The sequence below is a fragment of the Hordeum vulgare genome, chromosome 4H (genome assembly GCF_904849725.1).
Source record: "Hordeum vulgare subsp. vulgare chromosome 4H, MorexV3_pseudomolecules_assembly, whole genome shotgun sequence".
NCBI classification, from domain to species: Eukaryota; Viridiplantae; Streptophyta; class Magnoliopsida; order Poales; family Poaceae; genus Hordeum; species Hordeum vulgare.
In genome coordinates, this window is record NC_058521.1 from 44,878,909 (window position 1) to 45,023,087 (window position 144,179).

The following is a 144,179-nucleotide window of genomic DNA, read 5'->3' on the forward strand; positions in this document are numbered from 1 at the left end:
TGTTGTGTGAGCATTTTTATTCCTTGTTGAAATCCTAGTGTTGTTTAGGTCGGCGACGCGTGATGGTTAACTCCTACCAACCTCCTCCCTAGGGGCATGCAAGTAGTACTTTGTTTCAAGTGAGCTAATAAAATCTTGTAATAAGTATGTGAGTTCTTTATAAATAATGTGAATCCATGCATGAATGCACTCTCACCTCCACATATTTCTCTAGCCTCTTCGGTACCATGCATTGCCCATTCTCACCTCGAGGATCGGTGCATACTTCTCTAGTGCATCCAAACCCCGTGACATGATACACTCTGTTACACATAAGCCACCTTATATATTCCTCAAAACATATTGCATTTCCATAGGCATTCTGAGACATATTGTCATGCAACCTTCACCGTCACATCATACGACTTGTACTTCCATTATCATATTACTTTGCATAATCATAAGATAGCTAGCATGATATTTCCATGGACTGTCCATTTTTTATATCCTTGCTATATGTTAGATCATTGCACATCCTGGTACAATGCTAGAGGCAATCATATGGATTCGTACTATAGCTTTTTCATATCAAGTTTTAAGTACAGAAAAGTGTGATGATTAGCATTATTAGGGCACTGTCTCAGTGAGGAAAGGGTGATGGAGACAATGATCCCCCCACAAGTCGGGATGAGACTCCGAATGAAAATAAAATAAAAAATGAAAAAAGAAAATGAAAGAAAAAAGAAAGAAAAAGAAAACAAGAAGAATAAGGAAAAAAAATTCAAAAAATGAGAGTAAAGAGAGAAGGGACAGTGCTACTACTTTTTTTCCACACTTGTGCCTCATAGTGGCGCCATGTTCTTCATATAGAGAGTCCCTTGTTTTGTCACTTCTGTATCTTTTGATGGGCATCTCAATAGATAGTTGATACACCGAGTTGATGCGAGACATTCTTCTTCACTTTAACCCCTCTGAAACCTACCACCATATTCTATTCCACCTATATGATATATCCATGGTTCATGCTCATGTATTGAGTGAGTAATAAAAAGGTAAAGTGCGTTAAAAAGTATGATCCAATTGGCTGACTTAACACCATGGTGCTTGACATTTGTACTTATATGGTGAAGACAAAGCCATGCCATGCTAATATGATAAAATGAATACGGGTAAACATTCTATAATGATCGTATATTTTGAAGCTTGATGATTATGTTACTTACGTTTATGAATATTACTATGTTATTGTTTATTAATTCATCATTTCTCAATGATCATACCTATAATAGGTTACATGTTGGTTAGCATCTCACATCGATAATTCTATTTTTATCATTTACCTACTTGAGGACGAGGAGGAATTAAGCTTGGGGATGCTAATACGTCTCCAATGTGTCTAAATTTTTTGATTGTTCCATGTTATAATATTATCATTCTAGGATAAAAATTTTGCGTTTATTTGTTGATTCAAATGATTTTTGATAACTAACCTACTAACCTAGTGCCTAGTGCTAGTTGTTGCTTTCTATGTGTTTTTGGCTTTTTGGGTTTACAGTACCAAACAAAGTCCAATTGCTATGAAACTTTTTGATGATTATTTATGGACCAATAGAAGGCTTGGAAGCTTCGGGAGGAGAACGAAGGCCGCACAAGGGAGGCATCACACATTTGGGCGCGCCCATGTGGGTGGTCGCACCCTGTTGTGTGCTCTCTCCCCCTGGCATCTCTCGGCCCTCCTCCCTGGCCTTTAAATACCAATTTATCCCAAAAAACCTAGGGAGAATCCCTAAACACCTTTTCCATCATCGCAAGTCTTTGTTCCATCATGTGCCCATCTGGAGTCCTGTTCTGGTGCCCTGTCAGAGGGGGATCGATCATGGAGGGCCTCTACATCAATCTTGCTTTTCATATGGTGATGTGTGAGTAGTTCACCTCACACCTACGGGTCTGTAGTTAGTACCTGGATGGCTATCGCTCTCTCTCTCTCTTGATCTTCTATACAAAGTTCATCGCATCTTCGCGGTGATCTATTCGATGTAATCACTTTACGGTGTGTTTGTTGGGACTTGATGAACTGTGGGTTTATGTTTAGATTATTGATGATAAAAATATTTGAGTCTTCTCTAAATTATATGATTCTTATTTGCATGATTATTATAGCTTCGTAAATCTATCTTATCTATCAATGTAGTTTGGCCAACTAGATTAATCTATCATTAGTGAGAGGGGTGCGTTATAGTGGGTTCAATTTGACAATGCTCTATATCCTAGTGATAGAAGGGGACAATATACGTCTTTTTATTGTTGCCACTAAGGATAAAACGATGGGGATGATTCATATTAATTGAGTTATCTTTGGCTACGTCATGTAATTATTCTCCAAGCAGTACATTGTTTTACTTAATACTCTGGATGCATGCTAGATAGCGGTCGATGGGTGGAGTAATAGTAGTAGGTGCAGGCAGGAGTCGACTTATTTGTTTATGGATGTTATGCTTATATACACATGACCATTGTCGTGAATAAATATTGCATAACTATGTGCTTTTCTTCAATTGCTCAACAATAATTTGTTTACCCACGTATGTCTACTACATGAGAGATGCCACTAGCAAAAACAATGGCCCCCGGGTCTGTCCACTTATATATTTACAAAAAAAATTATTTCCTTGCTGCCTTTATTTATTTTGCAATTATCAACTATCATCTACACACTTCATTTGCTTTGAAGTAACGAGTCCAAGGGGATTCATAACCCTCTTACCTGCATTGGGTGCAAGTGTTTTCTTCTTTGTGTGCAGTCGCTGAAGATGGGGTTTGTGTGCTAGTATTATTGGTTCGATAACCTTGGTTCTCACTAACGGAAATACTTATCTATACTATGCTGCATCAGCCACTCCTCTTTGCGGAAAACCCAATGCATATCACAAGCATCATTGGTCTTGGTGTTTCTCTTGGTCTTCTCGGAGAGAGGCGGCTGGTTTCTCTAGCGCGTTCTTTGTCCCGGGAAGTTGCATCACACTGATCTGGATATGATGGCATGTGCTTCTCGCACCAGTTATGGCTGCATCATGGTTGCATGGGCTAGCTTCTGAATGAATGCACAAGGCTTTGGAACTGACGGCGGTGACGCTCGCATGTGTCGTGCTTGTCATCAGGAAGTTGTTGTGGTTCTTTTCTTTGTGCCGGTATTACGCTGTCGTGGAACTCAGGTGCCTTATGGTTTGTATTGAAGTTGTATTTAGGCATGCCTACCAGTATTATCTTTCGGCAACGTAGTCTCATCCGGTTACATTGTCCGTCTATTCCAGAATCTGCCGTGTAAGAGGGCTCCCTCATCGCCTTACATCGTTTGGCCCTGTATTTTGACTTGTGATTTATGCCTTTATATATAAAACTATATGCTTCATGAACTATCACATACATTTAGCTTGACCACTTATTTGGGGAAGTCAAATTTCTGGTCGTCGAATACACCTCGGTGCGCCACTGTGTATACTATTTGTCGAACTCGAGTTACTAGAAGAAATAGAACTCTTGGTCACGTTTGTTTCTCACATGAGCTTGACTTTCAAGTCTACCTACATCATAATGACGACTATGCGCTTGATTATGTTTGTGCCAATGCAAATCTAGGAGTAGGCTCCAAGTCCCTGACTACCATCTTCACCGCCTCGATGTCAATGCCGACAAGCTTGCCTATCGTCGACGCAACGATAGTGCAACTCTTCCTTTCGTCCAAGTACGAAAGGAACCGCCTCACATTCTCCTTGGAGGAGAACAACGACACATTGCGTAAGAACACAAGAAATGACACATGGCACATGAGTAGTTCATATTCTACAGGGTACGGCCAAACAATTAACAAGAGCAGAGTATAATCAGAGAGATGAAAACGGGGCTGAAGAGTACAGATTTCAAAAGAAAGAGCTTAAGTTGTAAGCCACAGGGGGGACTATGATGGTGGCGTGCGTGACACGAATTCTGCCACAAGTGGAACATGTTCTGTACCCGGCTCTATCCAACATAATTTTCAAGAGTGGCTCGAGTATTCGTTCCATGCTATGCTTATGCATAGTAGTACTAGAAGCATACCAATGGAAATTCCAGACTCTCTGAAAACGTCTTTTTAATTTTGTTGTTTCACCTTTTTCTTGTTACTACAGTCTTTTATTTACTTTTATGTTATTAAGATACAAGTCACCATTTTACTCAGACCTTATTTTAATTTGCGCTCACTCTGCTTCAAGTCTACAATTATCTGCATGCACAAAGTTATGTTGTTCTCGACAAGGGGCAAAAGCCTGATTCGTGTGCTCCCTATGTGATCGATACTCTTACTCTGAAAAAGATACAACTAAACCTTATGCACTTGCACGATATCAATGACCTCGCCTTTGGCAGACCATTTTGATTAAGAAAAAGATTATCAGGGCGCCATAAGGACACTTACAATACTAAAAACAAGTAAAGGATTGCAAGTTTGCTTACCTCGAATGGAGCATTATCAGCGTCGAGGCCGTGGTCTGCCCCGCTACGGGAAAGGTGTTCTCAGATGGCTTGAAAAATGTTGCCCACGTAGTTTCAAGGCTCATTTGGAAGAAATTCTGCACTGGAACATCGTCTTCGGAGTTATACGTCCACACCGGGACATGCCGAATTTGAAGTGGTAGGCTATGGCGGTGCAACATAACTAGGACGACATCCGTCAGCTTGATCTTAGCCTTGATCATGGAGCCTATTCTCTTCTGCGAGATTCGACCTCTTATGGGTTCCCCCAATCGAGGTCTGATAACCCACAAGTGTAGGGGATCGCAACAATTTTCGAGGGTAGAGTATTCAACCCAAATTTATTGATTCGACTCAAGGGGAAGCGAAAGAATATTCTCAAGTATTAGCAGTGAGTTGGCAATTCAACCACACATGAAAGATTAGTATCTGCAAGCAAAGTATCAGTAGCAAAGTGGTATGATAGCAATGGTGCCAGAAAAAGGTTTGTTGACGGCAGACTATTCCTGACTTGTTGTATCAATGGCGCTAGAAAAGTCTTGCAGCAGGTAACAGCAAAGTAGCAAGTAACAGCAGTAGTGACAGCAGTAGCAAGTAACAGCAGTAGCAAGGAATAGCAGTCGTGACAACAGTAGCAAGGTAACAGCAGTAGCGACAGAGTAACGTAGCAAGGACCAGTATTAAAAGACTCCTAGGCATTGGATCGGTGATGGATGATTATGCCAGATGTGCTTCATCATGTAACAGCTATAACACGGAGAGATATGTAACTAGCTCCCGTTCGTCAATCTAATGTAGGCATGTATTTCGTATGTAGTCATATGTGCTTAGGGAAAAGAACTTGCATGACATCTATTGTCCATCCCTCCCGTGGCAGCGGGGTCCTAATGGAAACTACGGGATATTAAGGTTCTCCTTTTAATAAAGAACCGGACCAACGCATTTAACACTTGGTGAATATATGAACTCCTCATACTATGGTCATCTGCGGGAGTGATTCCGGCTATTGTCACTCCGGGGTTGCCGGGTCATAACACATTGGAGGATACTACAACTTGCAAGATAGGATCTAAAACACACATATATTGGCGACAACATAATAGGTTCAGATCTTAAATCATGGCACTCGGGACCTAGTGACAAGCATTAAGCATGGGAAAGTAGTAGCAACATCAATCTCAGAACATAGTGGATACTATGGATTAATCCCCGTCAAAACTAAGACGATTACATGATAGATCTCATCCAACTCATCACCGTCCAGCAAGCCTACGATGAGATTACTCACGAACGGTGAAGAGCATCATGGAATTGGCGATGGAGGAAGGTTGATGGCGACGATTTCCCCTCCCCGGAGCCCAGAACGGACTCCAGATCTGCCCTCCAGATGAAGAATAGGAGGTGGCGGCGCCTCCGTATCGTAAAACGTGATGAATCCTTCTCTCTGATTTTTCCCGGGCGAAACGGAATATATAGAGCTGAGATTGGAGGCGATGGAGCCTCGTGGGCCCCACAAGCCCTCATGGCGCGGCGAGGGGATGGTCGCGCCCCCTGGGATTGTGGCCCACTGGCTTACCTCCTTCGGTGGATCTTTGCGCAGGTATTTTTCATTAATTCCAGAAAAATTCTCCGTAAATTTCCAGGTCATTCCGAGAACTTTTATTTTTGCACAAAAACAACACTATGGCAATTCTGCTGAAAACAGCGTTAGTCCAGGTTAGTTCCATTCAAATCATGCAAATTAGAGTCCAAAACAAGGGCAAAAGAGTTCGGAAAAGTAGATATGACGGAGACGTATCAACTCCCCCAAGCTTAAAGCCTTGCTTGTCCTCAAGCAATTCAGTTGACAAACTAAAAGAGACAAAAGAAAAACTTTGATGAACTCTGTTTGATCTTGTTGTTGCAACTATGTCTAACTCATATCCAGAGTTTCAGCAAGATCACAAGCAAACCACATAAGCAAATGACATCTAGGTCTCACGGTAGACTCATATCAATGGCATAATCAACTAGCGAGAAAATAATAATAAGCCTCAAATGTCAACACTTCAATCAAAACAACATGAAGTAGTACGAACAGATGGTATCTCGCTAGCTCTTTCTGAGACCGCAAAACGTAAATGCAGAGCATCTTCAAAGACCAAGGGCTGACTAAACATTGTAATTCATGGCAAAGAAGATCCAGTCACAGTCATCCTCAACACAGTTAAAAGCAAATCATAAAAATGACAGAGGTCCTCTCTAATTGGTGCTTTTGTAAGAGGAGGATGACTCAACAGGAACATAAATAGACAGGCCTTTCGCAGAGGGAAGCATTGATTTGCAGAGGTGCCAGAGCTCAAGCTTTGAAAATAGGGATAATAATTTTGGGTGGCATGCTTTCATTGTCAACGCAATGACTAAGAGTTCTCAACATCTTCCACGCTACACATGCTATAGGCGGTTCCCAAACAGAAAAGTAAAGTTTGGATTCCCCCAACCACCAATCAATCACACTCCACGGCTAGCCGAATCCTCGGGTACCGTCCATACCAACATCAATCCTGGGGGAGTTTTGTTTGCAATTATCTTTTCGATTTGAGCATGGAACTGGGAATTCCAATTACCGGCCCCTTTCTCGTCAATGATAGTGAATAAACACATATCGAGGATAACACGCCTAGCATGGAAGATACCAATAGCCCCTTGTCACCAAATGAGCGGGTTGGGCATGCAAAACATATCATTTCTTGAAGATTTAGAGAGTGGCACATGCAAATTTACTTGGAATGGCAGGTAGATACCGCACATAGGTAGGTATAGTGGACTCATATGGAACAACTTTGGGTTTATGGAAGTGGATGCACAAGTAGTATTTCCGCTTAGTACAAGTGAAGGCTAGCAAAAGACTAGGAAGCGACCAACTAGAGAGCGACAACAGTCATCAAAATGCATTGAGATTAACTAACATTGAGTGCAAGCATGAGTAGGACATAAATCACCATGAATATGAATATCATAGAGGCTATGCTGATTTTGTTTCAACTACATGCGTGAACATGCGCCAAGTCAAGCCACTTGAATCATTCAAAGGAGGATACCATCCTATCATACTACATCATAGTCATCTCAAAATTCATGTTGGCAACCAAGATAAACCATTATAAGCTCCTAGCTAAGTAAGCATGGCATCAGCAACTATGATCTCTAAGTTGTCATTGCAAACATGTTTCTCTCACACCAAAGCTGAACTAGGAACAGTGAGCTAGTCATATTTACAAAAACAAAATAGATCGAGTTCATACCAGCTTTTCCAGGCTCAGTCACTTCATCATATATCGTCATTATTGCCTTTCACTTGCACGACCGAACGATGTGAACAATAATAAGTGTGCTCGTGCATTGGACTAAGCTGGAATCTGCAAGCAAACACAAAGGAGAAGACAAAGTAATATGGCTCTATGGCAGCTAAACAGGTATGCATGCAAGAGCCACTAAACATTGTAACCATTATATTCTAACTTGACCCAAAGAAAAAGAAAACTATGTACACGGGAAAGCTCCCAACAAGCAAAAGAAGAAAAATAAAATCTTTTTGGGTTTTCTCAAACTAGACAGACACACAAAAAGAAAACAAGAAAAAGAAAATAAACTAGCATGGATGATACAGTGGCAAAGTGTGAACACCGACGAACAAAGTGAAAGCATAAGCAAGAATGTAAAGTCGGTAGAAACACGTACTCCCCCAAGATTAGGCTTTTGGCCTAAGTTGGTCTACTCCCAAGGAGGGAAATAACCAGCTCCGGGGTACTCCGGAGTGGACAGAGGATGCCACTGCTGTGTGAGCTCCTCTGGCTCCCACTGATAAACTGGCGTCTCGTACTCGACTGGTGGCTCGGGCACGGGCACCTGTGGTTGGGCTAAGCCCCAATATGCGTAGATGTCCGAGGGCATAATAATGTACCTGCCTGCATGAAGATTGGACAAAGAAGGAGCATGCAAAGTAATAGTCTCACGAGTACCCTGACTAAATACCAGGTTATAAATCATCCTTCTGTTTATATCTCTATCCAGAAAGTCATGGCGAACCATGCTATCGTAATCTAGATATCTCTCGGGAAGAAGAATCTCTTCTTCCTCGTCCAGTCTAATAGGTATCTCAAAGTGTCTAGCAAGACTAGTAGCATAGATAGCTCCATAGACAACGCCTTTAGAACGGTTCATGTTCAACCGTTGAACTACTATAGCGCCCAAGCTATAAGTTTTATCGTTATAAAGGGCTTCACACAAGACCGCAAGATCTGGGGAACTAAGTGACCCAGCTTTCCCACGGCCAATCAAACATTTTCCCACAAATAGTGAGAAGTACCGAAGCACGGGAAATGAATGCTAGCAGCTCTAGCGCAAGACACTCCTCTCTCCTCTCCTACAGCAATTGTATCGATGAAAGCTTCCAAGTCCCGTGGACGAGGTTCATGAATATCCCCAACATAAGGTAATTTGCAAACATTGCAAAAATCCTGAAGTGATGCGCTGGGGGATATCATAAAGTTTAAACTTAACCATAGGAGGATTCTTCCTCGGATAGAAGTTAAAGCTTTGTACGAAGATATTAGTGAGGAGGACATATTGCGGACACTTATCTTCAACGAAGGCGCTAAGGCCTGCGTTCTCCACCAAGTAATAAAAGTCCTCATAAATTCCAGCGGTGCGTAAGAACACGTCGCTTGGCCACTCGCATGCTCGAACTTCTACGACTCGAGGGACCAGATACTTGGGCTTCTTCTCACTCCCATCATCCTTGGGGTCACGGCAACCTACTCATATTTTCCCTTCTCTATATCTGAAAATTTCTGAAATTTTTAGTGATTCCAAGGAGAAGTGAATAAGGCTCAACAAAACTCGTACCAACTACTCCAACTAGTGCCTAGAGGCCATATTCTGCATAAAAACTACTTGGGACCAGCTAAAATTAGCATGCAAAGCTCAAGAACATAGTCACCAAGCCAGCAAAAATATGCGAAGTATAAGGCACTAGAGCAAAAACTAATTGGACTAATGGAGGAGTCACTTACCAAGGAGAAATTTCCCCAAAACAGTTCGGAGAATGGTGCTTTGAGCAAAGAGATCGAAAATCCCAGCAAGAGGAGAAAGAACACGGGTTTGAGCTGCGAAACGATTTTTTCTAGAGGTAGGAGAACCAGATGAGAGAAAGAATGAGTGGAGGGGGTGCCTGTGGGCCACACAAGCCTGGGTGGCGCGACCAAGGAGGGTGCTCGCGCCCCCTAGGCTTGTGGCCCACTGGTGCAGCCCCCAGACAAGCTCTTCGTCTCATTATTTTTCAAAAAATCCAGAAAAAATCATACTTGATTTTCAAGACGTTCGGAGAACTTTTATTTTCGGGCTACTTTTCTACCGGACGCTAAAACAGAAAACAGGGAAAACTAAACTAAATGTATCATTTTTCTTCTAAGCAACCGAAGGTGAAAGCTTGGAACAGAGCTTTGTGACTCCTCGATTCATCCATCTCATGGTCATCGAAAGAAATCCGTCAATGAGGTTGATCAAGTCTCCTCGACAAACTTTCTCGGATCGCAAAAGAGAACGGAGAATTTTCGAATAGTCACTAGGTTACCTCAATGGGGATGTGTATCTCCCCAACAAGCAAATCATACTTCATCTTGACACGAGGAATAGGGCATTGAAAGCTCCCAATAAGAATCGATGAAGTTTTTTCGATAGCATTGATGCAATGTACTCGATATTGTTTCTTCGGAAAGTGCACCGTATGCTCATTACCGTTGACATGGAAAGTGACATTGCCTTTGTTCCAATCTATAACAGCCCCTGCAGTGTTTAAAAAGGGTCTTCGTAGGATGATAGCCATGGCATCGTCCTCGAGAATATCCAAGATAACAAAGTCTGTTAAGATAGTGACGTTAGCAACCACAACAGGCACATCCTCGCAAATGCCGATAGGGAAAGCAGTTGATTTGTCGCCATTTGCAGAGAGATTTCAGAGGGTGTCAACTTATCCAGTTCAACTCTACGATAAAGAGAGAGAGGCATAACACTAACATCGGCTCCAAGGTCGCATAACGTAGTTCTAACGTAGTTCTAATGGAGGAAGGTATAGTGGGCACACTGTTGGGGATATTATCTGCAGTGTGACCCGCCCTAGTTGGGCCGGGTCACCAAGTGGGCGACTCATCCTTTGGCGGTTTAAGCTTTGGCCCAATAGGCCCAAGAGCTGGATGGCGGTTAAAGATCCTCATGGAGAACCAATTGTCGGGGGGTATTCCAGTCTTGGAAAGCACGGTGACTTAGAGATATAAAGAATCACGACTTGTGCGAGGGCAAGGACTCTTGTAAACCCTAAGGGCTCGACCTATATATAATGGCGAGTCCCAGGGAAGGTGGGGCAGGTTAGAAATCATCGAGTGCTAGGTCAGGCGAGTTACGCCCTCCTTGTAATCGAAACACTATCAATACAACACCAAGCAGGACGTAGGCTTTTACCTCCTCACGAGGGGCCGAACCTGGGTAAATCTCTGTCTCACTCCCGATCAACCCCTTTGAGTCGCCACTAAGGTGCGATGGCTCCAACACTAAGTCCTTTCACGAGGACATCTGCCGTGAAAAAACCACGACACACACCGGGCTCACCTAGTTTATTAGGAGTTCCACCCTTGAAGGTATAATTAGCGAGCATGGTGGAAGTCTCAACCTCAGGTATCCTCCTCTTATTAGTCACAATATCTTTCATGTACTTAGCATACGGAGACATCTTGAGCATATCTGTCAAACGCATTTGCAGAAAGACAGGTCTTATCATTTCAATAAAGCGCCCAAAATCCTCATCATCCTTTTTCTTGGATGGTTTGGGAGGAAAGGGCATGGGTTTCTGAACCCATGGTTCCCTTTCTTTACCATGCTTCCTATCAGCAAAGTCGTTCTTATCGTATCTCTTATTCTTAGGTTGCGGGTTATCAATATCAGCAGGTTCAATCTCCACATCTTTTTCATTGCTAGGTTGAGCATCTTCATGAACATCACTATTGATATCATCATTAGGTTCATGTTCATCACCATATTGTGTTTCAGCATCAGAGACAGAGACATCGTTTGGACTCTCAGGTGTAGCACCATCAGGGTTGCTAGCATACAAGTTCCTATCATCTTTCTTCTTCTTTCTAGGATGACTAGGTGCGCCAGTGCTAACTCCTTGAGAATCTTGTTCAACTCTCTTCGGATGACCCTCAGGATACAAAGGTTCCTGGGTCATTCTACCGCTTCTAGTGACGACTCTGATGGAATTGTCATTCAACTCATTGAGCAAGTCATTCTGAGCTTTAAGTACTTGTTCTACCTGAGTAGTAACCATAGAGGCATGTTTACTCAGAAGTTTAAGATTGTTGACCTTTCTGTCCACACAAGCACTTAAATGACTAAGCATACGAGCATTCTTTTCCAATTGTCTGCTAACATAATCATTGAAACTCTGTTGTTTGGCAACAAAGTTATCAAATTCATCCAGGCATAAGCTAGCAGGTTTATCAAAAGGAATATCACTCTCATCAAACCTATGCAGAGAATTTACTTCTACTACCTGTATCGGGTTATCAAGACCATGGATCTCTTCGGTAGGTGGTAGATTTTTGACATCTTCAGATTTAATGCCTTTCTCTTGCATAGATTTCTTGGCTTCTTGCATATCTTTGGGACTAAGGAATAGAATACCTCTTTTCTTAGGAGTTGGCTTAGGAGGTGGTTCGGGAATAGTCCAAGCATTCTCATTGCACAAGATGTTATTCAGTAGAATCTCAGCTTGTTCTACGGTTCGTTCCCTAAAAACACTACCGACACAACTATCTAGGTGGTCTTTGGAAGCATCGGTAAGTCCATTATAGAAGATATCAAGTATTTCATTCTTCTCAAGGGGGTGATCAGGCAAAGCATTCAGCAGCTGGATGAGCCTGCCCCAAGCTTGTGGGAGACTCTCTTCTTCAGCTTGAGCAAAGTTGTATATTTCCTGCAAGGCAGCTTGCTTCTTATGGGCAGGGAAATATTTTTTAGAGAAGTAGTAGACCATATCCTGGGGGCTACGCACACAACTAGAAGCAAGCAAAGTGAACCAAGTCTTAGCATCATCCTTTAGTGAGAAAGGAAACCGCTTAAGGATATAGTAGTGGCGGATCTTTTCCTCACTAGTGAATAGGGTGGCTATATCGTGCAGTTTGGTAAGATGGGCTACAACCATTTCAGACTCATAACCGTGAAAAGGATCAGATTCGACCAGAGTGATTAACTCAGGGTCGACAGAGAATTCATTATCCTTATCGGTCACAAAGATAGACGAAGTAGTAAACTTCGGGTCGTATTTCATCCTAGCGTTTAGAGATTTTTATTTCCACTTTCGCAGTAATTTCTCAACATCATAGCTATCTTTACACGCAAGAAAATCCTCAGCTATCTCTCCCTCCATAACATAACGCGTATCACGCATATCAGGAGAGCTAGTTCTAGCATGCAAAATAGCAGGTTCTACTTCAATAGTATCAGCAGTTTCAGAAGTATCATCACATCTAGCAGCAACTCTAGCAATTTGTGCATCAAGGAATGCACCAAGTGGAAAAACAGTATCAAGCATAGCATCATCAGGCATAGTATCAAGCATAGCATCATCAGGCATAGTATCAAGCATAGCATCATCAGGCATAGTATCAAGCAGAGCATCATCATAAGCATCATGGGCAGTAGAAGTAGCATCATCAAGCACATGCGATATATCAAGATTTCTAGCAGGAGGTGAAGTCGCAAACTTACTCATAACTGAAGGTGAATCAAGTGCAGAGCTGGATGGCAGTTCCTTACTTGTCCTCGTAGTGGAAGGCAAGACTTTAGTTCTTGGATCTATCGGATTCCTCATAGTGACGAGAAGACGTAAATCCCAAGTGACTCAGAGAATATAGTTGTGCCTTGGTACGTCCATTTTGCATCGTGTTTTCATGTTGATATTTATCGCTTCTTTGGCTGTTATTTCACTTCATGGTACAATTCTTATGCCTTTTCTCTCTTATTTTGTAAGGTTTACATGAAGAGGGAGAATACCGGCAACTGGAATTCTGGCCTGAAAGTGGAGCAAAGTTGAGATACCTATTCTGCGCAACTCCAAACGCCGTGAAAATTAACGGGGATTTTTTTCCAATTTATCAAAAATACTGGGCTGAAGAAACGCCATAGGGGCGCCAGGGGGTGGCCACAAGCCTGCACGGCTTGGCCACCCCCCAGGCCGCGCCATGGGGGCTTGTGGGCCCCCTACTGGCCCAGTTGCCCCCCTCTTTTGCTATATGGAGGGTTTCGTCCAGGAAAAAATCAGAGAGGAGCTTTTTCGTGGTTTCGCCGCCGCCACGAGGCGGAACTTGAGCAGAACCAATCTAGAGCTCCGGTAGGACGATCCTGCCGGGGAAACTTCCCTCCCGGAGGGGGAAATCGTCACCATCGTCATCACCAACACTCCTCTCATCGGAGGGGACACGTAACCATCAACGTCTTCATCAGCACCATCTCATCTCCAATCCCTAGTTCATCACTTGTAACCAATCTCCGTCTCACGACTCCGATTGGTACTTGTAAGGTTGCTAGTTGTGTTGATTACTCTTTGTAGTTGATGCTAGTTGGATTACTTGATGGAAGAGTTTATGTTCAGATCCTTGATGCTACTCATTACCTCTCTGGTCATGAATATGATTATGCTTTGTGAGTAGTTACTTTTGTTCCTGAGGACATGGGATAAGTCATGCTAATAGTAGTCATGTGAATTTGGTATTCGTTCGGTATTTTGATATGTTGTATGTTGTTTTTCCTCTAGTGGTGTTATGTGAACGTCGACTGCATAACACTTCACCATTATTTGGGCCTAGAGGAAGGCATTGGGAAGTAGTAAGTAGATGATGGGTTGCTAGAGTGACAGAAGCTTAAACCCTAGTTTATGTGTTGCTTCGTAAGGGGCTGATTTGGATCCACTAGTTTAATGATATGGTTAGACTTTGTCTTAATTCTTCTTTCGTAGTTGCGGATGCTTGCGAGAGGGGTTAATCATATGTGGGATGCTTGTCCAAGTAAGGGAAGTACCCAAGCGCCAGTCCACCCACATATCAAACTATCAAAGTAACGAACGCGAATCATATGAACTTGATGAAACTAGCATGACAGAAATTCCCGTGTGTCCTCGGGAGCGTTTTTCCTCCTATAAGACTTTGTCCAGGCTTGTCCCTTGCTACAAAAGGGATTGGGCCACTTTTCTGCACCGTTTCTACTTTTGTTACTTGTTGCTCGCTGCGAATCATCTCACCACACAATCACTTGTTACCGACAATTTCAGTGCTTGCAGATATTTCCTTGCTGAAAACCACTTGTGAGATCCTTCTGCTCCTCGTTGGGTTCGACACTCTTACTTATCGAAAGGACTACGATTGATCCCCTATACTTGTGGGTCATTAAGACTCTTTTTTGGCACCGTTGTCGGGGAGTGAAGCGCCTTTGGTAAGTGGAACTTGGTAAGGAAACATTCATATAGTGTGCTGAAATTTATTGTCACTTGTCACTATGGATACTAATCCTTTGAGGGGCTTGTTGGGGGTATCTTCACCTCGAACGGAAGCACAAAGAGTTGCTCCTCAACCTGCTGCACCTACTGAAAATATTTGCTTTGAATTTCCTTCGGGTATGCTTGAGAAACTGCTCGCTAATCCTTTTACACGAGATGGAACATCACATCCAGACTTGCATCTAATCTATGTAGATGAAGTTTGTGGTTTATTTGAGCTTGCAGGTGTGCCCGAGGATGAGGTCAAGAAGAAGTTCTTTCCTTTATCTTTGAAGGATAAGGCGTTGACATGGAATAGGCTATGTGATGATACTGGATCATGGGACTACAATCGGTTGAAATTGGAATTTCATCAAAAGTTTTATCCTATGCATTTAGTACATTGTGATCGAAATTATATTTACAATTTTTGGCCTTTCGACAGAGAAAGCATTGCTCAAGCTTGGGGGAGGCTTAAATCAATGCTATATTCATGCCCCAATCATGAGCTCTCGAGAGAAATTATCATCCAGAACTTCTATGCTCGGCTTTCTCATGATGATCGCACCATGCTTGACACTTCTTGTACGGGTTCTTTTATGAAGAGAGATATTGACTTCAAATGGAATTTATTGGAGAGAATAAAATGCAACTCTGAAGATTGGGAGCTTGAAGAAGGTAAGGAGTCAGGTATGAATTTCACGTTTGATTGCGTTAAATCCTTTGTTGAGACAAATACCTTTAGTGATTTTAGCGCTAAGTATGGACTTGACTCTGAGATAGTAGCTTCATTGTGTGAAGCTTTTGCTTCTCATATTGATCTCCCCAAAGATAAGTGGTTCAAATATCATCCTCCTTTAGAAGTCAATGTAGTTAAACCCACTCCAGTTGAAGAGAAAGTCATTGCCTATAATGATCCTGTTGTTCCCAGTGCTTACATTGAGAAACCACCTTTCCCTGTTAGGATAAAGGATCATTCTAAAGCTTCAACTGTGATACGTAAAGGCTATATTAGAGCACCTACAACCCCTGAGCAAATTAGAGTTGAACCTAGCATTGCTATTATCAAAGATCTTCTGTCTGAAGAAGTTGAGGGACATAATATTAACTTTTGTGAAGATGCTGCTAGAATTGCTAAATTTCACGCTAGAGACAAACATAGGCCTGTTGTTGGCATGCTTGTGGTTTCTGTTAAGATAGGAGATCATTGTTATCATGGCTTATGTGACGTGGGTGCTAGTGTTAGTGCAATACCTCAGTCCTTATACGATGAAATCAAAGATGAGATGCACCTGTTGAGATAGAACCTATTGATGTCACTATTCAGCTTGCCAATAGAGATACTATCTGCCCTGTGGGAATTGTTAGGGATGTTGAAGTCTTGTGTGGTAAAACAAAGTATCCTGCTGATTTCCTCATTCTTGCTACTGCACAAGATAGCTTTTGTCCCATCATATTTGGCAGACCTTTTCTCAATATTGTAAATGCTCATATTGATTGTGAGAAGCAAACTGTCACAGTTGGATTTTCAAGGTGTGTCACATGAGTTCAATTTCTCTAAGTTTGGTAGACAACCTGATGGAAAGGAGTTGCCTAGTAGGGATGAAACTATTGCCTTAGCCTCTATTGTCGTGCCTCCTACTGATCCCTTAGAGCAATACTTGCTGGAGCATGAAAATGATATGCATATGGATGAAAGGGATGAGATAGATAGGGTTGTCTTAGAACAATATCCTATCCTTAAGAATAACTTGCCTGTTGAACTGCTTGGGGATCCACCCCCACCAAAGGGTGATCCTGTGTTCGAGGTTAAACAGTTGCCTGATACTCTTAAGTTTGCCTATCTTGATGAAAAAGAGATATATCCTGTTATTATTAGTGCTAGCCTCTCGGAGCATGAAGAAAAGAAGTTACTAAAAACTCTGAGGAAGCACCGTGCTGCTATTGGATATACTCTTGATGATCTTAAGGGCATTAGTCCTACTCTATGTCAGGACAAGATTAAAATTGATCCTGATTTAAACCAGTTGCTGATCATCAAAGGAGATTGAATCCTAAGATGAAAGAAGTAGTGAGAAAAGAAATACTAAAGCTCCTGGAAGCAGGTATCATTTATCCTATTGCTCACAGCGATTGGGTGAGTCTGGTGCATTGCGTTCCTAAGAAGGGAGGCATTACCGTTGTCCCTAATGATAAGGATGAATTGATCCCACAGAGGATTATCACTGGCTATAGGATGGTGATCGATTTTAGGAAATATAATAAAGCCACTAGGAAAGATCATTACCATTTGCCTTTTATCGACCAAATGCAAGAAAGGTTGTCCAAACACACACACTTCTGATTTCTAGACGGTTATTATGGTTTCTCCCAAATACCAGTTGCACAATCTGATCAGGAGAAAACCACTTTCACCTGCCCTTTTAGTACCTTTGCCTATAGACGTATGCCTTTTGGCTTATGTAATGCACCTGCCACCTTTCAAAGATGTATGATGGCTATATTCTCTGACTTTTGTGAAAAGATTGTTGAGGTTTTCATGGATGACTTCTCCGTTTACGGGTCTTCCTTTGATGATTGCCTCAACAACCTTGATCGAGTCTTACAGAGATGTAAAGACACGAATCTTGTCTAGAATTGGGAGAAGTGCTACTTTATGGTTAATGAAGGCATCGTCTTAGGACATAAATTTTTTGAAAGAGGTATTGAAGTCGATAAGGCTAAGGTTGATGAAATCGAGAAAATGCCATACCCCACAGATATCAAAGGGATAAGAAGTTTCCTTGGTCATGCTGGTTTCTATAGAAGGTTCATTAAAGACTTCTCTAAGATTTCTAGGCCTCTTACCAATCTCTTGCAAAAGGATATTCCTTTTGTTTTTGCCGATGATTGTGAGGAAGCCTTCGAAATACTGCACCTATTGTTCAACCACCTGATTGGAACTTGCCTTTTGAGATCATGTGTGACGCTAGTGATTATGCTGTTGGTACTGTTCTAGGGCAAAGAGTCGATAAGAAGTTGAATGTTATTCACTAGGCTAGTAAAACTCTAGACAGTGCCCAGAGAAACTATGCCACTATGGAGAAGGAATTTTTAGCAGTCGTGTTTGCATATGAAAAGTTCAGGTCTTACATAGTTGATTCAAAAGTCACTATTCACACTGATCATGCTGCTATTAAGTACCTCATGGAGAAGAAGGACGCTAAACCTAGACTTATCAGATGGGTTCTCTTGCTATAAGAATTTGATTTGCACGTTGTCGACAGAAAGGGTGCTGATAACCTAGTAGCAGATAACTTGTCTAGGTTGGATAACGTTCTTGATAACCCACAACCTATTGATGATAGCTTTCCCGATGAGCAACTGAATGTCATCAATGCTTCACGTAGTGCACCGTGGTATGCTGACTATGCAAACTATATCATTGCCAAATATATACCACCTAGTTTCACGTACCAGCAAAAGAAGAAATTCTTCTTTGACTTGAGACATTACTTTTGGGATGATCCTCACCTTTATAAGGAAGGAGTAGATGGTGTTATTAGATGTTGTGTACCTGAACATGAACAGGGACAGATCCTACAGAAGTGTCACTCCGAGGCCTACGGAGGACACCATGCGGGAGATAGAACTGCACACAAGGTATTGCAATCAGGTTTCTATTGGCCCACTCTCTTCAAGGATGCCCGTAAGTTTGTCTTGTCTTGTGACGAATGTCAAAGAATAGGTAATATTAGCAAACGTTGGGAAATGCCTATGAACTATTCACTTGTCATTGAACCATTTGATGTTTGGGGCTTTGATTATATGGGACCTTTTCCAAAATCCAACGGGTATACTCATATCCTACTTGCTGTTGATTATGTCACTAAGTGGGTAGACACTATCCCCACTAGTAGTGCTGATCACAACACCTCTATCAAGATGCTGAAAGAAGTTATCTTCCCTCGATTTGGAGTCCCTAGATATTTAATGACTGACGGTGGTTCACACTTCATTCATGGTGCTTTCCGTAAAACGCTTGCTAAGTACGATGTCAACCATAGAACTGCGTCTCCCTATTACCCTCAGCCCAGTGGTCAAGTAGAGCTAAGCAATAGAGAGATTAAACTAATTCTGCAAAAGACTATCAACACGTCTAGAAAGAATTGGTCTAAGAAGCTTGATGATGCAATGTGGGCTTATAGAACTGCCTATAAGAATCCCATGGGCATGTCACTGTACAAAATGGTGTACGGTAAAGCATGTCACTTACCTCTTGAGCTGGAGCATAAAGCTTATTGGGCAATCAAAGAGCTCAACTTTGATTTCAAACTTACCGGTGAGAAGAGGTTATTTGATATGATCTCGCTTGATGAGTGGAGAACTCAGGCATATGAGAATGCCAAGTTGTTCAAAGAGAAGGATAAGAGGTGGCATGATAAGAGGATACAAAAGCGTGAGTTCAACGTAGGTGATTATGTCTTGCTATATAACTCTCATTTAAGATTCTTTGCAGGCAAGCTTCTCTCTAAATGGGAAGGTCCCTATGTTGTTGAGGAAGTATATCGTTCCGGTGCTATCAAGATCAACAACACGAGAGGTAATTGTCCGAGAGTGGTAAATGGGCAGAGAATCAAGCATTATATCTCAGGTACTCCCATAAATGTTGAAAGCAATATCATCAATACCACAACTCCGGAAGAATACCTAAGGGCTATTTATCAGCCTGTTTCAGACTCCGAAAACAAAGAGGTATGTGATTCGGTAAGAAAACAGAGTCGAAAACTTTCCCAATAGGAAATTTTCTCCGTTTTCGAATATTTGAAAAAATACAAAAAATGGAAGTAGTCTGGAAAGTGCGCGAGGAGGCGACAATCCTGCTCGGCGCGGGGCCACCCCTGGCCGCGCCGTGAGGGCTTGTGGCCACCTCGTGCGCCTCCCGGAATCCGTTTTCGTGCGGGGTACTCCTTCTGGTCTAGAAAAAATCATTATATATACTTCCGTTTAGTCTGACCCCTGCATCACGCAAATTTTCTCTGTTTCTCGTTTGGAGCCTGTTTTCTGCCACAGATCTAGGTCAAGATGTTGTCGCAAGAATCTGTGGGGGAGAACAACCTCCGTCAAATCTATGGAGAAGTTCATGCTGATCTGAAAAGGATGGAGGTCATGGAGGCTAAGGAGAGGCTACCTAAAGAAATCAAGGGCTAGGCTAAGGAGAAGGATCAGGCATGGGATGAAGTGCAATTTGTGCTCAACAAGGAAGAAGTTGCAGAAGTGGATTTCCTCCAACCTTACCTCCACCTACTGTCTCCATCTTTGATTGAACTCTTGAGGTTTTGTGAAACAACTCGTGCTCGCAATACATGTCTCACTCGTGAAGTTGTTTTCCTGGAGAAACATATCACAGATCTCCAAAGTATAAATCGAAGACTGATGGCCCTCTTGGAGTCAAATATTGCAACAACTTGATCACCATCACCACCAAAGGAAGACAACTGAGCATTGGAATGGGCAATCCCCTTGGCTTTTGTCAAGCTTGGGGGAGTTTCCTCGGTATCGTATCACCATCACATCTTTTGCCTTTACCTTTGTTTTAGTTTTCCTTTTCAGTTTTCTTTTTCTCTAGTAGTTTAAAAGTCTTAGTTTTTAGTCTTGAGTTTTTGCTTTGTATCACCCTCGATGTATTCTTGCTCGTGAGCCAGATAATAAAGAGTGTCTTAGTTGAAGGGCTTTGCCTCTTGCCATGATCAAAAGAGTGAGAATAGAACAAAAGCATGAAAGATCATGTAATGATCTTATGGGAAGTGATGGCTTCACATATAAAAAGAATGAGGATTGAAACTTGTTGAGGGTAGGCAAACGTAGACCTTGGTCATTGTTGCAATTAATAGGAAGTGATAAAGAAGGAGAGGTTCACATATAAATATATCATCTCTGACACCATCTATGATTGTGAACACTCACTAAACTATTGCATGCCTAGAAGTAGATGTTGGACAAGGAAGACAACGTAATGAATTGTGTTTGCTTAGCTCTGAACAATGTTATATGATTAGAGATCCCTTAGCGTGTAACGATTGCTTCCACCTCATATTAGCCAAAGCCTCCCGCACTAAGTAGAGATACTACTTGTGCATCCATGAACCATCAAACCAGTTTTTCCATGAGTGTCCACCATACCTACCTATGGATTGAATAAGATCCCTCAAGTAAGTTGTCATCGGTGCAAGCAATAAAAATTGCTCTCTAATACATATGATCTATTAGTGTGTGGAAAATAAGCTTTATACGAACCTGTGATGAGGAAGACATAAAAGTGACTAACTGCATAATAAAGTTCTTTATCATAGGGGGCAATATAAAGTGACGTTTCTCCGCACTAAGAGGACACGCATGCAAACCTCAAAAACACATCACAACCTCTGCTTCCCTCTGCGAAGGGCCTATCTTGTACCTTTACTTTTTGCCCTTGAAAGAGTCATGGTGATCTTCACCAATTCCTTATTTCGCCTTTATCTAGGCTAACGTCAAATGCTTGGGAAAGATCTATATTCATATGTCAACTTGGAGGTAGGCATTCATGAATTATTATTGTTTACATTACCCTTGAGGTAAGCAGTTGGGAGGCAAAACTATAAGCCCCTATCATTCTCTGTGTCCAGCTGAAACTTTGATCTCATGAGTACCATGTGAGTTGTAGCAATTTTAGAGAACGAAAGAATGGTTGAGTATGTGGATTTTCTTTACAAGCTCTTATTTGACTCTTTCTCATGTTGTGATAAATTGCAATTGCTTCAATGACTAAAGGCTATCGGTTGTTACTTCTCGGTAAGGTTCTTGATCCATGCTTTACTTTGTGAAGGAATTATCACTTTAGCATGAGAGATTATATGTTGGTATTGTTGTTCTGATCTTGATCATGATGCATGCATGTTCGTATCTTGTTTTGTCCACAACTCTCTCCCTAAACATGTGGACATATTTATTGAGCTCGGCTTTTGTTGGGAATATTACCTGTGGGTAACCCGCCCTTAATGGGTCGGGTCACCAAAGGGGCGACTCACCTTTGGCCATGCATCGAGTGGCCCAAGAGTTGTGGGGCGGTTCAAGAAGACCATGCGGATGATGGAACCTCAAGGAAGCTCCTGGTCGTGGGGAGCACGGTGACTTAGAGATAAGGAAAACTACGAAGAGTAGGATAGCAGGACTCTGTAAACCCTAGGGCCTCGACCTGTGTATAAAGGCGAGTCCCAGGGAAAGGTCAGGAGGGTTAGAGAGAATTGAGAGCTAGGTCAGGCGAGTTACACCCTCCTTGTAATCGAAACCACCATTAATCTACACAAAGCAGGACGTGGGCTTTTACCTCCTCACGAGGGGCCGAACCTGGGTAAATCTGAGTCTCGCTTTCGCTCACCCCCTTTGAGTCGCCACCAAGGTGCGATGGCTCCATCTTTAAGTCCTTTCACGAGGACATCTGCCGTGACAAAACCACGACAGTTGGCGCCCACTGTGAGGCTAGCGCACGGTGGAGTTGAGTTCTCGAAGGGAGACCTATCAGGGTTAGAAAGCTATGCGGTCGGCATCATGACCAAGAGTCACCGCGGGAAATACTACATCGACAACACACTATGGGAATCGGAGGCCGATTCCGTCGAATCTCGCTACCGAGTCCCCTTCGGCAAGATCAACATCTTCATCGGCATGATCGGGACGCGTGTTCCTGGGCCGGACACCTCCACCGACATCGTCGAGCCGGCCGGGTACCTCCTCCCCGTCATACGGTAGAACAAGAGCCGCCAGGTTTTCATCGGCTTTACGCAGGGAGGCGACTCGCAAGACGAAGAGGCGGGCCAGGACGTCACCCCCGTCAATTCCGATGGCGAGTCATCCATGGGAGAGACAGCGTCTATCCACCCCCTTGAGGAAGGGAAACTCGGGGGGCTATCGCTGGCGATGGATCCCGAAGTCCTCGAGAGATCTCGCCGGCAAATTGCCATCTACATGGCGGGGTAAGCGCAGCCTCCTCAGAACCCTACTGGCAACAACGAGACCGGAGGAACGTCCAAACCTCCAGCGCAAACCATGACGGAACTAGCAGCGGAGATAGCCAGCCTTATGGCAACCTCGGTTACATCTGAAAATCAGGAGTCGGTCAATGCCGAGCTAACCAAACTGCAGGAGGCAATGGCCAAAGCACAGCGCGACATGGAAGCAAAAGCCGCCAGGATCGAGACACAGCGAGCTGTGATCGCCGCAGAGACCGATCGGCTGAACACCGAAGGCTGGCGGCTCGGGATACAGCAACGCGCGTCCGACGCCATCCACCAAAGAAGACATGGCGGGCGCGTTCCGGCCGACTTAAACCCAACTTGCCTCTTTGACACTCCACGCACCCCTGGGGTGGGTCCTGATCGGCCTCTGCAAGCCGCCCCGAGGGGAGGAACGATTCCACCACCCAATCCGCCGCCGGATCAGCCCATGGACGCTCATGCGACTCGATTCCAGACACCGCGAGGTCACTTCTCAAACCCCTTCGACAACGTGCTGGCTGCACCCCGCCACCTGGAGTCTCTTCCGATTTACGGAAACACCCCGGCCGAGATAGAAGTTAGAAACGCCATTGAGATGCTGAAAATGGCCGTGGTCCAGCACACGCAATATTCCCATAGCCTTGATCAGCTCCACTCTACGCCTCAGGCGAGTCACACGAGAAGTCGCCACGAGGATTTCCCCGCAGTGACCAGCGGGCCGCGGCAGCTCCCCCAACATGATCTACTTGGGATGCCTGACACACAAGCCCAGGATATTGTGGACGCAGCACGAGTCGCGCGGCACATGGAGCAAACGGCCGTGCCGGGTCAGGTCTATCCGGCCTACATACCACCGTCGCCCGCGCCCGTGGATGGTGGAGGCAAACACATTGGAGTATCATGTCTCGCACCGGCTTTGCGCAACGAGCGCATGCCAAAGGACTTCAAAGGACCCAGGAAGGTTCCCAACTACTCGCCGGATCTCGAGCCCGGGTCATGGATCGAGAGCTATGAACTCGCGATGGATATGCTGGACGTTAGCGAGGCGGTTTGCGCGAAATACTTCACCATGATGCTCGAAGGGATGGCACGCACTTGGTTGAAAAACCTGCCACCCAACTCTATCAACACTTGGGCGGAACTGAAGGAGCGCTTCATCAAAAACTTTAGAGGGACCTGCAAACGCCCGATGACCACCGTCGACTTTCAGCACTGCGTTCAGCGGCCGGATGAGTCGGCCCATCACTGGACCCGGCGAGTTGCGGAAGTCATTCATTCGTCGGAAGGTATTTCGGTGGCTCAGGCGGTGTTGATCCTGGAGAAAAATTGCCACTACGAGCCTCTGGTGCTGAAACTAGGGAGACTTAAGCGAAAGGTACAGGACATGGGCGAGCTGATGGACGCCCTTACCAGATATGCTGAGTCGTATGACACTAAGGATCCCGGGGAGGGCGACGATAAAATTGGAGCTACCCGCAAGGGCGAGTTACACAAGGGCCAATCCTAGTTCCAGAACCGGGGAAATAACCACCATGGCGGGCATGGCAAGAAGTGGCAGCAGGAGGGTCCTATGGAATTTGTAGCTAATACTAATACTGGCAACGCAAACCCACGTCAGAAGAAACGGGGCTTCAGTGGGAAGAAACCGCGTAACTACCATGAAATGCTTAAGGGCCCGTGCCCGCAGCACGCCACAGCTGATGGACCGGCGACTTACTCATGGGAGGATTGCTATGTGATGCAAGAGTTCCAGGCCGAGGCGCTCAAATGGAGTCCAGGCGGCGAGCAGGGCAAGCGGCAGGAGCAACCCGGCCCGTCCGGGTCGCGACATGTCACATTCGAGGGCTTCCCCAACCAAGGACCACATGGCGGGTCGCAGCACAATGCCGGTCAATACCAAGTTCATAACCAGCAATATCACCCACCGGGAATACTCCAACAACCTCCCCCGCAAGGAGACCCCCACCGACAGGAGGACCGGGGCGGGTTCCAAAACAACCCCAAGCAGTTGAACAGCGGGCAGTACCACGTGTTCACCACTAACACGTGTAAAACGGGACCGCAAGGTAAAGCACAAAACTTTCGTAGCTGAGTCGGCGCTTCCTCGATACCTTCACTAGTCGGAGCAACACATAACATGGAGCCGGGAAGACCATCCGCCCCGAGTCGACAACCCTGGCGACTTAGCCCTAGTCGGGGGATACACCCTTTCCAAAGTCCTTATGGACGGGGGAAGCAACATCAACATCTTATATTTTGACACTTTCCGGCGGATGAACCTCCTCGAGAAGGACCTGATGCCATCATCCACCGTTTTTCATGGTATTGTGCATGGTAAGTCGGCATACCCCATTGGGAAGATCAAACTTAATGTCTATTTCGGCACAGAATCAAACTACAGGAGTGAGTCTCTCTTGTTCCAGGTAGTCAAGATCAAGAGCCCCTACCACGCGCTGTTTGGACAACCGGCTTACGCCAAGTTCATGGCCCGCCCATGCTATGTCTATCTCAAGCTCAAGATGCCTGGACCCAAGGGTCCCATCACAGTCCACGGCGACAGGAAAATAGCCCAAGAATACGAGGAAGGAGATGCCGCCTATGCCGAGTCAGCGTGCGCGGCCGAGGAGCTTAAATTTCACCAATCCTGCATCGACCCGGCAACATGACGCCGCTCAAAAAGCCGACTATTGATCCTGAGCCGCCCCTCAAGTTCAAACCAGCAGACGACACCAAGGTCATCGATTTTACACCGGGCGACTCCACCAAGTTGTTCACTATTGGGGCGGGTTTTGACCCCAAATAGGAAAGCGCGCTCATCGAATTCATCCATGAGAATCAGAACATCTTTGCATGGAAACCTTCTGACATGTCGGGTGTGCCGAGAGAATTCGCTAAGCACTATCTCAATAGTGACCCCAAGGTTAAGCCGGTACGGCAGTACCTCCACCGGTTTAACGAAGAGCGCTGTAAGGTGATTGGAGAAGAAGTGGCCCGGCTCCTTGCCGCCGGGTTCATCATCGAGGTTTTTCACCCGGAGTGGCTGGCTAACCCGGTCTTGGTACTCAAGAAGAACGGCACTTTCCGCATGTGCATCGATTATACGGACCTTAATAGAGCATGCCCGAAGGATCCGTTCGCCCTTCCTCGCATTGATCAAATTATTGACTCGACGGCGAGTTGCGAACGTCTGTGTTTCTTGGATGCTTATTCAGGATACCATCAGATAAAAATGGCGGTGGCGGATCAGGAAAAGACATCCTTCATAACCCCTTTCGGAGCTTTCTGTTATGTGTCCAGGCCGTTTGGGCTTAAGAGCACGGGGGCGACTTGCCAGCACTGCATCCAGAACTGCCTACACAGCCAGATAGGCCGTAACGTCCATGCTTACATGGACGACATCGTGGTCAGATCTCATCGCAAGGAGTCGCTGTTGGAGGATCTCAAAGAAACATTCGACAACCTACGTGTTTACTAGATGAGGCTTAACCCCACCAAGTGCGTATTTGGTGTCCCGGCGGGGAAGCTGTTGGGTTTCTTGGTGTCAGAACGAGGAATCGGGGCCAACCCAGAGAAGATTGAAGCAATTACTTTGCTTGGGAAACCAGCCAAAGTTAACCAAGTACAACGCATGCCGGGTCGATTCGCGGCCTTGAGCCGTTTCATAAGTCGCCTTGGCGAGAAGGCCATCCCTCTCTATCAGTTGATCAAGAATACCGATCGTTCCATATGGACAGATGAGGTCAACGACGCTTTCGAAGCCTTGAAGCAGCAATTAGCTAACACGCCGGTGCTGGCGGCTCCGGCGGACAAAGAACCTATGCTCATGTACATTGCGGCCAATTCCAGAGCAGTCAGCGTGGCAATAGTTGTCGAGCGAAAGGAGGAAGGGAAGGAATACCCCCTCCAAAGGCCGGTGTATTTCATCAGTGAAGTCCTTACCCTCTCCAAGCAACGTTACCGCATTGGCAAAAATTGGTTTTTGGGGTATTCATGGCGAGTCGAAAGTTGAAGCATTACTTTCAGGAACACCCGGTCACGGTCGTCAGCTCCGCTCCCCTCGGCGATATCATACATAACCGAGAGGCCACCGGATGGATTGCTAAATGGGCCATCGAGCTGGGCCCTCATCAGATTCGGTATACACCTCGGACAGCTATCAAGTCTCAAGCGCTCGTGGACTTCATTAATGATTGGACCGAGTTACAAATTCCTGAGGAAAGACGAGATCTTACATATTAGACCATCTACTTTGATGGGTCCACACAGTTGGAAGGCTCGGGGGCTAGCGTGGTGATAACTTCGCCTCATGGCGACAAGTTTTGCTATGTCCTCCGACTCATGTTTCCGTGTACTAACAATGTAGCAGAATACGAAGCTTTGCTTCATGGTTTGCGACTCGCCAAGGAGATGAACCTCACGAGAGTGAGATGCTTGGGCGATTCCGATCTGGTGGCGCAGCAGGTTTCTGGCACTTGGGATTCACGAGATCCTTTGATGCGGCTTACACACGGGCTGTGTCGGATGTGGCGGGTCATTTCAGTGGCTATCAAGTGGATATATTATATAACTCGTCACCGGTGGACGCTCTTTCCCGCCTTGGTTCGCAGCGTAAGCCGGTTCCCCCCAATGTCTTTTTGGATATATTATAAACTCGTCAGTAAAACTACCTTTGGAAGAAGACCTGGCGGTACCAGACCCCGAATCCCAACTCGTGTCGGCTCTTCACGCTACTCCGGATTGGGCGATTCCCTACATGACGTATCTCACCAGAGGCGAGTTACCTGCCGACGAGCTGCTAGCTCGCCAAGTTGTCTGCCGGTGCAAATCTATGGTCATACATAATGGCGAGTTACATAAGCGAAGCACCTCAGGAGTATTTCAAAGATGCATTTCTTCTGAGGAAGGCTGCATGATCCTCAATGAGATTCATGCAGGCGAATATGGTCATCATGCTGGATCCCGATCCTTGGTTTCTAAAGCCTTCACGCATGGGTTTTATTGGTTGACGGCTCACGCTGACGCGGAGGAGATCATTCGCCGATGTGATGGCTGCCAAAACTTTGGGCGTCAGATGCATGTGCCGACTCAGGAATTGCGGATGATACCAATCACTTGGCCATTTGCAGTCTAGGGGCTCGATATGGTCGGCCCTTTCAAAATGTCGTCTAATAAAAAGACTCATCTGTTGGTGGCGGTTGACAAATTTACCAAATGGGTGGAAGCAGAACCTGTCAGCAGTTGTGACGCCGAGACGGCTGTCAAATTCTTGAAGAAGCTAATTTTCCGGTTCAGATATCCACATAGTATCATTACAGACAATGCTACTAACCTTTCCAAAGGTGCAATGCAAGAGTTCTGCTCACGAGAGCATATCCGACTTGACGTTTCCGCGGTGGCACACCACCAGTCTAATGGACAGACAGAGAGGGCGAATCAGGAAATATTACGAGGGATCAAGCCTCGACTCATGGTACCTTTGGAACGCATGCCAGGATGTTGGGTCGAAGAGTTTCCATCAGTCCTGTCGAGTATCAGGACGACTCCAAACCGCTCCACGGGTTTTACTCCTTTCTTTTTGGTCTACGGGGCGGAGGTAGTGTTACCAAGTGACATCAAACATGATTCCCCGCGAGTCACCGCTTATGTGGAGCAGGACAACGGGTCAACATGACAAGACTCGTTGGACGCCTTGGAGGAGGAACGTGACTTGGTCACGTCACGATCGGCGATTTACCAACAGGACTTACTCCGCTACTATAGCCGCTGGGTCAAGGGCCAAGCTTTCCAAGAAGGCAACTTAGTGCTCCGTTTGATTCAAGATCATACCGGTATGCACAAGCTGTTACCTCCATGGGAGGCACCGTTTGTCGTCAGCAAGAATCTTCGGAACGGCTCATACTATTTGACGGATCTTCGTCCAGATCGGCCGACTACGGAGGTTGAGACAACTCGCCCCTGGAACATAGCCCATCTGCGGCCTTACTAGACATAGATCCATGAGCTCCCTTTCTTTCTTTTATCAAGTTTTTGTAATCCATAAATTATGAAAGCAATAAAGCCGGCACCCACGAATTTCGGGATCCTTTGCCATTTCAGCTTTTGAAAGCATGAGTCTTTATTGTTCTATAAGTCGCCCAAACATGGACGCTATCAGCATCCGAGAGCATAAGTCGCCATGCTGCACTTATTTCAAAACTGGCTGCCGGTAAGCCAAAGAGGACCAAAAGTTGCCATGTCGCATGGTTCAAACATAGGAGCCTTATATGGTTTTGAGAAGTGAACCGGCTTATTTAGGGGGCTACAAGTCCCCTAGTCGTTTTACAGTAAGAGCGTATACGCTTCTGTAATCCTATGCCTGGTTTCTTCCTCAGCCATAAGTCACTTGGGGGCTTCCACTCATTGAGTTTAGCCTAAATACCCTCTTGGCTAGCGAAAAATTACCGCATTACAAATGGCTATACTGGACTATGTGTTGAACAAGTCGCCACACGGACCTATGTACTCGAGGCGAGTCAATCCGTTATTTGGACCCTGAACTCGCCTTGGTTAAAACATAAAAGGTACTGGCCAGAGTCACACATGGAAAATAGAGAAACCATTGGTTCATTGAACCTGCTTCACAGAAGCTTGACTCGCGCCTGATCAGCCGGTCTAAAATAACAAGGCTTTTTTTAAAAAGCTTCCTAAGGGTAACACTAGAGTTATGCAGACTCGTCTTATCCTATCGAAACTCATTGAGTCGATAAAATTTTCCTTTGACCTGGTCTTGATTATAACTCGCCCTGGTTCATGCTTTTCCCTAACCGGGGGGCTGATTTATCTCTCGCCATGATTTAGGGAGCTAGTTTATTCCTGGACATACACTTGCTGAAATAAGTTACTATTTTCCTAACAGACCAGGACAAATTTGGAGCCATTTCTTGGTTTCTGAAAAAGTTGCAGGCGAATCATGAAAAGGTTCACGGACTACAAATGGTTCCATCCAAAAGATAATATGGCATGTTTGGTGTTTCACACACACTAGCAAGATAATTACATGGCTCTCATGGCCAAAATGGGTATCATTCCCCAGCAAAGGAAGGATTCATGGGCGAGTCAAGCCATCGCCGAGTCGCCTTGCCTTGAGCTTTCTCCGCCTTCAATTCATAAGTCGCCCAGTTTCCAGTTGCACTTGGACAAGGCGATGAACTCATCTTCCTCAGCCAGGAAGTGAGATAGGTCCAAGTCAAGATTAAAAGGATTCCTGGGCGGCTGGGAACCAGGCTAGCAATTGGATATGAAGGAGGCGTCACCTTCTTTTTGTTTTCATCATAGGCGGCTTGATACTTCTTCAGATCCAAACTCGCCGCCAGTTGAGTCGTCGCATAGCGAGATTCTACGATGGTCCGCTGATAATCCACCTCGGTGAATTCTGACCCATCGACCTTCAGTTCAGGGTAGCCGGCGACTATTTCCTCGGTTTAGAGCTCCGAGGCATACGCAAGGCACCGACTTAGGGTGTTCAACACACCTGTTCGGGCGGCTGATATCTTTAATTCTTCTACTTGAGGAGGCAGCATGGACAAGAAGCCGAGCATTTGCTTGATGGTCATTGTTGGTCCCTTACTGCCCATCACTACCTTGATTGATAACACGCCTCCCGTATACAGCTGCTCAACAAAGGTGTATATGGCTCTCAATTTGGTCATACAGTCGTGTGGTAGCTTGATGGCTCGGGCACCTACAATAGGGACATAAGTAGTTGGAGATTTTTGATCCCAACCTGGTTAGTCAAAAGAGTTCAACGATCAAGCTTACCAAACATGGCGACTTTCATATTGGATACACGCTTTTTCAAGCCAGTCAGCTCCTGTTGGGCAGCTTCGAGCTTCTCTTCTGCTTGTTCAACACGCTTCAAGATGGCGGCTTGGTCGGCATTGTCTTTCTTCTCAAATTTCTCCTGGTCAACCTTCAATTTTCCTAACTCGGCCTGCAGCAAGCGGAATTTAGCCTCCAGCCCGGAGTAAGCATCCTGTTGACCAGTCAAGTTCTTCTTTAAGTCGGCTATCGCTGCCTCACTCTGGGCCTTAGACTCCTGCACATAATATTTCGGGAGACAAGTCTTAGAATTTTCGCAAGCAATACTCCTGACACTTGGGGGCTAATGTATGATTTTTTATCAAAAAGTCGTACCATATAGAAGACCCGGCTCATCTTCTAAAAAAGATGACCCGACCCTTGGGGGCTACAGGTCGAAGTTTTCTATTACAAGACCCGGCTCATCTTCTAAAAAAGATGACCCGACCCTTGGGGGCTACAGGTTGAAGTTTTCTATTACAAGACCCGGCTCATCTTCTAAAAAAGATGACCTGACCCTTGGGGGCTACAGGTTGAAGTTTTCTAATGCAAAGACCCAACTCATCTTCAAAAAAGATGACTCGGACCTTGGAAGGCTAATGAGTATAGGAACATATATCCACATATCTCGTGTTTGGTCCTCATAAGGCGGAGCAGGCTTTTGTTCAGCTCAAAATCCTTCTCCAGGTGGGTTGTGAAGCCGGAGCATAGCTGGTCGAATTCCAGCTTCTCGTATTGAGGAAGTTTGAGGGGTTCTGAGTTGCCATCAGGGGAACCGCGACTTGCCTTCGAAGTATGTTTGGAGAGCACGGCAGTTGGGGGACTAGAGTAGCCAAAGCCGGTAACCACGACGTCTGGGTCGTCAGTCGCCTTGAGAGGGCTTGGCGGGTTACTCTAGCTAGCGATCTCTTTCAAAATGACGGGCGAGTCATCCCGGGCGTCGGGAATATCGCCTGCAGGCATGTCGGAAGCCGCCTTTTGCTCCCCTTCAACCTCAGGAACAGATGTGCCCGTGCCTAAGGCATCAGATGTTTGTTGTGCAGAAGGAGATTCGCCGTTTTTCCTCTTCTTTGCTTGTGCCCTGCGATAAAGCGCCAAGGTTAAAAGCACATGTTATTGTTTAGGAAGCTCGGGTTAACAGTGAAGACTTACCCTTGCACACGAACCATCGGCACGAGAGCAGAGATGGCAAGTCGCCAGATGTGGGAGGAGAATTCTGACAGGACAAAGACTTGAAGGTCACAAAAATGGCGGTTTATATTTCACACGGCAAAAGATATAACAAGACAAAAGTGTACCTCACTGGTCCGTTTCCGACCGGACGTCTTCTCGGGCAGTCCAGTGACCAAGTCGCCAGAGAGACTGCGGGTCTTGCGAGAGGGGGTGAATCTTGCTTTCTTCAAAAGGAAATCAGGGTCCATATAAGCATGAGGATGAGATATGGGCACTTTTCCGTAGATCCGCCTGGCTGGTCTAGGGGAAGAAGAAGGTAAGTCAGAAGAAATGGAAATTACCTCGACTGCATGATTCTTGCTCTCATCATCATCACCCTACATGAAAAGATATATGGTATAAGCTTAAGTCGGAACATATAGAGAAGGGACAAGGAAAAAGCCTTACCTTGGAATTTGCCTCGTCTGCATGAGAGTCGCCAACAAAAGATGAATCTTTGATTGCGGTTTTCTTCCTGCTCACCATCTTCTTCTTCTTGGTTGGCACCTTGGTGGACTTTGGGGGGACGGTTTTTGGACCCCTCCGCCAAAACACATCGGTTTTCTGATAAACAGAGACAGGTCTTTAACCATGAAGGTTGCTAAGTATAACCAGACAAGTGGCGGCTTAGATTCTTACTGGTGGCACCGGGTTGGCACGGCAGAAGCCTTTAAGGCTGATCTTGGCGCACTCTTCCAGAGACTCGTCAGTCAATTTCTTGATGACTCCGATGATTTTGCTCTCTGAAAGTTGGCAGCGACTGGCGCGCTGTGGATGCTCTAAAGTGCCATCATAGTCATACATCAACCCGCTGCGGCGGCTCAAGGGAAGGATATTCCACTCTATCCAGCAATGGAACAGGTCGATCCCGATGAGCCCGTTGTTGTACAAGAATTTCAGATCGGAAAAGAGTGGGATGAACTCCAACTCTTCTTCTTCGGTGATCTTGTCAGGAAATTTGAAATCCATTGGCAAGCGGTCAGCTCTGAAACCCGAAAGAGGGTTCTCGCCTGGTGGAGAAGTATCTCGGCAATAAAACCATGACTCAACCCATCCTTTGGGGTGGCTGGGCAAAAGGACTGCCGGGAATCCACGCTCGCGGCATCTCTGGAAGTTAACTCCTCCAAGCTCGTGGTTGGGACCATTGGGGAACTCGGTCTGGCGGTTTAAGTGGAAGAAGTTCCAGAACAGGGGGATCATGGGTTCTCTCTACAAATACACTTCACAGAAGACCTAGAACTGGCAGAAATTGCTGATGGAATTGGGTCCTAGGTCTTGAGGATGGAGGTTGAGAAAATGCAGGACGTCCCGGAAAAACTTTGACCCGGGCGGCTTGAATCCACGCTCAAGATAGTCGGTGAAGATCACTACTTCTCCTGGAGCGGGGCTGGGAATCAGCTCGCCCGGGGCGGTTCTCCAACCGATAGTCTCCTTACTATCAAGGAGACCCGCCTTAACATATTTCTCGAGCGTGGTGCTACTGCGACAACAGACCTTCCCTGACAACGGCGCCAGGAATCCTGCTGCTAAGGGCTACGCCTTTAGGGACTTCCTTGGCAAATATGCAAAGGATTTCCCCGTGGCCTTGGAGTCTTGCGTTGGTGTTCCCTTGAAGAGGAAAGGGTGATGTAGCACAGCGGCGGTAAGTATTTCCCTAAGTTTGAGAACCAAAATATCGATCCAATGGGAGGATCACGTCGAGTCACAAGTACCTGCACAAACACAAAGAACTTGCACCCAACGCTATGAAGGGGTTGTCAATCCCTTATAGATTGTTTGTAAAGTGAGAACTGAAAACAAAAAGTAATCAAGGCAAAGTAAAAGTGAAAGTGGAGACGATAGTTGTGGATAGACCCTGGGGCCGTAGTGTTCACTAGTGGCTTCTCTCATGAAAGCAAGTAGACGGCGGGTGAACGAATTACTGTCGAGCAATTGATAGAACCGCGCAAAGTCGTGACGTTATCTATGGCAATGATTATATCTATAGGCATCACGTCCAAAACAAGTAGACTGATACTTTCTGCATCTACTACTATTACTCCACACGTCGACCGCTATCCAGCATGCATCTAGTGTATTAAGTTCATAAGAACAGAGTAACGCCTTAAGCAAGATGACATGATGTAGATGGACAATCTCAAATCTATGATGAAAGCCCATCTTGCTACCCTTGATGGAAACAACACTATGCGTGCCTTGCTGCCCCTTCTGTCACTGGGAAAGGTCACCACACGGTATGAACCCAAAACCAAGCACTTCTCCCATTGCAAGAATCATAGATCTAGTTGGCCAAACAAAACCCAAGACTCGGAGAGACTTACAAGGATATCAAATCATGCATATAAGAAATCAACAAAGACTCAAATATAATTCATAGATAATCTGATCACAAATCCACAATTCATCGGATCTCGACAAACACACCGCCAAAGAGGATTACATCGGATAGATCTCCATGAAGATCATGGAGAACTTTGTATTGAAGATCCAAGAGAGAGAAGAAGCCATCTAGCTACTAACTACGGACCCGTAGGTCTGAAGTGGACTACTCATGAGTCATTGGAGAGGCGATGATGTTGATGTAGAAGCCCTCCAACTCCAAAGTCCCCTCCGGTAGGGCACCGGAAAGGGTCACCAGATGAGATATCGCGGAAGCGGAAGCTTGCGGCGGCGGAAAAGTGTTTTCGTGGATGCCCTGATTTTTCTGGGATTTTAGGGAATTTATAGGCGAAAGAGCTAGGGCAGGGGAGCTGCAGGGGAGCCACAAGCCTGGTAGCCGCCGGCCCCCCTCGTGGCGGCTGCAGGGCTTGTGGCCCCCCTATGGCGCTCTTGCCTTGGCCCTCAAGTCCCCCGATCTTCTTCTGTTCTGGAAAAATTTATTTCGGGTATTTTATTCCGTCTGGACTCCGTTCCAAAATCAGATCTGAAAAGAGTCTAAAACACAGAAAAAACAGGAACTGGCACTTGGCACTGAATTAATAAGTTAGTCCCAAAAAAGATATAAAAGGTACATAAAACATCCAAAGTTGACAAGATAACAACATGAAACCATCAAAAATTATAGATACGTTTGAGACGTATCACGTGGCATCGTTGACTATCGTCGGCAACCAGTCACATTTCGTAATAGCCATGACTAAAAACGGAGTGCGAGGCGACTCAGGAAAAGATTAGAAAGTATCCTAACCCGCTGGTACGGGTCTATGGTGTTCACAAAAGCGTTTGATAACTCGCCCAACAGTTAACGTGCATCGTAGCCCGTTACCTGGGCGATCTACGAGTATACCCTCGGGGGTTATTCTAACTCGCCCTCTGGAATGATAGAAAAGGCGTCCTGACTACAGTAATTAAACTGAGTCGCCATGAAGGCTGCAGTTAAAAAGACGACTCTCGGAAACGTTCTTGTCCTTAGATATATTCTCAATGGGTGAAAAAACATGTTTCTATGGACAGGCGGTAAGCTATGGATCTACGGACATATAAAAATAAGAAAATATCGTGTGAGGTAATGGTGATGAACTGCGCATATAGTACAACTACAGTGTTGATCAACCGAACATGGGTTCGAACTAGCGGGAGGCCGTGATTAAAATGGCCGATGCCTGTTGCAATCTAAAGCTAATCGCGGCGACGGGAAGCAGATCTAACATATTTCGAGGTGTTCATCCTGCTATGGAGCTGGCTGGCAAGAGAGCTACGGACATGGAGTTCTTGGTCTACACCTAAGAGAGGGAAGGAGTGTACCTGACAACAGGGGATCTCCGCCGGGAACAAAGGCTCGGAGCTTGGTGTTCCTTGCCGCCCGGAGAGCCGCAGTCGATGGAGAAAGACTCCGGGAGCCGGGGATGACGCCGGGCGCTGGAGCCGAGGACGACGCCGGGACGCTGGAGCTTGGAGACGGTGCCGGGAAGCCGGTGCGCGGAGACGAAGGCGAAGACGAAGGTGGGATGGGGGCTGGTGACGAGGTTTCTCTCCCCCCATTTCTCTTGCTACTTAAGGAGTAGGAAGAGGAAACGATGTTGTCAATGCGGGAATCGAGACAAGAAGTCAGTAAACGCAATGATGGCGCCTAAATTTTCGGGATAAGCAATTATGGGCGAAAGATTTGCTGACAGTTACAGTGTCTGGGGACTGGAACCGAGGAGATGAGGCGACACCCTTTAAATATTGTATGGCGACTCAGGTTAGAGCACCACGAATGGTGGCTCGGCGTTCGCCGAAGGCTGGAAATAAGGAGAGTCGCCCCAGGATTGAAGGGAGTTTATTGACACGAATGAATTCATGACAATCTGGGGCCTAATGTTGGGGATATTACCTGTGGGTAACCCGCCCTTAATGGGCCGGGTCACCAAATGGGCGACTCTCCTTTGGCCATGCGTCCAGTGGCCCAGGAGTTGTGGGGCGGTTCAAGAAGACCATGCAGATCATGGAACGTCAAGGAAGCTCCTGGTCGTGGGGAGCATGGCGACTTAGAGATAAGGAAAACTACCAAGAGTAGGATAGCAGGACTCTGTAAACCCTAGGGCCTCGACCTGTGTATAAAGGCGAGTCCCAGGGAAAGGTCAGGACGGTTAGAGAGAATCGAGAACTAGGTCAGGCGAGTTACGCCCTCCTTGTAATCGAAACCACCGTTAATCTACACAAAGCAGGACGTAGGCTTTTACCTCCTCACGAGGGGCCGAACCTGGGTAAAGCTGAGTCTCGCTTTCGCTCACCCCCTTTGAGTCACCACCAAGGTGTGATTGCTCCATCTTTAAGTCCTTTCACGAGGACATCTGCCGTGACAAAACCACGACAGCTTTCGCTTGAGGACAAGCGAGGTCTAAGCTTGGGGGAGTTGATACGTCCATTTTGCATCATGTTTTCATGTTGATATTTATCGCTTCTTTGGCTGTTATTTCACTTCACGGTACAATTCTTATGCCTTTTCTCTCTTATTTTGCAAGGTTTACATGAAGAGGGAGAATACCGGTAACTGGAATTCTCGCCTGAAAGTGGAGCAAAGTTGAGATATCTATTCTGCGCAACTCCAAACGTTGTGAAAATCAACGGGGATTTTTTTCCCAATTTATCAAAAATACTGGGCCGAAGAAGCGCCAGAGGGGCGCGAGGGGGTGGCCACAATCCTACACGACGCGGCCACCCCCTAGGCCGCGCCATGGGGGCTTGTAGGCACCCTGCTGGCCCACTTGCCCCCCTCTTTTGCTATATGGAGGGTATCATCCAGGAAACAATCAGAGAGGAGCTTTTTCGTGGTTTCGCCGCCGCCACAAGGCGGAACTTGAGCAGAACCAATCCAGAGCTCCGGCAGGACAATCCTGCCGAGGAAACTTCCCTCCCGGAGGGGGAAATCGTCGACATCGTCATCACCAACACTCCTCTCATCGGAGGGGACTCGTCACCATCAACATGTTTATCAGCACCACCTCATCTCCAAACCCTAGTTCATCACTTGTAACCAATCTCCGTCTCGCGACTCCGATTGGTACTTGTAAGGTTGCCAGTAGTGTTGATTACTCTTTGTAGTTGATGCTAGTTGGATTACTTGGTGGAAGAGTTTACGTTCAGATCCTTGATGCTACTCATTACCTCTCTGGTCATGGATATGATTATGCTTTGTGAGTAGTTTCTTTTGTTCCTGAGGACATGGGATAAGTCATGCTAATAGTAGTCATGTGAATTTGGTATTCGTTCGGTATTTTGATATGTTGTATGTTGTTTTTCCTCTAGTGGTGTTATGTGAACGTCGACTACATAACACTTCACCATTATTTGGGCGTAGAGGAAGGCATTGGGAAGTAGTAAGTAGATGATGGGTTGCTAGAGTGACAGAAGCTTAAACCCTAGTTTATGTGTTGCTTCGTAAGGGGCTGATTTGGATCCACTAGTTTAATGCTATGGTTATACTTTGTCTTAATTCTTCTTTCGTAGTTGCGGATGCTTGCGAGAGGGGTTAATCATAAGTGTGATGCTTGTCCAAGTAAGGGAAGTACCCAAGCACCAGTCCACCCACATATCAAACTATCAAAGTAACGAACGTGAATCATATGAACTTGATGAAACTTGCATGACAAAAATTCCCGTGTGTCCTCGGGAGCGTTTTTCCTCCTATAAGACTTTGTCTGGGCTTGTCTCTTGCTACAAAAGGGATCGGGCCACTTTGCTGCACCGTTGCTACTTTTGTTACTTTTTGCTCGCTACGAATCATCTCACCACACAATCACTTGTTACTGACAATTTCAGTGCTTGCAGATATTTCCTTGCTGAAAACCACTTGTCAGATCCTTGTGCTCCTCATTGGGTTCGACACTCTTACTTATCGAAAGGACTATGATTGATCCCCTATACTTGTGGGTCATCATGCCTCCCCGGCAACGGCGCCAGAAAATAGTCTTGATAACCCACAAGTGTAGGGGATCGCAAAAAATTTCGAGGGTAGAGTATTCAACCCAAAATTATTGATTCGACTCAAGGGGAAGCGAAAGAATATTCTCAAGTATTAGCAGCTGAGTTGTCAATTCAACCACACGTGAAAGATTAGTATCTGCAAGCAAAGTATCAGTAGCAAAGTGGTATGATAGCAACGGTGCCAGAAAAAGGTCTGTTGACGGCAGACTATTCCTGACTTGTTGTATCAATGGCGCCAGAAAAGTCTTGCAGCATGTAACAACAAAGTAGCAAGTAACAACAGTAGTGACAGCAGTAGCAAGGAACAGCACTAGTGACAGCAGTAGCAAGGTACCAGCAGTAGCGACAGAGTAACGTAGCAAGGGCCGATAGTAAAAGACTCATAGGCATTGGATCGGTGATGGATGATTATGCCAGATGTGATTCATCATGGAAAAGCTATAACACGGAGAGATATGTAACTAGCTCCCATCCGTCAATCTAATGTAGGCATGTATTCCGTATGTAGTCATACGTGCTTAGGGAAAAGAACTTGCATGACATCTATTGTCCATCCCTCCCGTGGTAGCGGGGTCCTAATGGAAACTACGGGATATTAAGGTTCTCCTTTTAATAAAGAACCGGACCAACGCATTAACACTTGGTGAATACATGAACTCCTCATACTATGGTCATCTCCGGGAGTAGTTCCAACTATTGTCACTCCGGGGTTGCTGGGTCATAACACATAGTAGGTGACTACAACTTGCAAGATAGGATCCAAAACACACATATATTGGCGGCAACATAATAGGTTCAGATCTGAAATCATGGCACTCGGGCCCTATTGACAAGCATTAAGCATGGCAAAGTAGTAGCAACATCAATCTCAGAACATAGTGGATACTAGGGATCAATCCCCGTCAAGACTAACTCGATTACATGATAGATCTCATCCAACTCATCACCGTCTAGCAAGCCTACGATGAGATTACTCATGAACGGTGAAGAGCATCATGGAATTGGTGATGGAGGAAGGTTGATGATGACGATGGCCATGATTTCCCCTCTCCGGAGCCTAGAACGGACTCCAGATCTGCCCTCCAGATGAAGAACAGGAGGTGGCAGCGCCTCCGTATCGTAAAACGCAATGAATACTTCTCTTTGATTTTTTTCCGGGCGAAACGGAATATATAGAGGTGAGATTGGAGGCGGTGGAGCCTCCTGGGCCCCACAAGCCCTCATAGCGCGGCCAGGGGGGTGGCCGCACCCCCTCGGCTTGTGGCGCACTGACTCACCTCCTCCGGTGGATCTTTGCGTAGGTATTTTTCATTAATTCCAGAAAAATTCTCTGTAAATTTTCAGGTCATTCCAAGAACTTTTATTTCTGCACAATAACAACACCATGACAATTATGCTGAAAACAACGTTAGTTCAGGTTAGGTCCATTCCAATCATGCAAATTCGAGTCCAAAACAAGGGCAAAAGAGTTTGGAAAAGTAGATACGACGGAGACGTATCAAGGTCCGTCTCCTTCCAGGAGATTAGCTTCACCAGAGGGCTGGCATTGAAGTGGGGAACCCTAGCCTGGTTCCCGACAAGTGGCTCGGTGATGTAAGACCTCTCATGTTGCCATACCTTGACTGTCTCCAAAGTTGCCCCTTGGGCATGCAATGTTCTGGATCTTGCTAATCATGGATCGGCAACATTTAGTAAGATTGGAGAGGGCGCTCTTTGACATGACACAAAAGAGCTTCAACTAGAGGCCGAAGTGTGGCCCCACGATGAGGAAGGCCTCGCATGAAGTGATGAAGGCCGCAATGTAGATGATGGAATTTGGGGCTAGATGATGGAAATCTAGCCCATATAAGAAAAGGAGGCCCCACACAAAAGGGTGAAGACGGAACCTTGGACCTTGGATGAGGTGGGGAATAAAGATTACCTTCTCCCCTCGCTTGGGGGTAGGGATGACCTAACCTTGCTCCGGGGCTCTGCAATCAGCCTGCTCGGGGAGGTAGCCGGTGGTCTACAAATCAAGGACGGTGTCCTTCGTAACTATGGAGGCCACCCATTTTCTCTTGTCGGTCATGGGAGGAGGTCGAGCGCGGGTGGAAGAAATATTGGAAAGGGCGAGGGAGTCCGGGATTAAGGGGTCCTTGCTACGGTGCCAGAAATACCCAGCAACGGCGCCGGAAATCCTTCTGCTACTTCTCAAACAACACCGCCAGAAATTGACACGTTGACGGAGACTTGCTTGCGTTGGTTTTTCCCTTGAAGAGGAAAGGGTGATGCAGCACAGGAGCAGTAAGTATTTCCCTCAGTTTGAGAACCAAGGTATCAATCCAGTAGGAGAATCTCGTCAAGTCCAGAGTACCTGCGCACACACAAAAGAGCTTGCACCCAACGCTATAAAGGGGTTGTCAATCCCTTCAAGATTGATTGCAAAGTAAGATCTGAAGGCGGAAAGTGCAACGAAGAAAAAGAGTAAGGCTGAAAATATGATGTGATGTAGACCCGGGGGCCATAGTGTTCACTAGAGGCTTCTCTCAAAATAGCAAATATTACGGTGGGTGAACAAATTACTGTCGAGCAATTGATAGAACCGCACAAAGTCATGACGATATCTAAGGCAATGATCATACATATAGGCATCACGTCTGAGACAAGTAGACCTATACTTTCTGCATCTACTACTGTTACTCCACACATCTCCCGCTATCCAGCATGCATCTAGTGCATTGAGTTCATGACGAACAGAGTAACGCCTTAAGCAAGATGACATGATGTAGAGTTATAAGCTCAAACCAATGATGAAAACCCCATCTTTTTACCCTTGATGGCAACAACACGATGCGTGCCTCTCTACCCCTTCTGTCACTGGGTGATGTCACCGCACGGTATGAACCCAAAATCAAGCACTTCTCCCATTGCAAGAATCATAGATCAAGCTGGCCAAACAAAACCCACAACTCCAAGAGAATTACAAGGATATGAAATCATGCATAAGAGAGATCAGAAGAAACTCACGTAAGATTCATAGATTATCTGATCATAAATCCACAATTCATCGGATCTCGACAAACACACCGCAAAAGAAGATTACATCGGATAGATCTCCATGAAGATCATGGAGAACTTTGTATTGAAGATCCAACAGAGAGAAGAAGCCATCTAGCTACTAGCTATGGACACGTAGGTCTATGGTGAACTACTCATGCATCATCGGAGAGGTCATGGTGTTGATGAAGAAGCCCTCTGTATCTGAATTCCCCCTCCGGCAGGGCACCAGAACATGCCCCGGATGGGATCTTGCGGAGACAGAAGCTTGCGGCGGCGGAAAAGTGTTTTCGTGGCTCCCCTGATTTTTTATGGAATTTTTGGGAATATATAGGCGGAAGACCTAGGGCAGAGGAGGCCCAAGGAGCCCACAAGCCTGGGAGGCGCGACCCCCTGGCCGCGGTAGGGGGCTTGTGGGGTCACTGGTTGTCCCCTGCCTTGGTTCTCAAGTTCCCCGATCGTCTTCTGTTTTGGAAAAAATCTTTTTGGAAGTTTCGTTCCGTTTGGACTCCGTTTAAAATCCTCCTTTGAAAAGGGTCAAAACCACGGAAAAAACAGGAACTGCCACTTGGCACTGAGTTAATAAGTTTGTCCCAAAAAAGATATAAAAGGCACACAAAACATCCAAAGTTTGACAAGATAATAGCATGAAACCATCAAAAATTATAGATACGTTGGAGACGTACTAGTCCTCAGGTAGTCGGCTTACTATGAAGAGGTCGGCCTGATGGGCCGCACCTATTGGAGGTCGGGTTGTGCATCATCTTGTACTCTAGGAGGAAAGCACCGAAGACTGGCATGATGCCCAAGTAAAGTATACTAGGTCGGTTGTTTGTAACCCTGGATCCCCCGGTGACTATATAAACCGGGAGTCCTCGTCCGTGTAGACAGGTTGATTCCCCTAGGGTTTAGTATACACGATCTCAAGGTAGACTCTATAAACATCATCTACATTAATATAATCAAGAAGGACATAGGGCTTTGCCTCCTCAAGAGGGCCTGAACCTAGGTGAACAGTGTCTAAACTCCACAGTTCGGGATCCCCTACCTGAGATCTGCCGGTTTTGACACCGACATTGGTGCTTTCATTGAGAGTTCCTCCGATTGGATCACCGGAAGAATTGATGGCATTCCTAGTCATCAACGAGGAGATCATCAACATGGATGCCTTCGCCCCTGGACAGATCTTCGCTTTCGAAAGCGTTGCTCTGCACGCCAATACGGCGGGCCACCTCGGCCTGGTCGAGAACTTTACCCCCGGTCAGGAGGTCAGGTTCAGGAACCTAGAGCTCACCACTGACCCTCGGGGAGATCTTGCATTAACACGACTCTTAGATCCTCTCGAGGAATCCACGGGTCCCGATACTTCGACATCGGAAACTGTGTATCTCGCCACCGGGATGACCTGCATCCCCACCCCGGCCTTAGAGCTCGACGTGGTAAACACGCCAGAGTGCGCCTCAGCCGAGAACAGTCTGAAAGCGACCTTGAGCGCTATCAGGGCATCACTGACATGGGTTAATCCCGAACTCATAGGCGACACGAGCTCCACCGAAACCCCGGTGCTACACGAACTACTCTATCAGATACAAGTCATGAGCATGATGAACGACGAGGTTAGAGTTTACGATCATATCGGGCTTAGACCCAACAACAGGGAAATTTACATCCCTCCCATCACACACTTGACCAAGATCGTCGAGTGCCCGGTTATGGGCTCCCTACACCAGTCACCTGAGTTGAGAACGGTTTACGTCCCGAGCAATGATCATGTGGACTTACCCGATAGTCCGGAGAATGTATATCGCCCTGGCAATGCTTAGGGGCCAGCGGCAGGTCCAATGCACGACCCAGCTGGGAACGCGATCACTGCTTCTGTGTCAACAGACCTTCCCCTGCAACGACACCAGAGGAATGCTGCTAGCACTCCCCGTCAACGAAACTAGAAGAATGTTGTTGATGGCCCACCAGCACGTGGGTTCGCGGCAGTTTTCAAGGGTAGAGTATTCGACCCAATTTGTTGATTCGCCAGTCAGGAGGTGAGAGAATACTCTCGAGTATTAGCAGCTGAATGTATCAGATTCAACCACACCTGAAAGATTAGTATCTGCAAGCAAATTATCAGCAGCAAAGTAGTATGATAACAACGGTATCAGAAACAATCTGTTGATGGCAGACTATTCCTAACCGTCGTATCAATGGCACCAGAAGTTGCCCGTTGATGGAAATTGTCTTTTCCCGTCAACGCCGAGCGAACCAGAATTGTAGCAGGTAGTAGTAGTGTAACGAGTAACAGCAGTGGCAAGGAACATCAGTAGTGACAGCAGTAGCAAGTAGCAATAGTAGCAAGGGACAGTAGTAACAGCAGTAGCAAGTAGCAATAGTAGTAACAACAGTGGAGCAAAACAAGTAACAGCAGCAGTGGGAAAAAACTCGTAGTCAATGGGTCGGTGATTCGTTTGGATGATATTCATCATGCAACAGTTACAACACGGAGAGATATGTGGCTAGCTCCCGTTCGTCAATGTGATGTAGGCATGCATTCCGTGTGTAGTTGAAAAGACCTCGATGACGCCTAGAGGGGGGGCGAATAGGCTATTTAAAAACTTCTTCGGATTTGGCTTGAAACTAATGCGAAAATAAACTAAGAGGGTACTAGTCAAGCACAAATCCTAAATGCACTAGGCACTGCAACGTGTATCAACAACATGATCTACCAAGATGGACACAATACAGTTACTAACAAGCACAAGTAAGTTACACAAACTTACTTGAGCTATATCACACGACAAGTAGGTAAACAACACAAGATACTAGGTCACACTATATCACACGATATATCAAAGGCTGCAAGTATGAACGTGTGGATATAGAGGGTATGCTTGAATGATTAATCTTGTACAAGAAATAGCCAACACAATATAATGAGCACAAACAATATGCAATGTATGTATGCTCAAGTAACACAAGTAAACCACAAGTAAGGAGTTAGGGTTAAGGATAACCAAGGTCACTGAGACGAAGATGTATCCCGATGTTCACTTCCTTGGAGGGAAGCTAGTCACCGTTAGAGAGGTGGATGTTACCACGAAGGCACACCAACGCCACGAAGGCTCACCCTATTCTCCCTTTGAGATAACCCAAAGAAGGCGTTTCTCAACCACTAGTGGTAAGCCTTTGAGGTGGCTTCCAAACCCTCACAAACTTTTCCGGGGGTAATCACACGAATTGATTCCTCTCCGAAGACCTCCTACCGCCTAGGAGTCTCCAACCTCCAAGAGTAACAAGATCACGGGGAATGCTCAAAACTTGCTCAAATCTCAAATAGCTTGGGTTGAAAGGAGGAGAGGGAGACGAACTATCTTTTGATTGGAACAACTCTCAAAGGGGCTCACAAATGCTCTTGGGATCTAAGATTTGGTGTGAGCCAATGTGTGTGAGGTAGAAGTGTGTTCTTATGAGGATAAGGCTGTGTTGGGCAACCCTCTCACGAAGTGGGAGGGGGGTATTTATAGTGTGGAGAGAAAAACAGCCGTTGGGGACACTTTAAGTCACACAGGGTCCGGACGTCCGACAGTTTCCGGACGTCCGGGCGTCCACGAGGGGTCGGACGTCCGACAGGAGTCGGTCGTCCGAGGCCTCTAGATATCACTGAAAAAACTGTGAATCGAACAGCGACCGGACGTCCGGAGAAGGCCGAAAATCCGAGTTATTCGACTCAACTTTTTTTGGTGGGAGGTTTCGGATTTTCGAAAGGGGACGGACGTCCGGGCCTCGGACGTCCGGAGGGAGCAGGAAATCCGAGTTATAGAGCTTAAGTTCTACTGGTGCAGGGCTCCGGATTTCCGAAGCTGACCAGACGTCCGGCGCTCGGATGTCCGGAGGGAGCCGGAAATCCGAGTTATAGAACTCAAGTTTCTCTGGTGCATAGTTCCGGATTTCCGAAGCTGGTCGGACGTCCGGGCCTCGGACGTCCGGAGGAGGCCGGATGTCCGAGGCACTGGTCCTGTTTTCTGATAACAGCAGAGCGGTGGAGATATGGTAAGAGCAGAACAGTGGATATCTAGTTTGAGCAAGTTCATCACAAAACCTGTGATCCCCTCTTAATAGTGCGGGATCCCTAAAGACTCAACAATTATAAAAGGGGTACCGATGATCCATACTTGAGTGTATACTTTTATTCGCTGATCATCACTCCGCACCACTAATGTCAAAGGAACTGATACCTTTGAGTTAGCCCTTTCACTTGAGCTGGTTATTGTTGTTCCTTCTTGGCTCAAGTTGAAAGCAAGACATGATGAAGTCTTCAAGTAGCTCTCCCATACACAATGTGGAAAGCCTAGCTTATGTATTCATCTTTATTTGTCCACCATGTGAACATCCACAAGAATCAAGCATGTAGTGCTCAGGAATGCTTATCTTGATCTTGTCCTTGTTAGCACATGAGCTTGTCCTTATCAACACACGATCATTAACAATAGTTTCAATGATAGCATGCTTGATTCTTGATCTTGTCCTTGTTAGCACATGAGCTTGTCCTTATCAACACAAGATCATTAACAACAGTTTCAATGATATATTCGTGCTGATCCACTTGAACTTGCACACCACAATCTTGATGACGATCACCACTTGACGTCATCCTTCATGAGTTGTATGAGATCTTCCTTTTGATGCAAGCCCATGGAAGCACACCTAACCCCCACATAGGAGTCTCACAAAGACCATGGGTTAGTACACAAACACGTAATGGACAATGCTTACCATACCATGGGATCACTTGATCCCTCTCGGTACATCTTATACGCTTTGTGTGTTGATCATCTTGATTTACTCTTTGTCGGAGATCTTGATCAACCTAGTGTCTCTATGACCATTCTTTGGATAATACCTTGAATACCATCTTGGTCATCATATAAACTCCTTGAACCCAACAGATGGACTTCAAGAAGTGCCTATGGACAAATCCTATAAATATAACTTAAGGCAACCATTAGTCCATAGGAATTGTCATCAATTACCAAAACCACATATAGAGATATATGCTCTAACAATCTCCCCCATTTTGGTAATTGAAGACAACCACTTCAAGAGAGTTTATATAAGGAAATAAGCATAACCAAGCGCACACATACAAGGTAATAATGCATGTGTGCAAGATGTAAATGCTTACGCAATAAAAGCAAAACCCTCTAAACATATCCAAAGTAAACTCTCTAAACTTCTCCCCCATTGGCATCGATTGCCAAAATGGACAAAAAGTTTAGAAAGTAAATATAGTAGGTGGTCCTCCAAAAGGTGTGTACTTCTCAGAAAATGAGTGCAGAGAAATACACAAATAGAATGATAAGTAGTTGGAGGGAAACAAACTATATTGAGGACCCAAAGATTGCAAATAAAAGGATCATATGCCACAAAGACATACAAAAATAGAGGCAAGCAGTCAAAAGATTCCTGATGGAACAAACAATCATATGGTCCTTCGAACCACATGAATAGAGGATATTATGATAAAGGCAACAGAGTGTTTTATCAAAAACTAGAGAAGCTCCCCATGATTTGTGCACTAATACGAGATTTTTGTATTTGATACAGGTGCACAAAATAGGATCGTTGCTCCCCCAAAATTAATAAAAACACACAACGAGTGCAAGAAAATAGATGAGATAATAAGCATATCAATTGGACAAAACAAATGGTTGAGAAACATGTAAAAGAAGCAACTTAAGAATAGGCTCAACCAAAGTAATGTGTGTGAGTCATGACAAAGCACTTGAGAAGACTAAGATGAGGATGAGCATTACTCATCAACATAGTCTTGATGAAATGAGATACAAAGTTCAAGACATATCATTCCCACACACGCATACTAGAAAATGGGTTCACAAGCTTACTAATAAACAAGATAAGAACCAACGCTTGTGGCAACCCATTGTGAAGATAGGAAGTAAGAACCTTATCAAGAGGAGGGATACTGATTGAAATGGCAAAACCCTCATCAAGACAAGCATGAGGAAAATTAATCTTCACGGCCAAAGAGTGCATAAAGATGTAGGAAAATAAGATACGCACTCAAAACAAATCTTTTCACGAAGCCACCAAAAACTGAAAAAGGAAATGTAACGATGGACGTGAAAGAAAAGAGGATATCAATTAGAGATGTAACTTATCTTACGTGTAAAAGATTCTAAGTAGAAGACAATCATGATGATATATATCCACAAAGAAGGATATACACACAAAATGGTTACAAGAAGGAACAAACTAGATATCCAAAAAGGAAGTCGTAAATATATCAGTGAGATCTTTTGCTTGGAAGCATAGCACATGGCCTAATATTTTCTTATTGTATAATATGAACTTCCAACATATGAACGTCAAGGACATCCCAACTAGTAGTAAGACATCATCGTTCGGATGCTTTGAGAAAGCAAACAAGTACTACAAGAACGAATCAAGAGATTCATGCCATGATGCAACCTGAAAAGAAAAGACAGGTTGGGGACTTTGCAAGAAAAGAATGCATGAAGTGGATACTTGTTACCAAGACAACATTGGATTGATGTAGTAGATAGTTGTTCTTTAATCATCCTAACTTGGCTCCAATAATCACATGGTCTCAACACCTTCCTTATAGGTGAGCCGAGCATCCAATGCATCTCCGGTTGTTCCTGGAACAGTAAAACAAACAAAATGGTGCCCAAACTCATTGGGACCAAAGAGTTAGAAAACCAGCAATACATAGGACAAACTCCACATACATATGTGCATATAGATATGAATTTGAATTTCATGCACACTTTAGCCAATTTATGACAAGGTGGAGTTTCCCCTATATATTGGGTCAAAGAAGGAAAGCAAGCAAAATAAGTTGTATATAGTAGCTAGATACGTATGCTCAAGACTCCCAAGAATCAACTCAACACAAAGTTGATAAGTCACCAAAAGACAAGGTATCAAGTGATAATAAGATCCTAAAACAAAAAGAACTATCACTTGAAGGATATCAATTAAAAGATACCTCAAGGAATGAGATATCCATTGACACATGCCAAATAGAAGGCAACAAGAAACCAATTGAAGGAAACCAAACACGAGGTATCTAGTTTCCAAAAGAGATCTAGGTTCCAACAGACCAAGCCCTCGCCAAATTTTCATGATGGCACAAAGCATCATAAAGAGAAAGACTTGCCTCCCATCAACACATACTTGATGGGGATCAAAAGATTTTATGATGGGTGAATAAAGAGAGTGTTCTAAAGAAAATAGGATAGCTCCCCCAAGGGATGTGCATTATATAGAATTTGCATTTGAATACAAAACGCACACGATGGGATCATCACTTTCTCTATATCTGTAAAAACACCAGACATGTTAAAATAGATTCATAAGAGGCAAGGAAGACAAACGAAACACAAAATCCAATGTAAAGATGATTAGCAATTCCTATCACATGACGGGAATACCAATTGTCAACGACAAGAAGTATTTTCGAAGTGATACTCATTGGTAGATCACAAATATATCCAAGATCATCTCTACCCATAAAACGCAAGCAAATGACACTTGTAGACCTAACATGCCACCTAGGAACAAGATAATTTACAATATCAACACTAAGTGGCAACACGTCAAATGTACACATTTTCTAGGTTTGTAATATGCACATAGCATGTTACTCCCCCATAATGTGATAAACCAACAACATTAACAAGTGGCAAATTAAAACCAACAAGAGATACTTAATGGACCATATAGAATTTCAATTTCTCATGAGTAAGACATATCACATAGAAACTAGATAATCTTGAAATATCAAAACTAAGTGGTATTCCCCATGTATACACATTTATAGGATTGTGAGGTGTGCAAAGCACATCACTCCCCCACAATGGGATAATCCATTAATCTCTCACAAGAGCCAACAAAAAGACAAACAAGATGCAAAAAGGCTCAATACAAGACTCACATGTACATGATATGCAAACCAACGTGCACATACTCGATTACTCAAGATAAGCAAGTCGGAAGCACAACATATACAAATGCATGCAAGGTACAAAACCACAACATGCAAAGGGGCAAGCACCTAACAATGTAAACAGTTTAAGTATAAGTTACCGTAAGGAGGCACATTGGATATAAGATAGAAACTCAATAATCCAAATGACTTGGCTTGAGATAATATGAATGATGAAGACCCCTTAATTCTTCATTATGTATCCAAGTCTCTAATGTCCTCCATAGTCACCTATTGATCAAGTTTGAGCTTGTTGGTCCCCAACTACGTTGGGTCCTAAGAGGTTAATCACAATACGCTTGGCAACCCAAATGGTTCTTTTCTTGACACCATTTTGAGTACCAACAAACTTGGCATACACATTGCCAACCTTATCCTTCCCAAGGGAATAGGTATCATCAATAGTGATTGGTTTGGATAAGTTACCTCTCGTGCAAGACGAAGCGACGTGACCCTTCTCACGACATAAGTAGCAACATCTACCCTTTGTTTTCTTCCCAGTTGATTTCTCACCTTGGGGAGTGTTGGCTTGGGTCTTATTGGGAAGAGGCCTTCCTTCAACTTGTAGTTGAATATGTGATTGAGCTTGTGGCCGCTTCCCTTGTTGCTTGTGACTTTGAGACTTCGTCTTCAGAGGGCAAGATCTAACATGGTGCCCTTTAACTTTGCACTTGAAGCAAATGATTTTGGCCGAATTATTGAGTTGTTCTAGGCCCCTCTAGTTCTTGATTGAGTTTACTCCAACATCATTTTTGTCATTCGGAGATGTTTGCTCACACAAGACGTTGTTGAGTGTGGACATCCCTTCATGACATTGTTCCAAGTCTTTCTTCAAAGAAGTGACTTGGGCCTTGAGCTCTTCGATTTCCTCTGCACGGTTAGTATCAATGCAAGTACTAGAGGAAGTGTAAGCTTCAATGTTAGTGCAACAAGGCAAGGAAAGTAATTCATCACACGAGGTAGCGACATTATGAGTAGACGAATTACAAGGACTAGCACATGGAAATATAGTACTTTGACTAGAAGTAGTGCCATTGTCCACATGAGGCTCACTTGATGTTACCTTGGTGATGATAGCCTCATGAGCTAACTTTTGCACATTATGGGATGTTAGAAGATCGGCATGAGAGCTTGTGAGCATTACATGGTTTTCTTCCAACTTCCCATAATTGGTAGTTAGTAAATCAAGTTGAGCACGTAGCTCAACATTCTCCTTCAATGTTGATACTTCAAAAGAGATAGGGTTAGATGTACAAGTATCATCAACAATATCAGAGGAGTAAGTAGCGATTAGAGACTCCTCATGAGTATATTGAAGCTCCTCATAGATCTTAGAGGTTTTGACGAGCTCTCCCTTGACATTCTTGCATTCAAGGAGAAGGACCTCAAAATCCCTTTTTAAGTTTATCATGAGTAACTTCAATCTCTCCTTTTGAAGATCTTAAGTCTCTACATGCTTGAAGACTCTTCTCAAGTTCATGTTCAAGTTGTTCACTTTTAGCTTGTTCATGATTAAGTGAATCATTACAATTTTCAAAGTAAACAAGAACATCTTGGAACCTTTGAAGAGCATTATTTTTAGCTTTATGAAGAATTTTACTGATCACATAGATATTTTCAGTCAAGTCATCATCATCATCCTCATCGCAAATATCATCGTTATTGCATAGGGAAGATGATACCTCATTATTACCTCTTGCCATGAGGCACATGTGAACTGGAGGAGTTGATGATGATTCTTTTGGTGAATCAGATTCTTCATTGGTCAAAAGTACTTCATATTTCTTGATTTCCCCTAAATGATTAGTCATAGAACAACTAGGGAGAAACAAGATATTTTGATCAAGAGGACACGGGAGAGCAGGCATATCACCACAGACATTTGTCGAGGGATCTTTAGGTGAAATGCATGACCTATCAGCACAATAATTTACACTATGTGTGGTGCTAGATATGCTCATGTCCATAGAGGCTATGACATTTTCATCAACATATATTTCTTCACTCACCATGTCATTACCTTGTGAGATTGAAGATGCTGAGGTGTGCCAGCAATCGGATATGGAAGTAGTGGTGGACTCTTTATGATCGAAAAGAGTGAAGAGCTCATGCACCAACTCCTTCATCATAATATCGTCTTCATCAAGATTGGACCCACCATATATATCTTCAAGTTTAGTCCAAACTTCATGAGCTGACTTGCAAGTCGAGATAGACTTAAACACTTCAGGACTGATGGTTCGATGAATGGCAAGAAAAGCCTCACAGTCAAGATACATTTCATTAGTAGATGAAGATGCATCATCCTTTTTGTCGGCAATCCCTACAAGAACAATTCGTAAAGTATTTCGGCCCATGGCCCGAAAGTGATGAAGTATACGAATTTTCCATAGGGTATAATTTGTGCCATCAAAGTCAAAGGTGCCATTGTGCACTAATCCAATAGTCGACATCGATACTCTCTAGGTCGTGAAACCTAATTAAAGAGATACCTAGCTCTGATACCAATTGAAAAGACCTCAATGATGCCTAGAGGGGGGGGTGAATAGGCTATTTAAAAACTTCTTCAGATTTGGCTTGAAACTAATGCGGAAATAAACTAAGAGGGTACTAGTCAAGCACAAATCCTAAATGCACTAGGCACAACAACGTGTATCAACAACACGATCTACCAAGATGGACACAACACAATTACTAACAAGCACAAGTAGGTTACACAAACTTACTTGAGCTATATCACACGACAAGTAGGTGAACAACACAAGATACTAGATCACACTATATCACATGATATATCAAAGGCTGCAAGTATGAACGTGTGGATATAGAGGGTATGCTTGAATGATTAATCTTGTACAAGAAATAGCCAACACAATATAATGAGCACAAACAATATGCAATGTATGTATGCTCAAGTAACACAAGTAAACCACAAGTAAGGAGTTAGGGTTAAGGATAACCAAGGTCACTGAGACGAAGATGTATCCCGATATTCACTTCCTTGGAGGGAAGCTAGTCACCGTTAGAGAGGTGGATGTTACCACGAAGGCACACCAACACCACGAAGGCTCACCCTATTCTCCCTTTGAGATAACACCACGAAGGCGTTTCTCAACCACTAGTGCTAAGCCTTTGAGGTGGCTTCCAAACCCTCACAAACTTTTCCGGGGGGTAATCACACGGATTGATTCCTCTCCGAAGACCTCCTACCGCCTAGGAGTCCCCAACCTCCAAGAGTAACAAGATCACGGGGAATGCTCAAAACTTGCTCAAATCTCAAATAGCTTGGGTTGAAAGGAGGAGAGGGAGACGATCTATCTTTTGATTGGAACAACTCTCAAAGGGGCTCACAAATGCTCTTGGGATCTAAGATTTGGTGTGAGCCAATGTGTGTGAGGTAGAAGTGTGTTCTTATCAGGATAAGGCTGTGTTGGACAACCCTCTCACGAAGTGGGAGGGGGGTATTTATAGTGTGGAGAGAAAAACAGCCGTTGGGGACACTTTAAGTCACACAGGGTCCGGACGTCCGACAGTTTCCGGACGTCCGGGCGTCCGCGAGGGGTCGGACGTCCGACAGGGTCGGACGTCCGAGGCCTGTAGATATCACTGAAAAAACTGTGAATTGAATAGAGACCGGATGTCCGGAGAAGGCCGGAAATCCGAGTTATTCGACTCAACTTCTTCTGGTGGGAGGTTCCGGATTTCCGTAAGGGGACGGACGTCCGGGCCTCGGACGTCCGGAGGGAGCTGGAAATCCGAGTTATAGAGCTTAAGTTCTACTGGTGCTGGGCTCCGGATTTCGGAAGCTGATCGGACGTCCGACGCTCGGATGTCCGGAGGGAGCCGGAAATCCGAGTTATAGAACTCAAGTTTCTCTCGTGCATAGTTCCGGATTTCCGAAGCTGGTCGGACGTCCGGAGGAGGCCGGATGTCCGGGCCTCGAACGTCCGGAGGAGCCCGGATGTCCGAGGCACTGGTCCTGTTTTCTGATAACAGCAGAGCAGTGGAGATATGGTAAGAGCAGAACAGTGGATATCTAGTTTGAGCAAGTTCATCACAAAACCTATGATCCCCTCTTAATAGTGCGGGATCCCTAAATACTCAAGAATTATAAAAGGGGTACCGATGATCCATACTTGAGTGTATACTTTTATTCGCTGATCATCACTCCGCACCACTAACGTCAAAGGAACTGATACCTTTGAGTTAGCCCTTTCACTTGAGCTTGATATTGTTGTTCCTTCTTGGCTCAAGTTGAAAGCAAGACATGATGAAGTCTTCAAGCAGCTCTCCCATACACAATGTGGAAAGCCTAGCTTATGTATTCATCTTCATTTGTCCACCATTTGAACATCCACAAGAATCAAGCATGTAGTGCTCAGGAATGCTTATCTTGATCTTGTCCTTGTTAGCACATGAGCTTGTCCTTATCAACACATGATCATTAACAATAGTTTCAATGATAGCATGCTTGATTCTTGATCTTGTCCTTGTTAGCACATGAGCTTGTCCTTATCAATACAAGATCATTAACAATAGTTTCAATGATATATTCGTGCTGATCCACTTGAACTTGCACACCACAATCTTGATGACGATCACCACTTGACGTCATCCTTCATGAGTTGTATGAGATCTTCCTTTTGACGCAAGCCCGTGGAAGCACACCTAACCCCCACATAGGAGTCTCACAAAGACCATGGGTTAGTACACAAACACGTAATGGACAATGCTTACCATACCATGGGATCACTTGATCCCTCTCGGTACATCTTATACGCTTTGTGTGTTGATCATCTTGATTTACTCTTTGTGTGAGATCTTGATCAACCTAGTGTCTCTATGACCATTCTTTGGATAATACCTTGAATACCATCTTGGTCATCATATAAACTCCTTGAACCCAACAGATGGACTTCAAGAAGTGCCTATGGACAAATCCTATAAATATAACTTAAGGCAGCCATTAGTCCATAGGAATTGTCATCAATTACCAAAACCACATATAGAGATATATGCTCTAACAGTAGTCATACGTGCTTAGGGAAAAGAACTTGCATGACATCTATTGTCCATCCCTCCCGTGGCAGCAGGGTCCAAAAGGATACTACAGGATATTAAGGTTCTCCTTTTAATAAAGAACCGGAACAACGCATTAGCACTTAGTGAACACATGAACTCCTCAAACAATGGTCATCACCGGGAGTGGTTCCGGTTATTGTCACTCCGAGGTTGCTGGATCATAACACATAGTAGGTAACTACAACTTGCAAGATCGGATCTAAAACACACATATATTTGTGACAACATAATAATTTCAGATCTGAAATCATGGCACTCGGGCCCTAGTGACAAGCATTAAGCATGGCAAAGTAGTAGCAACATCAATCCCAGAACATAGTGGATACTGGGGATCAATCCCCATCAAAACTAACTCGATTACATGATAGATCTGATCCTACTCATCACCGCCCAGCGAGCCTACAAATAGATTACTCACGAACGATGAAGAGCTTCATGGAATTGGAGAGGGAAGAAGGTTGATGATGACGATGGCGAAAATTTCCCCTCTCCGGAGCCCAAAACGGACTCCAGATCTGTCCTCCAGATGAAGAACAGGATGTGGCGGCGCCTTCGTATCGCAAACGCGACAAAATCTTCTCTTTTGATTTTTTTTCTGGGCGAAAGTGAATTTATAAAGCTGAGATTGGGGGCGGTAGAGCCACGTGGGCCCCACAAGCCTGGTTGCCGCGGCCAGGGGGGTGGCTGCGGCAACAAGGCTTGTGGCCCACTGGCCCACCCCCTCTGGTGGATCTTTGCGCAGGTTTTTTTCATATTTTCCAGAAAAAATCTCCGTAAATTTTCAGGACGTTCCGAGAACTTTCATTTCCGCACAAAAACAACACCATGGCAATTCTGCTGAAAACAACATCAGTCCGGGTTAGTTCCATTCAAATCATGCAAATAAGAGTCCAAAACAAGGGAAAAAGAGTTTGGAAAAGTAGATACGATGGAGACGTATCAAACTCCCCCAAGCTTAAAGCCTTGCTTGTCCTCAAGCAACTCAGTTGACAAACTGAAAGAGAAAGAAAAACTTTGAAAAACTTTGTTTGATCTTGTTGTTGCAACTATGTCTAACTCGTAACCAGAATTTCAGCAAGATCACAAGTTAACCACATAAGCAAGTGACACAAAGGTCTCACGGTAAACTAATATCAATGGCATAATCAGCTAGCGAGCAAATAATAATGAGTTTCAGATACCAACAATTCAATCAAAACAAGCATGAAGCAATATGAATAGGTGGTATCTCGCTAGCTCTTTCTGAGACCGTAAAACATAAATGCAGAGCACTTTCAAAGATCAAGGGCTGACTAAACATTGTAATTCGTAGCAACGAAGATCCAGTCATAGTCATACACAATATCAATCAAAAGCAAAGCATAAAAATGACAGAGGTGCTCTCTAATTGGTGCTTATATAAGAAGAGGATGACTCAACAGGAAAATAAATAGACAGGCCCTTCGCAGAGGGAAGCATTGATTTGCAGAGGTGCCACAGCTCAAGCTTTGAAAACAGAGATAATAATTTTGGGTGGCATGCTTTCATTTTCAACGCAATGACCAAGAGTTCTCAATATCTTGCACGCTACTCATGCTATAGGCGGTTCCCAAATAGAAAAGTAAAGTTTTAACTCCCCCACCACCAATCAATCATACTCCATGGCTAGCCGAATCCTCGGGTACCGTCCATACTAACATCAATCCAGGGGGAGTCTTGTTTTATAGTTATGTTTTCGATTTAAGCGTGGAACTGGGCATTCCAATTACCGGACCCTTTCTCGTGAATGACAGTGAATAAACACATATCGAGGATAACACGCCTAACATGGAAGATATCAATAGCCCCCTGTCACCACATGAGCGGTTCGGGCATGCAAAACAGATTATTTCTTGAAGGTTTAGAGAATGGCACATGAAAATTTACTTGGAACGGCAGGTAAATAATGCAAATAGGTAGGTATGGTGGACTCTCATGGAAAAACTTTTGGGTTTATGGAAGTGGATGCACAAGCAGTATTCCGCTTAGTACAAGTGAAGGCTAGCAAAAGACTGGGAAGTGACCAACTAGAGAGCGACAACAGTCATCAAGATGCAATGAGTTTGACTAACATGGAGTACAAGCATGAACAGGATATAAATCACCATGAACACGAACATCATAGAGGCTATGTTGATTTTGTTTCAACTACATGCATGAACAAGCACCAAGTCAAGCAACTTGAATCATTCAAAGGAGAATACCATCTTATCATATTACATCATAGTCATCTCAAAATCTATGTTGGCATTCAAGACAAACCATTATAAGCTCCTAGCTAAATAAGCATGGCATCAGAAACTATGATCTCTAAGTTGTCATTGCAAACATGGTTCTCTGACAACAAAGTTGAATCTGGGACGACAAGCTAGTCATATTTACAAAAACAAAATAGATAGAGTTCATACCAGCTTTTCCAGTCTCAGTCACTTCATAATATATCATCATTATTGCCTTTCACTTGCACGATCGAACGATGTGAACAATAATAAGAGTGCTCGTGCACTGGACTAAGCTGAATCTGCAGGCAAACACAAAGGAGAAGATAAAGTAATATGGCTCTTTGAAAGCTAAATAGGTATGCATGCAAGAGCCACTAAACATTGTAACCAATATCTTCTACCTTGACCCAAAGAAAAAGAAAACTATTTACACGGGAAAGCTCCCAACAAGCAAAAGAAGAAAGTAAAATCTTTTTGGGTTTTCTCAAAAGGACACAAAACAAGAAACACAAGAAAACGAAAGTAAACTAGCATGGATAATACAGTGGCAAGGTGTAAACACCTACGAACAAAGTAAAAGCATAAGCATGAATGTAATGTCGGTGAGAACACGTACTCCCCCAAGCTTAGGCTTTTGTCCTAGCTTGGTCTACTACCAAGGACGGTCCTGGCGAAATCCAAAATCATAATCGGGGTTACTACGGGAGCGCTGCAGCCACTGCCTGAATAGCTGCCTCACGAAGACGAGCAGCCGTTGCCTCCCTCTCATACTCCTCTGCCTCTCCTATGGTTATGTAGTATCTTCGTTTTACCTGAAAGTCAAACAAAGCAGGAGGAGGAAGGGTAATATGGAAGACACGCTGCCGGTTAAATATCAATCGGTATAGGAGGGATTCATCATCCCTCTCAAGAAACTGGTAGCCTGTCAAAGCGACGCAGTCATGGAAAGCTGTATGGAGCGGGGGATCTCCTCCGCGGATGGGTACTCCAAGAAAATTTGCTATGCGAGTGGCATAGATGCCGCCAAAGAAATCTCCCTCAATAGCGTTTTTATTCAGCCTCCTTGCTATAATAGCTCCCATGTTGAAGATTTTGTCACCCGTAACTGCGCTCTTAAGGATAGTAAGGTCGGATGCGCACAGGTGACAATGCTCAACCTTACCGTTAATGCATCTACCTATAAAGAGGGCAAAGTAGTGCAAGGCAGGGAAATGAATGCTTCCTATGGTAGCTTGCGTGATGTCTCTAGTTTCTCCAACAGATATACTAGAGAAAAAATCTCTAACCGAAGATTTAGCAGGATCTTTAAGATTACCCCCATCGGGTATTTTGCAAATCCTATTGAAATCCTCCAAATCCATGGCATAGGATTTATCATACAGATCAAACAGTATGGATGAGTGACGACCAAATGAAAATTTAAATCTACGCACGAAAGAGGCAGTGAGCATAGCATACTGTTCACATTTATCTGAGAGGAATTCTTCTAACCCGGCATTGCGGACAAGTGTATCAAACTCATCCTTGAAGCCTGCTTCGATCATGAACTCATCGGAAGGCCATTCACATGGTTGTACCGATGCGTCCTTAAGTTGATAAGGATCGGGCTCCCGAAAAGAAAGGCGGGGACCCTTCTTACTTGCAGAACCACCATGAAACTTCCTCCTGAACATAATTTCTCTTTGTTGAAATTTTGAAGTTCAAGAGAAAAGTGAATAAAGACCAACCACACCTTGTACCAACTACTCCAACTAATGCCTAGAAACCGTATGACGCGCTAAAACTACTTGGGACCAGCTAAAATCAACATTTCAACCTCAAGAACAGGGTCACCAAGGTAGCAAGAATACGCAAAGGATAAAGCACTAGAGCAAAAACTAATTGGACCAATGGAGGAGTCACTTACCAAGGAGAAATTTCCCCAAAACGGTTCGGAGAATGGTGCTTTGAGCAAGGAGATCGAAAATCACTGCCAAATGAGCAAGAACACGGGTTTGAGCTGCGAAACAATTTTTTTCTGGAGGAAGAAGAAGAGGATGGGAGCTGGAGTGAGTGGAGGGGGCCCCTCTGGGCCCCACAAGCCTGCTCCCCGCAGCCAGGGGGTAGCCCGCGGTGACAGGGCTTGTGGCCCACTGGGGTGGCCCCAGGCCAGCTCTCTGTCCCATTATTTTTCAAATATTCCAGAAAAATCGTACTAGATTTTCAGGACCATCGGAGAACTTTTATTTTTGGGGTATTTTTCTCCGGGACGCTAAAACAGAAAACAGGAAAAACTAAACTAAATCTATTATTTTTCTTCTAAACAACAGAAAGTGAAAGCTTAAAACAGAGGTATGTGACTCCTTGATTCATCCATTTCATGGTCATCGAAAGAAATTCGTCAATGGGGTTGATCAAATCCTTATGACAAAACTTTCTCGAATCGCAAAAGAGAACAGAGAATTTTCGAACAGCCACTAAGTTATCTCAATGGGGATATGAATCTCCCCAACAAGCAAATCATACTTCATCTTGACACGAGGAATAGGGCATTCAAAGCTCCCAATAAGAATCGATGTAGTTTTTTGATAGCATTGATGCAATGTACTTGATATCGTTTCTTCGGAAAGTGCACGGTATGCTCATTACCGTTGACATGGAAAGTGGCATTGCCTTTGTTGCAATCTATAACAGCCCCTGAAGTGTTTAAAAAGGGTCTTCTGAGGATGACTGCCATGGCATCGTCCTTGGGAATATCCAAGATAACAAAGTCTGTTAAGATAGTGGTGTTAGCAACCACAACAGGCACATCCTCGCCAATGCCGACAGGCAAAGCAGTTGATTTGTTGGCCATTTGCAGAGAGATTTCAGTGGGTGTCAACTTATCCAGTTCAAGTCTACCATAAAGAGAGAGAGGCATAACACTAACTCCGGCTCCAAGGTCACGTAAGGCAGTTCTTACGTAGTTTCCTTTAATGGAGCAAGGTATAGTGGGCACTCTGGGATCACCAAGTTTCTTAGGAGTTCCACCTATGAAAGTGTAATTGGCAAGCATGGTGGAGATCTCAAGATCTGGTATCTTCCGTTTATTGGTCACGATATCTTTCATGTACTTGGCATACACAGACATTTTGAGCGTATCAACTAACTGCATCTGCAAAAAGACGGGTCTTATCATTTCAATAAAGTGCTCAAAATCCTCATCATCCTTTTTCTTGGATGGCTTAGGAGGAAAGGGCATAGGTATCTGAACCCATGGCTCCCTTTCTTTACCATGCTTCCTAGCAGTGAAGTCATTCCTATCGTATCTCTTAGGTTGTGGGTTAAAAGGATTAACCGTAGGTTGAATCTCCACATCCTCATCATTGCTAGGTTGAGCATTATTATAAACATCGTTGTCCATATTGTCACCAGGTTCATGTTCATCACCAGATTGTGTTTCTGCATCAGACGTAGAAATATCATTTGGTTCTTCAGGTGTGACAGTATTTGGTGAACCAACATGCAGGTTTCTATCATCCTTCTTCTTATCCTTAGGATGACTGGGTGTATCAGCATTAATTCCATTAGAATCTTGATCGATTCTCTTAGGATGACCTTCAGGATACAAAGGTTCCTGAGTCATTTTGCCTCCTCTAGTAATGACTCTGACAGAGTTGTCATTTAATTCATTGAGCAGGTCATTCCGAGCTTTAAGTACTTGTTCTACCTGAGTAGTAATCATAGAGGCATGTTTACTCAGAAGCTTCAGATCATTGACATTTATGTCTACACAAGCACTTAAATGGCTAAGCATACGAGTACTTTGTTCCAAATGTATGCTAACATAATCATTGAAACTCTGTTGTTTGGCAACAAAGTTGTCAAATTCATCAAAGCATAGGCTAGCAGGTTTATCAAAAGGAATATCACTCTCATCAAACCTACGCAGAGAATTTACTTCCACTACCTATATCGGGTTATCAAGACCATGGATCTCTTCGGTAGGTGGTAGATTTTTGACATCTTCAGATCTAATGCCTTTCTCTTGCATAGATTTCTTGGCTTCTTGCATTCTTCGGGACTGAGGAATAGAATACCTCTTTTCTTCGGAGTTGGCTTAGGAGGTGGTTCGGGAATAGTCCAAGCATTATCGTTGATCAAGATGTTATTCAGTAGAGTCTCAGCTTGTTCTACTATTCGTTCCCTAAAAGCACAACCGACACAACTATCTAGGTGGTCTCTAGAAGCATCGGTAAGTCCGTTATAGAAGATATCAAGTATCTCGTTCTTCTTAAGAGGGTGATCAGGCAAAGCATTCTGTAGCTGGACGAGCCTCCCCCAAGCTTGTGGGAGACTCTTCTTTGAGTTGAGCAAAGTTGTATATTTCCTGCAAGGCAGCTTGCTTCTTATGGGCAGGGAAATATTTCTCACAGAAGTAATAGACCATATCCTGGGGACTACTCACACATCCAGGAGCAAGAGAAGCGAACCAGGCTTTAGCGTCATCCTTTAGAGAGAAAGGAAACAACTGAAGGATATAGTAGTGGCGGATCTTCTCCTCACTAGTGAAAAGGGTGGCTATATCGTGTAGTTTGGTAAGATGGGCTACGACCGTCTCAGACTCAAAACCGTGGAAAGGATTAGATTCGACTAGAGAGATTATCTCAGGGTCGACAGAGAATTCGTAATCCTTATCGGTGATAAAGATAGGTGAAGTGGCAAACTTCGGGTCGTATTTCATCCGAGCTTTCAGAGATTTTTCCTTCCACTTGAGAAGTAATTTCTCAGCGTCATAGGCATCCTTACACGCAAGAAAATCCTCAGCTATCTCTCCCTCCATAACGTAACCCTCAGGTATATCAGGCAATTCATATCTAGGAGAGCTAGATCTAGTAGGAGCAAAAGAAGGTTCTATCTCAATAGTATCGGCAGTTTCAGAAGCATCACGAGCATTGGCACTAACTCTAGCAATATGAGCATCAAGGAATACCCCTAGTGGCACATCAGGCAAAGTAGTATCTCTAGCAGCTGAATGTATCAGATTCAACCACACCTGAAAGATTAGTATCTACAAGAAAAGTATCAGCAGCAAAGTAGTACGATAACAACGGTGTCAAAAACAATCTGTTGATGGCAGACTATTCCTAACTGTCGTATCAATGGCGCCAGAAGTTGCCCGTTGACGGAAATTGTCTTTTCCCGTCAACGCCGAGCGAACCAGAATTGTAGCAGGTAGCATCAGTGTAATGAGTAACAGCAGTGGCAAGGAACAGCAGTAGTGACAGAAGTAGCAAGCGACAGTAGTAACAACAGTAGCAAGTAGCAACAGTAGTAACAGCAGCGGAGCAAAACAAGTAATAGCAGAAGTGGGACAAACTCGTAGGCAATGGGTCGGTGATTCGTTTGGATGATATTCATCATGCAACAGTCATAACACGGAGAGATATGTGGCTAGCTCCCGTTCGTCAATGTGATGTAGGCATGCATTCCGTGTGTAGTCATACGTGCTTAGGGAAAAGAACTTGCATGACATTATTGTCCATCCCTCCTGTGGCAGCGGGGTCCAAAAGGATACTACAGGATATTAAGGTTCTCCTTTTAATAAAGAACCGGAACAACGCATTAGCACTTGGTGAACACATGAACACCTCAAACTATGGTCATCACCGGGAGTGGTTCCGGTTATTGTCACTCCGGGGTTGCCGGATCATAACACATAGTAGGTAACTAAAACTTGCAAGATCGGATCTAAAACACACATATATTGGTGACAACATGATAATTTCAGATCTGAAATCATGGCACTCGAGCCCTAGTGATAAGCATTAAGCATGGCAAAGTAGTAGCAACATCAATCCCAGAACATAGTGGATACTAGGGATCAATCCCCGTCAAAACTAACTCGATTACATGATAGATCTCATCCTACTCATCACCGCCCAGCGATCCTACGAATAGATTACTCACGAACGATGAAGAGCTTCGTGAAATTGGAGAGGGAACAAGGTTGATGATGACGATGGCGGCGATTTCCCCTCTCCGGAGCCCAAAACGGACTCCAGATCTGTCCTCTAGATGAAGAAGAGGATGTGGCGGCGCCTTCGTATCGCAAACGCGACAAAATCTTCTCTTTTGATTTTTTTCTGGGAAAAAGTGAATTTATAGAGCTGAGATTGGGGGCGGCAGAGCCACGTGGGCCCCACAAGCTTGGTTGCCGCGGCGAGGGGGTGGCCGCGGCAACAGGGCTTGTGGCCCACTGGCCCACCCCTCTGGTGGATGTTTGCGCATGTATTTTTCATATTTTCCAAAAAAATTCTCCGTAAATTTTCAGGACGTTCCGAGAACTTTCATTTCTGCACAAAAACAACACCATGGCAATTCTGCTGAAAACAGCGTCAGTCCGGGTTAGTTCCATTCAAATCATGCAAATTAGAGTCCAAAACAAGGTCAAAAGAGTTTGGAAAAGTAGATATGATGGAGACGTATCAGTCACCAAGGTATCTTTCCCACAAATCACGGGAATTCAAAATCTTTTCCCACCCACCACCCAACTCGAGGATAACGTGGAAGAGTATGATTCTTCACCCCCACGTGAAGTCGCGCAATGACCACGGGAATCAGTACACCACTTTTGGGCCAGATTCCTCCTCAACAACAGGGTCGAAGCCCGCGACGAGTAGAAGGTTATTCGTGCTTTCCAGCATCATTGCCGTGATGAGGTTATCCTCAATGCCCTCTCCCATCGCTGGATTCAAACCCTCACCGAGTTGTCAAGCCTGGTGCTCAAATATGGTGACATGGAAAGCACTTGGCAAATACAACAAATGTGCAATGACCCTACCTTGCCAGACAAACCAAACAAACCCGGACAAGACGTACACCCTTACTCACGGGTCCCGTCACCACCAGACACTCAACAAAGAGAACACGGACGCGGTCTAGGTCGGCCCTTGACATACTACTATACAAGCCATGCCCCAGAAATCATTCCCCACATGAATCAAGCTCCACCCATGGCCTTAGAGCATGTTGGGTCGTCACGCAGGTCGCAAAAAATGGGGAGAACGTCCTCGAAGCAAAACCCGTGGAGCGTAATACGTCTCTGTCGTATCTACTTTTCTGAACTCTTTTGCCCTTGTTTTGGACTCTAATTTGCATGATTTGAATGGAACTAACCCGGACAGACGCTGTTTTCAGCAGAATTGCCATGGTGTTGTTTTTGTGCAGAAATAAAAGTTCTCGGAATGACCTGAAAATTTACGGAGAATTTTTCTGGAATTAATGAAAAATACATGCGCAAAGATCCACCGGAGGGGGTGAGCCAGTGGGCCACAAGCCCAGGGAGCGCGGTCACCCCCCCCCCCCCAAGCCGCACCAACTAGGCTTGTGGGGCCCACGTGGCGCCACCGCTTCCAAACTCAGCTCTATATATTCCGTTTCGCCCGGGAAAAATCAGAGAGAGGGATTCATCGCGTTTTACGATACGGAGGCGCCGCCACCTCCTGTTCTTCATCTGGAGGGCACATCTGGAGTCCGTTCTAGGCTACGGAGAGGGGAAATCTTCGCCATCGTCATCATCAACCTTCCTCCATCGCTAATTCCATGATGCTCTTCACCGTTCGTGAGTAATCTCATCGTAGACTTGCTGGACGGTGATGAGTTGGATGAGATCTATCATGTAATCGAGTTAGTTTTGACGGGGATTGATCCCTAGTATCCACTATGTTCTGAGATTGATGTTGCTACTACTTTGCCATGCTTAATGCTTGTCACTAGGGCCCGAGTGCCATGATTTAAGATCTGAACCTATTATGTTGTCGCCAGTATATGTGTGTTTTAGATCCTATCTTGCAAGTTGTAGTCACCTACTATGTGTTATGACCCAACAACCCCGGAGTGACAATAGCCGGAACCACTCTCGGAGATGACCATTGTGAGGAGTTCATGTATTCACCAACTGTTAATGCATTGGTCCGGTTCTTTATTAAAAGGAGAACCTTAATATCTCGTAGTTTCCATTAGGACTCCGCTGCCATGGGAGGGATGGACAATGGATGTCATGAAAGTTCTTTTCCCTAAGCACGTATGACTACATACAGAATACATGCCTACATTAGATTGACGAACGGGAGCTAGTTACTTATCTCTCTGTGTTATAGCTGTTACATGATGAATCACATCTGGCATAATCATCCATCACCGATCCAATGCCTACGAGTCTTTTACTACTGGTCCTTTTTTCGTTACTCTGTCGCTACTGCTGCTACTCTGTTGCTACTGCTGTCACTACTGTTGTTCCTTGCTACTTCTGTTACTTGCTACTGCTGTTCCTTGCTACTGCTGTCACTATTGCTGTTACTTGCTACTTTGTTGTTACCTGTTGCAAGGCTTTTCTGGCGCCATTGATACAACAAGTCAGGAATAGCCTGCCGTCAACAGACCTTTTTCTGGCACCGTTGCTATCATACCACTTTGCTACTGATACTTTGCTTGCAGATACTAATCTTTCAGGTGTGGTTGAATTGACAACTCAGCTGCTAATACTTGAGAATATTCTTTCGCTTCCCCTTGAGTCAAATCAATAAATTTGGGTTGAATACTCTACCCTCAAAAACTTTTGCAATCCCCTACACTTGTGGGTTATCAGAGCGCCGGTCAGTAATGCGGCCGGATAAATCCACGGAAATATTAACAATCTATGAGATGTTCACCTCAAAAAATCAAAGAAAGACTAGCACATGTAGCATCAAATCCACCATGTAGCAGCGGCAAACCCATGGTCGAGCATACCTATCACCTTCAACCAAGGCGACAAGCCAATGACTAGCACATGCCAGGTACCTTCCGCCCTAGTCCTGAACCCCGTAGTCAACGGCTTCGGACTCAACAAAGTACTGATGGAGGGGGTAACGGCCGCAACCTCATATACGAGGACACACTTGAAAAAATGCAGTTCGACCAATCTCGAATCGAGCTAAGCACAACCACCTTCCGGTGTATTGTCCCCGGGAGAGAGGCCCGATGCACCGGACGAGTAGCGCTCGACGTGGTATTCAGTACACCCGATAACTACCGATCTGAAGAGCTCCTCTTTCATATCGTCCTGTTCCACAACGGTTACCACACACTGTTGGGACGCGAAGACTTCATATGATTCCAGGCCATACCACAATACGGGTATATGAAACTCAAATAGCGAGGGCCAAACGAAGTGACCATAGCAAACAGTGACCCCAAAAGAGACCTTCGAGCTGAAAACAAAACAGCATCCCTCGCCCTGGAGATGATTGCGGAGACCCTTATCGCAGAAGAACTCATGGCACTACATGTTGTGGTGGACAAGGATGACGTGATCCTCGGCAAGCATCCCAAGTCCACATCCGTCAAACCTGTAGATAAAATCATCAAGTTCCAGGTACACCCAACGGATCCCAATAAAACAACATCTATTGGGGCACAATTGGAGCCCAAAATCGATGAAGCACTACATGCCTTTCTGCGTGAAAATTGGGATATATTTCCCTGGCACCCCTCACGCATTCCAGGAATCCCTCGGGGGCTGGTGGAGCATAGCCTGAACATAATCGCCGGTTTCAGACCTATCAAATAGGCCTTGCGCCGATTTTCCTAACCTAAGCGTCAAGCCATGGGCGAGGAGCTTGCTAAGATATTGGAAGCCGAGTTTATCAGGGACATTAGACACCTCGACTGGTTGGCAAACCTGGTCATGGTAGCAAAGAAGGATAAATCTTGGTGGCTACGTGTCGATTTTAAAGAACTAAACAAAGCCTGTCCTAAGGATCCTTTTCCGTTGCCCACAATAGACCAAATTATCGACGCTACAGCCGGACACGATTCCTTGTGTTTCCTCAATGCCTACTCGGGATACCATCAAATCAAGATGAAGGAATCCGATCAGGCAGCAACCGCTTTTATAACACCCTATGGGGCATTCTGCTTTAACACAATGACGTTGAGGCTAAAAAATGCGAGAGCCACTTACCAGCGCATGATCGAGACATGCTTGGGGAAACAAATCGGAAAAACAGTAGAGGCATATGTGGACGATGTGGTCGTTAAGACCAGACACGTCAACCAGCTGGTGGACGACCTCATGGAGACCTTTGCCAACCTACGGGCATACGATATTCGGCTTAATCTGGACAAATGTGTCTTCGGAGTCCCGTCCTCCAAGCTCCTCGGATTCATCGTGTCGCAAAGAGGAATCGAAGCTAGTCCGACCAAAATACGAGAATTGTAATAGTTCGCGATACCAACAACGCTACAACACGTCCAAAAGTTGGGAGGCTGCATGGCGGCTTACGCCGATTTATATCATGCATAGGCGAGAAGGCCCTCCCACTCTATAGTTTGTTGAAGAAAACAAAAGACTTCAAGTGGACTGACGAGGCCACAACGGCTCTTGAGGACATCAAGGCGATATTAGCCAGCAACCCCATACTAGCAGCACCCTTCGTAGGGGAGCCAATGGTGCTATACATCTCAGCCACCAATCAAGTCGTCAGCACGATACTCATCGTAGAATAAGAAGCTGAGGGCCAACAACTACGATCCAAAGGCAGGTCTATTACGTATCCAAAGTGCTCACCTGATGCAAAACCAGGTACCCACACTACCAAAAGATTGCCTACAGAGTGTTTATGGCATCACGGAAGCTTCCACACTATTTCCAGGAATCTGCGGCCACTATAACTTCGGTAGTTTTGTTGAATGATATCATCCACAATAAGGATGCCACTGTCCGAATATCCAAATGGGCAATCGAGCTCCTACCTTTCGAGATCACCTACAAACCACGACGAGCCATCAAATCTCAGATCTTTGCTGACTTTGTCGCTGAATGGACCGAGGCTGAACTTCCTAGAGAGTATAGCACTTATGCTCACTAAACCATGTATTTTGACGGGTCCAAAACTCTCGCCGATCTAGGGGCTAGAGTGATTCTCACATACCCCATCGGGGATAACATTTGGTACGTGCTACAGATCATGTATGCCTACTCAAAGAACGCAGCAGAGTATGAAGCGATATTACACAGTCTTCGGATGGCAGCCTCAATGGGCATACAACGGCTCGACATACGAGAAGACTCTAACCTCGTCATCTCACAAATCAATGGTGAATTTGATGCAAAAAATCCGAAGATGACGGCTTATAGAAATGTCGTCCTCAAAATATCACCACGATTTGAAGGGTTAGAGTTCCATCACGCCTCAAGACACAATAACCAAGGAGCGGACGTTCTCGCCCGTTTAGGTCCAAAGTGTGACCCTGTCCCCAGCAACATATTCCTAGAACGACTGTTCAAGCCATCCGTAGTATGGCAGGATGGAATGGGTGGCATAGGAGCCAATGGAGAACAACAGGTGGTACCCCAACGATCGAGCAAGACGATCAAGTCATCGGTGGTACTTCAATTGAAGAAATGCCCATGGCCCACGAGGTGATAATCGCACCATGGACCGAACCCTTCATTTCCTATTTACTACATACGGAACTCCGGGAGGACCAGGCCGAGGCACGACGTATCATCCGCCGATCGAAGGTTTACAATGTCCACAAGGGCGAGCTATATAAAAAGAGCACCACAGGAGTACTCCACCTAGTGTTGCTATTATCAAAGATCTCTTAGACAAAGACATAGATGGGCATGTTATCAAATTCTGTGAGGACTCCTCTAGAATCGCTAAACCTCACGCGAAAGACAAACACAGACATGTAGTTGGCCTGCCTGTTGTTTCTGCCAAGATAGGAGATCACGGTTACCATGGTTTATGTGATATGGGAGCTAGTGTTAGTGCAATACCCCGTTATCTATATGATGAAATCAAAGATGAGATTGCACCTGCTGAGTTAGAACCCATTGATGTCACTATTACACTAGCTAATAGAGACACTATCTGCCCTCTGGGAATTGTGAGAGACGTAGAAGTCCTGTGTGGTAAGACGAAGTATCCTACTGATTTCCTCGTCCTTGGTACTGCACAAGATAGCTTTTGTCCCATCATATTTGGTAGACCCTTTCTCAACACTGTCAATGCTCACATTGATTGCATTAAACAGACTGTCACAGTTAGTTTCGAGGGTGTGTCTCATGAATTTAACTTCTCCAAGTTTGGAAGACAACCCCATGAAAGAGAGTCATCTGGTAGAGATGAAATTATTGCTCTTACCTCTATTGCCGTACCTCCTACGGATCCTTTAGAGCAATATCTGCTTGAGCATGAAAATGATATGCATATGGAGGAGAGAGATGAGATAGATAAAATTGTCTTAGAACAATATCCTATCCTCAAGAATAATCTGCCTGTTGAACTGCTTGGGGATCCTGCCCCACCAAAGGGTGATCCTGTGTTCGAGCTTAAACAGTTGCCTGATACTCTTAAGTATGCCTATCTTGATGAGAAGGAGATATATCCTGTCATTATTAGTGCTCTCCTCTCAGAGCACGAAGAGAAGAAGTTACTAAGAACTCTGAGGAAGCACCGTGCTGCTATTGGATATACTCTTGATGATCGTAAGGGTATAAGTCCTACCCTATGTCAGCACAAGATTAGAACCGATCCTGACTTTAAACCAGTTGTTAATCATCAAAGAGATTAAATCCTAAGATGAAAGAGGTCGTTAGAAAAGAAATATTAAAGCTTCTGGAAGCAGGAATCCTTTATCCTATTGCTCATAGTGCTTGGGTAAGTCCAGTACATTGCGTACCTAAGAAGGGAGGTATCACCGTCGTTCCTAATGATAAGGATGAACTAATCCCACAAAGGATTATTACCGGCTATAGGATGGTGATATACTTCCGGAAACTGAACAAGGCAACCAGGAAAGATCATTATCCTTTGTCGTTTATCGACCAAATGCTAGAAAGGCTATCCAAACACACACACTTCTGCTTTCTAGACGGTTATTCAGGTTTCTCACAAATACCTGTTGCACAATCTGATCAGGAGAAAACCACTTTCACCTGCCCTTTCGGTACCTTTGCCTATAGACGTATGCCTTTTGGCTTATGCAATGCACCTGCCACCTTTCAAAGATGTATGATGGCTATATTCTCTGACGTTTGCGAAAGGATTGTCGAGGTTTTCATGGATGACTTCTCCGTTTGCGGGTCTTCCTTTGATGATTGCCTCAGCAACCTTGATCGAGTCTTACAGAGATGCGAAGAAACCAACCTCGTCTTGAATTAGGAGAAGTGCCACTTTATAGTTAATGAAGGCATTGTCTTGGGACACAAGATCTCTGAAAGAGGCATTGAAGTTGATAAGGCTAAGGTTGATGCAATTGAGAAAATGCCTTGCCCCACAGATATCTGAGGTATACGAAGTTTCCTAGGTCATGCTGGTTTCTATAGAAGGTTCATTAAAGACTTCTCTAAGATTTTAGCCTCTTACCAACCTCTTGCAGAAGGATGTTCCTTTTGTTTTTGATGAGGATTGTGAGGAAGCTTTCGAAATACTTAAGAAGGCTTTGATAACCGCACTTATTGTTCAACCACCGGACTAGAACTTGCCCTTTGAAATCATGTGTGACGCTAGTTATTATGCTGTTGGTGCTGTTCTAGGGCAAAGAGTTGACAAGAAGTTGAATGTTATTCACTACGCTAGTAAAACTCTAGACAGTGCCCAAAGAAACTACGCCACTACGGAGAAGGAATTTTTAGCAGTCGTGTTTGCATGTGAAAAGTTCAGATCTTATATAGTTGACTCCAAAGTCACTATTCACTCTGATCATGCTGCTATTAAGTACCTTATGGAGAAGAAGGATGCTAAGCCTAGGCTTTGATTTGCACGTCGTTGACCGAAAGGGTGCTGATAACCCTGTAGCAGATAACTTGTCTAGGCTAGAGAATGTCCTTGATGACCCATTACCTATTGATGACAGCTTTCCTGATGAGCAATTAAATGTCATCCGCACTTCACATAGTGCACCGTGGTATGCCGATTATGCAAACTATATCGTAGCCAAATACATACCACCTAGTTTCACCTATCAGCAAAAGAAGAAATTCTTCTTTGATTTGAGACATTACTTTTGGGATGATCCTCACCTTTATAAGGAAGGGGTAGATGGTATTATTAGACGTTGTGTGCCTGAACATGAACGGGGACAGATCTTGCAGAAGTGTCATTCCGAAGCCTACGGAGGACACCATGCTGGAGATAGAACTGCCCATAAGGTATTGCAATCAGGTTTCTATTGGCCCACTCTCTTCAAGGATGCCAGTAAGTTTGTCTTGTCTTGTGACGAATGCCAAAGAATAGGGAACATCAGTAAGCGTCAGGAAATGCCTATGAACTATTCACTTGTCATTGAACCATTTGATGTCTGGGGCTTTGATTATATGGGACCCTTCCCGAGTTCCAATGGGTTCACTCACATGTTAGTTGATGTGGATTATGTCACTAAGAGGGTAGAAGTTATCCCCACTAAGAATGCTGATCACCACACCTCTATTAAGATGCTTAAGGAAGTCATTTTCCCAAGATTTGAAGTCCCTAGATATTTGATGACTGATGGCGGTTCACACTTTATTCATGGTGTTTTCAGCAAGATGCTAGCTAAGTATGATGTCAACCATAGAGTTGCATCTCCTTATCATCCTCAGTCTAGTGGTCAAGTGGAGTTGAGTAATAGGGAGATCAAATTGATCCTACAAAAGACCGTCAATAGATCTCGAAAGAATTGGTCTAGCAAACTTGAGGATGCACTATGGGCTTATAGGACTGCTTATAAGAATCCCATGGGCATGTCACCGTATAAAATGGTTTACGGTAAGGCATGTCATTTACCTCTTGAGCTGGAACACAAAGCTTATTGGGCTATCAAAGAGCTCAACTTTGATTTCAAACTTGCCGGTGAGAAGCGGTTGTTTGATATCAGCTCGTTAGATGAATGGAGAGCCCAGGCATATGAGAATGCCAAGTTGTTCAAGGAAAAGGTTAAGAGATGGCACGACAAACGAATACAAAAACGAGAGTTCAATGTAGGTGATTATGTCTTGCTATACAATTCTCGTTTGAGATTCTTTGCAGGCGAGCTTCTCTCTAAATGGGAAGGTCCCTATGTTATCAAGGAAGTATATCGTTCCGGTGCCATCAAAATCAATAACACGGAAGGAAATTTTCCTAGAGTGGTAAATGGGCAAAGAATCAAGCATTACATCTCTGGTACTCCCATAAATGTTGAGACTAATATCATCAATGTCATAACTCCAGAGGAGTACATAAGGGATGTTTATCAGCCTGTTTCAGACCCTGAAAACGAAGAGGTATCTGTTTCGGTAAGAAATTGGACTCCGACGCTTTCCTAATAGGAAATTTCCTCCCTTTTGGAATTTTTGGAAAATTAGAAAAATAAAAAGCAGTCCGGAGAGCGAATGAGGCGGCCACAAGCCCTGCCACCGCCCCCTACCCCCTGGTGGTAGAGGGCAAGCTTGTGGGCACCTCGTGTGCCTCCCGGACTCCGTTTTTTTGTGGAGCACTCCTTCTGGTCCAGAAAAAAATCAATATATACTCACTAGAAGGTTTTGATCTCCATATCGCGTAGTTTTCCTCTGTTTTCGTTTCAAGCCTGTTTCGATGACGGATCTAGATCATCATGACTTCCCCAAACGCTCCTAAGGACAATATCTTCGAGAAGGTCATCAATCCCTACCTCACGAAAGTGATGAAACACCCTCAATCTATCAAGATGAGCGAGGGGATGTTGTACATCCGTGATGTTGAGGGGCCTAAGAAGACCGGAAGCGTGCAGACGAGGCTCGAAGCAATGGAGCAACAAGTCTTCAAGTGCCAAGGGATGGTGGAGCGTGGACTCAACGCCAACCACATGATGATCACGGAGTTCACTAGCAATCACAAGATGGATGCCATTGACATTGGGAAACACGTCTCCAGGCTCTATGACAGGGTTGATCAACTTCACGGCCAGATCTATGACCTGCAGAACCAAAACTGTGAGTATGAGTACAGATTTAAATCAATAAGGTTGGCTGCTGTGACACCCTGGTATTTAAGCTACAGTTATCTCCCCTAATGATGCCAGGTCATCAAGTTTGTCTAAACGAGATTGTCACTTAATAAGATCAAAGCCAATTTTCAATTTAAGAATAAAGAGAAATTATTATTTCTTCAAACATAAAACCAAAAATATTCATAATATTACAAATAATATATAGCTAATTATGGTGGTGAACCAACATTTTTATAATAGTGATTTAATGCCATAATAAATTTGAAACAGAGGCCGAAACTTTTAGTTGAATGCCCTTTATATTATAGAGAATCCTAAGTTTTGCAAATACCTCTCTAACTTTTTGTGGTAGTGTATAAAACGGCAACACCAATTATGGGCTAAGTCCTTTATTTTATAAAAAAAATTGTTGTTGGAATTAAAATAAATAGAAAACAAATAAAAATAAAAAATACTAAAGAGAGACTATGCAAGTGGGCTCTATGTTACTACAGTACAAGGCCCATGCGCACCACAAGCCTTTCTTCCTCCCGTGTACACAGAGGAGGCAGAACCTATGTGTGGCGGCCATCCCCGCCTCCGTGGCCGTCGTTTCCTCCGTGTCGAGCATCCAGTGTTTCCCCGCGGGGATAAGGTCGCCCCTGTGCTCCCTCGACTGAACCCTAGCAACTTTTTCCCTCCCCTCTTGCTGCTTCACTCTCTCCTGCACAGGCTCGCGTCATCATGGCCATGGCCGGGCTCGATCTCGTGGCCACCATGCTCCCCGGCGTCCGTGGATACATCTAGGAGGACCGCCACCCTCGACTTCTTCCATTCAGAGCAAGGAATCAGGTTGGGACAACTAGTACGCTCACCATCGCCGCCATCTTCGTCCACGGCCGCCACATCTCGTCGTCGAGCCCGTCGCATTGCGGCCGCCCGCGCTCCCTAACCACGTCCACGAGCATCGTGGTGAGCTCCTCTTCCAATCCCCCTTGTTCTCGTCCTCGGTCCGTCGTCGTAGCTGCCGTTTCCAAACTCGTCCGAAACGTACGCGTACACGTGTGCTGATGCTTGTTGCCTTGTCCGCTACTGCCTGACGCCCGTGCACCCGCGCGTGTGCTCCACTATGCCCGGGCGCGCTCGCCTTCACCCGGCCACACCCCTGCTCTTGCTAGATACTGCTACTGCTCTGCTTACTTCTACCGCTGCCGCCAGCGCTGCTTGCTGCTGCCTGCCGATGCTGTTGCTGCTAGCTGCCTGACTGCTCTCTGCTGCTCGTTGTTGTCGCGCCTCTCCTCTCGCCCTTTGCTGCTGCGAGCCACTGCGTTGCTGCTGCTGCAGGACGTGCGCGTGTCGCGTCAACCAGCGCCAGCTCTCATCGTCGCTGGGTGCTTCCCAGTGCACTCCACTGCTAACTGCAGTTGCTGCTTGATGCCCCACTGCCATGCTATTGCTCGATGTGCTGCTCGCTGCTGCCGTAATCGTCGGCTGCTTTCCTGCTCACTGAGTTTGTTGCTGCTGCTGCTGGCCTGCTACTATTGCTCCATGCTGCTAGCTGTTCCTAGCGCTTGTTGTGCCTGAGCTGCGGGCGTGAGTGTGTGTGCCTGTGTGTGTGAGCGTGAGTGTGCGTGGAAGAGTGTGGCCGGCCTAGTAGTTTAGTGGGTTAATTAGTACTCCCTCTGTTCTGAAATATAAGACCTTTTAGAGATTTGACTATAGACTACATACGGAGTAAAATGAGTGAACCTACACTCTAAAATATGACTACATACATCCGTATGTAGTATATAGTGAAATCTCTAAAAGGTCTTATGTTTAGGAACGGGTGGAGTACTATGTATTAATTACTAGTTAGTTTAACTACTAGCCTATGCCAAGTAAACTCACACTAATTAATTTAATTAACTAGCATAGTTTAATTGCTGCCTATGACATGTAGGCCACACCCTCCCCATTTGACTAGTCAAGTTGACTAGGTCAACTCGAATTAAAATAAATCTAGAAATTTCATAAAATCATTAAAACTTTGAAAATTAATAGAAAATAATCGGTAACTCGGATGATAATATTTTATACATGAAAGTTGTTTAGAAAAATCCCACGAATCCGAATACGCTATCCGTTCATCTGTAACATACCTCTTGCATGATGAATATGAACATTTTGCGTTAGGATCATATGCTCGGTAATAATCAAAGACCCGGGAAATATCGTGAGATATTTCCCCGCTTCGTGTGTAACTTTAGTACCGCGTTAGCTCATGCTTAACGCTGCCTTTAGCCATGTATTGCTTTGTGATGCTTTTTATTGTTCTATTATTTATTGTGTTTCCCCTACGCTACTTCCTTTCCGGTAGACCCCAAGACCGATGATGATCCGGTGATCGGCTACTTCCCGGTCGAGGATTCGTATCTGTCTGCAGAGCAGCAAGGCAAGCAAACCCCCTTGATCATTCCTATATCGCCTATTCTTTCTTCCTCCTGCTTGCATTAGAATTGTTCTACTGATAAATAATAGACCAATAAAAAGCATCACAAAGCAATACATGGCTGCGACATACTTCTTTGATTAACTATTGTAGACATACTTCTTTCTTTTGTCTTAGGTGGGGCTGCGACGTGTCGATATTCCGAGGCCGGGTAGGACCCAGAAAAGTATGTCCGGCCAAAGTGTTATCGAGCGTGACGGGACATGTGGTGCACCCCTGCAGGGATGAAAATTAACTATTCGAATAGCCGTGTCCACGGTTACAGGACGACTTGGAGTTGTGCCCTGATATTATACAACTACAATTGTTACTTAACTGGATCATTAGTTGCCTCAGGATTGCTTCCTCGCAGGGAGTCGAGGGAAGATCTCTAGGCGTGACCTCACTTTAATATTGTTGCAACTATATGACTATTAATTTGTTTTACCCCCCTGTTCTACTCTCGTCTATTGCTGCAAGACCTTGAAGATGTTAGTCTTCGATAGGACTAGGCTTTCTCTCTCTTTTCTCGCATTGCTGCAGTCAGTCCACATATAAATACGCCCCCCTCCTTTGATACTGATGCATACTTAGAATAGTTCTGATGTAAGTCTTGCGAGTACTTTGGATGAGTACTCACCGCTGCTTTGCTCCCCCTTTGTCCCCTTGATCCGTTTGCTGCGACCAGATGATGGAGCCCAGGAGTGGAGTTACCTGCCGACGCCTGCCGCCCCGATGGTGTCTTCTTCATGGAGGCCGCTGAAGATAGGAGTAGTTAGGAGGTTCCCAGGCAGGAGGCCTCGCCTCGTTCGATCGTGTTTATTTTGTGCTAGCCTTCTCTAAGGCACCCCTTGTTTTATGTCTGTACTCAGATATTGTTGCTTCCACTGACTCGTGTGTTTATCGAGCTTCTGTATTCTAGACCTCGAGGGCCCTGACTTGTAATATGAAGCTTGTATTATTTTATTTGTGTCTAGAGTTGTGTTGTGATATCTCCCCGTGAGTCATTGGGTTTGATCGTACGCATTTGCGTGTATGATTAGCATACGATTAAACCGAGGGTGTCACAGCTGCAGATTTGAGGATTCCGACGACTCGCTCATCCTGCCAAGATGGAGCACCTATGCCTTGGAAGACGGAGGATCAGACTACTCCAAAAACTCCACCACCATCACCGCCAAAGGAAGACACCTAAGCATTGGTATGGGCAATCCCCTTGGCTTCGGCCAAGCTTGGGGGAGTTGCCCTGGTATCGTATCACCTTTATATCTTTTGCTTTTACCTTTGTTTTAGTTCTTTCCTTTTCAGTTTTTATTTCTTCTCTTAGAGGAATAAGTTTTTAGTTTTTAGTTTGAGTCTTTTGCTTTTGTCTCTCCCCCGTTGTATTCGAGCTTATGGGCTATATAATAAAGAGTATCTTAGTCAAGGGCTTTGCTTTGTGCCCTGATCAATAGTATGAAAAAGAATGATAGCATGAAAGATCTTGAGATGATCTTATGGAAAGTGATAACTTCACTTATGATACGTATGATGATTGAAACTTGTTGAGAATAAATCAACATAGACCTCAGTCATTGTTGCAATTAATAAGAAGTAATAAGGAAAGAAAGGTTCACATATAAATATATCATCTTAGACACTTTTTACAATTGTGAGCACTCACCAAACTACTACATGCTTAGGAGTAGATGTTGGACAAGGAAGACAACATAATGAATTGTGTTTGCTTGGTTCCAAACAACGTTATATGATTAGAGATCCCTTAGCATGTGACGATTGCTTCCACCTCATATTAGCCAAAACTCCCGCACCAAGTAGAGATACTACTTGTGCATCCATAAACCTCCAACCCAGTTTTGTCATGAGAGTCCACCATACCTACCAATGGATTGAATAAGATCCTTCAAGTAAGTTGTCATCGGTGCAAGCAATAAAAATTACTCTATAATATGTATGATCTATTAGTGTGTGGAAAATTAGATTTGTACGAACCTGTGATGAGGAAGACATAAAAGCGACAGACTGCATAATAAAGTTCTTTATCACAGGAGGCAATATAAAGTGACGTTCCTCCGCACTAAGAGGACACGCATTCAAACCTCAAAAGTGAATGACAACCTCTGCTTCCCTCTGCGAAGGGCTATCTTGTACCTTTACTTTTTGCCCTTGTAAGAGTCATGGTGATCTTCACCAATTCACTATTTTTGCCTTTGTCTTGGCTACCGTCACATGTTTGGGAAAGATCTATATTCATATATCAACTTGGAGTTGAGTACTTATGCTTTATTGTTGTTGACTTTACCCTTCAGGTAAACCGTTGGGAGGCAAAACTATAAGCCCCTATCTTCCTCTGTGTCCAGCTGAAACTTCGACCCCATGAGTACCACGTGAGTTCTAACAATTGTGGAAAACAAAAGAGATGATTGAGTATGTGGGTTTGCCTTACAAGCTCTTATTTAACTCTTTCTGATGTTGTGATAAATTGCAATTGCTTCAATGACTATGGATTATTGTTGGTTACTTCTCGGTAAGGTTTTTGCTTCATGCTTTGCTTTGTGAAGGAATTGTTACTTCCCCATAAGAATCTTTATGATGTATTGTTGTTCTATGTGTGATCATGATGCCCTCATGTCCGTATTATGTTTTATCGACACCTTCGTCCCCAAACATGTGGACATGTTTATGGAACGTGGTTTTCGCTTGAGGACAAGCGAGGTCTAAGCTTGGGTGAGTTGATACGTCCATTTTGCATCATGCTTTCTTGTTGATATTTATTGCTTTATGGGCTGTTATATTACTTTGTGGTACCATATTTATGCCTTTTTTCTCTTATTTTTCAAGGTTTATTTGAAGAGGGAGAATTCAGGCAGCTGGAATTCTGGACTGGAAAAGGAGCAAATCTTAGTCCACTATTCTGCACATCTCCAAATGCCCTGAAAAGTTACGTGGATTTTTTTGGGATTATATAAAAAATACTGGGCGAAAGAACTACCGGAGGGGGGCCCCCAGGGCTCCACAAGCCCTGCCACCGCCACCACCCCCCTGGTGGCGCAGGGCAAGCTTATGGGCTGCCTGACGGCCCACTAGCTCCCCGCTTTTGCTATATGAAGGGTTTTGGTCCATAAAAAATCATACGGGAGCTTTTTCGTGGTTTCGCCGCCGCCACGAGGCGTAACTTGAGCAGATCCAATCTAGAGCTCCGGCAGGACGATCCTGCCGGGGAAACTTCCCTCCCAGAGGGGGAAATCGTCGCCATCGTCATCACCAACACTCCTCTCGTCGGAGGGGAGGCACCTTCATCAACATATTCATCAGCACCATCTCCTCTCCAATCCCTAGTTCATCTCTTGTAACCAATCTCCGTCTCACGACTCCGATTGGTACTTGTAAGGTTACTAGTAGTGTTGATTACTCTTTGTAGTTGATGCTAGTTGGATTACTTGGTGGAAGAGTTTATGTTCAGATCCTTGATGCTATTCATTACACCTCTGATCATGATTATGTTATGCTTTGTGAGTAGTTACTTTTGTTCCTGAGGACATGGGATAAGTCATGTTAATAATAGTCATGTGAATTTGATATTTGTTCGGTATTTTGATATTATGTATGTTGTCTTTTTCTCTAGTGGTGTTATGTGAACGTCGACTACATAACACTTCACCATATTTGGGCTTAGAGGAAGGCATTGGGGAGTAGTAAGTAGATGATGGGTTGCTGGAGTGACAGAAGCTTAAACCCCAGTCTATGTGTTGCTCCGTGAGGGGCTGATTTGGATCCACTAGGTTAATGTTATGGTTAGACTTTGTCTTAATTCTTCTTTTGTAGTTGCGGATGCTTGCGAGAGAGGTTAATCATAAGTAGGATGCTTGTCCAAGTAAGGTCAGTACCCAAGCGTCGGTCCACCCACATATCAAACTATCAAAGTAACGAACGCGAATCATATGAACATGATGAAACTAGCATGACAGAAATTCCCGTGTGTCCTCGGGAGCGTTTTTCCTCCTATAAGACTTTGTTCAGGCTTGTCTCTTGCTGCAAAAGGGATTGGGCCACTTTCTGCACTGTTGCTACTACTTGTTACTTGTTACTTTTTTCTTGCTACGTTTCACCTCGCTACACAATCAAATGTTACCGCTACTTTCAGTGCTTGCAGTTATTACCTTGCTGAAAACCGCTTATCAGAGCCTTCTGCTCCTCGTTCGGTTCGATACTCTTACTTATCGAAAGGACTATGATTGATCCCCTATACTTGTGGGTCATCAGAGGCTATGGCAATAGTTTCATCCCTACTAGGCAACTCCTTTTCATGAGGTTGTCTACCAAACTTAGAGAAATTGAACTCATGTGACACACCTTCAAAGCCAACAGTGACAGTTTGCTTCTCACAATCAATTTGAGCATTGACAGTATTGAGAAAGGGTCTACCAAATATGATGGGACAAAAGCTATCTTGTGCAGTAGCAAGAACGAGGAAATCAACAGGATACTTCGTTTTACCACACAAGACTTCAACATCCCTAACAATTCCCAAAGGGCAGATAGTATATCTATTGGCAAGCGGAATAGTGGCATCAACATGCTCTATCTCAACTGGTGCAATCTCATCTTTGATTTCATCGTATAAGGATTGAGGTATTGCACTAACACTAGCACCCACGTCACATAAGCCATGATAAGAATGATCTCCTATCTTAACAGAAACCACAGGCATGCCAACAACAGGCCTATATTTGTCTCTAGCGTGAGGTTTAGCAATTCTAGCAGCATCTTCACAGAACTGAATATTATGTCCCTCAACTTCTTCAGACAGAAGATCTTTGATAATAGAAATGCTAGGTTCAACTCTAATTTTCTCAGGGGGTGTACGTGTTCTAATGTAGCCTCTACGTATCACAGTTGAAGCTTTAGAATGATCCTTTATCCTAACAGGGAAAGGTGGTTTCTCAATGTAAGCATTGGGTACCACAGGATCATTATAGGCAATGACTTTCTCTTCAACTGGAGTGGGTTTAACTACATTGACTTCTAATGGAGGATGATATTTAAACCACTTCTCTTTGGGGAGATCAACATGAGCAGCAAAGGACTCACGCAATGAAGCTACTATCTTAGAGTCAAGTCCATACTTAGCGCTAAAATCACTAAAGGTATTTGTCTCAACAAAGGATTTAACGCAATCAAACGTGAAATTCATACCTGACTCCTTACCTTCTTCAAGCTCGCAATCTTCGGTGTTGCGTTTGATTCTCTCCAATAAATTTCATTTGAAGTCAATATCTCTCTTCATAAAAGAACCGGTACAAGAAGTGTCAAGCATGGTGCGATCATCATGAGAAAGCTAAGCATAGAAGTTCTGAATGATAATTTATCTCGAGAGCTCATGAATGGGGCATGAATATAGCATTGATTTAGGCCTCCCCCAAGCTTGAGCGATGCTTTCTCTGTCACGAGGCCAAAAATTGTAAATATAATTTCGATCACGATGTACTAAATGCATAGGATAAAACTTTTGATGAAATTCCAATTTCAACCGATTGTAGTCCCATGATCGAGTATCATCACATAGCCTATACCATGTCAACGCCTTATCCTTCAAACATAAAGGAAAGACCTTCTTCTTGACCTCATCCTCGGGCACACCTGCAAGCTTAAATAAACCACAAACTTCATCTACATAGATTAGATGTTCCATCTCCTGTAAAAGGATTAGCCAGCAGTTTCTCAAGCATACCCGAAGGAAATTCAAAGAAAATATTTTCAGTAGGTGCAGAAGGTTGAGGAGCAACCATTCGTGCTTCCGTTCGAGGTGAAGATACCCCGAACAAGCCCCTCAAAGGATTAGTATCCATAGTGACAAGTGACAATAAATTTCAGCACACTATATGAATGTTTCCTTACCAAGTTCCACTTACCACAGGCGCTTCACTCCCCGGCAACGGCGCCAGAAAAGAGTCTTGATGACCCACACGTATAGGGGATCAATCGTAGTCCTTTTGATAAGTAAGAGTGTCATACCCAACGAGGAGCGGAAGGATCTGACAAGTGGTTGTCAGCAAGGAAAAATCTGCACGCACTGAAATTGTCGGTAACAAGTGATTGTGTGGTGAGATGATTCGTAGCGAGCAACAAGTAACAAAAGTAGGAACGGTGCAGCAAAGTGGCCCAATCCCTTTTGTAGCAAGGGACAAGCCTGGACAAAGTCTTATAGGAGGAAAAACGCTCCCGAGGACACACGGGAATTTCTGTCATGCTAGTTTCATCATGTTCATATGATTCGCGTTCGTTACTTTGATAGTTTGATATGTGGGTGGACCGGTGCTTGGGTACTGCCCTTACTTGGACAAGAATCCCACTTATGATTAACCCCTCTCGCAAGGATCCGCAACTATGAAAGAAGAATTAAGACAAAGCCTAACCATAGCATTAAACTAGTGGATCCAAATCAGCCCCTTACGAAGCAACGCATAAACTAGGGTTTACGCTTCTGTCACTCTAGCAACCCATCATCTACTTACTACTTCCCAATGCCTTTCTCTAGGCCCAAATAATGGTGAAGTGTTATGTAGTCGACGTTCACATAACACCACTAGAGGAAAAACAACATACAACATATCAAAATACCAAACGAATACCAAATTCACATGACTATTATTAGCATGACTTATCCCATGTCCTCAGGAACCAAAGTAACTACTCACAAAGCATAATCATAATCATGATCAGAGAGGTAATGAGTAGCATCAAGGATCTGAACATAAACTCTTCCACCAAGTAATCCAACTAGCATCAACTATAAAGAGTAATCAACACTACTAGCAACCTTACAAGTACCAATCGGAGCCGCGAGACTGATATTGGTTACAAGTGATGAACTAGGGTTTGGAGATAAGATGGTGCTGATGAAGATGTTGATGGTGACGAGTCCCCTCCGATGAGAGGAGTGTTGGTGATAACGATGGCGACGATTTCCCCCTCCGGGAGGGAAGTTTCCCCGGCAGGATCGTCCTGCCGGAGCTCTAGATTGGTTCTGCTCAAGTTCCGCCTCGTGGCGGCGAAACCACGAAAAAGCTCCTCTCTGATTTTTTCCTGGATGAAACCCTCCATATAGCAAAAGAGGGGGGCAAGTGGACCTGCAGGGTGCCCACAAGCCCTCATGGCGCGGCCTGGGGGGGTGGCCGCGCCGTGCAGGCTTGTGGCCACCTGCATGCCCCCCTCTGGCACTTCTTCGGCCGAGTATTTTTTATAAATTGGGGAAAAATCCCTGTTGATTTTCACGGCGTTTTGAGTTGCGCAGAATAGGTATCTCAACTTTGCTCCACTTTCAGGCCAGAATTCCAGTTGCCGGCATTCTCCCTCTTCATGTAAACCTTGCAAAATAAGAGAGAAAAGGCATAAGAATAGTACCCTGAAGTGAAATAACAGCCAAAGAAGCGATAAATATCAACATGAAAACATGATGCAAAATGGACGTATCATGCAGCAAGGATGATTGTGACACAACAAAAAGAAAAGACTCCTACCATACAAGACGCTCCAAGCAAGACACATATCATGTGGTGAATAAAAATATAGCTCCAAGTAATGTTACCGATGGATTGAAGACGAAAGAGGGGATGCCTTCCCGGGGCATCCCCAAGCTTAGGCGTTTTGGTGTCCTTGAATTTGGCTTGGGATTCCTTCGTCATCCCCAAGCTTGAGTTGTTTCCACTCTTTATCCCTTTGTCCATGAGAACATCACCCAAAACTTGAAAACTTCACAACACAAAACTTAAACAGAAACTCGTGATATCATTAGCACAATAAAATAAACTACCACCTCTTTAGGAACTGTAGCAATCTTGATTTCTATTTATATTGGTGTTAGGTTACTGTATTCTCACTTTTCCATGGATAGTACCCCCCCCGATACTATCCATAGTTTCATCAAAACAAGCAACCAACGCAACAAAAACAGAATCTGTGAAAAACAGACCAGTCTGTAGCAATCTGTATACTTCGTATACTTCTGGTACCTCAAAAATTCTGAAACATTACGACAGCCTGGGAAAAAGGCATACCAACCAGCAGGAAAAAGAATCAACTCAAAATCTCTTTCTGAATTAAAATGCAAAATAATCTCGTGAGCGAAAAGTTTCTGTCTTTTTTCAGCAGGATCAAACAACCATCACCAAAACTAGTCATAAAGGTTTTGCTTGGCTCGAACACAAAAAGAAACACAAAAATAACAATCATAACAGAATTATGATGGTGTGGACGCAACAAAATAGAAAGAAAAAGATAAATTCATTGGGTTGCCTACCAACGAGTGCTATTGTTTAACGCCCTTAGCTAGGCATAAGGTGATGGAATCACGTATCGTCGTCTTTGCTGCTCAAACCATAAGTAGGGTGATCACTCATCATATTAAGGTCTTCATCTTTCTTACTAGTTGGTTCACCACTATTTTTAGGAACAAAGACAGACTTGGTGGACTTATTGTGGGCAAAATTTGGAGTGTTCTGCACAGCGGCAAAAGCGGAACCCAAGTTGGTTATAACATCCTCTAGTTTGCCAATCCTAGCGGAATCATGACCTAGTTTTTTGTTAACTGTGGGTTTCTTCTCCTTTAAATTTTTCAAAGCCATTCCCACCTTGGATCCGTACTGAGTGATTTGATTGTGGATCTTTTGTCACGCCCAAGATGCGACCCTATCCTCAATTTGGCACGAAGGCCTCGTCAGGGATAGAAGCGCATCTCGTCGTGTCGCAAGAATGGATATCGTTACGAGTACATGTACAGAAAAGACGAGATATATATACAGAGTTGGCTTACACTCTCCACAAGCTACATCAGAGTCACATCAGTACATCACATAATCGTCAAGAGTAAGAGCAGGGTCCGACTACGGACGAAAACAAACGACAAAAGAAGAACGACGTCCATCCTTGCTATCCCAGGCTGCCGGCCAGGAACCCATCCTAGATCGATGAAGAAGAAGAAGAAGCAACTCCAAATGTACAATCAACACGCTCACGTCAAGTACCCTTTACCTGTACCTGCAACTGGTGTTGTAGTAATCTGTGAGCCACAGGGGACTCGGCAATCTCATTTCCAAAGGTATCAAGACTAGCAAAGCTTAATGGGTGAGATCTGGTTAAGTGGTGAGGTTGCAGCAGCGGCTAAGCATATATTTGGTGGCTAACTTACGAGTACAAGAAATAAGAGAGGGAAGTTCTACGCATAACGAACATGAACTACTGATGATCAATGAATGATCCTGAACACCTACCTACGTCAGACATAACCCCACCATGTCCTCGATCGGAGAAGGAACTCATGAAAGAGACAGTCACGGTTACGCACACAGTTGGCATATTTTAACTAAGTTAACTTCAAGTTATCTAGAACCAGTGTTAAACAAAGTATCTACATTGCCACATAACCGTGGGCACGGCTTTCCGAAAGATTTAACCCTGCAGGGGTGCTCCAACTAGTCCATCACAAATTACCACAAGCCGCATAGAAATCCTCAATCACGAAGCTCGCGATCTCGTCGGATTCCCTAGTGGAAAACCTCAACTCTGAGATTACCCAAAGCATCACCGGAATCCCGATGCACAAGATATTTCGTCAAAGGTAAAACTAATCCAGCAAGGCCGCCCGACGTGTCGACGATCCTGATAGGAGTCGCGTACCTCGTTCTCAGGACACGGCGAATGAGCTAGACGTCGGGATCGCTAAACCTCCGGGTGACCAGAGGGGCGCCGGACATCGCTCAGGTGGGACCAACACTCATGAGGAGCACTGGCCCGGGGGTTGATTAAATTATCCTCGGGGTCCGGAAAGTCCCTATGCAATTTTATTAGGTGTTTAGGCAAATGTAGTACCAAAGTTGGGCCTTGCCAGACCAGCTTTAATCTAAAATGAATTATCAAGGGGGTCCCCATAACAACCCCGATCGTGTTAGGAGCGCTCATTTAAGGAACATAACACCGGTAGCCGGAAACTAAGGGGGCAAAGGTGGAACAAAACACCAGGCTAGAAAGGCCGAGCCTTCCACCTTTTACCAAGTATATAGGTGCATTAAATTAAATAGCATTTAATATGGTGATAAGCAAGGAACTCATGCTTTCACATGGAAGCAACTGCACCTGCAACTAGCAACGCTAACACAGGGTTAAGCAAGCAGTAACATAGCCAATCAGTGGTTTGCTAGGTTGAACAGGTTGAAGGTTTCATGGCATTCTTGAGAGGCTGATATTTAACATGTGGTAGGCAAAGAGACATAATCGATAGAAGCGATAAAACTAGCATGGCAATGATAGTAATGGTATCTGGGGAAATGGTCATCTTGCCTGAGATCCCGCTTGGAAGAAGAATGCCTCCGTGAAGCAGACGAACCGACGTAGTCGAACGGGTCCTCACAATCCGACATGCTGCGGAACTCTATCGAGACAAAGCAAACCGGAAACACAAATCAACATACGAAATTCACCACACGATGCACAACACATATGATGCATGAGAAGCTGAATATATGCAAGTCACGGCATGACAATTCACACAATCAAACACTACACAATAAGTGAAGTTCAATATGCAACGAGTTGCATATCGACGAAACTCCACGTTGATTTATTTAGTTCTATCCCGATTAAATACACGGCAATATTAACTGTGATTAAACATGGCAAGAGGTGAAGCGTAATTACTCTACCTATCTAGGCATTTTAAATGAGGTCGGAAATGACATATAGCACCTCCGAGACGACCTCACATGTTAATTTACAATTCTGTCCAGATCTGAACTAATGCATTTAATTGGTTGATAAACAGCAAAACAAATAGGTTCACGTGATTCTACGCGTCATTTCAAGCAATCTACACATAAAGAAGATCTCCAACGGAGCTACGGATCAAAAGTTACAAGCATCGCAAGATATGATGGCATGAATGCAATATGTGTGCAACGACGGTCACAAACACTTCAAAACATACAAACAGCAAGAGAACATGAAACTACACGAGATTATAAGCAGGTTTCATGTAGGACACGATCAAATCGGAGCTACGGTTCAAAAACTACGAGCAAAACAAGAAATGACTACAATCTGCCAAAATCAGCCACATAGCATTTTCTACGCCCCACAACTACGGCTACACAACTCCGATATGCTCAAGCAAGGCATGGCACGGAAGAGGGAAAGAAGCACTACTGTAAACAACTAACAACAACTAGCATGGCATCATTGAACACTAGGGAAAGAAGACACAAAATGGCATCTCACACACTATTTCAGACTTAGTGAAAATTACACCTCATGAAAGTGCAGTTTTCGATCTGAAGCAATATTGACAGCAGCAAAATCTATAGCTACAGGACTCCAAATGGCATGAAAATTTACAACATGCTAGAGAAACACAAGGGGTACAACTAACTCCATTGGACCAACCTCAAAAGAGCTACATATCACAAGATAGAAGCAAGACAAGACAGCAACAAAATATAACAGATTTCAGACTTGGAAATATTTCAGCTCCTCCAAATCAGCACTATTTCTAGCAACTTGAGAGCAAGCAAACAACACCTAAACATGCATTTCTATTGCAACCAAAAATACCAGGGGCTAAACAAAACATCTAAGAAGAACTCCCTAGTTGACAACTAATTCAAACGAGGCACGGAATAAATCATACGAATTAAACAAAAGGGCAACTTAGCAAAATATCTCACAAACTAACTTACTCAAAAGGTAAAACTAATTGCACAGAAAAATCACATGGATTTTTCTACCCCGGAAACATATAAAATAAGTGGGGGTGCACAACAATAGAATGCCACACGAAAATGCGAGAAAGTAACCTATACACGGGAAAATAAACTACCGACAAATCCTACACGCAAAAAATACCAACGACCGCTCTAAAATCCATGGAATTATGGTTCCTAACACATGGGCATTTTATCTAAGGCATTCGAGCAAACCGATCTTGCAGGAAAAATAAATACGGGTCGAAACCTATTATGACAGCACGCTTATCTAGGCAAACAGCATGCTAAACGACGTCAAACAAATGTGCAAGTTAGAAAATCGAAGTCTACGCGAAAAGTTACACGAGATACATATGCTACTCGTCGCGATCCGATATACGGTTTAGAAACTACGGTCATTTGAAATATAGCCTATTTTCTGAAAAAGAATAAATTCGGATTAAATCCTAAATTAACTACTGGGCCGAATCCTACAACAGTGGCCTACAACACACGGGCACGGGATAACAAACTAGTGCATGGGCGAGGGAAAAGAGCTGCTCACCTGAGTGGCCTCGGGCCGGCTCGGAGAGGAGGGGTGGCAGGCCGGGGGCGCGCACACAGTAGATGGGCCGGCTGCGGGGGAACAGGCAGCTGGCGCGGTCCACGCGAGGGGAAGGCGAGGAGGATCTGGCGCCAGGACTTGATCGAAGCAGCAGGCACGCGGTGCCATCGCGGCGGCGGGACGCGGGACCGATCTGGAATCCCAGATCGCGGGAAGGGCGGCGCTGGCGCTCGCGCTCGGTCAACGCCCCGACCGCTCGAGCGGGAAGGCGGCGCTCCCGAGGGGATCGAGCGGGAACGGCACCTGGGAGCTAGCCACCTGGCCCACAGCGGCGCGGCGGGGCAGGTCTGCTCCCGATCTGGGCTGGCGCGGCGCTTGGGACTGGGGAGGAAACCGAGGCGGGGAACTGGGGAGTGCAGGGGCTCGCTCGCTGTCTGCCTGGCGGGGAAGGCTCGGTGGGCATCTGATTGGAAGGTGGAGAAAACAAGGAAGGAGACCAGGTGATTTGCGGCGGCGCTGTTAGGACAGGGGAGAATTTGTAGGGTCTCTGTCTATTTGGAGCTAGGGTAGTCTAAAAAGCTAGTGGGTTAGGTATAGGGCATCTGGACCCTCCGATTTAGATCGGGTGATCGAGATAAATAGGTTCGGGAGTCCAATGGACAAACCGATGACTGTTTGCGGTAAAACGGGGTTGATCCGGATCCAATGGTCACGACCGCCCGGTTCGGGTTTCGGGAGGTTTTTTGGACTGGGCCGCGCGTAGGGTCGACGCACTTTGCAGAGGGGCTAGGCGGAGATGAGAGGGAAAACGGGCGGCGCGGCAACGATTTTTAAAACACCGGCAGACGCCCGACGGTAGACCGAATACGGTGCCGCTACGGTCGACCGTTCGGGTACCAGACGGACTCTGATCGCGACGAAATTCGACACACGGCCTTGCTATATATAAATAAGACCGCACGTCAAATCTCAACCCGATCAGAGAAAGTTTTACGCACACTTTTAAAACAGGGTTTCGAATGATGCCACGGGCGCGTGCGAGTGCGGTCGGGCTCAGAACGAACAACGACGAGAACCGGCAACTAACAACGGATGCAACGTTCGAAAACTGGCGGCAACGGAGATGCCGATGCAATGCAGATGATGCGAATGATGCGATGATGATGCGACAAAAATAAAACAGACACACGACGAAAACGGAAAGGAATGGGAATCTTCTGGAACGTCGGCATCGGGCTGTCACATCTTTTTATCCAAATTCTCAATGAGTTCGATCGTAGCAACTTTATTTTCAATGATATCCAGCCTACGGATCACATGTTCCAGAGTTAAGGTAGTTGCATTAACCATGAGTGGGGGTGAGCCTACCAAATTTATTAAAGCTCTGTAAGAATCAACGGTATGGCTACCCAAGAAATTTCCGCCTACGATGGTGTCAAGAATATACCTATTCCAAGGGGAAATACCCACATAAAAGCTGCGAAGCAGGACGGTAGTAGATTGCTTACGAGTAGATCTACTCTGAGCATTGCAAATCCTATACCAAACATCCTTTAAGTTTTCTTCCTCATTTTGTTTGAAATTGAGAACTTCGTTCTCGGGAGTATCGTTCAAAGCGGTGGGTCTAGCCATGAGGACAGGTAGACTATCCCAAACAAGCGAACATAAAGCAAGCGAGAGAAAGGGCGAACGAAAAAGGCAAACGAAAAAGGCAAATATTTTTGTAAATTTTTGTTTTTCAGAAGTGGGGGAGAGAAAAACGAGAGGCAAAAAAGTAAATGCAAGAGATGAGTTTGCGACACTTACTTGGATGAGCTTCACCTAGGACTTGATCCTCCCCGACAACGGCGCCAGAAATCCTTCTGCTACGGCGCCAGGAATCCCCGGCGGCCTCTTGAGCTTGCGTTGGTTTTTCCCTTGAAGAGGAAAGGGTGATACAGCATAGGAGCAATAAGTATTTCCCTCAGTTTGAGAACCAAGGTCTCAATCCAGTAGGAGAATCAAGCCAAGTGTCCAGAGTACCTGTGCAAACACAAACGAGCTTGCACCCAACGCTATAAAGGGGTTGTCAATCCCTTCAAGATTGATTGCAAAGTGAGATCTGAAGGTGGAAAGTGCAACGAAGTAAAAGTGAAAGGCTGAAAATATGGTGTGAAGTAGAACCGGGGGCCATAGTGTTCACTAGAGGCTTCTCTCAAAATAGCAAATATTACGATGGGTGAACAAATTACTGTCGAGCAATTGATAGAACCACGCAAATTCATGACGATATCTAAGGCAATGATCATACATATAGGCATCACGTCCGAGACAAGTAGACCGATACTTTCTGCATCTACTACTATTACTCCACACATCAACCGCTATCCAGCATGCATCTAGTGTATTGAGTTCATGACGAACAGAGTAACGCCTTAAGCAAGATGACATGATGTAGAGGGATAAACTCAAACCAATGATGTAAACCCCATCTTTTTACCCTTGATGACAACAACATGATGCGTGCCTCGCTACCCCTTCTATCACTGGGTGAGGTCACCGCACGGTATGAACCCAAAACCAAGCACTTCTCCCATTGCAAGAATCATAGATCAAGTTGGCCAAACAAACCCACAACTCGAAGAGAATTACAAGGATATTAAATCATGCATATAAGAGATTAGAAGAAACTGAAATAAGATTCATAGATAATCTGATCATAAATCCACAATTCATCGGATCTCGACAAACATACCGCAAAAGAAGATTACATCGGATAGATCTCCATGAAGATCATGGAGAACTTTGTATTGAAGATCCAAGAGAGAGAAGAAGCCATCTAGCTACTAGCTATGGCCACGTAGGTCTATGGTGAACTACTCACGCATCATCGGAGAGGTCATGGTGTTGATGAAGAATCCCTCCGTATCCGAACCCCCACTCCGGCAGGGCACCAGAACGTGCCCCAGATGGGATCTTGCGGAGACAGAAGCTTGCGGCGGCGGAAAAGTATTTTCGTGGATCTCTCGCACAGTTTTGGATTTTTCCTGAATTTATAGGCGGAATAGGTAGGGCAGACGAGCCACAGGGGGCCCACAAGCCTGCTAGGCGTGGCCCCCCTGGCCGCGCCTTGGGGGCTTGTGGGGTCCCCTGCTGGCCTCTGCCTTGGTTCTCAAGTCCCGTGCGTATCTTCTGTTCCAGAAAAAATCTTTTCGGAAGTTTTATTCCATTTGGACACTGTTTAAAATCCTCCTCTGAAAAGGGTCAAAAACACGGAAAAAACATGAACTGGCACTTGGCACTGAGTTAATAAGTTAGTCCCAAAAAAAGATATAAAAGGCATACAAAACATCCAAAGTTTGACAAGATAATAGCATGGAACCATCAAAAATTATAGATATGTTGGAGATGTATCAAACTCCAACAACAACCGCCTCGAGCCGAACCCGTAGAATGCAGCTCGCCTTTGGCGTTTTTATAGCTAGACCAATGTCATCACCCCTTTTCCGTCACTTCCTTTTTCCCATTTCGCCCACAGTTTTTATCTTTCCTTTGTAGGCCTCATTAGTTGTTCCCGGGGCATGTTCGACTTAACCGAACGTCCTCAAGCATTTATCAAAGTATCTGTATTAAACGCAATGATCAAGTAGCACCCGGGGGCTTCCTCAAGAAGATGTTCAATGTATTCATCATACCTACTTGTTTATCTATACACCTTGACTTAAAGCATCGACTCCTACCATTTTATGCGTCAATTGGACTTAAGATTTTAGCAATGATGGGTTGCCTCACTCCTGTGCTGACTCTCTACGTTCCCGATATGTTCGGCTAGAGGGTAAATGGAGCACCGCTGTGATTGTTATGACTGGTTCACCCGGATACACACCTGAGACAGGTAAAGCCAAAGGCTAGCGTTTCTTGAGATACGATTTTATTTCCTAGAATGATGCCCATCTACTCGGCAATTTTGCATCATAAAATGGGTGGCCGTGTTGCACGAGAAACATCCATACCGACTTCAAACTATGTAGCAACCTAGAAAAATGAACCCATCAAGGAACTATTTTTTCGGAAGCTCCTTCTTACATCTCGTCGTAATATAACATAATCCCCCTATATAATCATTGTCTATTAGAACCACATGGCCGGATTGCCTGGTTATCGGAAATTAATTCCTACTTTCGCATGATACAGAGTATGAAACACTGCCCAGTTGTAACAGGGGAGGTAGAAGTTGATGGCCGGTTAAAGATAGAATTTTCAAAATATGGAGGGAAGTGCCTTAACGCACAAATATCATTACATATGATCACACGCTTGGCGATTAGTCCAGTTGATCTATTATAACATCTAACATGCAGTCCTCCTACGATAGGCGTGTGACGGGCATCACATGATCATACACCAGGTGTAGAGTAATGTCTTTCCCATCTATCCCCGCTGGTCAAACTCGGGCCATGTTCTCGGGGCCTAGACGGGAAAAGTGGGCCTTCACCATAGCTCACGCCTCCCGGGCACCTTCTCGACAGGCCGAGATCTTCCACAATTCGAAGCGACTTCGGGCTCCTTTAAAATGCTCGGCAAGCTCGGCCATCCCTTACACAGGGTTTTGGTTCGGCCATAGAGCTCGGACCATACTCCGCATAGCCTTCCGACCCCGCTTATGCACAATGGACAGTTCCTTCAATAGTTCCCCCAAAGGAATTGGCGTCGTCTTTAGGACACTCAGTGAGGAGACCTAATAAAAAAGAAGCGCACATTTTCACGATGAACACAATAAAACTTGGATCGTTACAAGTCAGAGCTTTACTTACAGAATAGGTCGCCTTTTTATTTTTGGTTCTCTTCTTGAGTTTGCGCCAACTGAGTTTTCAAACTCTCAACTTCATGAGCTTGTTTTTTATTCTCTTCCTTGAGATTGTTGTTTTCCTCGCGGCATCGCTTCAATCCACGATGACCGGCTTCAAGCTAAGATTCGGCATACCGTTGATATTCTCGAGAGGCATCGAGATCCTTTTGCATTTGGCCTATTTGATTTACCTGCTATAGCAAATTTTTCGCTATTAAAAATATTTTACAGAAATTTAGCATATCACAAATAAACTCCCTTACCATGGGCTTCTCCGGTGAATTTCCTCACATCTTTCAGCTCGACCCTACTGCCTTTTAAATCGGCCTGGATCAGCTCGGCCCTACTGCCTTTTAAATCGGCCTGGATCAGCTCGGGCCTTTTATATTGTAGATCGGAAGTAATGTAGAATTTCTGTGAAGCATAAAGAGTTGATTGAAAGGAGTTTTTCAAAGGAAAACCTGGATAGAGCTACTTGAACATTGAGCATCAAGATCTATAGAGATAGATCAAAACGCTTAATAGAACTTTCAATGAAATGCATGCCCTGACAAGCTTTTGAAGGAGTTCAAAATAGATCAGCAAAGAAGGAGTTCTTGGCTGTGTTGTAAGGTGTGAATTTGAGTAAGACTCAAAGCCCGACCACGGAAGAAGAAAGAGAAAGGACAAAGGTCGTCCCCTATGCCTTAGCCGTAGGCTCTAAAGTATGCCAAGCTGTGTACCGCACCTGATGTGTGCCTTGCCATGAGTCTATCAAGGGGTACAAAAGGTGATCCAGGATTGAATCACTAAAATAGCGGTCGAAGTTATCCTTAGTAACTCGTGGACTAAGGATTTTTTTCTCGATTATGGAGGTGATTAAAGAGTTCGTCGTAAAGGGTTACGTCGATGCAAGCTTTGACACTAATCCGAATAACTCTGAGTAGTAAAACGGATTCGTATAGTAGAGTAGATATTCGGAGTATTTCCGAATAGCACGTAGTAGCAGCATCTATAAGATGATATAAAGATTTGTAAAGCACACATGGATCTGAAAGATTCCGAACCGTTGACTAAAACATCTCTCACGAGCAAGACGCGATCAAACCCCAGAAATGTATGGGTATTGGATTCGTTAAAATCACATGGTGATATGAACTGGATTATTGACTCTAGTGCAAGTGGGAGATTGTTGGAAATATGCCCTAGAGGCAATGATAAATTAGTTATTATTATATTTGATTGTTCAAGATAATCGTTTATTATCCATGCTATAATTGTATTGATTGGAAACACAAATACATGTGTGGATACATAGACAAAACACTGTCCCTAGTAAGCCTCTTGTTGACTAGCTCGTTGATCAAAGATGGTCAAGGTTTCCTGACCATAGACAAGTGTTGTCACTTGATAACGGGATCACATCATTAGGAGAATCATGTGATGGACTAGACCCAAACAATGGATGTAGCATATTGATCGTGTCATTTTATTGCTATTGTTTTCTGCGTGTCAAGTAATTATTCCTATGACCATGCGATCATATAACTCATTGGCACTTGAGGAATACCTTGTGTGTATCAAACGTCGCAACGTAACTGGGTGACTATAAAGGTTCTCTACAGGTATCTCCGAAGGTGTCCTTGAGTTAGTATGGATCAAGACTGGGATTTGTCACTCCATGTGAGGGAGAGGTATCTCGGGGCCCACTCGGTAATACAACATCACACACAAGCCTTGCAAGCAATGTTACTAAGTGTAAGTCATGGGATCTTGTATTACAGAACGAGTAAATAGACTTGCCGGTAACGAGATTGAAATAGGTATGCAGATACCGAAGATCGAATCTCCGGCAAGTAACATACCGAAGGACAAAGGGAATGACAAACGAGATTATATGAATCCTTCGCACTAGGTTCAACCGATAAGATCTTCGTAGAATATGTAGGATCCAATATGGGCATCCAGGTCCCGCTACTGGATATTGATCGAGAAGTGTCTCGGGTCATGTCTACATAGTTCTCGAACCTGCAGGGTCTGCACACTTAAGGTTCGATGATGTCTTAGTATAGTTGAGTTATATGTGTTGGTGACCGAAGGTTGTTCGGACTCCCGGATGAGATCACGGACGTCACGAGGGTTTCCGGAATAGTCCGGAAATGAATATTGACATATAGGAAGTTGGTGTTTGGATTCCGAAAAGTTTTCGGGCTTTGTCGGCAGTGTACCAGGAGTAACGAATGGGTTCCGGGGGCCCACCACGCCCCAAGGGGTCCACGTGGGTTTATTGGATGTACAATAAGGTATAATAGGCTGACAAAGTCATCCAAGGAAAGCCCATGAGGAAAAAGTGGAAAATCCAAAAGAGGTGGGAAAATAAGGAAGGAGTCCTAATCCAAGTGGGATTGGAGAAGGAGGCCTCCTTGGCCGGCGCCCTAGGGATTTTCCCCACCCCTTGGCTCCTCCTATATATACTAGAGGTTTAGGGATGATTTGAGACAACTTTGCCACGTGCAACTCAAACCTACACCTCGTAGTTCTTCCTCTAGATTAGATTTCTATGAGCTTGGGTGGAGCCCTGCAAGAATAGATCATCACCAACACCAGTGCGTCGTCACGCTGCCGGGGAACTCCTCTACTTCTCCATATCTCTTGCTTGGTCAAGAAGGCCGAGATCATCATCGAGCTGTACGTGTGCTGAACGCGGAGGTGCCGTCCGTTCGGTGCTAGATCGAAACGTATCACGAGACGGTTCGTGGGACTGATCGTGGGATGGTTCGAGGAATGGATCGTGAATACGTACCACTACATCAACCGCGTTTCTTAATGTTTCCCACTGAGCGATCTACAAGGGTACGTAGATCTAATCTCCTCTCATAGATGGACATCACCATGATAGGTCTTCGTGTGCGTAGGAAATTTTTTGTTTCCCATGCAATGTTCCCCAACAGTGGCATCATGAGCTAGGTTCATGCGTAGATGTTATCTCGAGTAGAACACAAAAGGTTCTGTGGACGGCGATGTTCAATTTGCTGCCCTCCTTAGTCTTTTCTCGATTCGGTGGTATTGTTGGATTGAAGCGGCCCGGACCGACATAACTCGTACGCTTACGAGAGGCTGGTTTCATCGACTGACATGCAACCTCGTTGTATAAAGATGACTGGCGGGTGCCTGTTTCTTCAACTTTAGTTGAATTGGTTTGATCGAGGCGGTCCTTGGAGAGAGGTTAAATAGCAATTTGCACATCTCCGTTGTGGTTTTTGATTAACTAAGATGCAATCATACTAGATACCCATCACAGCCACGTAAAACATTCAACAACAAATTAGAGGGCGTCTAACTTGTTTTTGCAGGGTATGCTTGTGATATGATATGGCCAATGACGCGATGTGATATATTGGATGTATGAGATGATCATGTTGTAATAGTTAATATCGACTTGCACGTCGATGCTACGGCAACCGACAGGAGCCATAGGGTTGTCTTTAAACTAACATTTGTGTTTGCAGATGCGTTTACTATATTGCTAGGTCGTAGCTTTAGTAGTAATAGCATTGATAGCACTACAACCTCGATGGCCACACATTTATGGAGATCATAATGATGGAGATCATGGTGTGGCGTCGGTGACAAGAAGATCATGCCGGTGCTTTGGTGATGGAGATCAAGAAGCACAAGATGATGGCCATATCATGTCACTTATGAATTGCATGTGATGTTAATCTTTTTTGCACCTTATTTTGCTTAGAACGACGGTAGCATTATAAGGTGATCTATCACTAAAATTTCAATATGAAATTGTGCTCTCCCCGACTGTGCACCGTTGCGACAGTTCATCGTTTTGAGATACCACGTGACGATCGGGTGTGATAGACTCAACGTTCACATACAACGGGTGCAAAACAGTTGCACACGCGGAACACTCGGGTTAAACTTGACGAGCCTAGCATGTGCAGACATGGCTCGGAACACATGAGACCGAAAGGTCGAGCATGAATCGTATAGTTGATATGATTAGCATAGAGATGCTTACCACTGAAACTATTCTCAACTCACGTGATGATCGGACTTGAGTTAGTGAATTTGGATCATGTACCACTCAAACGACTAGAGAGATGTACTTTTTGAGTGGGAGTTTATCAGTAATTTGATTAGTTAAACTCTAATTATCATGAACATAGTCAAAAGGTCTTTGTGAATTATGATGTAGCTTGCGCTATAGATCTACTGTTTTTTATATGTTCCTGGAGAAAATTTAGTTGAAAGATGATAGTAGCAACTTTGCGGACTGAGTCCATAAAACTGAGGATTGTCCTCATTGCTGCGCAGAAGTCTTATGTCGTTAATGAACCACTCGGTGTGCTGCACCTCGAGCGTCGTTTGTGGATGTTGCGAACATCTGACATACACGTTTTTGATGACTACGTGATAGTTCAGTGCGAAATACTTAATGGCTTAGAAGCAACGCACCGAAGAAGTTTTGAAAGTCACGGAACATAAGAGATGTTCTAAGAGATTAAATTGGGATTTAATGCTCGTGTCCTTGTTGAGAGGTATGAGACCTCCGACAAGATTCTTTGTCTACAAAGTAAAGGAGAAAATCTCAATCGTTGAGCATGTTCTCAGATTGTCTGAGTACAACAATCGCTTGAATCAAGTGGGAGCTAATCTTCCAGATGAGATAGTGATGGTTCTCCAAAGTCACTGCCACTAAGCTGCTAGAGCTTCGTGATGAAATATAACATATCAAGGATATATATGATGATCCTTGAGCAATTGGCAATGTTTGACACTAGGAAAGTAGAAATCAAGAACGAGCATTAATTGTTGATGGTTAGTAAAACCACTAATTTCAAGAAGGGCAAGGGCCAGAAGGGATACTTCATGAAATGGCAAACCAGTTGCTGCTCTAATGAAGAAACCCAAGATTGAACCCAAACCCGAGACTAAGTGCTTCTGTTATGAGGGGAACGGTCACTGAGGCGGAGCTACCCTAGATACCTAGTAGATGAGAAGGCTGGCGAAGTCAACAGAAGTATATTTGATATACATGATATTGATGTGTACTTTACTAGTACTCCTAGTAGCACGAGGGTATTAGATACCGGTTCGATTGCTAAGTGATTAGTAACTCGAAATGAAAGCTACAAAAAAAACGGAGACTAGCTAAAGGCGAGGTAACGATAAGTGTTGGAAGTGTTTCCAAGGTTGATGTTATCAAACATCGCACGCTCCTTCTACCATCGGGATTGGTGTTAAACCTAAATAATTGTTATTTAGTGTTTGCGTTGAGCATGAACATGATTGGATCGTGTTTACTGCAATACGATTATTCATTTAAAGAGAATAATGGTTATTCTATTTGTTTGAATAATTACCTTCAATGGTTTACTGAATCTCGATCGTAGTGTTACACATGTTCATAATATTGGTGCCAAAAGATACAAAGTTATAATGATAGTACCACTTACTTGTGGTACTGCCGCTTGAGTCATGTTGGTGTAAATGCATGAAGAAGCTCCATGCTGATGGATCTTTGTACTCACTCATTTTTGAAACGTTTGAGACATGCAAACCATACATGTTGGTATAAACGCATGAAGAAACTCCATCCAGATGGATCGTTTGGACTCACTTGATTTTGAATCACTTGAGACATGCAAAATCATGCCACATGGAACAAGAAAGTAACTTGTTGGAAGCAATACATTTTTTATGTGTGCAGTCCAATGAGTGCTGAGACACGTAGTGGATATCGTTATGTTCTTACTTCACTGATGACTTGAGTAGATACATGAGTATTTACTTGATGAATCACAAGTCTGAAATATTGAAAAGTTCAAAGCTATTTCAGAGTGAAGATCATCGTGACAAGAGGATAAACTATGTACGGTATGATAATAAAGATGAATATCTGAGTTGCGAGTTTTGGTACACAGTTGAGACAATGTGGAAATTGTTTCGCAATTCATGCCACCTGGAACACCATAGTGTGATGGTGTGTCCGAACGTCATAGCCACGCCCTATTTGATATGGTGCATACTATGATGTCTCTTATCGAATTACCACTATCGTTTATGGGTTATGCATTAGAGACAACCGCATTCACTTTAAATAGGGCACCGCGTATTTCCGTTGAGATGACATAGTATAGACTATGGTTTGGAGAAACCTAAGCTGTTGTTTCTAAAAATGGGTCCTTTGTCGAGGAAAGGTTTCTCTCGAAAGAATTGAGTAGGAGGGTGGTGGAACTTGATGAGGTTAGTGAACCGTCATTTCAACCAGTGTGTAGCAGGGCGCAGGAAGTTGTTCATGTGGCGCCTACACCAATTGAAGTGGAAACTGATGATGGTGATCATTGAGCTTCAGATCAAGTTACTACAAACCTCGTAGGACGACAAGGTCACGTACTGCTACAGAGTGGTATGGTAACCTTGTCTTGGAGGTCAAACAACAATGAACTTACGAGCTATGGAGAAGCGATGGTGGCCTGGATTCCAACAAATGGTAGGAAGCCATGAAATCCGAGAGAGGATCCATGTATGAAAACAAAGTGTAGAATTTGGAAGAACTACTTGATGGTCGTAGGATTGTTAAGTAAAGATGGATCTTTAAAGGAAGATAGACGATGATGGTGAAAAGTCACCATTAAGAAAACCTCGACTTATTGCAAAGATATTTTCGACAAGTTCAAAGAGTTGACTATGATGAGACTTTCTCACTCGTAGCGATGTTAAAAATCTGTTGGAATTATGTTAGCAATTGCTGCCTTGTTTGTGAAATATTGCACATAGGATGTCAAAACATTGTTTCCTCGACGGTTTCCTTGAGGAAAGGTTGTATGTGATACAACCAGTAGGTTTTGTCAATCCTAAGGATGCTAACAAGTATGCAAGCTCCAGCGATCCTTCTATGGACTGGCGCAAGCATCTCGGAGTTGGAATATACGCTTTGATGAGATGATCAAAGCTTTTGGGTTTGTACAAGGTTTATGAGAAACTTGTATTTCCAAAGAAGTGAGTGGGAGGACTATAGAATTTCTGATAAGTATATGTGGTTAACATATTGTAGATCAGAAGTAATGTAGAATTTCTGTGAAGCATAAAGGGTTGTTTGAAAGGAGTTTTCAAAGGAAAACCTGGATAGAGCTACTTGAACATTGAGCATCAAGATCTATAGAGATAGATCAAAACGCTTAATAGAACTTTCAATGAAATGCATGCCTTGACAAGTTTTTGAAGGAGTTCAAAATAGATCAACAAAGAAGGAGTTCTTGGCTGTGTTGTAAGGTGTGAATTTGAGTAAGAATCAAAGGCCGCCACGGCAGAAGAAAGTGAAAGGACAAAGGTTGTCCCCTATGCCTTAGCCGTAGGCTCTAAAGTATGCCAAGCTGTGTACCGCACCTGATGTGTGCCTTGCCAAGAGTCTGTCAAGGGGTACAAAAGGTGATCAGTATTGAATCACTAAAACAGCGGTCAAAGTTATCCTTAGTAACTAGTGGACTAAGGAATTTTTCTCGATTATGGAGGTGATTAAAGAGTTCGTCGTAAAGGGTTACGTCGATGCAAGCTTTGACACTAATCCGAATAACTCTGAGTAGTAAAACGGATTCGTATAGTAGAGTAGATATTTGGAGTATTTCCGAATAGCACGTAGTAGAAGCATCTATAAGATGACATAAAGATTTGTAAATCACACACGGATCTGAAAGATTCAGAACCGTTGACTAAAACCTCCCTCACGAGCAAGACGTGATCAAACTCCAGAACTGTATGGGTGTTGGATTCGTTAAAATCACATGGTGATGTGAACTAGATTATTGACTCTAGTGCAAGTGGGAGACTGTTGGAAATATGCCCTAGAGGCAATGATAAATTAGTTATTATTATATTTCTTTGTTCAGGATAATCGTTTATTATCCATGCTATAATTGTATTGATTGGAAACACAAATACATATGTGTATACATAGACAAAACACTGTCCTTAGTAAGCCTCTAGTTGACTAGATCGTTGATCAAAGATGGTCAAGGTTTCCTGACCATAGACAAGTGTTGTCACTTGATAACGGGATCACATCATTAGGAGAATCATGTAATGGATTAGACCCAAACTATGAACGTATTATATTGATCATGTCATTTTATTGCTATTGTTTTCTGCGTGTCATGTATTTATTCCTATGACCATGAGATCATATAACTCACTGGCACCAAAGGAATACCTTGTGTGTATCAAACGTCGCAATGTAACACGGTGACTATAAAGGTGGTCTACAGGTATCTTCGAAGGTGTCCGTTGAGTTAGTATGGATCAAGACTGGGATTTGTCACTCCGTGTGAGGGAGAGGTATCTCGGGGCCCACTCGGTAATACAACATCACACACAAGTGTAAGTCACGGGATCTTGTATTACACAACGAGTAAAGAGACTTGCCGGTAACGAGATCGAAATAGGTATGCGGATACCCACGATCGAATCTCGGGAAAGTAACATACCGAAGGACAAAGGGAATGACATACGGGAATATATGAATCCTTGGCACTAGGTTCAACCGATTAGATCTTCGTAGAATATGTAGGATCCAATATGGGCATCCAGGTCCCGCTATTGGATATTGACCGAGAAGTGTCTCGGGTCATGTCTACTTAGTTCTCGAACCCGCAAGGTTTGCACACTCAAGGTTCGATGATGTTTTAGTATAGTTGAGTTATATGTGTTGGTGACCGAAGGTTGTTCGGAGTCTCGGATGATATCACGGACGTCACGAGGGTTTCCGGAATAGTCCGGAAACGAAGATTGATATATAGGAAGTTGGTGTTTGGATTCTGGAAAGTTTTCGGGCATTGTCGGCACTATACCGGGAGTGACGAATGGGTTCCGGGGGCCCACTGGGTGGGCCCACCACGCCCCAAGGGGTCCACGTGGGTTTATTGGATGTACAATAAGGTATAATGGGCTGAAAAAGTCATCCAAGGAAAGCCCATGAGGAAAAAGTGGAAAATCCAAAAGAGGTGGGAAAATAAGGAAGGAGTCCTAATCCAAGTGGGATTGGAGAAGGACTCCTCCCTTCCCCAAGTCAGCCGACCCAAGGAGGCATCCTTGGCCAGCGCCCTAGGGATTTGCCCCACCCCTTGGCTCCTCCTATATATACTAGAGGTTTAGGGCTGATTTGAGACAACTTTTCCACGTGCAACTCAAACCTACACCTTGTAGTTCTTCCTCTAGATTAGATTTCTGCGGAGCTCGGGCGGAGCCCTGTAGGAATAGATCATCACCAACACCGGCGCGTCGTCACGCTGCTGGAGAACTCATCTACTTCTCTGTCTCTCTTGCTGGATCAAAAAGGCTGAGATCGTCATCAAGCTGTACGTGTGCTGAACGCGGAGGTGCCGTTCGTTCGGCGCTAGATCGAAACGGATCGCGAGACGGTTCGTGGGACGGATAGCGGGATGGTTCAAGGAACGAATCATGAAGACGTACCACTACATCAACTGCGTTTCTTAAAGCTTCCCTCTGAGCGGTCTACAAGGGTACGTAGATCTAATCTCCTCTCGTAGATGGACATCACCATGATAAGTCTTCGTGTGCGTAGGAAAGTTTTTATTTCCCATGCAACGTTCCCCAACACCACCTTCCACTCGTCAACGCTCTCTTCATAAAACACCCTGTCCTCAAAGATGATCGCAAGCTCCGAGTCTTCATGAAACCGGGGGTCATCGTTACGGGCAAAGTCCTCGGGCTGAGGCACCAGATAGTTTACGGTCTCGACCCAGCGCTTCCAAGGCCTCGAAGAAGGGTTAGGAATTATAAATCAACAATAATGGGCATGAACCCCCGAACTTTGAACAAGAACACACTTACCCATTCGATGCGATTGTATGCCGAATAGCCGTCCTTGGGGGTGAGGCGGGTGAAATCTTCTTTTTTCCCCTGGAAGAAATCGGCCAGAATGGCTGCTAAGGCTTTCTGGTCATCCGGTCCTTGCCTTCTGGATCGGGTAGAATCGATTGTCCCGCTATAGCACCATAAAGGATGTGCGCTGTTGGAGCGGTTGAACGCACCGGGTAATCGACGTGGCCATCACATCGATGATAGTTAGTCCGCTATGAGTAACTACCGTGACCTTGGAGGAAAGGCGCTTCACTTCAGAGCACTCCTCTTGGGAAGAGCTCTTCGGCCTCCAGCTGAATCGCTTCTTTAGAGGGGCCACAGAGTATTCGGGAAGGCTTCTCTGACATGTCTCAAACGTATCTATAATTTTTGATGTTTTCATGATGTTATCTTGTCAACTTTGGATGTTTTATTTACCTTTTATATCTATTTTGGGACTAACTTATTAATTCAGTGTCAAGTGCCAGTTCCTGTTTTTTCTATGTTTTTGACTTTTTCAGATCTGATTTTGGAACGGAGTCCAAACGGAATAAAATCCCCGAAATAAATTTTTCCAGAACAGAAGAAGATCGGGGGACTTGAGGGCCAAGGCAGGAGGCCCATAGGGAGCCCACAAGCCCTGTCGCCGCGGCCAGGGGGGCCCGCGGCCACCAGGCTTGTGGCCTCCCTAGCGCTCCCCTGCCCTAGCTCTTTGGCCTATATATTCCCTAAAATCCCAGAAAAAATCAGGGCGTCCACGAAACCACTTTTCCGCCGCCGCAAGCTTCCGTTTCCGTGAGATCTCATCTGGAGACCCTTCTCGGTGCCCTGCCAGAGGGGACTTTGGAGCTGGAGGGCTTCTACATCAACATCATTGCCTCTCCAATGACTCGTGAGTAGTCCACTTCAGACCTACAGGTCCGTAGTTAGTAGCTAGATGGCTTCTTCTCTCTCTTGGATCTTCAATACAAAGTTCTCCATGATCTTCATGGAGATCTATACGATGTAATCCTCTTTGGCGGTGTGTTTGTCGAGATCCGATGAATTGTGGATTTGTGATCAGATTATCTATGAATTATATTTGAGTCTTTGTTGATTTCTTATATGCATGATTTGATATCCTTGTTAGTCTCTCCGAGTCTTGGGTTTTGTTTGGCCAACTAGATCTATGATTCTTGCAATGGGAGAAGTGCTTGCTTTTGGGTTCATACCGTGCAGTGACCTTTCCCAGTGACAGAAGGGGCAGCAAGGCACGCATCATGTTGTTGCCATCAAGCGTAACAAGATGGGCTTTCATCATAGATTTGAGATTATCCATCTACATCATGTCATCTTGCTTAAGGCGTTACTCTATTCTTATGAACTCAATACACTAGATGCATGCTGGATAGCGGTCGACGTGTGGAGTAATAGTAGTAGATGCAGAAAGTATCGGTCTACTTGTTTTGGACGTGATGCTTATAGATATGATCATTGCCATAGATAACGTCATGACTTTGCGCGGTTCTATCTATTGAACACTACGGCCCCCGGGTCTATTCACAACTATCATCTCAGCTTTCACTTTTACTTTGCTTTGTTTACTTTTTGCTTTCAGTTCTCACTTTGCAAACAATCTATAAGGGATTAACAACCCCTTCATAGCGTTGGGTGCAAGCTCTTTGTGTTTGTGCAGGTACTTGTGACTTGACACGATCCTCCTACTGGATTGATACCTTGGTTCTCAAACTGAGGGAAATACTTACCGCCGTAGTGCTACATCACCCTTTCCTCTTCAAGGGAACACCAACGCAAGGCTCCAAGGCCGCGGGGGAATCCTTTACATATTTGCCAAGGAAGTCCCTATAGGCGTAGCCAGCAGCAGAAGGATTTCTGGTGCCGTTGCCGGGAAAGGTCCGTTGTCGCCGTAGCAGAAGGATTTCTGGCGCCGTTGCCGGGGAGAGATCAAGTCAAGATCTATCCAAGTAAGTGTCAGAAACTCATCTCTTGCATTTACCTTTTTTCCTAGTTGCCTCTCGTTTTCCTCTCCCCCACTTCACATTTGCCGTTTTCATTTGCCTTTCTCCTTAGTCGTTTTCTTTTGTCTTTTGCCTTCTTTTTCCACCCGTTTTACTCGCTTGCTCTTGGGCTTGTTCGTGAGAGACCTTTCCTCATGGCCAAACCAAACTATTTCAGAAGGTTGGAAGAGATTGAAACTGGCGTCAAAGGTTTCATGTCTTCTCAGTTTGACCAAAACAGTTACTTCCGTAGGGAATTAAAAGACCAAAATTATTTTATGGATATTTTAATAAAGAAGTTGATGATATGGCCAAAGAATTCCTTGCATTAAATTCTCGTCTTGCTCACCTTGAAAAATTGGTGGGCCAAATTTCTGACAAGCAGGCTACCTTAGTCAATAAGATGGCAGCTAAACCTGAAATTTGTGATGCAAATCACGAAGATCTTAAAGTGCTTGGTGTTACTCCTCTTGAATCTTTGTTTTCGCGTGTCAAACCTATTGATGAAGGGGCTGGATATGAATCCACTTTGGTTGAAAAATGGCCCAATGATTCGGAGTCCACCTATCTTGATGATAAAGGTGTGGAGAGTGGAGTAGAAGAAATCAAAATATTGGGTAGTAATGAAACTCCCACTTTGGATTTCAAGGAATACAATTATGATAGTTGCTCCTTGTTTGAATGTATTTCCTTGATGCAATCCATTGCAAACTCTCCACATGCTTATAGCCAAAGCAAAGCCTTTACCGCACATATCGTAGATGCTATGATGAGATCTCTTGAAGAGAAACTCGAATTAGAAGTCTCTATACCTAGAAAACTTCATGATGAGTGGGAACCTACTATCAAAATCAAAATAAAAAACTATGAATGCAATGCTTTGTGTGATTTGGGTGCTAGTGTTTCCACGATTCCAAAGTCTTTATGTGATATTCTTGGTTTTCATGAGATTGAAGAGTGTTCTCTTAATTTGCATCATGCGGATTCTACTGTCAAGAAACCCATGGGAAGGATCAATGATGTTCTTATTGTTGCAAATAAGAACTATGTACCCGTGGATTTCATTGTACTTGACATAGATTGCAATCCTTCATGTCCCATTATTCTTGGTAGACCTTTCCTAAGGACTATTGGTGCTATCATCGATATGAAGGAAGGGAATACTAGATTTCAATTTACTCTAAATAAGGGTATGGAGCATTTTCCTAGAAAGAAAATAAGATTGCCTTATGAATCTATGATGAGTGCTACTTATGGTTTGAGCACCAAAGATGACTATACGTGATTCCATCACCTTATGCCTAGCTAAGGGCGTTAAATAATAGCGCTTCTTGGGAGGCAACCCAACAAATCTATCCTTTTTTCTTTCTGTTTTGTGTTTTACACACTTTCATAATTCTGTTATGATTGTGTTTTTGTGTGTTTCTTTTGTGTTTGTTCCAAGTGAAACCGTTATGATTAGTCTTGGGGATGATCGTTTGATCATGCTGGAAAAGATAGAAACTTTCTTCTCACGAAAAGAATTTTCGTTTTTTTTCTGTGAGAGCTTTTGAGTTGATTCGTTTTGCTGCTGATTGCTACGCAAATTCTACAGACTTTCGTAATTTTTCAGAATTTTTGAAGTACCATAAGTATACGAAGTATACATATTGCTACAGACTGGTCTGCTGTTAACAGATTCTGTTTTTGTTGAGTTGGTTGCTTATTTTGATGAAACTATAGATAGTATCGGGGGGTATTTGCCATGGAAGATTGAAAATACAGTAACCCACGTCAACATAAGTAGAATTTAAGTTTGCTACAGTACCTAAGGAAGTGGTGATTTGCTTTCTTACACTAATGTTATCACGAGTTTCTGTTTAAGTTTCGTGTTGTGAAGTTTTCAAGTTTTGCGTGAAGTTCTTATGGACAAAGAGATAAAGGGTGGAAAGAGCTCAAGCTTGGGGATGCCCAAGGCACCCCAAGTTGATTCAAGGATGCCGAAAAAGCCTAAGCTTGGGGATGCCCCGGGAAGACATCCCCTCTTTCGTCTTCAATCCATCGGTAACGTTACTCGGGGCTATATTTTTATTCACCACATGTTATGTGTTTTGCTTGGAGCGTCTTGTATCGTAGGAGTCTTTTATTTTTGTTGTGTCACAATCTTCCTTGCTGCACACCTAGAGAGAGAGACATGCACTCACCGTGATTTTGTCGAGCTTCACTTATATCCTTTGATTAGGCAATTCAGCTCACATGTGTTTCACTTATATCTTTTGAGCTAGTTGATCTTGCTCTGTGTATTTCACTTCTATCTTTTGGAGCACAGTGGTGCGTGGCTTGGTAGTTGGCTTATGCTATGAAAGTAGTCTCAAAAGGGGTAGTTAACCAAAGGGATATGAAAACTTCCACCTTCATGTGCATTGAATAGTTAGAGAAGTTTGATTCATCTCAATTAGTTTTGAGTTGTGGTTGTGGTAATATTGAAATTATACTAGTAAGGTGTTGTTGATCTAGAAATACTTGTGTTGAAGTTAGTGATTCCCGTAGCATGCACGTATGGTGAACCGCTATGTGATGAAGTCTGAGCCTGATTAGTTTATTGATTGTCATCCTTTGTGTGGCGGTCGGGATGGCGCGATGGTTTATACCTACCAACCCTTCCCCTAGGAGTATGCATTGAATGCTTTGTTTCGATTACTACTAAAACTTTTGCTACAAGTATATGAGTTCTTCATGACTAATGTTGAGTCCATGGTTTAGATGCACTTTCACCTTCCACCATCACTATCTTCTTTAGTGTCGTGCAACTTTCGCCGGTGCATAAAACCCACCATTAGCCTCCGTCAAAACAGCCACCATACCTACCTACTATGGCTTCTTCAAATCCATTCTGAGATATATTGCCATGCAACTACCACCATGACATGTGCCACAGCTTCTACATTGCCATTTCATGATCATAAGATAGCTAGCATGATGTTTCCACTGATGTCTATGACATGCTAGATCATTGTCACGGTACACTGCCGAAGGCATTCCATATAGAGTCATCATTGCTCTAAGTTTTGAGTTGTAAGTGTGATGATCATCATTAATGGAGCATTGTCCCATGTGAGGAAATAAAAGAGGCCAGCGAAGCCCATTTAGAAAAATAGGCCAAAGATGCCCACACAAATAAATAAATAAATAAATAAATATATATATATATATATATATATAAAGAGGCCAAAGAGCCCACCAAAAAATGAGAGAAAAAGAGAGAAGGGACAGTGCTACTATCTTTCCACACTTGTGCTTATTAATCACCATGATCTTCATGATTGAGAGTCTCTCGTTTTGTCACCACCATATAGCTAGTGGGAAATTTTCATTATATAACTTGGCTTGTATATTCCAATGATAGGCTTCCTCAAAATTGCCTTAGGTCTTCGTGAGCAAGCAAGTTGGATGCACACCCACTAGTTTTCTTTAAGAGCTTTCACATACTCTTAGCTCTAGTGCATCATTTGTATGACAATCCCTACTCATTCACGTTGATATCTATTGATGAGCATCTCCATAGCTCGTTGATATGCCTAGTCAATGTGACCATCTTCTCCTTGTTTGCCTTGCAACCTCCACCACACTCCATTCCACCTATAGTGCTAAAACCATGGCTCACGCTCATGTATTGCGTGAGAGTTGAAAAAGTTTGAGAAAGTAAAGGTGTGAAAACAATTACTTGGGCAATACCGAGGTTGTGCATGATTTAAATTCGTTGTGCAAGGATGATAGAGCATAGCCAGACTATATGATTTTGTAGGGATAACTTTCTTTTGGCCTTGTTATTTTGAAAGTTCATGATTACCTTGCTAGTTTGCTTGAAGTATTATTGTCTCCATGTCAATAGAAAACTATTGTTTTGAATCTAATGGATCTGAACATTCACGTCACATAAGAGGAGTTACAAAGGACATATATGCTAGGTAGCATGAAAGCATCAAAAATTTATTCTTTATCACTTCCCTACTGTAGGACAAGCAGGAGTTAAGCTTGGGGATGCTTGATACGTCTCAAACGTATCTATAATTTTTGATGGTTTCATGCTGTTATCTTGTCAACTTTGGATGTTTTATTTACCTTTTATATCTTTTTTGGGACTAACTTATTAATTCAGTGCCAAGTGCGAGTTCCTATTTTTTCTGTGTTTTTGACTCTTTTCAGATCTGATTTTGGAACGGAGTCCAAACGGAATAAAATCCCCGAAATGAATTTTTCCAAAAGAGAAGAAGATCGGGGGACTTGAGGGCCAAGGCAGGAGGCCCACAGGAGCCCACAAGCCCTGTCGTTGCGGCCACCACGCTTGTGGCCTCCCTGGCGCTCCCCTGCCCTAGCTCTTTGGCCTATATATTCCCTAAAATCCCAAAAAAAATCAGGGCGTCCACGAAACCACTTTTCCGCCGCCGCAAGCTTCCGTTTCCGTGAGATCTCATCTGGAGACCCTTCTCGGTGCCTTGCCGGAGGGGACTTTGGAGCTGGAGGGCTTCTACATCAACATCATTGCCTCTCCAATGACTCGTGACTAGTCCACTTCAGACCTACGGGTCCGTAGTTAGTAGCTAGATGTCTTCTTCTCTCTCTTCGATCTTCAATACAAAGTTCTCCATGATCTTCATGAAGATCTATCCGATGTAATCCTCTTTGGCAGTGTGTTTGTCGAGATCCGATGAATTGTGGATTTGTGATCAGATTATCTATGAATTATATTTGAGTCTTTGCTGATTTCTTATATGCATGATTTGATATCCTTGTAAGTCTCTCCGAGTCTTGGATTTTGTTTGGCCAACTAGATCTATGATTCTTGCAATGGGAGAAGTGCTTGGTTTTGGGCTCATACCGTGCGGTGACCTTTTCCAGTGACAGAAGGGGCAGCAAGGCACACATCGTGTTGTTGCCATCAAGGGTAACAAGATGGGCTTTCATCATAGATTTGAGATTGTCCGTCTACATCATGTCATCTTGCTTAAGGCGTTACTCTGTTCTTATGAACTCAATACACTAGATGCATGCTGGATAGCGGTCGACGTGTGGAGTAATAGTAGTAGATGCAGAAAGTATTGGTCTACTTGTTTTGGACGTGATGCCTATAGATATGATCATTGCCATAGATAACGTCATGACTTTGCGCGGTTCTATCAATTGCTCGACAATAATTCGTTCACCCACCGTCTACTTCTTTCATGAGAGAAGCCACTAGTGAACACTACGCCCCCGGGTCTATTCACAACTATCATCTTAGCTTTCACTTTTACTTTGCTTTGTTTACTTTTTGCTTTCAGTTCTCACTTTGCAAACAATCTATACGGGATTGACAACCCCTTCATAGCGTTGGGTGCAAGCTCTTTGTGTTTGTGCAGGTACTTGTGACTTGACGCGATCCTCCTACTGGATTGATACCGTGGTTCTCAAAGTGAGGGAAATACTTACCGCCGCAGTGCTACATCACCCTTTCCTCTTCAAGGGAACACCAACGCAAGGCTCCAAGGCCGCGGGAGAATCCTTTGCATATTTGCCAAGGAAGACCCTATAGGCGTAGCCAGCAGCAGAAGGATTTCTGGCGTCGTTGTCGGGAAAGGTCTGTTGTCACTGTAGCACTCTCCGAACTGGTTTGAATAATAGAACATCCTCAATATAAAACCACTCCGAGGGCCATTCGTCAAGCTCCTTCTTCAGCGTCCCAATCGGGTATCCTGTGGCGGCTATGCGCCATACTTCAGCTCCACCCACTTCCCAAATTATCGTTCCTCTAGTTTGGGGAATGATGCAAAAGTACTTTCTTCAGTGATCAAAGTGGGGCTCGCAACCCAAGAACATCTCGCATAAGGCCGCGAAGCATGGGATATGAAGGATGGAACCGGGGTGAGATTGTGAAGTTGTAGCCCATAAAACTCCAATAACCCCCTTAGGAAAGGGTCAATGGGGAATACCACCCCTCGCAGCAGGAAGGAAATGAAGCAAACCCGTTCTCCCGTTTGTGGGGAAGAGAAGTTTTCTGTGAAGGCTTTCCCGTCATTGGAGGTCAAATCGGCGCGAGTAGGTGCGAGATTCGATTGGAGAAGATACCCGTGCATTTCCAGCTCATGCAGACGGAGGAGAGAAACGGGGCGAGGGGCGTGAAGAGGAACTTGCCATGACTCCGAAGGTGTTAAGAGCTCTAGAGTTTCATGGGGAGGTTGGGAGACGATGGAGCCTCAGAACAGATTTTGATCTGTTTATAAAGGGTGTTATCCCCTCTTGCTATAGGGAACGGTTCCATCAAGGATTGCCAAAGGTGCTTGCCTCTATGAAGGCACGCGAGAATCGATAATTATCATTAACCTTTGTGCAGAGTTAAAAGTTGTGCGCCCCGCAACGCTTCAATAATCGTGAGTCGGTCGAGGACGAAATCATCATTTCTTTCTCAGAGGAAACAAAGGAACTCGCCTTGCAAACCAAACACTTTGGGCGTGATCATTCGAAGACCCTACACATCAGCATTGAAGGCTAGTTCGGGGGCTACTGAGGGAGTCCGGGACTAAGGGGTCTTCAGGTAGTCGGCTTACTATGAACAGCTCGGCCTGATGGACCACACCTATTGGAGGTCGGGCTATGCGGTCATCTCGTACTCAAGGAGGAAAGCACCAAAGACCAACATGACGTCCAAGTAAAGTAGACTTGGTTGGTTGTGTGTAACCCTAGATCCCCGGGTGACTATATAAACTGGGAGTCCTCGTCCGTGTAGACAGGTTGATTCACCTAGGGTTTAGTATACACGATCTCGAGGTAGAATCTGTAATCATCGTCTACATCAATATAATAAAGCAGGACGTAGAGTTTTACCTCCTCAAGAGGGCCCAAACTTGGGTAAACACTGTCTCCCCCTCTTTCGAGCAACCCATCGATATAAGGTCCACAGTTCGGGACCCCCCTACCCGAGATGTGCCGATTTGGACACCAACAAAGGGGATCTAGGACATGGGAGCTCTTGAGGATGATCGCTCTGGCGCAGAAGAGGCATGCATGGTAAAAGAGTGAGTTGATCCATGTGCTTTTAAATCACTGTGTCATACTAATCGCCATGGTCCATACCACCATGCTATTAAACCCGCCTTGGTCGAAACGTGTTTGTTGATGATATCCCTTAAAAATGGGGCCACGATCTTAGCTTTAATGGGGTGAGCCAATAAGGCAACTTCCCCACAACACTATTTGACTCATCATGACTGCCCTAGAACAGCTTTTAAGTGGTGCGGTTCGATAAGAATTGTCAGATGTGAAACCGACCATTCATATCTTCAGGCTCTTCTCGACTAAGTGAGTACGGTGATTTTGGTTTCGAACATTGTCAAACATGAGAACTCGCATGCCAAATCGAAGACATCCAAGGTGGTATGATCGGAAGAGTGTGGTCATCCTCGGTAATTGTAGACCAGTTCGGGGGCTACTGGGGGTGTCTCGGACAAGGGGGTACCAGCACGAGGTGTTTAGTTCACATGGGTCAAACTAGGGCTCGTTGAACGACCACCTGAAGGACGGCCATTGCGTCAAGACTTGCTTGTGCATAAGATGGAAACTACCGAAGACTTGGCTTGCACACCAGAGATAGTTTTGTATTCGACATATCTGCAACCGACCTCATATGTAACTTAGGTACCCCGGGCATTTATATAAGCCCAGGGTTTAGGTCTATAGAGGACACAATTACTCACCTTAGGGTTTAGAGCTTACATAATGATCTCGAGGTAGATCATCATCGTGTACTCAATACCCCATCATCAATACAATCAAAGGAGGATGTAGTGTTTTACCTTTTTGAGTGGGCCTGAACCTGGGTAAACGTCGTCTCACCAGGTCTCCTATTACCATCGATGCTAGATCCACAGCTCGGGACCCCTTACCCGAGATCAGTCGGTTTTAATAGCGACAAGTTGCATCTCCCAGATCTGAATCTGATGGCTTGTGTTTGTCGCATCATCATGGTTGCATGGTTGAGCTTCTGAATGAAAGCACAAGGCTTTGGCATTGACGGGAGCGACACTCGCATGTCATGTGCTCGCCATGCGAATGTTGTTGTGGTTCTTCTCTTGGCGTCGGTGTTACACTATCGTAGAACTCGGGTATTTTATGGTGTGTCTTTAAGTGGTATTTAGGCTTACATTTATTATCTTTCCACAACGTAGTCACGGCCCTCAGATTGTCCGCCTATTCCGGGATCTGCTGTATAAGATGGCTCTCTCGTCATCTTGCATTGTTTTATCGTGTTGATTTTTTGCTTTACTTATAACTAGCGGGGTAACCCACCCATTTGCGCGGCTAGACTGAATGCATGTTGTTCCCTTTGATATAGTTTTGTCTTCCAAATTTGTTATCGCCCCAATGCATGGGTTATAAGACGCACTGTGTTGAAAAGTTCTAAATGAATCTATGTTTTCGAGGACATTCCTTCATTTGGATAAAGCAAAGTAATGCATCAAGAAGCTATTAATATTTTCATCCATCATTAGATATATAAACATTTTGAATGTGAAAAACTTGACTAAATACGCACATATTAAAAGTGCAAATTTTCGTCGAAGGTGTTTTGAAATTTAGCCATCTTCGGACTTGGTAGTACATACATAGTGAAATCAGTTTTGTTTAATATTCTTATATCAAACTATCGGGGTGACTCGTGCATTTGCATGGCTAAATTTGTTACATTGTTTTATATGTACTTTTTTACATATTTACATGTGCCAATAGGGGATCAAACAAGTGTAGTCCTAAGTGTGCAATTGAGACCATATAGTTTTATATTAATTTCTTGTTTGTTTCATTAATCCTTCTACTTTATTCGTTGGTGTATATATATTCAAAATTGAAGAGTTGAGAATTTTCTAGTGATGGTTGAAAATAACATTAATGGCTCATATCTAAACCCAATGTTAGCCTCTTCCCTTTGTGTTTTGTACTTGGACTTACAATTGGTGCAAGATTAAGTCTCGGATGCATGCTTCCGCACATGTTCACCATATTAAATTTTTAATTTTCCTAACAGTCTAAGAAATAAAATTGTTGTTCTGTGTGTACTTATCGAAAGTTGCGAATAACATTATCTCACTCACTTTTGATACATTTTTCCTTATTTAGTGTTTGCATGTTGTTAAACACGATCAATATGACTTATTACACTTCCAAAAAATATCTTCAAACTCTCATATTTTACTTTGAAAAACATTTTTCTTCTGTCACATAATATGCTCACTTTCGCACATAATATGTTGGCATTTCTATGTCATTTTTTCACATCGAATATCTTTCTTGTGATGTGTATATGGTCCTTTTAAAAGTTGTAATTCTTCCGATCAAGTATATTTGCTTATCGCTTCTCACCATCTTGAACTCTGCTAGTGACAACTGATTAATGTATGCATCAATTTGTCTCAATTGTACTCTCGTTAACCACTTCTTCCACTTCTCCCACTGTATTATCCTAACATTTATAGCCCACACTACATACTGGATGCAACGAGTTAAAGAATTGCAAATTCTATTTTCATAAGTAAATCCAACAACGTTAGCTACTTCTGGACATTGTTTAATTCTGTTTTGGTCTTCATGTAAATAAATATTATTATTCTCCATTTTAAAATACTTTGCATATTTTTAGAATGTCTAGTTGCCATTTTATACATCCACCAATTAGAGGTTTATCTCTATCAAGTTATATACACAATCTAATTCATTTTGTTCTTATTTACAGTATTCCATGTGATATTTTATATTTGTTTATGTTTTAGTAAAGATAATGTTATCTTAAAGCCAAAAAAATCGTTCATTTGCATGTGTTGGAATTTATGAAAAGTGAGTCGCCTAATTTAGAGTTCTGATAGAGGAAAGCCAAAGAGAAAAATGCAAAGTTTCTTTGCTACCAGAACTTTATTTTTTGCTCATATCATAAGCAGTGTCAGTGTAAGCAATACCGATCGATCAACCGGAATAGCGTATGATTAGGGCATGCGTCGTGTAACCGTTTGCTATGCTAGTAGTACGTCCCTTTATTAGGGCAAGTAGCAAAAGGACCCGTGCGTTGCAACGGGAAAAAAGAATACCACACACTTTTATTTTACAAAAAAAGTGGTCTATAATTTGAGTATTTGTAGCTACGACCAAAACAAAATGATCTTAGCCAAAAAATGCAGTTAAAGATTCCATAGGTCTTCTATTTAAATAGGGCTTGCATGTAGATTTTATACGTCCAAAGGAACGCTCAAGTGATCTTCAATTTCATTTCTAATCCTGATTTTGCTGAGATGTTCATCCAAAATCCAAATCAGTACATGTATGAAAGAAAGACGGGTAATGCATTATTGATTAAGATTGCATCCTAGATAATAATTTTAAAACTGTTAACACGTAAAATAACATAATATTTAGATTTTACATATTTTTCTAATCAAAATTCATATATAACATGTTAAATTTGAAGTTACGGTTTAGAAGATAAGAGTATTTTAAAAAACATTTAATATGTACTACGGGTTTAATATAATAAACATCAGAGGGGTTTTCACAAAATAACAAAAATGCCCGTACGTTGCAACGAGAGATATAATTGATGAGAAACACTTGAGTGCACTTAATAAATTATCACATCTTTATGATTTTTCTCAACACACATGCATGTTTCTTTCGTTGCAACGCACCAGCATGTTTCCTAGTTCTTTTTTTTGTTATGTAAATAATTTAGAACAATATGAAAATCAAAAGTTAAGCCATTATATATTTTTATATTTACATCTTTAATATTTTCAAATTTCATGGTCAAAATTTATCAAAACATATTTAGTTTTGATGTTTATTTTTTTATACACATTCTACATTTTTGGTATACATGAGGAATATTTCTTATATATGTTTTACATTTTTCAAGTACATGATTAACATTTTTTCACATTAATTTGTAATTCCTACTTTGTTCCATATACATTGCATTTTTTGTGTGCATTTTTCTTATACATTGGAATCATTTTTATATGCATATTTAATATTTTTTAAATGCATGATCGATTTTTTTTTAAATAATTAAAAATTATATAGCTATTTTTCCTTACGCATTGTACATTATTTGTATATAACGATTTTTTATTCAAGTTTGGCATTCCTACAATGCATAATTAACATTTTTTCAAAGTTTGCATATATGTGATTTTCATAATTAAAATATTTAGAGTATGTCCAAACAAATAAAAGAAGAAACAATTAAGAAAAATAAGTGCTCAAGGCCACACTGGGCCGGCCTAGTCGGGCATCTCGCGACAAAGAAAAAGGGGGAGAAAAGAGTGATGGTGAGGGATCGAACCTAGGTCTGAAGGATTCAACGTGCGGCTTCAACCACTTCGGATGTCTTTGTAGTTGTGGAAACTTTGTGGATCTTTATCTCTTGGAGGAGCGGAACAGCGGACTTATTAGAGGCAGTGAAACCAATCGTTTTTCTTTACTTATTGGTGACATGATGGGTAATTTATGCCAACTTGATGGGTAATTTTTATGACAGACGACAGAAACACAATTTGCTTTATTAGTACTAGCAAAATGACCCGTGCGTTGCAACGGAAGAAAAAAACATAATCTTCAATGATGATGACCACATTATGTTCACACATCATCGCTTGATTTTGAAAATTTGTGCAGAAATGCAAAAGATGTTTCTTTTTTAAAATTTACTCACAAGTTGAAGCAATCTTTACATTTTCAAGTAACAAAATATCATGGTTGTCAAAAATCTTGGTAACTCAAAGAATTATTCTTAGTTTCAAGAATTTTTTTAGAAAACATACAGTAATAATCCGATCCATCCAACAGTTAATTCTTCAAAAATCACACGGGTATATTTTCACAAAGACTTAGAAGGATTAATGTTTAACTACCTACATTAGATCTTTCATGAACAATTTTACAAATATGAGAACAGTTTTAAAATCATTCACATTTTTTTACGATTTACAAACATTTACTAAAAATCGTGAATATTTTTATATTTCAAACAGATTTAAATATTTTATTTTGAATTGGCGACCAATCTAGAAAAGACGAACATAATTTTTTATGTTGGAGGATTTTACTTTAAATTCACAAACATTTTTCAAATGCATGAAGTTTTTTCTGAATAAACAAAAAAAATTATAAGTCGGTAATATATTTATTAAATTCACGGACACTGTTTTGGAATTTGCAAAAAAGATTATAAAAATTCGGCGCCTTTTTTGAATACACAAACATTTCATGTTTTTGTCAACATTTTAATTCAAAATTCCTATTTTTTTAATATGCAAATGCATTTGTAATTCTAAATTATTTAAATTAGAAGTAAACAAAAATGGAACGAAAAAATTAAATAAAAAAAGAAACTATCAAAACAGGCATTAGTTATTTTTAAATGCATTCACTTATTTTGAATTAGAAAGCATTATGTTAAATGCTTGTAATAATTTTTAATACATGGAGTTTGATTTGAAATCATGGACTTTTCTTATTTTACGAACATTTTTTCAAACTTGCAAACATTTTATTGTATATGCAAACATTTTTTACAAAAGCTCCGAGCAGTTTTTGAAATCACAAACATTTTATTTTTTAAAATATGTTGATTTAAAATTTTAAGTTTATTAAAAGTTTAAAGGTTATTTGAAGTTCTAAATTATTGAAAATCAAAAAATAAAATGGAGCTGAAGATAAATAAATAAACGGAACTAAAAAAACCGGTGCCTATGCATGGGCCGACCCATACGGTGTGCTGGATATTCTCCCAGGATGAATAGCGTAATATAGGATGTTTTTACATGGGCCGGCCCCGTCCGAGATTTTTCGCTTTGTGAAACGTTTTCTATTACTTACCTGTGGCATGGTGGGTAATTTATGAAAACTTTAGGGACAATTTCCATGACGTACCACAAAAGCAATAGGTGTTTTATTAATATAGCAAAAGAGCCCCTGCGTTGCAACGGAAGAGAAAATAACACACGATCTGAACATAATATATTTTCATATGGCATCACATTTGTGTTGCCGACGATGGCCTTAGTGCTCATACAACGAAAATGTGTTTGAATTTACAATCACTCGGAATAAGATGAGAAATATGTTGTTTCTCCGCACAAGGTTTTCCAAAGGTGTGCATGTGTGGTTAACGATGGTTTTCTTTCCTCTCAATTTGGTTTTAATTTAATGGATGTTTATTGCAATTCGTATCGTCATCGGAAAGAGAGAAAAAAAGATTATGCACTACAGATTAAGTTTGCACCAAAAATAATATTTAAGAAGTATTCAACAACTAAAAACATCCTATTTAGATTCTACATATTTTTTTAATCAAATTTCATATATAACATGTTAAAATTAAAGTCGTGTTTTTTTTGTTAAAACAAAAAAAACGTTTCGACTGACTTAAAAACGGAGGGCGGGTTAATTACCTGAAACATCAGGGGGCTTTCTAAAAAAGCAAAAAAGATTCGTTTTCTAACTTAAGTCCGGACTACGGGTTGATTACCTAAAACATCGGGAGGGTTTTGAAAAATGCAAAAAAACGATTCATTTTCTGACTTAAAATAGGACCGCGGGTTAATTTCAACAAACATGAGAGGCTTTTGTGCAAAATAGCCACAACGGACGACAGAAGCCTTAGACGTTTTATTATTGGGGAGAGATAAAGAGGTATAGATAGACTTCCAATAAAATATTTTCTAACTATGTACATGCACGTAAGATTGGTTCAGGTATATGTGTAGCGTGCGTGCTTTTTCTCTCTCTCTGATTATACAATCCTAACCGAAATTCAATACGTATTTGTTTTTCCACGTTACCACAACGTAATGTCCTTCTCATGGTTTGTCTAACGTGCCTACTTTTTTTCTATCCGATTATAGAATCCTAATTGAAATTAATTACTTATTTTTTTTCACATACACCACAATGTGATGTCCTTCACATGTACTCCATTGAGCCATTTATATGTGCCAATGGTTGGACGGGCCGTGATAGCAATAGATATATCTATATGTGCCAATGTGCCAATGGAGTACGTGATAGTGGTTGGATGGGACAGATTTTATATGTGCCAAAAAATACATATATATAATAGATATATCTATATGTAATGTTTACAATTTAAAATCTAAGCCATTTATATCTAAAAGTTAATGGGTGGGATTATTTAATCTATGTAGACCGAGCCTATATTCGTTTGACCATGTGGGATGCATGCGTATGCTTGCCGGAAATCTAATGGAAAATACTTACCTACAGATGTCTGATGCAAAAGCATTCGTCAGACCAGTTGCATGCCGTCTATTCCTAATTTAATCTCATGGCTGAGAGGCTCGAGTCGTGTGCCAGAAGCCAAAAAAACCACCCGGTCTTTTGGTCCACGCCCGTATTAATCACCCTAAATCAGTTCTTTCCATCTCTCGTGCCCGTTCGTGCTTAGAGCGGAGCTTGCCATGCGTGTAGGCTGTAGCCGCCCCTGCTCTCTCCCACTACACAAGTTCCTGAACTGTTCATCTCTACCTGGCAAGTGCGTCATGCCATCCGGCGACACACGGGGTCTGGTAGGTACTGTTTTTTACCGGCGAGGTTGTAACTTTTCTCACCATCATGCTTAACTCCACCGGGATCGGCCTGTCCTTCAGCTGCAGTTTTGGCCTCTGACCCACCTCGCTGAAACACCGTCTCGGTTGGAGAATGAGGCCGACACTACACGGGATTCCCCACCCCATCCTTGTCTGATTTAGGGTTTGGATCATCCCCTTTTGACGCCTTTTATTTCCCGTATTATTAGTGATTCCTAGCATATTTTTCCTAAGATCTGTGTTATATCTCCTCTGTGTTATAACTTTACTTTTTTAATCACTAAAACACTAGTCCAATTTCTTTGAAATTTGTATGTACATCACTAAAGTACGCCTCCCTAGGTGGCATTTTTAGCTCGTTCCTTTTTAGTTTTTCAAGGTTCCAAGTAAGAGTAGTTATGAACTTATGATTCAAATTTACTCCTTTTATGCTTTTTACCTTAATGCATCCTCACCCAGATATTTTTGCTTCTTTTCAGATAGAAGATTGCTTTCACAGGCGAAAAGAAAATTGGTAATAATTCCATGCTAATGATTTTTTTTGCTTCAACCATTGTAACTGTGTGCTACTTCTATTGTATAGACATTTTCTTCAATCATCATTAGATTAGTAGTGTATGCTTCAATCACTATTAGTTTCTGATTCAACCGTTGCTAGTATTGCTTCTGTTTGAACATTTTATTATACAACTATTTTGCTTCTTCTATTGCATTTTTGTATGAGTCACTGACTTGTGTGCTCCCTTCTTTCTCAGAGAATAATTCAGTTATACAGATTCTCAATTATATGTAATGAGTTGAGTGCAAGAACAACAAGGCACTATTCTAAGTTGCCGGTTATATCTACAACTCATGGCACATGGATCTTGTCATGATAAGACTGTCTAGCGCGTGTCGTTATGTCGACCATGACAAAATAAAAATAGTGTTGTAGCAGTATTTTACTCTTGTTGCAAAATAGATTTGTAAATCTTTGTTCAAACTGGATTAATATGTTCAATGCTTCATCATTCATGTTGTGCTTCCACGTGTTTCTTTGCGAGGCAAAAAGTTCATTGTATGAAAAGATCATTTCGTTTGCACCACAAATTATTATTTGGATGGAAGCAATTTTATAGTCGATGGAAGCAAGAGATTGCCGCTTATGAAACAAGTAAAAATATTTTTTCTGTTGCGATGAAGACAAACCATAATTTGGTTGGATGCAATTCCAGTCAATGAAAAAAATGATAACAATGTTTTTGACGTAAAATATGTTGTTACTAGGAGCTCGTTTTTATATGAAAGCAAATATTAAAAATGAAGTTGAAAGAAAATATTAGTGTAGAGGATATGAAATATCATACATCATGCTTGCTTCCACATAAAAAAAGTGTCATGCTATTTGGATAGGGAATGAATCTATTGACATAGGACAAATACGTCAGGGAAGACACGCTACCAGGGATCAGTTATCAGAACCATGTAATTAACGGTGACAAGTAACTACCCAACGCCGAGCCTCCTTCATACTAGATTGCATGGTCAGCGTGGTTTTAATCCTACGGCCATTGACTAGTCTGACATGAAGCAACCTACCAGTAGTGCTCCTAATCTAATGAAACTGGCGTGTGCGTCTTCCCAAAGTCACGTTGAATTTTGCATGGGCCGGGTATAGGTCATCGGTTTACTTTTCTGCATGGGCTGTAGCAAATATGCGATGAATCTAGGCCGTTAAAATATCTTAACTCTTGATTAATAGCAAGTTTTTTATCTTCTTAATAATATAATATTATTATAAAGCGACCTGTTCCATGAACTGTCGCTTACATTTAGATTATGTACTTATTTAGAGAAGTCAAATTTACGTTCGCGGAATAAGCCTCGGGTCAATAGCTCCTGTGCGACAGATTTGATACGAATTGGATCATGTGCGACACATTTGATGCGAATTGGATCCTGTGCGACGTTTCTCTCGGCCAAATAGCCAAAGGCCCACTCGGGCGATTAAAATGGTCGTCAACAGGAGTGAGGTTATGTTTAAGACATGTGGGTCCTACTTGGAAGATCGTCAACTTACGGCCCACTTGACAGTGCATCTACTAACGGGCCCCACTTGGCAGTGCATCGGGTGAGACGTGTCCCCGTGCCTGGCCTGTCTGTCTGAACCGTCCGTCTGAAGCTCTGTTGCTCCCGGCGGTGAGCCGAAGACGGCGGCGACGCTTTTGTTTCAGTGGCGGAGCTTTCGATCTCGGCGACGGCGACGGCTGTGGTGAGTGAATCCGGAACCCTTGTCCAGCCCGTTCCCTCTTGTGTCGCGTTAGATCTCATTGCAGTTCCTGTTTCCCTCCTCTGTTTTTTTTGGTCGATTTGATCCAGATTTGGGTGGGGCGGAGGGGGGCTAAAGGTGATGGAGCCGCCAGACACAACAACAACGTTGACTAGGTAATATGTGCATCCTTTCCATCCTATGCGATGCCTCGTCTGCTTTCGCTAGCTCACAGTGCGCGCCATTGAAAAACAGGGCCGATGATGCTCGGACATTTGAATTCACTATCGTATTCTTTCCTTCTAAGGCGAAACTAGGTGATGGTAGCTTGCGGGACATAGAGGGAGATACTATTGTGAAATGGGAGGTTGAATTATCAGAGATTGATCCGCAAGAACTACAGACCATGGAAGAGAAGGCCGTGAGGAATGTGGTGGCAAAAATTGGGGAGAACATTTTTTGGGGTCCACAGCAAGAGGTAGCATTGTTATGGTTTGATAATTGGAAAGGAGAGTATGTGAGAATTGAGGATGGCGAAGAGATGGTTGATGAAATCGATTGACAAAATGGCTGGACAACCAAACAAACTACGTTTCATGCAGAGCTGGTTGATCTGAAATCAAATTCTAAGGTTGGATATGTTCCCTCAAAATTGGCTGCACAAATGGTAGATGATGATTGGGCTTCAGAGAGGCAGATAATGCCCATGTGTACGGGTGAGGTGACAGTATTACATGAGGGGGCTGATGCAGATGCACAAGAGGGCTCTGATGGTGTTGCAAGGGTTCTTTCTGTTGATTGGAATTCGGTTGAATTAAATGAACCAACTGATTTAGTCATTGCACCAATGGATGACACTGAGATGGACAAATTTTTTGGTATTCCAGTACCTGATGAAGATAAGGAAGAGAATGATGAAACTACTAACCCGCTTACTGATACTCGAAGAGATATATGTGAAGATATGGATGGACAACTGATGGAAGATGCTGTAGATGATGTTGATGATGCACATGATGATGAGTTGGTAAATGTCTATGACAAGGAAAACCCTGTTATTGCAGTAGGGAGGTTATTCCCAAACATGGATGAATTTAGAATGTGTTTCAAGACTTATGCCGTCAAACATGAGTTTGATGCCAAGACAAAGTGGACTGACAGAAAAAAGTTTTATGCAAGATGAGAGGTTTTGATGGAAGTGTCAAGCCTTGCAAGTGGTACATATCTGCTAGACGCCAACCTAATGGAAGTACCATTAGGGTCAATCAAATCCCACATCAACATACTTGTATTACAAGTTCACAGAGAGTATCAACCATGACATCACAACTTTGGATTGCAGAAAAGATCACTCCTATTTTAGCCAAGAAACCAAATACTACTGCAAAGAAACTTAAAGTAGACTAGGAAAAGCAGTACCCAATTAAGGTGAAGTATAACACAGTGTGGAAGGCAAAACAAAGGGCAATGAAAGAATTATATGGTGACTGGGCAAATACATTTAGGATGCTTTATAATTTCAAAGCAGAGGTGGAGAAGAGGTCACCTGGCAGTGTTGCGGAGATAGATACTGAGGTAACAAAGGAAGGAAGAGTCCTTTTCTAAAAGTTTTTTTATGGCTTTAAAGCCTTGCATCGATGGCTTCAAGGCAGGTTGTCGTCCATATTTTAGCATAGACTCATCATTTTTGACCGGCAAGTGGAATGGTCAATTGGCAGCTTGCAATGCTTTAGATGGACACAACTGGATGTTCCCTGTTGCTATTGGCTTGTTTCAGTCAGAAACAGAGGTCTCATGGACATGGTTCATGATGCAGTTGAAGAGATGCATAGGTGAAAGTGCAATCATGCCCTTAATCGAGTTTTGGTATTAATGACAACACATACATAGGAAACTAATCTTATTTGTTGAGTGTATCCCAGGATGGCAAGTACTCTTAGTAGATTGAGAATTATGTGCCAAGGTGGTCTGAGAAGATCGGGACTTATATGTCAAGAAGGCTCGGTATTGAGAAAAGATGATGTAGCCTATCCTTTAAATTTACTATTCTTGAGTATAGGGATCTCGCACTATTAAGAGGGGATCACAGGTTTTGCGATGAACTTGCTCATACTACATCTCTACTTTTCTACTCATACCACGTCTCCAGTGCTCTGCTTTTATCTCAAAACAGAACCAATTCCTCGGACATCCGGCTTCCTCCGGACGTCCGAGGGCCGAACGCCCGACCACTTCGGAAATCCGGAACCTTATACCAGAGAAATTGGAGTCAAATAACTCGGACTTCCAGCCTCCTCCTGTCGTCCGAGGGTCGGACGTCCGACCTCCTCCGGAAATCCGGAACCTTGCACCAGAGAAATTTGAGTCAAATAACTCGGACTTCCGGCCTCCTCCTGTCGTCCGAGGCCCGGACGTCCGACCTCCTTCGGAAATCGGGAACATTGCACCAGAGAAATTTGAGTTAAATAACTCGGACTTCCGGCCTCCTCTTGTCGTCTGGTCCCTGTTCGACTACACAGTGGTTCCAGATATATATACATCCCTCGAACGACCGACCCCTGTCGTCCGGACATCCGAGAACTGCCGGATGTCCGACCACTGTCAGACTTAAGTGACCCCAACGGTTGTTTTAGTCTCCCCACTATATATACCCCCTCCCACTTCGTGAGAGGGTGTTCAACACAGCAAGAACACTTACAAGAACACCTTTCTCCTCACTCACTCTTGCCTACACCCAATCTTAGATCCCAAGAGCATTTGTGAACCCCTTTGAGTGTTGTTCCAATCAAAAGATAGAACGTCTCCTTCTCCTCCTCTCCACCAAAGGGATTTGTGATTTGAGCAAGTTTTGAGCAATCCCCGTGATCTTGTTACTCTTGGAGGTTGGAGACTCCTAGGCGGTAGGAGTCTTCAGAGAGGAATCAAACCTTTGTGATTACCCCTGGAAAGTTTGTGAAGGTTTGGGAGCCATCTCAAGGCTTACCACTAGTGGTTGAGAAACGCCTTCATGGAGTTGTCTCAAAGGGAGAATAGGGTGAGCCTTCGTGGCATTCGTGTGCCTTCGTGGTAACATCCGCCCCTCTAACGGTGACGTAGCTTCCCTCCAAGGAAGTGAACACCGGGATACATCCTCGTCTCTCTTGGAGTTTCGGTTATCCCTAACCCTAACTCTCTACTTGTGTTAATCCTTATTACGTACTTGCATTTGATTATTGTTTACCGGCTGCCTTACTTTACTCTAAATAGCTTACTCTTTGTCTTTGCAATTATTAGGCTCACGCTCATATTCCGCACCATTGCCTAAAATTGCTAAGTAACTATTAAAATTTGTAACTGTACCTATTCACCCCCCCCCTCTAGGTCCATCTCGATCCTTTTCAATTGGTATCAGAGCCTCATGCTCTATTCTTGTGGCTTAACCGCCCTAGTGCGAGATGGACGGGACTCCCATTACTGTAGCTCCAGTGGATAAGGACGGGACTTCCACGGAAGTCAGGTCCTTCACCTCTGAGGACCTGGAACGGGCCCTTGCCAAGCAAAAAGAGGAGCATGATGCTTCTCTTGAGGCCTTGGTCCAAATAAGACTGGCATCATTAACCACGGGGACAGCCACGTCCCCGAGGGCCTTAGGGCAAAATGTGCACGGTTCTTCATTTGGCCAACAACCTCCAGGCAATAACCAAACCAGTGTTCCGTGGCTTTATGCTAGATCTCAAGTTGAGAAACCTAAGTACAATCCTGGAGGAAAACCTCCTTCGCTTGATGACAATTCCGATTTTGCTTTGTGGAGAGTTGGTATGCAGGATCATCTTAGGTACGCCAATGATGAGATGTTGGACATCCTCGAGCATGGCTACAATCCTGTAGATCCAAGGTGCCTCACTCCCAGAGAAACTTATGACAAGCATCTCAACGACACTGCGATCATGTGCATAAGAAAAGGAATGAATGACAAGCAACGGAGACCTTACATACACATCACAAGCGCCAAGGAACTGTGGGATAGCATTATAAGGACCAAGACCGGTACCTCCACTCTTCGGCTTGCTCAATATGAAATTACCAAGGGGCAATTGCAGAACTTCTGTATGGAAAAGGGTGAATCTCCCAAGCAACTTCTAGAACGGCTCACGACTCTCGCCGCAGGCATTGAGTCCTGTGACTGTGACAAGACGCAAGATGGTTTCAACCTGACCAAGAGATTTCTCGTGGACAAGTTACTTCATGCTCTTGCTCCGTACCACCATCAAATGGTATGGGACATAAGGCAGCACCATGGGTTCAAAGAAATGACCCCAGATGACATCATATCCACTTTCCAATTATTTGAAGAGTCAAAGGCAAATGCAACAAAGCACCTTGACATGCATGGCACTTCAACATCAAAGATCAATCTTGCTTTGAAAGCCAAGCATGAATGTGACGAAGAAGAAAGTGAAGAAGAAGAGGGTGATGAAGACTGCAAAGATGGTGATGATGTTGACTCTGATGAAAGCCCATCTTATGAGGACATTGCTCTATTTGTAAAGAAGCTCAGTGCAGGAAAATTCAAGGGAAGATTCCCAAAGAAGAAAGTAAGAAAATGCTATAACTGTGAGGAAACCAACCACTTCTCAAATGACTACCCTTATGAGAAGAGAGAAGATAAACCAAGGTTTCCGAAGACCTTTGTAAAGAAGAAATTGCCAAACCCTATGAACTCCAAGCTCAAGAGAAGAGATGGAAGAGAAATGGTTGCACAAGAAGAATCAGATCCAGAAGATGTTGGTGGGGTTGCCGGAGTAGCTCAGGATACACAAAACACCTTGAGGCTAGTCAACAAAAGTGGTGATGTTGTTCACTACAACTATATGAAAGACTACAAGGGCAACGCCCACAAGTGTTTGATGGCAAAGACTGCCATAGAAGATGAGGAAGACCAAAGCTCCCATGATAAGGTTAAGGTAACTCCATGGCTACACTCTTTCAGTCTAGCTTCTACCTCATCTGATGAGTACCTTGATGCGGAAGATCACTATGAGGATAATGACTTAGATCATCCTATGTTTGCCAAAATAAACAAATTTATGTGCTATCTTAAAGGAAAGAAGCTCACTATGTTTCGCATACTTATGGAAATGGTGAGTAAGCACACCAATACCATCAAGGAACTCGAAACCCTCATCACTGAGGAGAAGGAAAGAAATGAAATCCTTGAGCAGAAAGTCATGTATGAGGAAGCACAAAATGATGCATTATGCTCAAAAGTTGGTGAAAACCTTGATAAACATGCTAACGATCTTGCCTCCTTGAAAAAGGCTGAATCTGTGTGCAAAGAGTTATTAAATGATAAAAACCGACTTGTGAATTCTCATGCTTCTCTTTCTAAGGACTGTGACCGCCTATCCTTGTCTCTCAAGGACAAGGAAGAGAAACTCACTGTTCTTACAAAGAGCTTTGAGGCACTCAAGGTTAGTTATCTTGACACTCTAGCTAAGGCTTAATCCTCACCTATTATTAATGTTGATACCTGCACTGCTAACTCTAGTAGTGAACTGGCATCTATCCTTGAGGAAAACTGTTTGCTAAAGGCACAGCTAGATAGAGGTCTCATGACATGTGCACAAGGACAAAAGACTCTCAATGAGATCTTAAGTCAACACAATGAAGTCTTTGCCAAGGAAGGGCTTGGGTTCAATCCAAGCACCGCCAAGAAAAGTGTATCTCCTCTCAAGTGCACCACCCCGCTTAAAGAAATATTTGTACGAGAGGGACACAAGGAGAAAGGTAAGGTTGTGAGTGGATCGGCCACTAGGGGTTTGCCCACTCTCAACAAGACAACTGAATTCATGCCTCCATCCTATGTACTTCGCAAATCAAAGGAAGGAGAGGTTTATGCTAAATTCGTTGGTCCCCGTAATGCATTTCGTTTTTATGATATTTGGGTCCCTAAGACTCTTGTAACTAATGTGAGAGGCCCCATGACGAAATGGGCACCTCAAACCAAGTCTTAATTCGTGTACAAGCTGTTTTCTCCGGAGGAGTCAAATGGGTGATCGACAGTGGATGCACCAATCATATGACCGGAGATAGTAACTTGCTCTATGACTTCATGCAAGCCATTCGACCATACATGAGCATTGTATTCGGTGGAGGGTCGAAAGGGCAGGTAATTGGGTTGGGCAAGGTGGCAATCACTAATGACATGTCTCTTGCAAACGTCATGCTTGTCCAGTCTCTTCAATATCATTTGCTTTCAGTTCGCCAATTGGCTTCCGTTGGTTATGACACACTATTCGGACTAACGGATGTGAAAGTCTTTAAGAGAGACACTCTCGAAGTGGCCTTTGTTGGAGAGTTGGATGGCAACCTTTACACGGTTGATTTCTCGAAAGAGAGCACTTTCCATACAACTTGTCTGATGGCCAAGGCTGACATGGGATGGCTGTGGCATCGCCGGCTCGCCCATGTCGGCATGAGAAATCTTCAAAATCTCTTAAACGGCAATCACATCCTTGGACTAACTAATGTATCTTTTAAGAAAGATCGTGTGTGCAGTGCATGCATAGCTGGGAAGCAACATCAATCAAAACACCCACCCAAGAATATTTTATCCACTTCAAGGCCGTTAGAGCTCCTTCATGTGGATCTGTTTGGGCCTCCTTCATGGGCAAGTCTTGGTGGGAAAAAGTATGGACTAGTCATTGTTGATGATTACTCAAGATACACATGGGTATTCTTTCTCAAGTCCAAGGACGAGACGAAGATCACCTTCATTGATTTTGCCAAACAAGTCCAGCGGAAGTTTGACAAGGACATCAAGGCAATAAGAAGTGATAATGGCTCCTAGTTCAAGAATTACACCCTAGAAGAATTTCTTAGTGATGAGGGAATTGAACATCAGTACTCCGCACCTTACACCCCTCAGCAAAATGGTGTAGCAGAGAGGAAGAACTGGACACTTGTGGAAATGGCAAGGTCCATGTTAGACGAATACAAGTCACCACATAGTTTTTGGGCTGAGGCTGTCAACACAGCATGTCATGCATCAAACCGGCTTTTCCTTCGACCAATATTGGAAAAGACTCCATATGAGCTCCTAACCGGGAACAAGCCCAATGTCAAGTGCTTTCGTGTATTTGGATGCAAGTGTTTCATCCTCAACAAACGGGAACGGTTAGGAAAATTTCAATCCAAAACAACTGAAGGGATTTTTGTTGGCTATGGATCAAACTCTCACGCCTACAGAGTCTACAACAAATCCACTGGATGTGTTATAGAAACCTGTGGCGTGACGTTTGATGAATTTAACCGCTCCCATGGGGAGCAAGTTGATCTAAGTGATGCAGGTGAAGAAGATTCCTCGCAAGATATCTTGAACATGGGTGTAGGTGCACTTCTTCCCATGGAACAAAAACCCCATGATGATGATGAAGATGATGAGACTATTTCTCATCCTCAAGACAGTTCACTGACCGTACCTCCACAAGATACTAGCACACATATCATGCCAGTTGTTGAGGATCAAGTGGGAGAACATGTCTCTCACCCTGATCACACTCAAGAACAAGTTGACCTTCAAGAGCTAGACCAAAGTATGGATATGGTTGATGATGAACCTCAATAGGTGCAACGCGAAGAGGAATATCTTCCACCGCACGTTAATGATCCATATGTTGAGGACGTTGATGATGGAAACGAAGTCGAACCTCGTGAAACCCTGACCTCCATCATGCCACGTGTGGCCGGTCGTGTTGATATTGATCAAATCCTCACCAGCGTGTCGGAAGGTAGAGTGACTCGTAAACAATTAACAAACTTTTGTGCTCACTTTTCGTTTGTCTCTAGTACTGTGCCACACAGGGTACATGATGCATTGTGTGACAATGACTGGCTCCTTGCTATGCAAGAAGAGTTAAACAGTTTTACACGCATCGAAGTATGGTCATTGGTAGAACGACCAACTGAGGAACACAATGTCATTGGAACTAAATGGATCTTCAAGAACAAGGAAGATGAGAATGGGACTGTCCTCCGCAACAAGGCAAGGTTAGTAGCACAGGGGTACTCCCAAGTTGAAGGTTTGGACTTTGGTGAGACTTTCGCCCATGTTGCTCGTCTTGAATCCATTCGCATTCTATTGGCCTATGCTGCTTTCAATGGTTTTACTTTGCATCAAATGGATGTGAGAAGTGCTTTCCTTAACGGTCCTCTACAAGAAGAGCTATATGTATCACAACCACCTGGGTTTGTTGACCCCCATCACAAGGACCAGGTGTACAAACTTCACAAGGCTCTGTATGGCCTCAAACAAGCACCCCGTGCTTGGTACGATCATCTTAAGAAGTTCTTACTCGATGATGGCTTTGTGAGAGGGGTGATCGATCCCACTCTTTTTAATAAGAGGGAAAATGGTGATTTGATCTTATGCCAAATCTATGTAGATGACATCATTTTTGGTTCTCCTAACATCCATTTATGCAAGAAGTTTCCAGCCTCCATGACCAAGACCTTTGAGATGTCACTCAACACGGACTTGAAGTTCTTTCTTGGGTTTCAAATACAACAATTTCAAGAAGGAATTTTCTTGTCTCAAACTAAATACCTCAAGGACATTCTAGAAAATTTTGATATGACAAATGCTAAACCAATGAAGACAACCATGGCCACAGATGTTGTTCTAAATGAAGACACCAACGGTATTCCTTTTGACCCATCTACTTACCGCTCTATGATTGGTTCGTTACTTTATCTTTGTGCATCTAGACTGGACATCATGTTAAGTGTAGGCATATGTGCTAGATTTCAAGCTTCCGCTAGGGAAAGCCATCATACGGCGGTTAAGCATATTCTTAGATACCTTGTTCACACCCCAAAGTTAGGCCTATGGTACCCTAAGGATGCAAAGTTCGATCTTATTGGGTACTCCGATGCAGATTGTGCTGGTGACAAAGTGGGACGGAAATCCACTTCCGGTGCATGTCAGTTTCTTGGACGTTCCTTGGTAAGTTGGTCCTCGAAAAAGCAGAATTGTGTTTCTCTCTCCACGCCCGAGGCCGAATATATTGCAGCCGCAAGCTGTGCAACCCAACTGCTATGGATGAGGCAAACCCTAAAGGATTATGGCATCACGTATCGACATGTGCCTCTTCTCTGTGATAATGAAAGTGCCATAAAGATCTCCGAGAACCCCATTGATCACCCTCGCACAAAACATATTGATATTACGTATCATTTCTTGAGAGACCATGTGCAAAAGGGTGACATTCATATTGCTCATGTGGGTACCGACATGCAGCTCACTGACATTTTCACCAAGCCACTTTGCGTAGCAAGATTCTGTCAGCTTAGGCGTGAACTTGGTATCTTGGAGCTTGATAACATAACTTGAAATCCTGTACACATGCGCACACTCACATTATGTTCTTGTCTTGATGTCGGCATGCATTTAGGGGAGTCACTAGCACTCACGTAATAATTTTTATTTTAACCCTACAATATGCATAAATCAACTACTTTCCACAAGTAGTATATATAATTCTTGTAGGAAACTATGTTGGGTGTCCCTTGTGATGAACCATGTCAAATCAGCTCATCATCCAAATCCTAGAAATTGCCTCTGCCTACTTCTCTCTCGGTCGTCCGACGAGTCTCGGACGTCCGACGGCTAAACACACTCCGGACGTCCGGCAAATGTCAGTCGTCCGACGGCTGATGCTCTCCGGACGCCCGACGCCCCTCGGACGTCCGACACATCGGGAGCCTCTATAAATAGAGGGGCGCGGGCTGGGCCTTGCCCTAGCCCCCACGCGCCCCCTTTCTCCCAGCCGCCACCACAGCCGCAGCCAGTGCCTGAGGAGCTCGACCGCGCCGCCATCGGGGGCCCTGCCCTGCGATCTGGCTATTCTCCTCCATGGGATCCTTCTTCCATTCCTCTCCTCTCTCGATCTGCAGGTATCCTCTCGGTTTCTCTCGTGATTGGTTCCCTTTTCTCACTAGTTCATGTGTTCGTTCATGTGATTTGACCGTGACCGTTCCCCATTGGATTTCCAATCGTGTAGGCCTTTTTCCATCATGCCCAAGATTAAGCACACTGCCCGGAAGAACTCTGCTCGCTCATCCGCTCGTGCCCCTACTAGCACGGGGTCGGATGACTCCGATGTACCACGCCGTCCCTTCAAACGGGTCGCCCGGTGTCCTCCTCCACAGCTCCACTCCTCGTCTGATGGCTCTGACTTCGAGGATGAGCTTGCAGCTGAGGAACGTGCTGAACACGTTGCCGTTCGGAAAACTATGCCGAAGCCTGGGACTCGCAGGCCCTCATATATGCCACCGCCTCCTCCTGAACAGCCCGAAGGTGATGCTCATCGCATCTCCCTTGAACCTTTTCCTACTTTAGGTCGTGAAGGCAAGGACTTCACCAAGGTTCCTAAGTCTTCCTACTTTATATTCCGTCGCGATGTTAACTAGTTTTCTATTGAACGTGACTCTATGGACTCACGTTTCCGCACACACGTCCAAACGGACATCTTTTCTACTGTCATCATTCCTAAGGGTCTCTCAGTACATCATTATATTGATCTTGAGCATATTCGCACTCACCCGGTGAAATACCCGGGTGCCATTGAGCTCATTGAGTCATCGGGGCTCGCTGCCCCCTTTGCTTTTTGGTGCGATTTTAACAGTGCCGCTATTCATCAATTTTATGCCACGTGTTTCTTTGGCTCAAACAACACTGTTAGCTGGATGAATTCTGATGTTGGGTTCACAACCTCTTATGATGAGTTTGTTGCCGCACTCGGTTTCCCCGACTCCGGCTTCAAAATCCATAAGAATGATCCTAACCATGCATATAAGCCCATTGAGGCATGTGGCCTTCTCCTCAAACCACTTCGTGAACTTGATGTAGACGAACGGATGAAGGATCTTAACCAAGTATCCATCTGGCGCTCTCCCTTCTTTATTATTTCTCAGTGTCTTATCCGCACCATCTATCCCAAGATGGGTGATAGGGGATCCTGCAGTGGCTACTGTATTGATATCATGTCACATTTACACGAGTCCCCCAAGAGCAAGATTAATGTGCCTCACTTTCTGTGGCATGAGATTCGGCTCGCTAGTCTTTAATACAAGCGAGCCTTCCCTCATGCCCCCTTCATCTAGGCCTTTATTCACCATGTTGTTGAATTCACTGTTGCTCCCACTCACACGCATCACAAGTGGGCCATTCCCAATCACATGGCAGATGACTATGCTCCTAAGAAAACCTCATCCACCTCCACTCGCCGCACTGCTGCCCGGTCAGCAACTCCTTCATCCAGCTCAGCTCCTCTCGGTCGCTTTGCCAAATTCATTGGCAAGGCACATTCTGCCATGATGAAGGCTTTCTCTTTCCAGTGCGATCAAACTCATGATGTGGTTTCTCGCCTCGTCTCCTCCAAGAATGCCCTCAAGGCTCGTCTGAGAGACTCAGGCGCTCCTGATTTGAGTGACGATGAGGATCTTCCTCCTGCTCCTCCTTCTGACTTTGGCTTCCCATCTGGTCCTGAGTGGGCTGATTTTCTTGACGAGGCTGGTGGCAGTGGCTTGCCTGAGGATGAGGATGATGAGGATGATGCTGCTGACGATCTCTGAGCATGGTTGATGCTTTTGGTGCCTCCCTTTTTGGTATTTGATGCCAAAGGGGGAGTAATGTATCCTAGTTTTAGTCTTTGGAGATTTAGTTTTTAAACTCAATTTGCATGTTTGTGTAATGTAATGGATAAACGATTGTGATGCACTATGTATGGCTACCTATGAATGTCGTGATTGCTATGAATTGCTATGATATCATCGTGTGCTATTATGTTTTTCTCTATTACTTCATATGATGATCTATTATCTTTACTAAGTCACATGATATTTTCGATACACACATTAAGGGGGAGCTCCGATATTTTACCATGCACATACTAAGGGGGAGCTCTGTACTAAACCTCTCCAAAGCTAAAATGTGTGTTAAATCTTTTGAGAGCTATGTATATGTTGTCATCAACTACCAAAAAGGGGGAGATTGAAAGTGCAGTCATGCCCTTAATCGAGTTTTGGTGTTAATGACAAACATACATAGGAAACTAATCTTATTTGTTGAGTGTATCTCAGGATGGCAAGTACTCTTAGTAGATTGAGAATTATGTGCCAAGGTGGTCTGACAAGATCGGGACTTATATGTCAAGAAGGCTCGGGATTGAGAAAAGATGATGTAGCCTATCCTTTAAATTTACTATTCTTGAGTATAGGGATCCCACACTATTAAGAGGGGATCACAGGTTTTGCGATGAACTTGCTCATACTACATCTCTACTTTTCTGCTCATACCACATCTCCACTGCTCTGCTTTTATCTCAAAACAGAACCAATGCCTCGGACATCCGGCTTCCTCCGGACGTCCGAGGGCCGGACGCCCGACCACTTCGAAAATCCGAAACCTTATACCAGAGAAATTTGAGTCAAATAACTTGGACTTCCGGCCTCCTCCTGTCGTCCGAGGGCCGGCCGTCCGACCTCCTTCAGAAATCCGGAACCTTGCACCAGAGAAATTTGAGTCAAATAACTCGGACTTCCGGCCTCCTCCTGTCGTCCGAGGCCCGGACGTCCAACCTCCTTCGGAAATCCGGAACATTGCACCAGAGAAATTTGAGTCAAATAACTCGGACTTCCGGCCTCCTCCTGTCGTTTGGTCCCTGTTCGACTACACAGTGGTTCCAGATATATATACATCCCTCGGACGACCGACCCCTGTCGTCCGGACATCCGAGAACTACCGGATGTCCGACCACTGTCAGACTTAAGTTACCCCAACGGTTGTTTTAGTCTCCCCACTATATATACCCCCTCCCACTTCGTGAGAGGGTGTTCAACACAGCAAGAACACTTACAAGAACACCTTTCTCCTCACTCGCTCTTGCCTACACCCAATCTTAGATCCCAAGAGCATTTGTGAGCCCCTTTGAGTGTTGTTCCAATCAAAAGATAGAACGTCTCCTTCTCCTCCTCTCCACCAAAGTGATTTGTGATTTGAGCAAGTTTTGAGCAATCCCCGTGATCTTGTTACTCTTGGAGGTTGGAGACTCCTAGGCGGTAGGAGTCTTCGGAGAGGAATCAAACCTTTGTGATTACCCCCGGAAAGTTTGTGAAGGTTTGGGAGCCACCTCAAGGCTTACCACTAGTTGTTGAGAAACGCCTTCGTGGAGTTGTCTCAAAGGGAGAATAGGGTGAGCCTTCGTGGCGTTGGTGTGCCTTCGTGGTAACATCCGCCCCTCTAACGGTGACGTAGCTTCCCTCCAAGGAAGTGAACACCGGGATACATGCTCGTCTCTCTTGGAGTTTCGGTTATCCCTAACCCTAACTCTCTACTTGTGTTAATCCTTATTACGTACTTGCATTTTGTTATTGTTTACCGGCTGCCTTACTTTACTCTAAATAGCTTACTCTTTTTCTTTGCAATTATTAGGCTCACGCACATATTCCGCACCATTGTCTAAAATATCTAAGTAACTATTAAATTTGGAAATGTACCTATTCACCCCCCTCTAGGTCCATCTCGATCCTTTTCAATAGGTCCAGTGTCACATATGACAGTCCACACAGATGCATGCAAAAGGGCTAGAAAATGCAGTCAAGAATGTGTTCCCCCATTGTGAGCAGAGAGAGCGCTTCGGCCATATGTGGATGAATTTGATCAAAAAGTTCAGAGGGAAAGAATTTGGTCGCATGTGGCCAGCAGCAAGATCTTACACTAAACACACATATTCATATCATCTTGGTAAGATAATGACAGCATGCCCTGAATTTGGTCCATGTGTGAACACCTACCATTCTCTATTATGGTATAGGTGAGGATTTAACACTGCCATCAAGTGTGATCATATCAACAACAACTTGGCAGAAAGTTTTAACAACAAGGTGAAGCAGTTGAAAAACCTGCCTGTGCATGGCATGGTTGACCAAATCAGGATCATGATCATGCGCTTGTGGGAATTGAGAAGAAGGATTGGTGATTGTCTGCAAGGGGACAAGCTTCCTGCAGTGGTACAACATGTGGTCAACAGGAGCAGAAATCTTACACATTTATCTGTTGAAAAATCTTTCGTGTGGGGTGGTGAAGTTAGAGATACCAAAAGTGGTAGAAGACATGTTGTTAACACTGAAATGCATGAGTGCACTTGTTTGGAGTGGCAACACACTGGGAAACCATGTGATCATGCCATACTTTTCTTGGCCTCCCGACCAAAGATAAACATGCACCCTTATTTGCACGAATATTACTCAGTAGAAAAATTCAAGGCTGCATATGCAACTCCAATTCCAGCACTTACAGATCAGTCTCAGTGGCCTGAAGTGGACATAGAATTTTCCATGTGTCCTCCCCTAACAAAAAGAAAGGCTGGTAGGCCTAAAGAGAGCAGATTCAAGGCATGGTTTGAGAGAGGTGGGAGAAGTAAAAAAGGGAAGGGAAAGAAGGATGGAAAACCAAAAAGGTCCCAAAAAGGTAACAAAAATATATGCAAGTTGTGCCAGGAACTTGGGCACCGAGCTGGATCTTCCAAGTGTTGTTACACTCCTAAAAGGCCAAAGTATGTGTGCTAATGTTTTTTGTGTTTACTATTTGGCTGCATTTTTCAATTACAAACCAATTGACATGCTTAAATTTTTTAGGAGGAAGTGTGCAGCTGAGCCCCTTGTTGTTGAAGATTGCTGGCCAAAGAAAAAGAAAAGAGGCAATGGTTGTAGAAAAAAGAGAAGTTATGGTGAAACAATGCAAACTGAGCAAAATGAGCAAGACTTGGATGTGCTGCAAAATGAGCAACAAGACTTGGATGTGTTCCAAAATGAAGATGTGGTCCAAAATGAGCAAGACTTGGATGTGCTGCAAAATCAAGATGTGGTGCAAAATGAGCAAGATATGGATCTGGTGCCAAATAATTATCTTCCAGCTGATGTTGTGCAAGCTGAGCCTATATTAGAAGTTGTGTTGCCTAACCCTGTTTTTCCAGAAGATGTGGTGCAAAATGAGCAAGATATGGGTCTGGTGCCAAATGATTATCTTTCAGTTGATGTTGTGCAAGCTGAGCCTATATTAGAAGTTGTGTTGCCTAACCCTGTTTTTCCAGAAGATGTGGTGCCAACTAAGCCTATATTGGAAGTTCTGTTGCCAACTGAGCTTGATGATATTCCAGCTGATGCAGTGATGAAAACCAAGAGCTTGAGTGAACTGGGTATAGTGGTAAAGAGAAGCACTGATAAGAAGAAGAAGAAGAAGAAGCTGAAGTGAAGTGAACTGGGTGTTGTACTATGCTATAGAATAAAACTTTGCGTGAAATTGTATGTTTCGTATGAAATTGTATTTGTGTGATACTATTCAAGTTTGAGACAAATTTCCAGTTTGAGACAAAATTCAAATTTGAGCCAAAATTCAAATTTGAAGTTATTTGGTATGTGGTATGTTGTTGTATTTTTCATATGAAATGTATTTGTGTAATACTATTCAAGTTTGAGACAAATTTCAAGTTTGAGACAAAATTCAAATTTGAGCCAAAATTCAAATTTGAGCCAAAATTCAAATTTGAAGTTATTTGTTATGTCATATGGTGTTACAATGATTTCTGTACTATTACACATGTTATGTGATTAATCGGAGAACTTTTATTATGTGAAACTTTGGACATGAAAAAAGTGCTCCAAATGAGCTCCAAAACCCCCTCCAAGCCCCCCTGCAAGCCCATTTGTAAGCAAGTTTTTTTTGACCTTCTCCAAATCAGCCAAAAAATGAAACTTGACATATTAGTCATATAGAAAGATGATTGGCACAAGTTTTATATTTTTTTGTTTTTTTTGAATTAGTTATAGCCAACCACAACTTTTGAAAACTGTACAACCTCGTACGTGATAGCCACTTTTGTGAAGGGTTTTTCATGAAAAACTTCATAGTCCAAGTTTATTATTTTTCTAGCAACCTAGTCATATAGAAAGATGATTGGCACAAGTTTTATATTTTTTTGATTTTTTTTGAATTAGTTATAGCCAACTCTAACTTTTGAAAACCGTACAAACCTCGTACATGATAGCCACTTTTGTGAAGGGTTTTTCATGAAAAACTTCATAGTCCAAGTTTATTATTTTTCCTAGCAACCTAATCATATAGAAAGATGATTGGCACAAGTTTTATATATTTTTTATTTTTTTGAATTAGTTATAGCCAACCCTAACTTTTGAAAACCGTACAACCTCGTACGTGATAGCCACTTTTGTGAAGGATTTTTCATGAAAAACTTCATAGTCCAAGTTTTTTATTTTTCCTAGCAACCTTGTCACATATAATGATGATTGGCACAAGTTTTATATTTCTTTGATTTTTTTTGAATTAGTTATGCTCTACCCTAGCCCTTGAAAACCTCTCAAAACCCCATCAAAACCCCTCAATACCCTGTCCAAACCTCTCAAAACACAGCACCCCATCGGACCATTGGATCGCCGTGAATGGACGGTTTGGATCGCGCATTAGGGCTACGTCAGCGGCGATCCGTGGCCTTCACTCTGATTGGCTGGCCTTTTTAGCCCTCTTTTTTATTGTTGGACGAGAAGACGTGTGCATGTGTTGTTGGGCTTAATTGAAGGCCGCCCACCCTTTTATCCGTTGGATGAGAAGACGCGTACCAGCCTTGCATGCATGCGCGTAGCCCTGCCTCCCCTCGCTCGCCTGTTGGACCGACACTGCATGCATGCGCATCAATCGAGCGGGAGCACGCGCGACGCCATAGAGAGCAGCAACCCGACCGACGCAGCAGAGGCACGTAGCGGCTCAGCCATGCTGAAGCTCGTCGCCCAACCCGACCGACGCAACAGTCATCTTTCGGCTCGTTTTAATTGCTCATGTGCGACGTGTACCCTGTTTTTATTGACCCTGTGCTACGTGGGGTGTGTGCACACTCGATGCCCCCTCGATGCCATGCGGTAGCCGTTTCACCGTCGATGCACACCATGGCTAGCACCCCTATTTAAGCACGGGTTTTAAGCACCCCCTAACATCATCTTCTCCCACCCGGCCTTCTTCTTCATCTCCTAGCTAGTCCATCTTCTCCACCTCTCACGCCGGAAGATGAACTACACCGGGATGACCTACCGTGTGCCGCCCACCGTCCCCGAGATGCTCTACCCTCCCCAAGTCCAGGTGGAGAACACCCTACGGGTGTGGGCGATCTCGAGGTGGAGGAGTGCAAGGGTGCTCACCGAGTTCTTCCTCTCCGCCGGCTACCGCCACCTCCCCAGGGGTTCTCCGGTGATGTTCCACGTGGAGGAGCTGACCAACAATGGCTATCCTACCGGCCTTATTGTGAGGTTCACCAACAGCATCGATGCTTACAACCTCCTCGGTCGTGTTTTTTGGTGTGGATGTGAGTTTATCGCATTCACAACATACAACATCTTCACGGATCTGGACAACATCTTCCCCAACGGCAGCATGCACACTCTCCCGTACCGCACCGATGAGTGAAGGAGGAGGAGTTTGCCTTGGAGCTTGGAGCACCCGGTGGTGCCATGGGGAGGAGGAGGAGTTTATCTAGCGTTTATCTAGTTAGGGTTTAGGGTCTTATCTATCTATGTAATCGTACTATATACCTATGTCTTGCTTATTTATCTATGTAATGGTACTATATATGCCGTGTTCATATATGTTCTATATATCTATGTCGTACTTATTTATCTATGTTATATCTAGTTCATATATGTTCTATCTAGTTCTATCTAGTGCATGCAACTGAATACACGCATTCCCGTAAAAAAATACTACTTTTGTATTTGGGTACCCTCTGTATTTAGTGTTACTGTGTTTTGCAAGTGGTGGCCGTTTCGGTTTCCGAGGCAGGCTGGTGTAAATGATGAAAAGACCACACACCCACCCACCCCCACCGTCTCTTCGCACCACTCCCCCATCTCCTCCTACATAGAAACCGCCGCCCTCCGTCTCTTCGCTCTCCCCCATCTCGTCTCTCCCACACGACGCAACCGCCGGTGCCATGGACCAGAGCATTGCCTGGCAGAAGGCCGTGCAAGATCTCGCCGGCGACAACCAAGAGATCCGTGAGCAGCTTCGTGAAATGACGGGCTGGTTCCCAAGCATCGAGATGATGCGGAACCACGCCCATGGCCTGATCAAGATGATGCGAGAGGACGAGAAGCTCCGTGCCTTCCCCCCGGCTACTGCGTCCCACCTTCCTCTGTCCTCCTTTGGGCGACGAGGGAGGTGCAGCGTACCACCGACCCGATGCAGCGCGCAAGGTGGTGGATGTACCGCATCCAGGATGACGGCACCGCAGCCGGATCCAACCCGTCTTGCCTCGAGGACGGAGAGGGTGACCGATGCTGTCCTCACGCTGCCGGCCGCCGTCCTCGACCCTGAAGTGCAGATCATTCCGCCAGTCTTCACTGGCGGAAACAAGAAGAAGAAGCCGGTGGTGCGCCGCTCAGAGCGCCTGAAAAACCTCAAGAACAACTAAAGTGCGCCGTCAGGGGCTGTTACTGGTTAGGTATGCTGCTATATGTTAGCATATAAGTTAGAACTACTTTTGGTATGGATGTAATCTAAATTTCTGGTGCTGGTTGGATGAACTGTTGCTGGTGTTGGCTGCATGAATGACCCCTGTATGAACTGATGCTGCAGCTATTTGTTGGTGCTATCTGTGTGCTATCTGTTGTTGGATGAACTATTTTTTATCTATTTGCTGCAGGTATGGATGTAAGCTAAGCTAAATTTCTGGTGCTATCTGTTGCTATCTGTTGTTGGATGAACGATTTTTTATCGAAGCAGCAATCGATTTACATCTGTGTCTCAAAAAATGATCCATCACAAAATGGGCACGACTATTTTTTATCGAAGCAACATGGTTGCACCAAGCGGATAGGCCTGTTTTCTATTTGGGCCTGCTTTTTCTTCTCACAGTCCTCATCAGCCCATGACCCAATAACGTTTTTTGTTTGACCATGAACTCCGCACCTCCACTCTGTTTTTTTTGAACAAGATGCACCTCCACTCTGTTAACTGAAGAATTGCTGCACATTATGAGTTTCTGCATTTTTTTTCATCAATTGCTGCATTTTAAAATAATCCATTACAAACACAGACAGGTTTTGCTTCACATAAATCCAAATTCTGCTAACAAATGAAACTAGATTGACACACTGACTGAAACTCTAACAATTTCTAGCGATTGATGAACATCAAGTAAAAGAAACCCATAGCAATGACACAACAATAAAATGCTCCAGCCATCATATTTGCTTGCTGCTTCAAATCGATCAGTTGCTTTAGTTGCTTGCCCATTTTCTTCAATTCACACCCCAGTTCAGCTTGCCCATAACAATGAACTGATCTGTCCGCCAAATGGGGGGGGGGGTGTTCCACAGCAAGCGGTGCCCCAAAATTGAGCCCTTCGGTTGATCCCTCCAATTTCAACCTCTCAACGTACTCATCTAGCCACTCGAAATACCAGCATTTCTGTAGAACCTGAAAAACAGGGGTCGGCAACTCATGAACTCTAGATCCAACCCTAGCTCCATCGCCCAAATTTGACTAAAATTTTTTTGGAGAAATAGACCATACGATTGGTGAAGTAGACAGATCTAACCTGCCCCGGCTGTGGCCTGCTCAAGCATTTCACGAAGTCAGGCCCACGGTTGCCATTTTCTTCCCTCATACAAGTCAGACGCTTCAGAGGCTCCATGCGTGGGCAATCGGGGCATCTTGTTAGTGGCACTGGACCGTACTTCCTCCATTGGCAGGAGGCCGAGCTCGAGGTAGACATCACTCGCCGGCGACGCGCTTCCTCGCCGGTGAAGAGGAAGAAGGTGGGGGAAAGGAGGAAGGGCAAGCAATGGGGGAGGATGGGCTGGCTCGGGTCCGGGCACGCGGATGAGCACGGCCATGCTTATGTGGATAAGTTGTGGGTCCCACACACATGCGAGTAAGTGGTGGGTCTCATGTTGACGTGGCTAACTGGTGGGTCCCGCGTGTCATAACTTAGCCCCTTGAGTTTTGCATTTCATGGTTAAACAGAGCCATGTCGCATTGTAGCTATTGTTTGCTTCAAAGATGTCGCATCCAGAGCTATTTTGATCAACAACGTCGCACTGCTTCCATTTCGCGTCAAATATGTCGCACAGGAGGTATTGACCCATAAGCGTCGGTGCGCCAATACATATATTGTGTGCCGAACTGGAGTAACTACAAGAAACCGAACTCTTGGTCACATTTGTTGGTCAGATGAGCTTGCTTTTCATGTCTATATGTACAACACAATGGAGACGATGATTTTGATTATGTTTGTGCCAATGCGAAGCTAGGAGCGGGCTCCAAGTCCTTGACTGCCTTCTTCACTGCCTCGATGTCAATGCCGGCCAGCTTGCCTGTCGCCGACGCGACAACGGTGCAGCTTTTCCTCTCCTCGACGTATGGCAGGAACAGCCTCGCCTTCTCCTTGGAGGAGAACAGCGCCACACTGCATAAGAAAACCAAGAAATGTCACATGGTGCGTGAGCAGTTCATATTCTGCAAGAACAATCTTGTGAGCCTACTCTACCATGGCTTGTCGCGGGCGTTGGCGAGCTGGACCGCGGCGGTGTTGGTCGCCACGACGCCGGCAGAGTCGTTGATGAGGCAGGTGAGCTGTGGGAAATCATCATAGAAAACAGAGTGTCAAAACGATGATTGATTCGTAGGGATTGTAATAGATTTGTGGTTCTGAACAAGAGCAAAAGCAGGGGATGGATAATCCACCTGTCCAGGAGTAGTGATGAACAGATAGGCCGTCTCCTCACCGACGATTTCCTCGATCTCTTCTCTGTGCCTCTCATGTGGCATCACAAACAGAGGCCTCAGCCCATTGCCTCCGGAGCTGCATGCCATGAGATCACCGGCCAAGTCAGGGCTGCTACGATGCCAAGTTGGCTGGACTGGAGTAACTGAAACCAAGCAATCTGGTGCAGACGCAGAGCCTACCTGATCTCCTTGGCGATCTCTGCCCACAGTTCGAGGGGGAGGAGGCAGTCGTCGTCTCCCCTGGACTTCATGTTGGCGACGGAGTCGGATTCTATGCCGTGGATGACGACGTACTTGCCCTTCTCCACGCCCGCGCGGTTGTACTTGTCCTCCACCACCGCCCGCAGCTTCTTGGAGATGGACACCCTGAGCGGCGGTATCGGCTGCTGCGGCACGCCCTTGGCCGGCCGGCCCAGCCACTCCAGCATGTCCTGGTACCTGATCAAGCGTTCCCATTGCGTCTTTTAGAGAATTCGGAGCGAGTGGTTCTTGAATCTTGATGATTGCAGAGGAGCAGCTCACATGTTGTAGCCGCCGTCGGCGAGGTTGGTGGTCGCCGGCTTGAACATCTCGGTGAGGAACAGCCCGGCGCCGGCACCGTTGACGTTGGGGTAGACGTAGCCGACCTTCTCGCGCGCCGATGACATGAAGAGGAACAGCGCGTGCCCCGTCCCTGCCAGCTTGGTCGACAGGACCATGTCGTAGTACCTATTCTGCCAATCAACCGCAGCACAAACACACATTCATCTTCAGCTTCAGTTAGTCGAATCGATGAACCGAATGAGCAGGGCGGCATACTTTCATGACGCCGAGCTGGTGGGTGTACTCGGCGGGCTCGGGCCACTCGTCGTCGGGGTCGTAGACGTTGGCGTACCGGACGTTCTTGCACATCTCGTAGACCTGCTTCCCGCGCGCGGACGCCACCACGTCGACGAGCACGCCGGGGTACCTGTCCTTGAGCATCTGCACCACGGGGAAGAAGAGCACGTTCTCGTAGACGCCGCCGGAGACCACGCAGCACACGCGGCGTACGTCGCCGCGCACCTTGGACGCCAGGCTGTCCAGCTCCGGCATGTACCCCATGGGGAACCGGAGGAAGCCGTAGGGGTTCTCCGCGTCCTCCGGCGGCCGCGGGTCCTCCTCCTGCTTCCCGCCAGAGTAGACGCCCGTGTAGTCGAACTCCTCGTCCGGCCCGTCGTCGAACGGGTCGAGCCATGGGTTCCTCTTCTTGGACGACGCCCGCGCGAGCCCCGCCACCCGGCGGCCAGGCAGAAGGTGGCATTGCCGCGGCGTCGCCGACGGCGCGGGAAGCTTCGTCGCCATTGTCGACGTGGGCCGCGCGGCCATGGGCGTTGGCATGGTTGGCGTTTGCATTTGGTCCTGCAGTGGTGGTGCGTTGCGAGGACTTACTTTGGATATCGCTACCGTTTTTTTCCTCCAGTGTGTGGAGGTGGAGGAGAGGGAGAGGGGATGATGGTGGTGCCATTTGGGTTTGGATTTTGGTTTCCGATGATGTGTGGAGGTGGAGGAGAGGAGATGATGATGGCGTGGCTTGCATGTCCTCTTCCTATGTTTTTTTTTTTTGGGACATCCTAGTCGACGAAATCACTAGTTAGCGAGTACACCTTCCAAGATTACTCTCACCTTTAAAAAACGTGTTTTTTCCCTTTCCGAGAGGCATGGATCATGTCTCTCGCGAAGACAAAATCGTACCTCTCGCGGAGGCAAACCGTGCCTCTCACGAAAAAAGAGAGCAGAAAACGCGTTTTTTCTTTTCGGGGGCGTGCCTCTCGCGAAGGCAAAACCGTGCCTTTCGCGAAAGCAAACTTGTGCCTTTCGCAAAAAAAAATAGAAAACGTGTTTTTCTTCCTTTTTCAGGAGAGGCACGGGCGTGCCTCTCGCGAAGGCAAAACCATGCCTTTCGCATAAGCAAAATTGTGCCTTTCGCAAAAAAAAAGTAAACACGTTTTTTTCCTCTTTCGGAAAAGGCACGGGCGTGCCTTTCGCGAAGGAAAAACCGTGTCTTTCACGTAAGCAAAATTGTGCTTCTCGCGATAAAAAACAGGAAACACGTTTTTTTGCCCTTTCCGAGAGGCACGGGCGTGCTTCTCGCGAATGCAAGACCATGCCTCTCGCCAAAAAAAGCAGAAAATGCGTATTTTTTCTCTTTCCGAGAGGCACAGCCCGCGAAGACAAAACCGTGCCTCT

General features: G+C 44.1%; 1 protein-coding gene across 1 annotated transcript; it reads right to left on the bottom strand.

Moving 5' to 3' along the window:
• Positions 1-141,306: 141,306 nt before the first annotated feature.
• On the bottom strand, positions 141,307-143,474 carry LOC123451153 (photosynthetic NDH subunit of subcomplex B 1, chloroplastic). The gene is made up of 6 exons (XM_045128159.1): positions 142,770-143,474; positions 142,494-142,684; positions 142,152-142,409; positions 141,930-142,047; positions 141,733-141,818; positions 141,307-141,651 (listed from the first exon to the last, which is right to left on the bottom strand). Exons 1-6 carry the CDS (start codon positions 143,343-143,345, stop codon positions 141,471-141,473), a joined length of 1,410 nt encoding a protein of 469 aa, XP_044984094.1. The 5' UTR covers positions 143,346-143,474; the 3' UTR covers positions 141,307-141,470.
• Positions 143,475-144,179: the final 705 nt, after the last annotated feature.

Coding starts and splice junctions, on each gene's coding strand:
- LOC123451153 (XM_045128159.1), bottom strand. CDS start 143,345: ATGCAAACGCCAACCATGCCAACGCCCATGGCCGCGCGGCCCACGTCG. Junction 142,685..142,769: donor ACCAGCTCGGCGTCATGAAA/GTATGCCGCCCT, acceptor GTTGATTGGCAG/AATAGGTACTACGACATGGT. Junction 142,410..142,493: donor GCCGACGGCGGCTACAACAT/GTGAGCTGCTCC, acceptor ACGCTTGATCAG/GTACCAGGACATGCTGGAGT.